General features: G+C 40.7%; 11 protein-coding genes, 1 long non-coding RNA gene and 1 other non-coding gene across 26 annotated transcripts in view; 6 read left to right on the plus strand and 7 right to left on the minus strand.

The window, feature by feature from the left end:
* Positions 1 to 12,636: 12,636 nt before the first annotated feature.
* On the minus strand, positions 12,637 to 17,038 carry LOC115758514 (alkyldihydroxyacetonephosphate synthase). The gene is made up of 5 exons (XM_030699209.1): positions 16,374 to 17,038; positions 16,213 to 16,299; positions 14,408 to 15,596; positions 13,263 to 13,367; positions 12,637 to 13,194 (listed from the first exon to the last, which is right to left on the minus strand). Exons 1-5 carry the CDS (start codon positions 16,490 to 16,492, stop codon positions 12,775 to 12,777), a joined length of 1,920 nt encoding a protein of 639 aa, XP_030555069.1. The 5' UTR covers positions 16,493 to 17,038; the 3' UTR covers positions 12,637 to 12,774.
* Positions 17,039 to 17,129: 91 nt separating this feature from the next.
* On the plus strand, positions 17,130 to 18,037 carry LOC115758524. 3 transcript variants are annotated; one of them, XR_004017433.1, is made up of 4 exons: positions 17,130 to 17,475; positions 17,542 to 17,638; positions 17,700 to 17,802; positions 17,855 to 18,037. It is a non-coding gene; the product is annotated as an uncharacterized LOC115758524 (long non-coding RNA). The 3 variants fall into 3 exon arrangements; XR_004017432.1 differs by having other exon boundaries at positions 17,132 to 17,475; positions 17,526 to 17,802; XR_004017431.1 differs by having other exon boundaries at positions 17,136 to 17,475; positions 17,542 to 17,802.
* A 1,399-nt stretch (positions 18,038 to 19,436) lies between these two features.
* On the plus strand, positions 19,437 to 22,901 carry LOC115769036 (protein lap1). The gene is made up of 6 exons (XM_030713778.1): positions 19,437 to 19,827; positions 19,910 to 20,161; positions 20,225 to 20,360; positions 20,427 to 20,716; positions 20,773 to 22,641; positions 22,702 to 22,901. The coding sequence occupies exons 2-6, from the start codon at positions 20,006 to 20,008 to the stop codon at positions 22,876 to 22,878; spliced, it is 2,628 nt and encodes an 875-aa protein (XP_030569638.1). The 5' UTR covers positions 19,437 to 19,827; positions 19,910 to 20,005; the 3' UTR covers positions 22,879 to 22,901.
* A 186-nt stretch (positions 22,902 to 23,087) lies between these two features.
* Positions 23,088 to 34,869, plus strand: LOC115769123 (fas apoptotic inhibitory molecule 1). Of its 2 annotated transcripts, none has more exons than XM_030713847.1 (5): positions 23,088 to 23,157; positions 32,314 to 32,465; positions 32,573 to 32,638; positions 33,563 to 33,862; positions 33,919 to 34,869. In XM_030713847.1, exons 2-5 carry the CDS (start codon positions 32,328 to 32,330, stop codon positions 34,108 to 34,110), a joined length of 696 nt encoding a protein of 231 aa, XP_030569707.1. In that variant the 5' UTR covers positions 23,088 to 23,157; positions 32,314 to 32,327; the 3' UTR covers positions 34,111 to 34,869. The 2 variants fall into 2 exon arrangements, with proteins under 2 accessions (XP_030569707.1, XP_030569780.1); XM_030713920.1 differs by lacking the exon at positions 23,088 to 23,157 and adding an exon at positions 32,069 to 32,085.
* Positions 25,765 to 26,661, minus strand: LOC115769276. The gene is made up of 2 exons (XM_030714030.1): positions 26,480 to 26,661; positions 25,765 to 26,416 (listed from the first exon to the last, which is right to left on the minus strand). The coding sequence occupies exons 1-2, from the start codon at positions 26,529 to 26,531 to the stop codon at positions 25,896 to 25,898; spliced, it is 573 nt and encodes a 190-aa protein (XP_030569890.1). The 5' UTR covers positions 26,532 to 26,661; the 3' UTR covers positions 25,765 to 25,895.
* Positions 26,811 to 27,612, minus strand: LOC115769348. Its single transcript, XM_030714157.1, has 2 exons — positions 27,511 to 27,612; positions 26,811 to 27,450 (listed from the first exon to the last, which is right to left on the minus strand). The coding sequence occupies exons 1-2, from the start codon at positions 27,545 to 27,547 to the stop codon at positions 26,921 to 26,923; spliced, it is 567 nt and encodes a 188-aa protein (XP_030570017.1). The 5' UTR covers positions 27,548 to 27,612; the 3' UTR covers positions 26,811 to 26,920.
* Positions 34,870 to 36,606: 1,737 nt separating the features above from the next.
* On the minus strand, positions 36,607 to 58,061 carry LOC115759844 (atypical protein kinase C). 7 transcript variants are annotated; one of them, XM_030700969.1, is made up of 11 exons: positions 57,763 to 58,061; positions 56,489 to 56,843; positions 56,305 to 56,425; positions 40,826 to 40,876; positions 40,669 to 40,754; positions 39,205 to 40,161; positions 38,949 to 39,143; positions 37,552 to 37,667; positions 37,321 to 37,447; positions 36,754 to 37,000; positions 36,607 to 36,694 (listed from the first exon to the last, which is right to left on the minus strand). In XM_030700969.1, exons 2-9 carry the CDS (start codon positions 56,696 to 56,698, stop codon positions 37,360 to 37,362), a joined length of 1,824 nt encoding a protein of 607 aa, XP_030556829.1. In that variant the 5' UTR covers positions 56,699 to 56,843; positions 57,763 to 58,061; the 3' UTR covers positions 36,607 to 36,694; positions 36,754 to 37,000; positions 37,321 to 37,359. The 7 variants fall into 7 exon arrangements, with proteins under 7 accessions (XP_030556829.1, XP_030556820.1, XP_030556803.1 ...); XM_030700960.1 differs by lacking the exon at positions 37,552 to 37,667 and adding an exon at positions 38,201 to 38,322; XM_030700943.1 differs by lacking the exons at positions 37,552 to 37,667; positions 56,305 to 56,425; positions 56,489 to 56,843; positions 57,763 to 58,061 and adding exons at positions 38,201 to 38,322; positions 43,988 to 44,954; positions 45,843 to 46,505.
* Positions 58,062 to 58,550: 489 nt separating this feature from the next.
* On the plus strand, positions 58,551 to 78,968 carry LOC115760721 (caskin-2). Of its 3 annotated transcripts, none has more exons than XM_030702197.1 (6): positions 58,551 to 59,148; positions 65,696 to 66,680; positions 75,165 to 75,398; positions 76,070 to 76,315; positions 76,462 to 76,944; positions 77,012 to 78,968. In XM_030702197.1, exons 2-6 carry the CDS (start codon positions 65,748 to 65,750, stop codon positions 77,873 to 77,875), a joined length of 2,760 nt encoding a protein of 919 aa, XP_030558057.1. In that variant the 5' UTR covers positions 58,551 to 59,148; positions 65,696 to 65,747; the 3' UTR covers positions 77,876 to 78,968. The 3 variants fall into 3 exon arrangements, with proteins under 3 accessions (XP_030558057.1, XP_030558072.1, XP_030558064.1); XM_030702204.1 differs by lacking the exon at positions 58,551 to 59,148 and adding an exon at positions 61,562 to 61,577; XM_030702212.1 differs by lacking the exon at positions 76,070 to 76,315.
* A 1,056-nt stretch (positions 78,969 to 80,024) lies between these two features.
* On the plus strand, positions 80,025 to 93,869 carry LOC115767959 (SH3 domain-binding protein 5 homolog). Its single transcript, XM_030712393.1, has 4 exons — positions 80,025 to 80,599; positions 91,708 to 91,770; positions 91,829 to 92,006; positions 92,066 to 93,869. The coding sequence occupies exons 1-4, from the start codon at positions 80,558 to 80,560 to the stop codon at positions 93,268 to 93,270; spliced, it is 1,488 nt and encodes a 495-aa protein (XP_030568253.1). The 5' UTR covers positions 80,025 to 80,557; the 3' UTR covers positions 93,271 to 93,869.
* Positions 83,419 to 83,500, minus strand: Trnal-aag. The gene has a single exon. It is a non-coding gene; the product is annotated as a tRNA-Leu (tRNA).
* Positions 89,263 to 94,478, minus strand: LOC115768044 (SAM50-like protein CG7639). 2 transcript variants are annotated; one of them, XM_030712511.1, is made up of 5 exons: positions 94,326 to 94,478; positions 90,768 to 91,355; positions 90,582 to 90,693; positions 89,733 to 90,291; positions 89,263 to 89,675 (listed from the first exon to the last, which is right to left on the minus strand). In XM_030712511.1, exons 2-5 carry the CDS (start codon positions 91,280 to 91,282, stop codon positions 89,524 to 89,526), a joined length of 1,338 nt encoding a protein of 445 aa, XP_030568371.1. In that variant the 5' UTR covers positions 91,283 to 91,355; positions 94,326 to 94,478; the 3' UTR covers positions 89,263 to 89,523. The 2 variants fall into 2 exon arrangements, with proteins under 2 accessions (XP_030568371.1, XP_030568458.1); XM_030712598.1 differs by lacking the exon at positions 94,326 to 94,478 and adding an exon at positions 91,383 to 91,492 and having other exon boundaries at positions 90,768 to 91,307.
* A 573-nt stretch (positions 94,479 to 95,051) lies between these two features.
* LOC115758849 lies at positions 95,052 to 96,458 on the minus strand. 2 transcript variants are annotated; one of them, XM_030699638.1, is made up of 3 exons: positions 96,338 to 96,458; positions 95,849 to 96,220; positions 95,052 to 95,792 (listed from the first exon to the last, which is right to left on the minus strand). In XM_030699638.1, the coding sequence occupies exons 2-3, from the start codon at positions 96,086 to 96,088 to the stop codon at positions 95,091 to 95,093; spliced, it is 942 nt and encodes a 313-aa protein (XP_030555498.1). In that variant the 5' UTR covers positions 96,089 to 96,220; positions 96,338 to 96,458; the 3' UTR covers positions 95,052 to 95,090. The 2 variants fall into 2 exon arrangements, with proteins under 2 accessions (XP_030555498.1, XP_030555505.1); XM_030699645.1 differs by having other exon boundaries at positions 95,849 to 96,255.
* Positions 96,459 to 117,918: 21,460 nt separating this feature from the next.
* LOC115762399 (nephrin) overlaps positions 117,919 to 141,609 on the plus strand; it is a 23,771-nt gene continuing 80 nt past the window's right edge. The window contains exons 1-12 of the mRNA XM_030704588.1: positions 117,919 to 117,958; positions 136,370 to 136,879; positions 136,939 to 137,109; positions 137,177 to 137,467; positions 137,531 to 137,830; positions 137,895 to 138,185; positions 138,256 to 138,558; positions 138,625 to 138,909; positions 138,986 to 139,267; positions 139,336 to 140,138; positions 140,223 to 140,606; positions 140,838 to 141,609. The exon at positions 140,838 to 141,609 is cut by the window's right edge and continues 80 nt beyond it. Coding sequence (XP_030560448.1) covers positions 117,919 to 117,958; positions 136,370 to 136,879; positions 136,939 to 137,109; positions 137,177 to 137,467; positions 137,531 to 137,830; positions 137,895 to 138,185; positions 138,256 to 138,558; positions 138,625 to 138,909; positions 138,986 to 139,267; positions 139,336 to 140,138; positions 140,223 to 140,606; positions 140,838 to 140,846 — 3,669 coding nt within the window. The 3' untranslated portion in view covers positions 140,847 to 141,609. The remainder of the gene's footprint in view (positions 117,959 to 136,369; positions 136,880 to 136,938; positions 137,110 to 137,176; positions 137,468 to 137,530; positions 137,831 to 137,894; positions 138,186 to 138,255; positions 138,559 to 138,624; positions 138,910 to 138,985; positions 139,268 to 139,335; positions 140,139 to 140,222; positions 140,607 to 140,837) is intronic.

Consider the following 141,609-nt stretch of genomic DNA (forward strand, 5'->3'; position numbering starts at 1 on the left):
TTATGACTGCCAATTGCCATGAGGCGCATAATGGAAAACAGAATGCACGCGTGCGCTGAAGCTTGAAGCCTGACGCCGCCGCCGTTCGAGTCGTAAATTATGATATACTCGAAGTGATGCCAGCCCAGGAGACCAAGTCAGGGGGAGGGCATAGCAGATGCATAAATATAGTTTTCAAGTTGATTGCAATCGGCAGTTAAACAAGGCGCTGGCCGAGTGACTGGCTAGCAAAGGTGAGCAACTCGGGGCTTTATCATCTTTGCCATGATCATCGCCTGACCTGGCCACCCACAGTCGCACAGATTTGCCAGCTGAGCTCGCTATTTGTCAATTATCGCAATGAGCGATCGGCTGCCATTTCGATCGCACGTATCTGGACTGTAAATTAGAGACAAGTCCACTCATTGCATCAGTGTGCAAACATTTTGCACTGGACAGCCGCTAAGTAGACGGTGAATACAGGCTGTTGCCTGTACAACTACAACTCAAAAGTAACAACAACCACAATGAAGCTAAGGTAAATGCTGCTACACTGAGTCGACATTTGGCTGGCATTTTAAGTCACGGGGCGTATACGCAATTTACATATGTCAATGCGAGTGATGCGATGAGGCGCTGCTTTATTAGGCGAACATATCGTATATACCTGCCCTCAGCTGCCGTCCTCTTACTCATTCCATTCTTCTTTTTGTTTATTGTGCCTGGTTTCCATAAAATTGGTAACATATGGCACATATTATTAAGTTGAACGTAACAATTAAAGACGTAAGCTCCGACCAAAATAAATATAAATATGTTAGATAGTCAGAAGAAGATTAAGAGCAATTAACAGGGTATCTGTAAGTCAGGCTTTTCAATATATAATCTCCTCTACCGAATGACTTAAAAGTGTCAAATAGATCTCGATACATTTCCTGGACGATAGTCAAACATACAGAAATATCGATCGTTTTTCAATATTATCTCAAACATACAACGTATTTTACATTGCCAAGCTACTAAATCATATACTTTAATTTAATTATGATTGCACCTTTGGGAGAGTGCAGTATCGATCCTTTTTATGTCTGAATGAGTGGATTTATTACTTTTAATAGAAAGCATTCTGTATATCTATAGATAAAATCCCAAATGCTTACAGATACTTCAGATTTAAAACTGTGATAGCGATTGCGGAAGAGTGCAGTACCGATACTATCGATGGATCATAATAATGCCACCAAGGAGGAAATGAGCACCTTTTTACATAGGATACATAAACTGCCACAGGAACATAACTGTAAGTCAAAATATTTAACTTTGGTTATTTTTTAAGTGCTGGGTAACCCTTAGTCGAGTCTGCCCGTTTGGCAAACTTGCATTTTGCTTTGCCCGTTGCCGCCAATTAATAAACATTTACGCTCTTTGCATTGATTGCCCGCCAGCGATAAGTTGAAGCGACTTTTAAGACCTGGGCGTATTGAGTTTCGTAATTGAATTCCAAATTTCGAATGCACGTCGGTGAAAGTAAGTCGCAGAAATTCATTTGAAAGGCCGCAGTCGATGACGTCTAATGCAAAACTACTTTTTGTTTCCTTTTCATTATTTCTGGCCATTTTTTATGTGCCAGTCGTGAGTGCATAAACAGTAACGAAAATGCAAAAATACAAAACAAATACTCTAACGATTTCCGAGTTCAAATTGATTTTGTTTTTAGTGCTGCTGCGCAATTGCCAGCTTCACCTAAGCCAGGCTTGCAAAGCAGGTGGAATGTTTCTAAAGGCCGAATATGTATGCAAATATTTGGAGGCCAAGCGAATCGGCTCGAGATGGTGACAACTAGTAAACATTTCAAACGCCAGTCGGCTTTGGTCATAGGAAACATAATTTTGTTTTGCTGTTGTGGAATTTCGAAATCGTATTTGTGTCATATGCAAACGAGCCAGTGAGAACAAAACACAAAACTGAAATTCGATAGCCCAAAAATAGCAACTATGTGGAGTGTAAATAATGAGTTGTGAACACGTAGAACGCTGTTGACATTTCGCAGTCAGCCCGAAACTTGTTTGGGGCAGAGGCGTAGGACAAAGGGATTTCTGAATAATATCACTAGCTGTTATTTGCTTACTTTGCCAGGGCTGAAAATACTAAGAAAATTGTAGTTCGGCCTGTCCACACAAGTTAAATGGCTTGCGGAATAATATATTTTTTAAATTTAAAGAAAACCATTTAGTTTTTAATTTAACATTGTTTTCTCTGTGTTTTTGGGCTTGGTTAACGCTTCGGTTCTTTTTGGAAAGAAAAAACAATTCCGGGCTCGAACCGGTTCGGTTATAAGCCTTGGTTCTAAACCGCTTAGGCTTTCAAACTCTTATCGATATATATAAAAAAAAATATAGAAAATGAATTTTCAAAAAGGTAACTTCATAGCTCAGTATTGGTATACACTATAAGCTTTTTGAAAAGTTTGGGCTCTTAACTTAATAATAATTTAATGGCACCGCAATAGATACTTCTTTCAAATCTAGTACCTCTATAGCTTCAAAGTGCATGCAAACACTTCGAACATAATCATCATCAGCCACTCGACCGCAAGACATAAAAGCCACAAATGCCACAAGCGAAATGAAGTAATTTTTGGTTCAACACTTGAAATCACGCCTGCAAATTTCAATTGCCCTCCAGTCATTATAATTATGCCATTATGATTACGAGTGCTCATTACATTGAGCAAAATTTCACGACAATGGGCCACAACCTTCAATGTGGCAACGCTGAAGTGTACAAATTAAATTGGACATTAAGCTGATGCCGGGCGTACGATGCCGACATATCCGACACAATAGACAAACAGTCAACAAGTTGGCTCTCACAATTGGCACTCACTTGCTGTCAAACAACGGAAGTTGTCTCCAAGGCTGCCGACAACGGGCTGCGCTGATTTCATTCATCCAAAACTCGACTTGAATTACTTGCAAATTGCTGGCAGCCAACGTTGGAGGGGGGCGTTCCAAAAACCACAATCTCAAACAGCTGCTGCATACGAAATGAGATTGTCAGCTGCCAATCAATATTTATGCATGAATTTTGGCATGTTCTGACGATTCTGCAGCCGCAGCTGCTGCCACAAAAATGTGCAAGCTCCACGAATAATTGGGAACCCATTTAACAAGTTTCCCACAACATATCAAAATTCAACAAGTGCAGCATCGAGTTAAACCATTATGGATATCATATCTTATAAGCATACAAAACTAAATCAGCCAGAAATGCAAAAAAAAATTAAGCGAAAACGAAATTTAAATGTAGTCGGTTTTGCAACACTCTATGCCAGGGCTGCAAAACGATCAGTGATGTATTTATGTACATACCTTATTCGCTTATTTTGATCAGTAGCGATATAAAAATTGTTCACCAAATTATAATTAAAGAACAGAAGTTTAATAGCTAACTAAATAAATAAGATCATAACGAAAAATTATTTTAACTAACTACAACATGTATGTTAAGGAAAGGTCATTAGACTATGAACCTGTAACAGACATAAATGTTCCCAATAGATTTCATTGTCATTATACATTGCTTTTTCATTATTATTATACATACCACACAAATAGTTGTGCAAACAACTTAACTAGCCCAAAGTACCCGTTTGTTAGGGCCACCGCAACAGTTTCTGTTGCCAACTGCATAAATCACAATGAAAGCTCCGGTTACCAGGGCCAAAACTGCAAAGGCAAGCGTTATTCCTCACGATGGCACTGATGATGGAACCGGCTGGCATAATAACAGAGAACAGAGCACTTCTTGGGCACGACGCAAATAACTTGCAGCGTGACTGGATAAAATGCCAAGCCGAGCCGAGCCACACAGAGTTTGAGCTGGTTGCCCAAGCTCCGAACTCCGTAGCCCATCGGAGCCATGCACTGGCGAGACATCTCCCCAAGTTTCCAATCGTCGCCGGTCGGCAAAATTCAAACAAATCGCTCAAACAATGCAGCAACAACAAAAAAATCGAAAAAAAAATATAATAAAATACAAAGCAATTTTTTGACACGACTCGCGCAACTTTGGCTTTCGTTGTTGCCTTTTTTTTGTGAAACTTGGCTGGGATATTAGAAAACCGCACAATGCGTTTCAGCTTGCCTCAGATTTCAGTTAATTGATTAGAAAAACGTGTGCATTTAGATAAGCTCTGAGACACATGATACTCAATAACCATAAACGCATCGCCGTATACGGCTCTTGCGTTGAACGTGATATTATTGTATTTTAAAGAAATAAAATGGTATCTAATAAACGAAATGTCTTGAATTAACTTTTACCAATTTGGGTTTGGTAGACTGAGCAGAGACCTGATATAAAGTTTTGTTTCTAACAACAAAATTACCATAAACTAATTTAATTTCCCTTTTTTTTATAAGCCACAAAACAGTTTAGTTGATTTATATATTATTTAGTTGCAGCTGACAAATATAATTTCTAGCCCGACACCCGATCCTCTTTAAGTCATCGAGAACAAGTATGAGGTAAGAGTAATCAAATTTTAAGTAGTTTTTTATTTTTATCAACAAAAAGTTGTTTAGATAAAAATACATTGCTAGCCGAACGATTCTCTGTCGTTCTTTTGAGCAAAGTATGTGTTCGAGTATTAAACGCGATTCATTTATAGTTTATCTGTTAGACGGTTTTTATTGTAATGCTTGATATTTTGAAAAACGTACAAAAAAAAGAAACAATGAAGTTGGTATTATAAATTTAAACGAGAAATAATATAGTATGTCACAGTCTCTTAGTAGACAAAATTAAAATCCTCGTTCGTCCCTCACTTCTAAATTTATTTGAGCGACAAACTGGGCTCAGATACCGCGTTAACCCAGTAAAACTATTTTCTACACTATCCAACACACTTGCTGTGCTTGTAATACCCGCATAAATTTGTAGCTGACAAATATGCAAAAGCTGTTTTTACTCCAGACTAGTGAGTACTGTGCTTGAGTCGCCGCCGCTTTGGTGTTCATATTTTGGCTAATGACTGGCACTAACAAAAAATTAAGTGGCCACGAAAAAACAACATAAAAAGTGGCAGCCACTGCTGCAGCATTTGTTGTTGTTGCTGTTGTGAGTTGACTAGCGCACAAATTTGTTCACATTAAACTTAACGTTTTTTTTTGTGTTTTTTATTTAATTTTATTATTATGGCCTTTTTGCACTGTCGAACGTTTATTGGCTGCTTGTTTATGATTTTATGTTTGTTTGCTTTATTTTGTTAGCCAAGTTCATTTGAGGCAAGACTCCTGCTTGAGGGTCACCAGTCGTTGTCGTTGTCGTTGTTCTCGCCGTTGCTTGTTAATTCAGTTGTACGAGGCGTGGCAAATGGCCTGTGAATGGTCTGATGGATAAGCGAACGGCCGCACAGACGAGTCGCTGCATTCATTGCCCAACCACTTTAAGCCTATTAAAAGCTAAGCAACTCAGGCAATGTGCAACGCCAGCCGCACAGCTTATAAAAGATACTTTTTGAAAACTATGCCAAGCAGCTCACACGCCAGAAAAAAAAAAACTCTTTTACTCGTAATGTGCGATCGACAAATTGCCAAATAACTGAGCTCAAAAACCAATACTCCAAGTCGAAACTAAGGCCTGAGATCTTTGCATCAAAGTAGCCGCCGCCGACGCCGCCATTCAATGGGATGAAATGTGATTTACAGTGGGCCGGAAGCATTTTTTTATGATTTTATTTGCATTGTTTTGAATTTTCAAATAATATTGTAATTTTTTTTCAATTTTGCATACATCAAACCCTACGAATTATTTAGGTAACATAAGAATGTTGCAAAGAAAGGGAAATTATTTCGTAAGCCTCATAAACATTTAAGCCCAACTAATATGAAAAGGAATAAAATTTCCAAGTTATCAAGAAATGTTTCAAGTAATTTAAGAAGCCTATCGAAATAGAAACAAGTCGAAAGAGTCTATGATCTAATAAGATAAGAGTTTTATTTATGCGAAGTATTTGACCTATAAGAAAAAGTAAACATATCTATTCATTGTACTATACTTTGAGCTTCCTTTGGCTTCGTGCTTGGAGATAGGATCTTGGCAGAATTTGCTAATAAATTATTTTGCTGCCCCGTGGACCTTTTGCAGCTTCAACATATTTTATGTGGCAGCTTAACCCATTGTGACCCATGGTATGGGCATTGGCACGCGATTCGTGCCCCCCGCCCCAGCAACATAACAAACCGCATTTTGTCTTCACATTGTTTGCGTGCCACCTTTTTGCTTATTATTTTTTGTTGTTTTCAACGTCGGCTACTTAAGCAAACATGCAACATTTTGCCCGGCCGTTAAAGTATCTCTGAGATACGCGGGCTGGCTTATTAAAATGCAATCAGCGCAGGAAGCGGTATCTGCCGATGCTTACTTAAAAGTATGTATATAGGTATGTGTGTGTGTGTTCTTGTGTTTGTGTGTCTGTTCATAAAACTGTTTGCTGGTTTTGACCATAAGGCGCAGTTGCTCCGAACCGCCTTCAAAACTATGCGCGGCATTTGTGTCAAACACGCGACCCAGTCGCCAATGGTCCCCCAAGTGCCCCGGCAAACAATTGTCGGGAGCTGGCAATGGCTGTTACCAGTTGCAAGTTGCCAGTCGCCAGTTGCCAGTTGCAAGTTGCCAAAACTGCCGCCTGCCATTGCACCAAATTGGCAACTGGCTTAGAAAGTCACCAGCATTTGCTGCTGCTGCTGCTGCTGTTGATGGCAGCCTGAAAGAAAGTCAAATGCCATGTTGCCACTTACATGTTGCTGTTGCCAGTTGATGTTGCTGTTGCCAGTTGTTGGTGCTGCTGTTGTCGCTGATTTTGTCTTTGCTATTGCTATCGATGCTGCAATTGTTGCTCTTGTGCGCTTTAATTAGCAGCTCCAGGGCAAGGCCATACCACAGCTGGGCAACTCATCTTTTACTTTTGACTGATTGGTGAACTTTTGTTAGACAGCGCGACGACGTTGCTGTTGCTGTTGCTATTGTTGTTGCTGCTGCCTACCGGCAATTTTAGTTTCTTTTGATATCTTCGATTGCACTCTTTGACGTGCTGTTGTCGTTAACTTGTTGTTGTTGTTGTAGCTTGCCAGTTGCCAGTTGCATGTTAATTAAGCGCACCTTGACTGCATTTGCCTCCAGCTGCTGCTGTTGCTGTTGTTGTTGTTGTTGTTGCTGCTGCTGTCGCCGTAGTTCACTGCAAATGTAAAGTTGTTATAGTGATTGTTGTGGTTATTACTGCTCATGTTTCGTTATGCTGAGCAGGCAGCTTTATGCCTAACATTTGTTTTATGTCAGCTTGATGAGCAGTTCAAGTATCTATTAGATAAATTACTTAGGTTACGGACTGCATATGACTTCAAAGACGTGAGCATGCATATCATCAACTCATGCGGCTGACAGTGGAGTTATATAACTTTCAAGACATGAAGAAGACTTTAATAGTTTTTATAAATCAACATAGACGAGCAGCCTAAAATTAATTTATAATACCTGCAATAAGCAACACATAAAATTATATATTTAGACTCTTAGATAAAATTCTCTTTCAAATTACTGCAAAGCTTTTGTTTAATCTAATATTTTATTTATTTTCAGCGTTAGTATTTCTATTAGACTCAAAATCTCTAAACTACTATTAAGTCTGGTATAGTATTATATCTAAAACAAATTTTTTAATTACCAATTTTATGGTATTGAATAGCTTATTTATCCTAAGACGAAAGCAGTATGTTATTCTCTATCTCTATTTACCTACCCGGAGCTCAACAAATGTAGCCGGCAGATAAAGACTTTAATAAAAATTAATTTAAATACGAAATCGTTTGGCTACATATCTACATCAACATTTTATTGCTCAGATAATTCAACAAACAGTCTGTGGAATATTTATAAATTCTATCGCCCATATTTTAGAGGCTGATAATACAATATGCTACATTTTGCTACTCAATAAATCCATGTTCCGCATTTAGGAAAAGACAAAATACAGTTTTAATTTGCATTTATAAATGTTTTTATTTTTCTGTCCACAATAAAATAAAATGAAGTCCCCTTGACATAATACTAATTTTTTCGTTTTATTTCCCAAATAAAAACTCAAAATTCTTGAAAAATTATATATGCAATATGAAATGATTTTATAGTAACGCACACTTTTTTGTAATCCAAACATCGATATTTCTATATTTTATACATATATATTTATTTTGTTATATTTTATCTACATAATTTTCTGCAACTCAAATAAAAGCCCCACACTCAGTGGAAGTATGCGAAAAATGTTTCAATTACAACAATTAAAATTTGATTAACAAAGATTTAAGCAAGGTTTCTCCGGTAAATAAGTAGTTGGGCCCGTGAGTTAGCCAGGCTAAATCAGCCCACACATTGAAACCATAAGCCGAAACATTAAATCAAGTATTTTGCGTTGGTGGCTCAGCTGTGAATGGCCAATTCGGGCAATTCTTTTGAGCCAAGCAGTGTCTGATAGCAATAAGGTATGCAAAACCAAACCAAGCAAAAGTTTATGGGCTTGTGATTTTGGCTTTACGGGCTGGTCGTAAAAAAAACTAAAAAGCACATGATATAAAACACTTGAAAATGGCGTGGGTTTGTTTTTAGTGCGAATTGCTTTAATGAGTCAGTACGGAACCAGTCGACGCTACGCTCTAGGGGCAGATCACAAAAGTGCGGCGCATCTTCAAGTTAAATGCATGATGTGGCTGGTAAATTTTGACCAGTCATTGCAGGTGTTCTGACTGAATGTTTGACCACTGCGAGAAGATAGATCTGAGAATTTCCGTTTGATCATAGCTTGTAATGCATTTTTAATGATTTGATTGTTGTTTTTTTTTTATATATTTTATTTTGATCTTAACTCTACTCGTTTTACAGCTACATTTGTAATGCGCATTTGATTCTGTTAGTTTTTTGTTTTAATTTTTGTTATTTTTTTATTGGTTTTCATGCGTCGACGCACCTGTTTCACTGTTGGTTGCTCTTAAAGGCAAAACAAAAGCAGCTGCCGCCAATTACAAGCGCCAAAACGTTTCCAGCTAATGGACACACATATTTGTTGCATTTTTTCCCACACACACGCGCAGCACAACACAACACAACAAAACACGGCAATTCGAAACCGAAACGGAAACCGAAAAAACAATTTGATGTTGCAAGCGACGCGCACGAATCGTAACTGCTGCAGCCAGGCGACGAGAAGCTGCAGCTAGCTGCTGTCTGTAGAAGATCTCTCACACACACACAGGCACACACACGCACTCACTCCCGCGCTCTCTCCCGCTTATACGGCGACTCCTTGTGTTCTCGTATCTCTTCAGTTGCGCTCTCTCGCCTTTTCCGCGTTACGACGCTAACGACGGCGCCCAGGCGAACTCCACATAAAGTTCTAACTCGGCGAACGAGAAAAAAAAACAATAACAAAATTCTGAGCACGTCGCGATTGCGTTTGCGTTTGCGTTTTGTTTGCCGTTGTTGTTAGCTCGCCGCGCTGCCCACAACTGAGCGCCAGGTGCGACAACAACTGAGCCGCAGCCGCAGCTTGGGCGCGCGCTGCCATAGTAAGCAGCGGCTCGGCAGAGCGCAGTTGTGGCTGTATTGCGGCAGTGTTGTAGGCTTCAATGGGTTAACTGGCTTGCTGTTGTTGTTGTTGCTTGTTATTGCCTATTGCCCGTTTGCCTGTGCATGCGCCGTGTGAAACGGCGAGTAAGGCAGACTACACGTAAAGAAATATAGTGCAAGTTGTTTGTGCAGTATATTATAAAATGAATACAAACAAAATTTTTATTTAAAACTAATGTATTTTAGCAAAACCTAAAACATATTAAATTAACTTAGTAGAACAGATCAGAAAAAGATAAGAATAGTATCAATTCTTTGCAAACATAAGAACAGGACATTTGTTAGTCGATTCTAGCCAGCTCAGCACCTTTGCATAACAAAGCAGGTAATAGAACACCAGCTGCAGAAACATGAATCATGAATGATCTTTCAGCTGTTGCAAAGTGGTCCTGTTGGGCCTTAATGGGCAGATATACCTGGATATGCAGGCCGGAGGATTTAACTGGGAAAGCAGCGACGATATGTAAACTGAGATTCAAAAGGGGCATTCATATCCATATCTTTTGGATCTCATCTGAAGGTGTATCCGCCTAACGCAGCCAAATATGCGACACAAACTAAAGTGTGTTATGAAGGGCTTGACAATGAATGTGCAGGGTATAGAAGATACACTCAATATTCTATACAGAAAATTAATGAACACATTTTTTAAAAGCCAGGCTGTTTTCTAAGCTTTTCACTTTTGAGTTATAAAATTATAATATATATACTATTAAATATATAAAATAAAATAATTAAATATTAATCATGAGTTCTAACTAAGTACAATTTGTTCACATTTATTATATTTATATGTTCAAAAACAATTTAATTGGCAAACTATTTCACTTTTTTTTATTAAGTCTTATATAAGTGTTTCTTTAATAGACCTTTAGGTAAGTCGGAATTTAATTACCTAATTCGGATAAATAGATTGAAATAGATATTACATTTCCAAATTTAAATCGAATTTTCCATAGAAAATTCTTTTATTGTTCATAGATTTTCATGTTTATATTTTAATATATACATATATGTTTTACAAAAGTTTAGATATTGAAATCAGTTATTCACAATTTTCTTAAGCACCATATCCTATCCTATAACTAGCACCATATTTGATCTATAAGGCTCGCTCTCTCGCGTACCTATGCTAATGAGAGTTACCCTGGCACACAGGTAGACAGCCGGGACTCTACGTGCGTTGCACGTCCGCATATTTCAAGGTTTCGGGGACATGTTCGTCAAAACAAACAGCGCAAGGTACCAGAACGAACTGGAGGCTGAGTAATGTGACAGTGCACAATGTGAATGTCCATTATGAGTATGAATGAATATGTGTCTCCCGGCTGGACCTGGAAAACGTGCCTCTCGGCGCAGGACTGAAACAGAAACCGGGACTGCGACTGTGGACTGTGCCATAAATTTGCCGACTTGATTGTGTTTGACTTTAAGGCACTTTGTGGCATAAATCACAGGACCGCAAGCAATGCCAAAGTGAGAAGAAACAAACTGACTCCGAAGACTAGAGACTGACCCAAGGGTTAATTGCTGACAATTTTCAAAGGCTGGCAGCCAAAAAAAAGAAGAAAATAAAACTTAAACGGCTTAGAGAGACCTGGCCAGGTTTAAGTTTTGCACACTTCTCCGATTTTAATCTTTATTTATAGGCCTTGTATGCGTGCGTGTGTGTATCTGTGTGTGCGTGCTCAAACTCTTTTGGGGAGTAACTACCATTTGGCATTGGCACGGTAACAAGACAAGACAGTCCGACGACGATCATCAATAAGCAGCTGCCGGCTGCGCATGCGCCTCATTCCCATTTGCCCCATTCGCCTATTAACGAGCGCAAGGAGCTGGCCGAAAGAGATTTGCAAGTCGTTGTTGTTGTTTTCGTGGTCGTTGTCGTTGTTGCCATTGGCAAGCTAACGAAGTTGACAACTTGATGACATTTGATCTCTGGACTTGAACGATAGCAACAACAACAACAGCAATGCCGACAGGCACAAGGCCTAAGCAAAGGCAAACCGCAAATGACAGCGCGATGATCAGATGAGACGCTCAGAAAATCAGACGATCCGACGGTCAGTTGGTTTGATTTTGGTCTAGCCACGCACACAGCGCATTCAGATTGGATTCAAGTTGGAGTCGCAATTGGAGCTGGAGCCTGCGACTGGATTGCACACACACAGCAGGGCGCTACATTGTAAATCCTTCTGTGAACGAAGCACAGTAAAACAGGTCGCTGCAAGAAAGCTGCACTCAACTTGGTATTAACTTTGCTTAGGCAATAAAAAACGAATTTTATATGAGGAGATGATTCATTAATCATATTTGCATTTGGGCTCATAACTTTAACCAGCGGGCATAGGTTTTGATCAAAAAATAGGTTTACAAATAAAAGAAAAATTCTAAATTTAATCTTTTTTATAAAAAAAAAAAGTTTTTTTTTTTTCAAAGTGATTTTAGATTCTTAATTAATTAAGTAAAACATCGTTTTACAGTCGATTAATCAATGAGTAAAATGGTTTCTTTAATAAGTATCTAAAGTAAAAAGAAAACGTTTTCTTTATTGATTAATTGATTGTCAAACATTTGGTAAAGCCTTTGCAATCAGCCTCACATACTATTTTATTTTATAAACTATTTTTCAAAATAATTAAATTGTATGAACCTAAACATGTTTACTTCAGTTCACTTCTATCCAATACAAGCCTGCACTCTACACAGCCCACAGATACTCTCATGCCCATTTCCTTAGGACTTATGCGCCGATACTGACACCAGCCTCCAAGTCGAGCTGAAGTCGAGTTGAAGTCTGCTGCATTTTGTGGTCTGGCGGCAGACAAGAGACCCAGTCGGAGACCACCATCAGCAAGGGGAGTGAGGAGCAATGCCAACCAATCTGCAGACTGTCCAGGCTGCCGCCAGACATGTGTGGATAGAGTGTCAATGCGGAGTCATTTGGTTTTACAAATATTCCATTTATTTATCAAAAATGTAACACCCATACAAAAATGAGCCCCACTAAAATTGCCAAGGTTCAAAGCAGCTAGAAATCAGTTAAAGGTATTTTAGATTTAGACTAGTATTTCTATAGTTATATATTATATAGATATATAGTAAGTGGCTCTAGAGTTTGGCTTTTAGAGCAGCTGCTGCTGCTGCTGCTGCTTGCAGCTGCGGTGGTTTCTCCAGCTTCTCTGCCAGCTGCAACTGTTCCTGCGGTGGCAGCAGATTCCCCGCCGCAAATATGTTGCGAGGATCCAGATGCTGCTTGGCAGCGGTGTAGAGCGAGGTGCCCGTCTCGGTGACCGCATTGCGATACCAATGGCTGCGTATTTTGCCCACACCATGGTGATGCGACAGGGAGCCGCCGCAGGCCAAGATCTCCTCGCGTGCACTGTGCTCAATGGCCTCGAATACCTCAACCGGATTGGGTATGTTCAAATAGCGAAAACCAAAGTAAAAGTATATGCACGCCCCCGCATCGTAGGTCTGTGTCACCCGCGCCGAGATGGTGTAGTGCGAAATGTTGTGCCTGGCGCATTCCTGCAGACAAATTAATACAAGCTTTGCTTTAAAATGATTATTTTTGCAAAATTGGGTTTTCTACTAACCGAAACGACGCGTCGCTTCACACAGCGACACAGCAAACTGCAGCGATCCCAGGGTACAGACGTCTCAAACGATTCAGCCACAATGCCTTGATGAAGTGCAAAGTCCTGAAAATAATGCAAAGGGTTTTTTATATTATCAAGAAACTTTCTGAAAAGTCCTGTAAAGAATTCCCTTCTTTGAATATTATAAAGAAATTATCTTAAAAGAGGCTAGCAAAGAAGATTTTTTGATCAAGCAATAGCTTTATATATATGTTTAGATACACACATAATAGACATCATGTTTTAATGCTGAAGATCTCACGAAGATCTCTCAATAAAATGTACAAAAAATAATTATTTCAAAAAGATACTCTACATTGAGAAAACATATTTTATATTCCTCTTCTTTTAAGCTTCGTATACGATACATTTACAAAATTTAAATAATGCCTGTGCCTAATCTCAAACTTCATTGTAACAAAAAAGGAACACGGATCAAAGATTCAATACCCTAGAGGTCATACGGTTTCAAAGTGATTATATATACATCTGCATCTGCATGATATAGTGGGCCGATCCGGCGGACTCGGACCTTTATTCAGCCTGCCATAGAAAGGCAGACCCAGGAAAAGTTTCATCTCGACTGTTGATGCCAATCAAAATTAATGGAATCGGAGATGTCAAGACCCAATGAATCCATTAACAGACAACTTTACAGCTAAAATCCTACAAACAATTTGACACGTGATTTCCAACAGCTATAAATGCTTTAATAAATAAAACTCACATCACACATTTCGCATAGTTTATAAATAAATGACCACCTGGCAAACATTTTAAGTTGCTTCATAATATTTACCGCCGGAAAGGCGGCACTTTGGAAGACTCGCAACTGGCAAAGGCGACTTAGGTTAAATATTTATAAAAGAACAAATAAATTTGCGTTCCGTTTTTTACTTGCGAAGTGTTAAGTTGGCGATCTTTTTCCAGGCTCTACTAATATCATGATATCTCAATCCGCTTATGAATTGACCACAAAGAGTATATCATCCCAATGAGAAACTGGACATACACGAGATATTTAGTATGTACGTATGTAGGTAGTTAAATTTCTAGCCCTCCTATTGAATTGTATTCGGTATTTGTTCTGGGACTACACTCACCCTGATGTATGCGATGACAAAGGTGAATAAATAGCCGCGCTCGCCGTTCTGACCACCTGCCGGAAATCCCTTGTAGCGTGCGGCGATTTCATAGATGACCGCCTCCTGGCGCTGCACATCCTTCTGTTCGCCCTCGAAGAGCAACGTGGCGGCGCATATGTGCGCCAGATCAATGCCCTTCCACACGGTCACATAGCGCTGTTTGACTGCATCCAGGCAGCTGGCCAGCCAGCTCTTCTCGGGCTTGAGCGCCTGACCGAATAGGAACTGCTCATTGTCCATGAGACGGACCGAGGCGGGCTGGCAGCGTCGTCGGGCCACCTCACGCATAAAGAGCACCCCCTGCTCAAAGTCGGGGAACACCAGGGAACCATAACGCTGCACTGGCGGCAGCGGACGCACCTTGAGAACGACCTCAGTGATGACGCCCAGCGTGCCCTCGGAGCCGAGTATGATGTGATTGAAGTCCGGGCCACAGCTTACGCGCGGCGCGCTGCACTCTCGCTCCAGTGTGCCCGCGGGCGTGACCATGCGCACACGCACTACCAGATCCTCGATGTTGCCGTATACGTTCTTCTTCATGCCGGAGGCGCGCGTGGCTACCCAGCCGCCGAGCGTGCTGAACTCATACGAGTCCGGCTCGTGGCCCACGGTGAGACCCTGTTCGCGCAGCACTCGCTCGAGATCCTGACCCACCACGCCCGACTCGAAGCAGACGGTGAGATTCTCGCGATTAAGCCACAGCAGGCGATTCATCTGCGACGTGTCCAGCACACAAATCATGCGCTGCTCCTCCTGCGGGCAGGTGATGGCACCCGAAACGCTCGTCCCGCCCCCAAAGGGCAACAGCATCACATTGTGCTTGTGCGCCAGCCTCACCAGCTGCACCACCTCGTCGTGGCAGCGCGGCCACACTACCAGATCCGGTATGCGCCGGAACTTGTTGTGCCACAGGCTGTAGATGTCGTGCAGCGTCTGCCCGTGACACCGTACCAGCCGGTCGACGCCCTCCTGGGAGTGCTCCACTTTCGTGCAGCCGCGCAGCTCGTTCAGGAAGGGCGCATTCTCGACGGGCGCCGGGTACGTTGGCGGCAGCTGTGGGTACGAATTGGTGTGATCCACGTGCAGATCGAATTTACTTCTCACCCACTTCGTAAAATTGGGTAATTCACAGCCGGCTAGCGGGTATCTGAAATTGCACACCCAAAAATCGATAAATATCGATTGGCCAAGACTATTTTTAATATTCGTTTTTTTAGTTTGCCGGATCGGATCCCTAAGTCAAATATATTGAATCGAACTTTTTTATCAATTTATTTATATTGCTCAAAAATCCTTTTCATATAATGTTTTTTAAATCCTAAATATCATTATCAGAAACTATTTTCTCAAGGTATTTAAAAAAAAACTGATAAATAATTGTTGGTTTTTCAAGATAACTCAACTAAATTCAGGAATTAGGAATTTGGTTCGGCTCTTTAAGTGGCTCGGCTTAAGGTTCGATTCTCAGCTAACAATCCATTGATATGCCGGACTCGAACCAGCTTGCAACCTCGAGCAAATTGTACAGATAGGAATATTGCGCTTGCAATAAACTTGAAGAGCTAGTTTTAAAAATAGAAATTTAAAGATCGAACCTGTTCAAATGTATCAACAGCTTCTAAACAAGCCGAAACTAACAGATAGAGCTCCAATTTGCATGAACTATTATACACATTACTTTTGAATTTTATAGCTACTAATATAATTATTAACATGACTTAGCGTATGAATAAGTCGCCCACAAGGCAGAGTCTAGTACTTACTTGTCGCCTTTAAAGCAGATAATGCCCTGCTGTCCATAGAACTGGGAATCGTTGTAGCCCCAGCCGTACCACTTGAGTGCCTCCTGGCTAAAGTGAAACAGTGAAACATCAGTAGGAATGACAACTGTGACTATATGCCAAATGCACAGATATACACTCACCGTTTCTTGGGTATCACGCTCTCCACGTGCCGCGAGAGCCGCGTATCCAGCGCCAGAGATGTACCCTCCGGGGGTGGCTCCGGGACTTGTGTGGTCACCGCATTTCGCTTGGCTGCCATCTCACTGTACAGTGGAGCTTGGTAATTGTGCGATTTGTTTATGGGGGAAACACAATTTTGGCTGGTATTTAATTATATTGCACAGCCCCTTTGAGCGCAAAAATCAATAATTTGTTTTGTTATTTTGCTGTTGTTTTTTTTTTCGCTTTTGGGATTTGCTGTCGTCAGATGAAATAAATACTTGGCCTGCTGCGGCAACTGGGCTGCAATCACATTCGATTTGCTATTTGTTTGGTTTAATATTGAGATGTTAGCTCATTATACTTGGTTTCTATTTGCTTGTACTTTGCGCTAAAAACTAAATTAAAATAGAAATTTCACTAAAAAAACAACTCGGCGGCAGCTGCTGCACGCGCTTTGGTTTCAATATCTCTACCACGACTGCCAGGCCCGATGAGAGCGCGCCGCGCCGCGAGAGAGAGCAGCCCCCAGGGCACGCACTGTGCTTTGGGGGATGGGGCAGAGCGAATCGGTTGTCGCCCGTTTGCGAAACGGTTTCGGCTGAGGTACGAAACTGAAATATATTCGGTATTCGGTATTCGGAATATAAAAAAAAAAAAATTAAAACTGAGCAATCGATGAATTTCGACTGCACATCTACGTTTTCGTAGAAAATTCATTTCATTTAAGCAGTTTGTGAGCTACACTCAATTTGGCCTGTCCAAATTTTTTTTTCAAAAAGTTTCAAAATTTATGTAAATTTCGTTTCGTGTTCTTTGGTTAAAGTGTAATCATGCCTGGCAAAAAGCGAAGCTCTTCCAAAAAGTCAGCTAGCTCCTCCACACCGGTTGCCAACGAATCGGAAGCGACAAGCCCCGAGGGCACCCCAGCAGATGCTACCAAAACTGCTGAAAAGGAGGTCAAGAAGAGCAGAACCAAGAGCAAGTCCAAATCCAAAAGCAAGAAGGATTAAGCCAAACCGAAGAATTGACTGGACATATGATATACACAAAAAATATTTGAGGACTTTAAAACATTATAAGGTATATATCTAGTATATCATTTATATACATTATTATGCCCATTAATATAGTTTACAAAAATTAAAGAGAATACGCCTTGCATATTGAAGATGCAGAACCGATAGACTTGACGATGTATTTGGAAAAGAAATGTTTGATCTTAGCAAGAACTTGTTGAGCAAGTGTAATTAAACCTTTTCAGAGCTGAACATATTCAAAAGATGGATAATTTATCACAACTTCAGATCATTACGTGACCAGGAAGAGGTCGCAATTGTAACAAGGAGCAGCCCCTTTAAACATTCAAAGCCGGCATGTCAAGCCGTTTTATACCTGCTCTAACTCAAGGTGAATATATAGTTGAATTGAATAATTAAACACGAATATAATTTTATTTTAGGCGTTGGAACTATGAAACGAGCGTCGATTGCAACTTGCTTAATTAGTAGGTCCTTGAAGATCAAAGTTATGCAGAAATTGAACCAAACGGCCCGAATGAATGTAATTTACGTATTTAACAGCACTGGAAACAAAATTCTTTAATTTTACCGAACTCACAATTAAATAAGGCTGGCATATATAACCGTTTCTCTCAATCTGCGCGCACTCTCCAAGCACCCGCTCGCTCTTAGTGTTGTTGGCGCTTTTGTTTACGCGAGGGTTGGTTGTTTCACAACACAGGCTGGCCGAAAAAGGGGGTGGCGGCTGGTAGGTAGGGTGTGTATAACACGCAGCTCTTCACATGTGTGAGTCATGCTTTATGCGTAGCGGTTACGTCAATGAAATTTAAACTCTGCGACAGGTGGTTTTAATTGAATAAAGCAGGGTGTAACCATCCAATGCATAGGCGACCCACTTAAATATTTGAAATTCTCGATACGTAGTACTGCATAAGTAATTTATTGGCATGGGAAATGTAACAGTTGCTCGTTAATTTTAAATTTAAATTGACACCCATATTTATCTATTGTGAACGTCTATTGTTTTAGTGAGGGAAACTGATAAAAATAGTTTCGAAAATTGAGTTGAAAGTTGGCTTTTATAGGGAAACTATATAAATTACACTGGCACATAAATGTAGGACTATTTGAAATAACATTCCCTAGACTCACGATAGTAAATATGAAACTTTAAAACGACGTTTCAATTCACAACTGCAGTGCACGAGATTGAAAACAAAACTGAGCCCCTAAAAGCCAATTGCATTTTACGATTTCGTTGTCTCGTTTAGTTGTTAGTAAATTTTCGTCTCTTGCAAAAGCCAACAACAACTCTAAGGCAATGTTTATTATGCGCATATTTACACATCTCTGTACAATTTTATAATTGTTTAAAGTGTAAATTCGTGAGGCGGGCACAACACGATCCGAAAAGTGGACGCTATTTGTTTAATTTTCGCACTGCTAGCGCTTAGAGCGTCGTCCATTTGGGAGGGAGGGTCAAAGTCTTGAGTTTTTGTCTTTTATTTTGTTGTTTTATTTTCGCTTTTTTTACTGGCGGCTTGCTCGAAAACTTGCATTGGTGTGTTTGCAATGGAGCTTGGAACGCTCAATTTGCACTTCCGTCATTATTGAACACTTTGTTGACACGTGTGATTTACTATATTTGCAAAGCGTTACGCAGCCAGGAAGTGAATAACAAATACTTACTAGCAAATACTATTTGATTAGCTACAGCCACTGAACAATAGCTTATAAATATTGCTTTTTAGCAATTTAAATATTAACGGTTGCACGCTAGCGACATCTGGCGGAAAATAATTGGAGTACACAATAACCGATATTCTTAGCAACACTATCGCTCCACGTTAATAGGCGGCTTAAACATACTAACGTAGCATATCATTTTGCTGTTATATAATGATACAAATAAGTTAAAATATGTAATTAGTGTAAATATATTATTGACTGCCAACATAAGTAATATTTAGATGATATACACGATAGTGCGCACTTATTGCAGGTGTATATCGATTACCATAAACACAGTAATCGATACTTATTTGGCTTTGCATTCCTGTGCACTGTGACTGCTGCCAACTCGCAACTTGTTATCTTCAACGCGAAAAACATTAAAGAAAATCCAAATTGAGTGCGTAAATAAACATAAAATACAGGCACAACGTGAAAATAGCGTAACTTAGCAACCGCATAGGTTTGCAAGGAGCCGGCTGCCTAAAGCAAGCGGCCCCAAGCAGACGTAGCTTTCCTATTGTTTGTGTTTGTGCGTACATTGCGTGAGTGTGTGTGTGTATGTGCGAGTGTTGGAACAATAACAAGCCCAACAAAATGCGAATGAATTGTAACGGAGCAGCGTTCAATGCGGTCGCTGCCTTTGTGCTGCTGCTGCAGCAGAAGCAGCGATGATTCATAGGTAAGTTATGCGCCTGGCTTACCGCTTATTTAGTTCTGTGTGTATATGTATGAGTGTGTATGGCTTATGTGTATTTTTTTAGCCCACAATAATTATACCAACAACAATAACAACGGCCGTGCCTTAATATCGAACGTAGAGCAATAAAACACACACAAACACACGAAACGTTGGCAAAATGCCGCTGCTGTCCAAATGCTTTCCTTGCTTCAAATTTAAACGTGAAGAGGTCATCGACAAGCTGGACTACAGCAATACACCGCTCCAGGATGCCTTTCCCGAGGTGTGGCAGCACGAACGTACCCTCGAGGAGTTGCATCTGAGTAATGCGCGGGTGAGCAACAGCTAGATATAAACCCCATTTAATATATGTCTTATATATATATTTTCTTTTTAGCTACAAACACTGCCGCCGCAGCTGTTCTACTGCCAGGGATTGCGCATCCTTCAGGTGAACAGCAACAATCTGGAGAGCATACCGCAGGCCATTGGTTCGCTGCGTCAATTGCAACATCTCGATCTGAACCGCAATCGTTAGTCGCCGCACCCAAGCACGTTAATTACATAAAAACAAACTTCTAATTTTTTGTTCTTTGCAGTTATTGTCAATGTGCCGGAGGAGATTAAGGCGTGCAAACATCTGACCCACTTGGATCTTAGCTGCAACAGCCTGCAACGTCTGCCTGATGCGATTACGTCGCTTATTTCGCTGCAGGAACTGCTGCTAAATGAAACATACCTGGAGTTTCTGCCTGCAAACTTTGGTCGTTTGGTCAACCTGCGAATTTTGGAGGTGCGCCTCAACAATCTCATAACGCTGCCCAAGTCGATGGTGCGTTTGGTTAGCCTGCAGCGGCTTGATATTGGCGGCAATGAGTTCACCGAGCTGGTAAGCGTATATAGTTAATTTGCATAAATTAAAGCCTTATTCTGCTTTCATTGTAGCCAGAGGTCGTTGGAGAACTTAAGTCACTGCGCGAGCTGTGGATCGATTTTAATCAAATTCGTCGTGTTGCGCCCAACATTGGCAAACTGCGCGAACTGCAACACTTTGAGGCCAATGGCAATTTGCTGGACACACTGCCCAATGAGCTAAGCAATTGGCGTAACGTGGAGGTCTTGTCAATCTGCTCCAATAATCTGGAGGCATTTCCGTTTAGCGTGGGCATGCTCAAGTCGCTAGTCACGTTTAAGTGCGAGTCAAATGGGCTCAGCGAGCTGCCCGACAGCATAAGCTACCTGGAGCAGCTGGAGGAGCTGGTGCTGAGCCACAACAAGCTTATGCGGCTTCCCAGCACTATTGGATCGCTGGTCAAACTGCGTTTCCTCTTCGCCGATGACAATCAGCTGCGCCAGCTGCCCGACGAGCTCTGCAGCTGCAGTCAATTAAGTGTCTTAAGCGTGGCCAACAATCAGCTCTCAGCGTTGCCCCAAAATATAGGCCATTTAGCCAAGCTGAAGGTGCTTAATGTAGTTAATAACTACATCAATGCCCTGCCCGTTTCCATGCTGAGCCTGGTAAATCTCACGTCTCTGTGGCTTAGCGACAATCAGTCGCAACCACTGGTGCCACTACAGTATTTGGATGCCAGCAGCAAGACGCAGCTCACGTGCTTTATGCTGCCACAGGTGACGTTCAAGATGCAGGCCCAGCAGCAACAGCAGGTCCAGGACCAATACGAGTTTGTCTACGCGAATCATCAGCATCAGCCACAGCAGCCGTCGAGCCCATCGCGGCGCATATGCTTTGCCGAGGAGACAACCATTCTGAGTGCGGGCAGCACCAACACTAACCCCAGCAGCGCACCACAGCCCGCTCCAAGTTACTCCGCCAGCTATGTGACAGCTCCGCCCACTCCTGAGCAGCTGCCTGCCGGCAGCTCGGTGCGTTTAATGCGTTCACCCACGCCGTATCCCAAGGAGCTGCGCCAAATGGCCAAGTATATGCGTCAGGCGCAGGCGGCGAATGCGGCGGCATCGGGGTCCAGCGAGGTGCGAGAGGCGCGTGTCGTGGTGCCCAACGGCCAAGTGGCCATGCCACACTGTGATAGCAATCAGGACGCTGTGGATCATGCCACGGCAAGTGCAATATATGGTGTTGCGCCCGAGGCGGCCCACATCTACGGTGTCTACCAGCCGGCGCAGCAGCAGGCCACCCAGGAATATTATGGTTTGCCGCTTGTCAACTACGAGGCGCACTACCAGCAACTCTATGTGGATGCCAACAGCTTGCCGCTGCCTACTACGCATTTGTCAAATGGAGCTGAAGAGAATTATGAGCTGCAACCGCTACAACAGCAGCCAGCAGCGCCTCCACCACGCATGGAACCGCCGCCCTATCACATAGCACGTGTGTACACCAAGAAAACGCCCGAAGATCTCACACTCTACGAGTCCATGCGACAGCGCAAGCAACAACAACAAGAACAACAGCAGCAGCAACAACAGCCAACAACACAGCCGCTCTACGAGCAGAGCATCAGCTACCAGGATGCGCTAAATAGCAACTTCAAGACAACGGCGATCGGTGCACAATCAGAGGAGCTGGACTACCAGAACAATATCAACATAGAGCAACTTGAACTGCAGCAGCAGGAGCAGCAGCAGCTTGAGCTTGAAGATGAGCAGCAGCAGTTGCAAGATGTGGATGATACCCTATCGCAGAACTCATTAAATTCCACGGCCACCAACAATACATCCAGGGCTAAAAAGTCAGCCTGGATATTTGGTGTGCACAAAAATCCCACTGTCAAGCAGGTGACCCTCAAATGGGAAAACAGCATTGGCTTCGACATTGCCGAGCTGCTTAATCAGGTAATTATATTGTCTTATTTAGGGTATTTAACGTTCTGACACCATTCCTCTCCCACTTAGGTGGGCATCTTTGTTAGTGCTATCACACCAAATTCAAATGCCGCGCGGCTGCTGAGCCTCAACGATAAGCTGTTGGAGATCGACGGCTATGACCTGACCAATGCCAATCTGAGCGATGCCAAACGTGTCCTGCTTAACTGCGGCACAGTCATAAATATAATGCTGTCACGCAAGTGATGGCCCCTTCCGTGTCCCACTCCCCCCATGCCTATATATACCGAGACCGAAGACTTGCGCATTTTTCTAAAGTAACTTGAAATACGCTAATATAAATCAGCAAACCATAAATATTAGCAACTGCATTTTCAAGCCATAAACAACCTTTGCACTGGCGCCTTAAACTTGTAATAATAACAGTTGCAGACGAAATAGCATAACCAGCTTCCAGTTGATGCATTTCATTTAGTTAGAATCTATTTCAACTGCCATTTACGATATTTAGCAGAAGCAAAAGTGGTGAGTCCATTAAAATTGTATTCTATTTACTTTGGTTGAAAACACATTCTTCATTTTATGCGAAAAGAAATTATTTTAGGTATTCGAACTTCTGAGCTAACAAACTAAACGACTTTGAAACTATTCTATAGATTGTTACTTGAACACACACGACTGTATTAAAATATGTTTCTTATGTATTTGATTAGCAATAACTAGGTTTTCAGTTTGAAGTTGTTAAAACGTGAACCAGTATTTGATTGGTATTCAAAATGAAGCAATATTATTTTTTCTGTATTAAAAGTTCTACATTTTATTATAACTCTTGAAAGCATTAAACATAATTATTTGTATAAAATTAGTATAGTCTATAACTGGATAGTAGACTTCAATTAACATACACTTATTATATATTTATTTGAAGAAGTATGATGAAAACATATTGAATAAGAAACGATTGCTTTTAGTTTAATATTAATCTCAAAGTGGGCCCTTATTTTTGGCCGCCAGTGTAATTCATAGCAAACATACAGAAAATATAATAAATAGTGCAATTAGCGTTGATTATACGTACATACAATTAAAAGTACCATATAGACAGCATTTACAAAACAACCACATATATACACATTTATATGTGCCTAGATATACATATAAGTATATACAATATTTACAAATAGCGCCTATTTTACGCCCAGCGTTGTTCAAATTTGTTCCAAATTGAAATGATTATGTGCTTAGATTAAGGTTAAACAAAGATATTAGCTGTTTATGTTAGTTGTTATGGTGCAGCAATATAAATTCTATATGAACATGAAGATATGCATTCTATATATTTATTGTCAATATCAATCATTTTTCTATAAAAAAAAATTGTTAAATTTCGATACCATTGGCGTTGTGAACAGTATTATTTTTTAGCTGATTAACATTTGAATATTATGCTAAAGTTTAGCATTTCAATATCTAATAGATCCAAACATTAAAACACAACCACAAATACTGAGAAATACAGCTAGCATAAGATCGCACGTTAAATGAAAATTCATTTTGTTTATACGCGCTACAACAAATCACCCAAACAAATGCAAACAAAAATCAATAATTAAATAAACACAACAATTTTTCACTTAAGCTTGTCTTTTACCTTTTCCCATTGTCATCTTTCAGATAAATAACAGCTGAGCTCCTTTGATTAATGTCCTTTTTGTATTCTTCCTGTTGGCAGGGAATTATCCACGGAAATTAATTGTCGCCAAAGACAAGCAAATAGTTAGGCTTTAAAGAAAGCAATTTCACATATGTGCATAGTATGACATATTTTGTAGATTGGAATTAAAATATGTGAGCACTGAAATGCATTAATGCATTTGATTAGGGGATCAAGTAGTTTATTAAAATTAATCAGCAATATTATTTTTATTACACTTACATCAATTTAGATTATTTTGTACATATTCCTTGTGTAAATTAAACAAGTAGGCAAATATTCGGTCACTTTCAGCATTGCAGGCCCTATAAACCATACAATCAACAAAGTAATTCTCGCTATGATAGTGTCTAGTATTATATACTGTTTTAATAGGAGCTGTTATCTCATACTTTGATATCCAACGTTCCGCCTTCAGCAATTTTCTGATTTCGCGCATTGTTGCGCTTGCACTAAATGTGTTGCAATACATTTTATAATGACTTGGCACTATTGGAGGTCGATGACAGTAAAACTGATATCTTACGGTTCGATTTCCCTCTTTAATGGGTCTCACACCACACCATTCCGTTGCAGAAGAATCGGCTGTGGGTATTCGAGTTCCCATTAAGAGTAGACTCAAATAGTTCGTGCAGTCGGCAAGAAAAGTATTCCTGTCATATTCAAAAGCAGATTTTCTTCCGTTTCGAGTTTCTTTGCGACCTCCAATGGCCAAAACTTTTGTGTTTAATGTCAATGTGGCCACTGCTGCAAATAATTAAAATTTAAATTTTAGTTCAATATTTTGTTTGTTTCATCTTACTTGTATCTGTTTCTGCATTATCTTTATCCATAATTGCTTCGGTTTCTTTCATTATTATTAAAGTATGGATTGACTACTTGTTTGCTTGTCGCGATCTTTGGGAGTGGTATCTGCCTCTTGTTTGCGCTGCATTTGTACACTGAACATAACGAAATACTACTAATTTCACAACAAATTTACTAAAAAGCTCAGCGAAAGCTTAGAGATACTTTATAACTTTTCAAGAACTTCTTTTCGTCCTTTTTTGAAATTATTTTGGACTACCAACCCGATTAGTTGGTTAAAAAACAGCTAAATTTCCCGCTACGATGCTAAAAATAAAACGAAACAGTGAGGTATATACGTTGCCCTTCTATCCGATTCTCAAGAATTCAAGTTAGTCACTTTTTCGTACATTGATTTTTATTTACATATTAGCAAATTGTTTGTTTGTTTATTTGCACATATATATGTTTGTGTGTGTATGTGGCTATTTAGGCACAGATGTATTTGTTACAGCCATCCTTTAGTTTTTTAATGCTTTTGTTGTTACATATTAATATTATTTTACGATTGTAGTACAATATATACAATGATAATATCAAATAAAAGGCCAGAATCTATAAGATATACTTTAATATATATTAAGGCTTTGTTTCTTAAATAAATAACTTATACATATTAATATCACATTTAAAAGCTAATGAACATATTACAACTTTAGCAATTAACCTTATAATTTTTGAAAAAAAAGAACAAGCAATTTTCTCACATTGCTAACTTTTTCTTAAGATGTTCTTTGTGTAAATAATACACAAACTGAAAAATTCTGTACCTTTCAGCGTCAAGGGCCTCAGCAAATATTTGATCAACCTTGGATCTATAGCCCTTATAGCAGGTTTCGTTAACAGGCATTTCTAAAACATACTTTGACGTCCACTTTTCTTGCTGCAGTCGCTTTCTCATATCGTGCAATACTGCCTCGGCATTAACTGTCTGGCCATACATCATGTAACCACTATCCCTACCTCTGGGATGGCAATAGAATTGAAAGTGTTTTACTTGATTATCCTCCTCGATTCTTTTCATTTCAAGAAGTTGGATCATAGACCAATTCATGGCCACTTCTTTGGGCGTACGAGTTCCCATTAGAAGAAGTCCAAAATGCTTCTTGCAGTTGTCAAGAAAAACATTCATGTCAAACTTGACCACCTGTTTTTTTTTAGACCTGTAGTGTGGCCTCCGATTACCAATGGACAATACCTTGACTTCTGAGCTCAATGTCACAGCTGGAAATATGAGGAGTAAAATTATCAAACACGTATTTGCCGGCATGGAAAGCTGTATCTTACTTGTATCGCTTTTTACATTATCGTGTTTTGCAGTTGTTTCCGATTGTATCATTTTATTGCTCTATTAAAATGTTTCAGTTCTACAGAAGACGAACTATTTGCTTGACTTTAACTTTTTGATTGGCAAAGCTTTCAAGATGAGGCTACTTTTTTATGCAGCACTACGCGAAATACTCATAACAATTTCACAACTCTGCCAAAAGCTTTTTAAAAAACAATTGAGGTAACGCCATTCTCTGTTTACATTTCTATCAGCTGTTCTTCCATATGTTCCTCCATATGTTGCTCAAATGAAAAGCTAATTGTGATTTTTTCAATTATCTTATATTATTATCTTATTTATTTATATACATAGGTATTGCCATACTGCAAGCCATAAGAAGGCAGCGCCATCACTGCTCTTTTTAAATATGCATATTACAGGGTATGCTAAATTAGTAATTACTTGCGATTAGACTCTCTGTGTGAATACTGTAAATATTGCACGAATTTAAAAATCCTCATCATTTCCACATCAAGGGCCTCTGAAACAACCTCTTGAATGTATTGATCGGAGCCGTAGTATTTTTTGCCAACAATTTTTGTTTTCAGAGGCGTTTCTATGACATTTTTTGATATCCACTTTTCTTCCTTCAGCCGTTTTCGCAGCAGAGCCATAACTTCCATTGGGTTAAAAGTGGGGCCAGATATAAACGTGCCTCTTGGATAACTGTTACCTTTCTGGCAAGAAAAGTGATAGCGCCTGGGTTGGTTATCTTCCTTAATGCTCGCCGCAGTAAATCTTTCCACCAAATCCCAATCTTCGACAACTTCTATAGTTTTTCGACTACCAGTTAATAGCAGACACAAATGCTTTCTAAAATCTTCTTGAAAATTATTCGCGTTGTATTTGAATGAAGGCGGCTTCTTCGTGGAGCATTCCTCACCTCCGATCGCCAATACTTTTGCCTTACGCGTGATTGTAGCGACTTCTGGAAATACATAAGCATTTTAGAAACATTCAATACTGTTTTTCTTTTATTTTAAATTACCCGTTTCTTTTTCCGTTTCTGTATTAAACTCTTCCATTTTTTATATTTGCTTGTTTACTTATGCGATGCCTACAGACCCAGCACAGCTGACAAACTGACTATTTTGCGATTGGCAAAAAGCTCTGACGAAATCCCATTCATTTCACAAAAAAGCTCGGCAAAAGCTTAAGTTGTAAGCTCTGCTTCTGTTTACGTCTTGCTCAGCAGTTGTCTCAATCATACCGGCACAAGCACATACATATACATACACAAAAGTGCCTGATCTGAAGCTATGTATGTATGTAAGTCGAAGACAGAAATACAATGGAGCAATTCTAGTAGACCTTTAAGCTACTAATAGATGCTCAATATATTGCTTAGTTTACGTAGTCGATATTTGTAGGCCTTACCATACATGTTTTCCAATTACACGAGATCAAAAAAAAGCTCTTAGCTAAAATGAAGAATACAAAATACTTTATTAAAGAAATTGGAATTAAAATAAAAGAAACTATTTACAATACTGCAAAGCAGAGTAAAGGCAGCGCCTGCACTACCTAAAAGTTCAGCTTCGTGCTATTATATTTACAGATTTTTACGTATTTTACGGGGTATGCTCGAAAACTAAAACTAATTATTTGTGAATAGATTCTCTGTGTAAGTATTGCAAGAATTTAAAGAGCTTTACCCCTTCAGCATCAAAGGCATCCGAAACGATTCCTTGAATGTATTGATCGGAGCTGTAGAATGGGTCTTGGGGACGACTAACTTTTGTTTTCAGAGGTGTTTCTATGACATTCGTTGATATCCAATTTTCCGCTTTCAGTCGATTCTTTACTATATTCAGAACTCCCACTGCATTAAAAACGGGCCCAGAAATAATCTCCCCAGTGGAATAACTGTTACCGCGCCCACAAAAAAAAATGATAGCGCCTGGGTTGGTTATCTTCCTTAATGCTCGCCGCTCCAAATCTTTCCACCAAGTCCCAATCTTTGACAACGTGGATTGGTCTTGGATTTCCCGTTAATAAAAGACACAAGCGTTTTATTAGATCTTCCCGATAAAAGTTCATGTTGTCTTTTGCTGGCAGCTGCTTGTTCTTTGGGTATTCTTCATCCCCGTCTCCAATAGCCAACACTTTTGTCTTGGACGTGATTGTGGCGACTTCTAGAAATTCGTAAATAATGCAAAAATCTAAAATATTTGTTTGCTTAATTAAAATGCTGAATGTACCTTCCTCCTTTTTGTCCATGTTTTTCTTTGTTTACTTGTTTTTGCAGTACGAAAGTTACAGATCCAATACAGCTAACTAACTAAAGACGAACGCTGTGATTGGCAAAAAGCTCTTTCGATTGCGCCACCTTATAACGAATATTTTGGACCAAAAGCTCCCTGAAAGCTTTAAGCTGCGTATGTTTTCATTTTTGTTTACGTACTCATTGTATTTCGGCTAAAATGCAAATACAATCGTGAAGCTTTTCGTGAGTTTCAATGAGTCAGTTCGACAGTTTAGACTGTCAGCTGTTTTTTCACTTAAGTGTCGCATCTGAAGTTTATTGAAAGAGAGAACCAACAAACAATGGCAATTGTAACAGAAACCAATCAAAAAGTTGAGTCACTGCCAGCCAAACCAGAGGTCTTGGCTATAGGCGATCCACAAGAGTATTCCTTCATGAAAACAAATCCACCGCAACGTGATCGAACTAAATTTCACGCAGACTGTAAAAGACGTTTGGCGGAACTTGTCTTGGGTAATGCCGCAGATACAAGGAGTGATGAGCGCTCTGTGGATTCCTTCGGAGCCGAGAGTATTCTGATCAACAATGGAACACGACATATTTACTTCCAGTGCAACCAACCCGTCAACGGGTGCATGTTTTGGATGCGCACATATGATTCCGAGTCCCTGTTGCGGACGGTCAAACAGAAACTAAGCAAGGAAAACTGGATTTCGGAGAATACAATGGAAATATCCTTGAAATCGAAGCATAACAATAGCCAGGAATTCAGTAGAATCGAGAGTCGTATTTACAGAATAGTCTCCGATTACCTCTCGGAACAGGATGCGCGTATACTTCAATTTCTGTGCTGCATGCAGAAACAGCACAGGAAATAAGAATAATAATAAATTGTCAGAGTCTAGACTATGCCGGGAACTAGCAAATTACTTAGAAGTATGAAATAAAAGTTATTAATTTAAGTAAAAATATATATTCAGTTTATATTTGTGTTTTAAATTTCACCAAAGACAACAAACTAGTAAAATTAATCTACCGGAGTGTGTGTCATATTGTCGAAAGCTATACGCTGATTTGGTATAGTATTTTTTGCAAATATATAAAAAATTTGATTTCAGCCAGATATTACAACTAAGCTTTTTGAGAGTTTCGATGATTAATCAGTTCACATTGTACCCCATTTGGGTAAGATCGTAGGAGCTTCTCTGTGAACAGGGAGAATGTAAATTTAACCCGCTCAGGATAAAGGAAGAACTAATTTCCTATCTGTTCACTCCAAATGCATGTAAGTCTTCATGCTAAACTTAGAGTAGACTTCGATATACTCTTTCTTAATGGCCTAAATAGGCTGAGCTAGGTTTCGCTAGTGCACTTTATAAAACCCAACCATGACTCTTGCCTCGCATTAAATATTCTTTACCTTTAATTCATATAACGTAATTAGTTGCGTGCTGCAGTAAACAATTTTGTTTAGGAATTTAAATTGTTTTGTTCAAAAGGAATATTAAAGAACATCCATTATTATTTGATTTAATAATTACACTGAAAAGCACATTCAAGGCAGACAGACGCTTTAAGTTGCTGCCATGAGGATTGCCAGTTGCCAGTTGGAGGCCTTGTCCTTGTCATGTTTCGCTTTGTTATCTCCATGGACTCTTTCGTTGTTGTTATTGTTGTTGTTGTTGCTGATATTGCTGGCAACAACTACAGTGTCTACAACAAAACTACATACAGCGACTGTAAGCGGTTTGAAACGGCGCTTTCCCATTGACCTTCGCGTGTGGAAAATTCTGTCTTTTTTTTGTTGTTATTTTCACTTGTTTTTCATATGATGTGCCTGCAGCTCCGCTGTGTGGCGAAAACATTTATCAATACTTGTTTTTTTTTTCGCCAAATCGAAATACACAACTAACACAAACTGTCACACTATCCATTCATCCATCTATCTATTTATCTATCCATCTAAATATCCGTGCATCTATCTAGCTATCACTACCGAACCCCTTCCCGGCTGCCCTTGGCGCGGGTCATTAGCATTTTTGGCGTGTATTTATGGCCGCAAAATATTACGCCATAAACATGACAGCCAAACAAAATGCGACAAATTTGCGACGCCCCCAAAAAGCAAGAGGGGATGAAGTTCAGCAGGCGTATGTTGCTTGCCTCGAGTTGGCAACAAATTTATGCCACACCACCGCGGGCAATATAATTGTCACATTTATATGTAGAAAGAGGGGTGTGGCGGGGAGAGAGGGAGCGCACAGCCAATTGATATGAGCAGCCGAAAAGTGTTGTCTTACGCTCAATTTGAGGCAGGGCTCAAGGCAGCGAGCGTTTCAATTGCAATGCATTAGAAAATGTGCCTGATTATGCACGACTGCGAAATACCCTGCGGGTACATCAATTTTAATTACTCTACGAAGAGTCACGTTTCCTAACTATATGGAAAAAACAAATTGTAAGATGATATTTTAAAATAAATTAATCTAACTTAGTGGGCAAAAGTAAACGAAAAAGGTTGATTCTATCGCAAATGTATCTTCAAGGCGGAATAAATATTGCCTTTTAAGCAGGGTAGCGCAACGTTTCCCTCTTTCCATTGTTCACTGTCGTTCAAATGTGCTCTTGCTTGTTTCCCGTGGACAGCAGAGCCCGAAACTTATCTCGCGCAATAAAAGATGTTTGTAGGGTATCGTAAAACTCGCTTTATTTCACGGATTAATTCATTTTGATGGTGACTACAACTGATTGATGGTTGCGAGTATTTTATTGACTACTTCAGCTGCCCTATTGCCGAAGGAGCTGCTTAAGTCTACAGTTTCTTAAGAAGCCAACACAAATGGGTATTGTTGCAAAGCGCTTGATATAGTTACGCTACCCGCTTGGCTAATGCCATAATTATTGCATACTTGGCGGCGCTTGGGGCTGCTCAAAAAGTAAAGTTTATTTTTATGCTCAACGACGACGGCGTCGGCGACATGTGTGCAAATGTTAACACACAGCAAACACACACTAGCACACACACACGCACACACTCACGCAGAAAAGTGCTGAGCTGTGGGGCTTAAGCTCACACACACACACGCACAGGCGCACACACTCAGGCACACGCACACTCAAAGCGAAACAAATCAACTCGGTTTTTGGCGCCATGCGGCGCGCTCCGGCTACGGCTTTGGCTTTGGCTCCGGCGCTGGCTGTGCACTTTTTCTAGCCACAACAGAAAGAGCCATCGACAACGCAACTCGACCAGAAACAGTCCAGACCCGGGGCCAACAACTACTACACAAATTTTCTTCAGTTCTTTGTGGCATTATTGTGTGTTGTTTAGTGTGCCATTGACGCTGAATGCTGACGGTTCGCGCTGCCGCATAAAATATAATAATAATAATACTAACAAAAACAGAGCATAACTAATTGGGCAAACTAACAGGAAATGTGTTAATAAAGCCCTGCAATTAGTTAGCTTTTAATTGAAAGTGCATTCGTGTTGTTGCCAAACTTTGTTGCATTGTGTAACCAGCTCTAGTTGCTTGCATTTTTAATGCAATAACTAAATGATTATTAACTGAAATCGATTTTCAGTGCCCGGCCCGGCTATGTCGTTTCTGTCGCCAACGCTGCGCATGGAGAATCTGTCAACAGTGCCCATCATGAGTCTGGACCATGTGCCCGAGGCACAGCGCTACAACAAAGAGAACATCGTCGCCCAATGGTGTGCGCCCATCAATGGCAAGGTTCACTTCATTTCCATTCTGAATAGCCTCATTTTGCCCTATCTCTAACGCCACGTTGACTATCATTTAATTAACTTTCGGCTCTGTGTTCTTTCAAATGCGCCCAGATGTACCGCATCGAACTGGAGCACGGCACCACAAGTGGACGCCGCATGATCTGGGTCAATGGTCGGGTAAGTGGTGAATGCACTTTCAAAGCACACCCCAATAACAGCGCAATTAGTCATACAAGCACCACAAACAAGTTTATGTATTAGGCACAGGGGAATATTCTTTATAGTCAATGCTAGAAAGACTGTGTTACATTAACTGTGTATTGCAGGCATAATACAACTTTATTACTTTCCATATATATGAAACTCTTTTTCCGGACTTTCTCACTTTACCTGATTCCACTCACAAGTGTGGAAAATTTATTGATTTGAAAAATTTAATTTTACAGGAGCACTTTTACTTGATTTTTGTACTCTTGTAGAGGGTATAATAATTTTGGGCAGCGCTTAGGCTTACAAGTCGTTGACCCTATAAAGCTTATGTAATCCTGATCACTTTAAACATCCAAGTTGTCATCATGTCCGTCTCTGTTAGCTAGTCTTTCAATTTAAGAGATATTTTCATAAAACTTTGTCTCCCTTTTTATATACTTTATGCAAAATTGACAGTTGTATTATGTTTTTTATATTCTTTAAAATTAATTGGCGCTAGAAACATTACCCATCAAATCTTTGACCACCATTTCCACCAAAGAGGGATAGCTACTCCAATATGTTTGAGACATTTCTCAAATGAATTTGAACAAAGAGCTTTGATAATGAGTTTTCGGGGTGAATTCCGAGGCCCCGTCTTAGCGACTACCTACGGGTCATAAGGTATCTAGACTACAAGGCTTCCTAACTCTTAGAGTTTGGATTGTGCTTTGATCACCAATCAGTCAGTCAGTTAATCAGTTAGTCAGTCAGGACAAACAGTTTTATATACAGACATGTGTGCAAACTATATTACCTTCAGAAAACCAGTTTGGTTCTGGCTTGATGAAATAAATTGAAACTTTTCTGGAATATACTACCCCAATTTATGGCGTTATTTGATTTTTGCAGGAGGTGTTGCGACGAGACTGGATGTTTAAGTTGGTTGGCGAGGATACGTTTGAAATCGATCAGGCGCGGTGCATTATTCGCGTGGATCCCGCGCCCGGCTTCAAATATGAATACTCGCTGTACATTGATGGCAAGCCGCACGCTCAGTATGCCGAGGAGCTGACACGCCTATATCGCCTCTGGCTCTGCACATGCGGCACGGAGCAGGCTGGGGCAACGGATGCGTCCCAGGAGTACCGCATCATGCTCAAGCTGGACACGCTCAGCTTGTATGTAAACGATGAGCTACGCGAGGAGATGGTATGTGCCGACCGGATGCCAAGCCTGGCCATCAATCATGCCTACCTTATTTTTAGGCCGTTTTTGTGCACGGCGGCACGGATACGAGCTTTGTGCTGCAGGACACACAATTTGTATTACAGGCACGCTCAAGCGGCAACAAACACGACGGCATCGTGCACACCCTGCTCGTTAACGGCGTGCCTGTGCCGGAAGCAAAGATACAGCAAATCATGCAGGAACCCGTCTCCATACTACAAACTAACTAAATCTAGCTAAGACAAAGGGCTTCACATTTGCATCTGTTCATTAATTCCTTGTGTTTTCGTCAACTTAGATTCATACTAAATCGGTTTCAGTAGTAAATAATGGGATTACTGATGCCGTTGTCTATAGAAATCTATCCAATGTTTAGGAAAGTGCAATGCATAACCATGTAGAGATATGTTAATTATATGGAACCAAACTTTATTGCAGACTATACATATGTTTGAATTGGTTGGATTGGACCAATATAAGTATCTTATAGCTGAGTTGGGAGCGATCGATCAACAATTAAGTTGTATTATGAACAGCTTTTTATAATTTTCACTATGTTCCTTATATCTGAGCAAAGTCCTATCAAAAATGAACTGCTATAACATATATGTCTAGTGCAAGAATTGGTTAATAAATAAATTGTTATAAGACAGAATATTCTATTCTCTTACGATATCTGCAAAACTGTATCAAATCAAACTACGATATCTACAAGGATATTTTAACCTTAGCATTCCTTTGTTAACTTTTTTAGTTGACATTACAAATATGCCAGACCCACGTCCATAATGAACTAAATATTGGTTAAAGTTTTACTTACACAATAGTTTATTCGTTTGTTTATATGCATAATTGTAACGCAAATTGTTTACGTTCTCAATTTCATTTGACATTTTGCTAGCATTCAAAGTACTTGAAGTGCATTTAGTATAAAAAAGGAAAAACACAAAAAACAAAAATTGATTAGAAACAGCACTTGAAAAAAGAAACATACAAATACATTGGTCAACTAAACAAATATATTTAAGTTAAATACTTGAAGAAAAAATATATGTGGTATAAATATATATTTGCCTAAAAAGTTTTGCCGTCTACAATTGATTTTGTTATGTTTTATAAACTTTAGGAAAATTCCTCTTACATTAAAAACCATTTTCATGAATTTATTGCTGTCACTACGTTTTTTACAATTAAAAGGTGCATACTTAATTTGTTCAGTGTTCATCGTCTGCTTGTTACGTAGGTATGTATGTATGTATGTATGTAAATGATGTACTATGTTAGGCTTTAATTGATTGCTTGCTATTATTTTCGTTTAATCAAAATATGTTGTTAGAATTTGTATTTGCGTTTAATAATTTTAAATTGCTTTGCGTGTTGTCACTTTGAATACATTAACAATTAACTACTTATTTTTTTTTGTTTTGTTTTATTTATCATATACGATTCATTTCAATAATTTGTAGATAATTAAAAAGACAATTTTGTAAATTTTCGTTAAAGTTAAAGCAACACAATGATATTTTTTGTTTTAATACTAATTTAATTCTGTTTTGTTTGTTGAATTACTTTTGTTTTATAATATGTCTACTCGTGGGTTATAAAACATAATTTACACGTTTTTATTTAATATGTATTTATATACTTCTTTTTTAAAAAAAAACTCACGCAGTGCAAGAAATTGGAACAATTTTCTAGGGAACACATAACAAATTCGTGTTTCGAAAATGATTCAATATTCAGATCGTTCACAACGAGCAATAAAATGGGACAGTGATAAAAATAATAAATTTATTGCTTGCTGAAAATCTCATACTTATACGTATTTTACAAAAATTTAACAACAATTTCGTATAGTAAGTACAATGTGGAATGTGTTTCTAATACTTAACAAAACAAAAAAATTGCCAGTAGACGGATGTTTCTTCTTTTTTTTTTACGATATTGTGTAAATTTAATAATACAGAAAATACAATAAATTATCGATTGCTTATAAATATATATATGTATATTTATTTTAGAGCGATTCTCAATGTTTGTTCGTGTCATCAAATGTTGATGCTTTTTTTTTTTGATAATTTTGCCAGTTCAATTAGGTCTATACTTTAAAGGATTTTCTGTTTACACACACTTGTATCAATTTGTTGTTGTTGCTTTTAAAAACCGTTCTGCTCACTAACACTAACACACATACATTTTACATAATAATTACGCGCTTAAATATAATAGATTGATTTTGCATTCCTTTTTTTTTTTTTTTTAAATAGTGTATCTATATTTTTTAACTTTTTTTCTTTTGTTTGTTGTAAAATTAAATGTTTTGCTTTTAAATATTTAAAAATTATATGTTTATATATATTTTGTTTAGATGCTAAAAATGTTGCTGCATTCTTTTTAGGTGAATTTGCTGAAAAGTCTTGCATTGAGTTATGAAATTGTTTGTTGCTGTTGTGTGTTTGTTATTGTTGTTGTTGTTGTTGCATGCATAGATTTTGCCTAGCTGCCTAGGTGCTTAAATAGTAAAGTAATCATTTGTAGTTTAGTTTAATACTCGCAACTTGTGACCGTTTTTTCTTCATTCCTTTGTTTTTGGTATGAAAGTAGTGTTCGTTTTAAGACATGTTTTTTATAGAAGATTATAATTGCTTAATTTTGTATTTGCTTCTTTTTTAGTATTTTGTGTTTTTGTTTTATATATATATATATTTTTGTTGCATTTGCTAGTTGTTGTTGCTGTCTGCTATCTGTTGCTCTTGTTGCTGTTCTTTTTCTAATTCGTAATTTTAATTAGTTCAATGGAAGGCAAAACATGTGCTGCAGTAGACTTTTATTATTATTTGCTTGCATTTGATTATTATGATTGTTATTGTTACCATTATGATGATGTTGCTGCTGCTGATGCTGTTGCAGTTGTTGATGTTGCTGTTGCAGTTGTTGCTGTTGTTGTTGTTGCTGTGGGTATGGATGATATTGCTGTGCCTGTAGCGGTTGCTGTTGGCGATAATGTTGCTGCTGGCTTATATTATTATTGGTATTGGCTGCACCTCCCGCGCTGTTCAAATGCAAGAGGCTCAAATCGTCAGCCACGGAATCGTAATCACTGGAATCCTCGCCATAAAGCTGCAAAAGTTAATAATAAAATTCAATTTCAATTAAAGAGTCTAAAAAGTTTAAATATGGGTTGCTTTTTTTTTGCTTTTGCAATAGATATATTAAAAGCGTAATGAAATGTCTAAAAACTTTAATTAAAGTTCATTTCAAGCTTGACACGTACTTTAACATTCATGGTAAAAGTTTGCAAGAAACTTTACTCGCCAGACAAATGAAAGTAGTTCTCCCATTACAATGGGTAGAAAACACCTTTATCATGAAGATAAATTTACCCTTAGTTTTACAGAGAATACCCCAAAAGTATGATCGGTTGCTCAGGTTTTACTTACACGTATATTATATGGATGTAAATCACACGTCTCGTGGTGTCAGACGCAATCCTCCAATGACATGAGCAAGGGGTTTACATACTCAAAGCCCTCGAATTCCGATTGATCGATGTTATCAATGACATGGCTATGGAAGAGAACAATATATTAGTATAAATAATATTTGAAGATCTATTGGATTGTCAAAAATCGATGTTAGAGGAAGAGAATTATAACAAAAAACCAACTTACTCATCATCTGGCGTCAGCTGCACCGGTTCCCCGGTAAACTCGATCGGGAAATTAGCCAGATCGCGATCTGAGTCTAAGCGTGGCTTGAATGGAGGCGAAACCTGTTTGCGTTCGAGCTGCATGAGGTTGAAATTGGCATGTGTTTGGTTGTGCAGACGTGTGCGTGCGTGTGTGTGTGTGTGTGTGTGTGTGTGTAGAGGATATGCAAAGATAGTAAAAATAAAATGATTATAGCTAAAGTGCCAGCCAATTTCGGCAAACGTAAAAAACAATTCAATAAGGCTCAGGACACATTTCGAATGCATGTCCGTGTGCGTTTTTCTGTGTGTGTATTGATGATAATGATGATAAGTAGATTGATCGAGCAGGGTAGGGGGCGTGATCTTTATTTTTGAGGGGGCGGTGGGGGGCGGGGGTGGTTGATTGATAATAGAGAGTCGAGTAGGAGACAGCGGGCGGGTTCACAATGTGGCTGAGAGCGAACATTACCTGCTGTTAGTCTGACCGCGAATGCTATGAAGTTATTATTCGTATAATTTATTTTTGGGTATTGTCTCATGCGTCGTTGTACAAATAGAACAAAATAACCAAAACTAGAAGGTATTTCTTTTTTTTTTTTTAGTTTTGTTTTTCTTGACACAAAACTTACGGATCGTCTGGCGTCAATTCAGCCGGTTCTCTGGTAAATTGAACGTCAAAGTTTGTTGTCATATAAGGATCGCCAGGATCCAGGGTTGGTATATAAGGCGGTTGTACCTCCTTTTGTGCAATCTTTTCATACACAAAATTATATATAGTACGTTAAATACTTAATCATATGGGTTAAAATTGTCGCAATATTCAAAATACACCAGAAAATAAATAAATTAAAAGCTGACAAACAATTATTATTTTAGGTTGTCTTCATTCATTACAATATATATTTCTTGACATAAATTCCAATGATGATGTATGTTTCATATAAGGATATAAATATACCATCCTATTTAAAGGTTCTTTCACTTTTATACCCTACATATCTATCCTTCACTATCTTATTTTGATGTCGAGGGTGCCAAAAAGACTCCCTCAACATCTTATTTTTCAAGAAGTTTCATTTACTCTGTCATTTTTAGTGTAGCTTTAAGCAAAGGCCGATTTACATACAATTTTACGCTTCAAGGAGCATATATATTATATAAAGTCGGACAGACAGAAATATATATAAATTCTCTCTTTAGGAACAGGGTATACAGGAAAAAGAAAGCTCTGCTCTGCTCCGGGTTAGCTTGACCATTAAATAATTACTTTTGAGCTCTATAATGATTGGAGCACCACAAGTATCATCATTATTACCAACACTGACATCATCAAATACACACAAACAGATAGTGTCCATGCGTTGGCCTTAGACTTACCATTTCCCAATCAATAACCTTGAAGAACGGATGATTAACAATATCCATGAAGGCCGATTCGCGATGGCAGCCCAGGCGATCGGCAGGGTTCTTGTTGAGGAAACCTTTGAGAACGGAGGCAGCTTTGACGCTCAACGAACGCGGTATGCGTATAGTCTTCTCCAGAATTACTTGGAACAGATAATCCTCAGTATTCTGCAATTAATGAATAAAGTGTTAGACATCTGCTGGAGATGGGTGAGTCTATGAAACGTACCTGATCTGGATTTTCAGAAGCGCCGGCAATGTCAAAGGGACTGCGACCAGCGAGCATCTCGTACAGAAGCACACCGAGTGCCCACCAGTCCACCGAGAAGCCATAATCCTCGCCACGCAGTATCTCGGGCGCTATATAGTTGGGTGTGCCGCAGAAGGTGGAGGTGGTGTCACCCGGACGAATGCCCTCCTTGCACATGCCGTAATCCGTTAGCTTTATGTGGCCCTCATGATCCAGCAGCACGTTGTCCAGTTTCAGATCGCGATAGATGATGCCCTTCTCGTGCAAAAAGTTTAGTGCCAAACTAATCTCAGCTGCATAAAAGCGAGCGTGTTCCTCCGGCAAGCGACGTTGCCTCTGCATGTGGTACATCAAGTCGCCGCCGCGCACAAACTCAATGACAAAGAAGAGGCGCGAGGGTGTCTGGAAGCAAGAGTGCAGTCCCACCAGGAAAGGGTGATTCGAGGCTGTCTCAAAGACATGCTTCTCGGTCTGCACCCAGTCAATGTCCTCGTCATCGGTGACCAGCGCCTTTTTGATCACCTTCATCGCATAGATGCGACGCGTGCGTCTCAGCTCCACCATCAGCACCTTGGCATAGCTGCCGCGTCCAATGACGCGTATCAGCTCAAAGTCATTCAACGAGTACTGGCGCTGGGTGGCCGGCTCCATCGAATCTTCGGGCGGTGGCGGCACAACAATATGGGCGTGCTCGTGTGGCTCGTAGGAATCGGTAGCGCCGCCAACCGCCTCGTACGGCAGCGGTGGCAATGGCACCGGCATCGGATCGCTGGCCTCCTCGGCACGCTCCTTGACCAGCGGCTCCGGCTGATCGGTGCAGTGCTTCTGCACCAGCTTATGGCACTTTTTGTGCACCAACAGCTTGCACTGTATACACTTGAAACCCTGACGACCCAGGCCCCAGATGCGATCCTGGCAATAGGCACAGAAGGCACGCTAAAAAAACAGAAAAGAGTTAATTATTATTTGCTTAATTATTTTATAAAATATAGTTTATCTTTTTGATTATAAATATAAACGAATTAAAATTTAGTCGATCCTTCGATTTCGATCTTTGTGTATATAAATTATTAAATCCTCGCAAAGAGTATTTTTAATGTATAATTTTAATTTCATTTATTATTGATTATTTTGGTCTTGAGAAATTTACGTTTTCATCTTGAATATTTGATTCTATATAATTATTTATATAACAAAAACAACATAAACATTGCAAAAAAGTTTTGGAAACTTATAAAATAAGTTTCAACCTTCGATTAATATACCAATTAATCATAGATATATTATTTACTCATTTAAAACTATATTTTGGTTTCAATAGTAATTCTATATGTGTTTTTCATTTTATATAGGTCTCATGACTTCCACTTTTTGTTTCATTAGCCCAATGTGCAGTGGTGTTTCTATTAGATATCAAAAATACACGCATATGTGTCTACTTACGCGATTAAAACGTTTGGCCTGGAAAATGTGTCCATTGACGCGATATAATTTTCGCCAGCGACGTGCGCCTCGTCTGTAGATGCTGCCTATTGGATGGAGATATCAGAATGGAATCAATAAAATTGTTTAAAAAAAAAGTACAGAGAGAAAGACTTACGATCTTCGCCATCACAGGACAAGCCTGGCGCTTGAGGAACATTCGGAAATACTGCAAAATACAAACGATAACAAAACAAATTGTATTAAATGGCCATGTGTGCGTGGATAGGTATACAAAATAATTATCAAAACTGTTCACTTTCAATTCATTTTTATGCTTACGGCCAGTTGTTTTGCCCATGGTGAGCCTGACCTTATCAATATCACTGGCCGAACACTAAAGCCCAGCAAAGTGATTTTCTTGTTGTATATTTTCTGTGTCTTTTTATTATATTTTTGCTATATTTATTTTTACTTTTGTTTTTTTTACTTATAAACGGATTTTTGCCCAGCCACATTTGCCGTCGATTGTGTGTCTGATGTGGCTTGTTAACATGACAGAACCAACTCCATGACTGAGACAGACGAGCGCTAGGCGGTCGGGTCTTATCTCTGGAGCGGCCACGCACCATGTACACAACACAAGCAGCGAGAGCGCAGCGCTCTTTGAGAAGTTTTTCCAAGTAATTGCCGCAGTTAATTAAGTTTTCCGTGCAGCCCAAGAGACAAACGATCCAGTCAGTCAGTGTCCGTCTCAATTGAGTTCAATTGTTCGCACAAGAGTTTTGATATTTTAGCTATAACATTCATATTCAATTAGTTAACCAACTGCTGTTCATTCCTACGGGGCGTTTCAACATTTGACTCGCCACAAGGCCGCAAAATTGAGGCAACCCGATCACAACTAGCCCATGCCTTGCATTGACCTAGAATTCCCTGCTTCTAATGTCATATCAGGTATTGCCTACCTATTTACATACATACGTGTCTGGTAGGCGTTTATCTATGCACAGACACATGAGAGTGTGGGTCTTATCAGAGCGATATGCGATATGTATGACAAAATTTGTTTGGTTTTCGCTCTGTGTATGGGTGTTGTTGTATAGCCGCAGCTACTCATAGCTATAGTAAATGCTTGGCACAGAGATAACTCGGCAAATTTATAGTCCAGATAGAAATATTGGGAAATAAAAATAGCTTCGTTGGGAAAGCAGGTGCGTTAGACAGTAGTTTAGTCATTGAACTGAGTAGGCAAAAAGTGTGAAGGTCGACCGGATGTTTACAAGGATTGTGTACACAAAATAAATCAGCGGAACGCATGTGGAAATGCATGTGGAATGCATGTAGAATGCATGGTGAAGTACATCTGGTATGCATTCGAAACGCATGTGGAATGCAAGTTAAATGTTTGTAGAATCCATATGCAGTACAACTGGAATGCATATAAAACGCATGTGAAATGAATGCATAATGCATATGCAACATATCTAGAATGTATATTGACAACATGTAAAGTACATCTAGAATGCATGTGGAAAGATTATGAAATGCATGTGGAATGGATATGAATTACAGAATGCATGTATACTGCAGGTGGAGTGCATGTAGAATGCATAATGTAGTATGAACGCATATGCAGCGCATCTGGAAAACATGTGGAATGCGTATGAAATGTACATCTGGTTACATCTGGGACTCATGTGGAACACATGTAAAGTACATCTGAAAGCATGTGAAATACATGTGAAGTACATTTGGAATGCATGTGGCATGCATATGAAATGAATGCATGTATGAATGGAATGCATGTGAAGTTCATATGAAACTTATTTGGAGAAACATGCTTGTGGATCTCTTGTGGTATGCGTGTGGAAGGTGACGCAAAGGTAGCCTACGTGAAGGTCTCAAAACTTGATTAGTTCAACTGATAAAACAAATTTTAGCTATAAAAAACCCGACAAGCAGTCCACAGACTACTTTAATGGCAGTTATTGATTCATAAATAATTCAATACTGATCTCACGCTCTTATATGGCATCGAAGCTGACAGCCATTGACACTTGAAGTGGGTCTATCAGATCAATACTAACACGAGAAGCCACCACTCATAAAAGTGGCCGTTTGGGTGCTGTAAATTTGTGCCGCCTCACAGAAGCCGCTCCAGATGATCATCGTCGTCTTTGTGGCGAGTTCAGCGCGGGTCAGACAGCCGCACGGGCGCAAAAGCGGTTTCCAATTAAAACTAGTTAAAGTTATTATGTATAAAAATAATATTTATGATATTTTCTTAAATGTTTGAGGCTTTTTGGCACGCGCGAAAGGCGTCGTCACCGCGCGAGCTTCAGCTGCGAACTGAGGCCACAAAAGCGAGCAAAAGAACCGAATTCAAAAAGCACAACAAAAGAAAAACAGAATAACAAAGAAATAACAGACTCAAGAGGCCTTTGAATTGTCGCTAGAATTGGACGACGCGCTGAACTCTAATTGGGAGCAAGTGAGAGCGCAGCGAATGGCGCAGACGATAAGATCAGGGATGGAAATTAATGTTCAAAGAAATATTTACTTATTCAAGTGAAATAAAACGTGAATAAAGCTAATTGAAATAAACACTTAATGCATATAAAAACAGTGACTTTCTATGTAGAAGAATGACATGGTTTAAGGTCCTTTAAGTAGGATGATAGTTGGTGTTTGTATCCCAAGAAGACCCTGATATTTTTGATATATTTAAATGATAATTTAAAAACAGATATTTTTCAACATTTTCATATAAATTTGAAGATTGGTTTGTATGTAGTATAGAAAGTATAGAAAATTTAAAAGTTTATAAATAATTAAAAGTTCATTTTTGGCATGTCAGCTTAAAAGTCTAGAAGTAAGTTCAAATGTATATCGAATATTATAGGTCTCTTCCTGAACAATTAAAGTAAAATTTATGCATTTTTTCCCCCATTTTTCGTAGCACATATTTGAATACTTTCTATTGAATTCAACTTGAACTTTTCTTTGAGGAGTCTAACATTAAGTTATGCATGGGTCAAATTATAAACGAAATTAATTTTTATTTTATTATTTTATTTAAAGGACTGTTTATCTAATAAATAATATAAAACACATTTAAATAACACAATAATAATCAAATAATTTAACACGATTTTTAATCACATAAGTCACATATTGTCAGACTTATATTAGTAACAAGTAGAACCACGTTTAAAACTATGAGAGTATTAGGCCCTCTGCTCAAGCAGACTTATCCCTTTTAATTTGTTCACCAATCGGTTTCACTCTAGTTTCAAACACAATTCTGGACATTTTCTTGCCCATCTCGCACAATTACCTGTTGCATAGGCTGGCTCAATCTCCTCCTCGGATTGCAGCTGATGCTGCGGGGGCATCTGGTGTTGTTGTTGCTGCCCGTGCTGTTGCGTTACGCCCATGGGAACCGTGGGAATGGGCACGGGAATGGGCAGACGCTCGTAGTGTATGCACTCGTGATGGTATTGCTGATGATGATGCCCGTGGCCATTGTGTATGGTGCCCAGGACGCTGCTGCGTCCACCAATGCTGCCGCCAGCGATGCTACCGCCGGCTCCACAGCCATTGAGGCCGCTGCCAGCGCTGCCGCTGTGATGGCCATGATGATAGTCTATTAGCATGCCGGGGCCGCCGATGGCCACAGTGGCGCCGATAGCACCACCGCCACCGCCACTGCTGCCGCCACCGGAGTCATCGGTGGTGGTGGTGGTGGTGTTGTGGCAACGACTGGAGCAGCGACCCAGCGAGCCGCTGCCGGTGCTGTGATGCCCGAGGCTGCCCATATGCCCGGCATGGCCCATCACCAGCATGCCGCCCATTATGGAGCCACCGCAGCCCTGGCTGGAATCGGAGCCAGAGTCATGCCCGGTGCAGACAGCACCCGCCGATCCTGGCCTGCTTAGCGTCGCATGCGGCGGCGTCACCGACGCCGTCGTCTGCATATAATGATGCGTATACGGATGCGGATGCGGCACATCGTAATCACCCGTATCGATGTGACTGGCGGATATCATGCCAATGCTGCCCGTGCTGCCTGTGCCCACGCCCACGCCGACTCCAACTCCGACGCCGCCCTGAAGACAGCCCAGCGAGCCGTGGGCGCTGCCATGATGACTGTGACTGTGATGGCTGCCATGGGCGCTGCCGCTGCGACTGTGGAGCGAGACGCCTCTGGTCAGCGTATTGTTGGCCGACTGTATGGAACTGACCACTGCGCCGCGGCACATGATGTCCGACAGCTGATTGGCCTGAATATCAAAGTACTTCGACTGGCCACACACAGAAGGGAAGGGAACAAATGTCAGTTGATAAGCTCAAGTCCCTAGAGAGCTGTGCTTGATTTACAACATTCGTTGCCTTGACTACCCATTCAATAAATGTTACATTTTCCAATTACACGAATTACTTGCTTTTGGGGGCTGTTCCGCAATGCGATTCTGATCCAATTTCTCCAAACTATTTGAGTATATTTCATCAAATCTTTTGCTTTTAGAGTTTTTCTTGGTAAATTCCTAGAAAGTGCTCCTAAAAAGCACATTTGAGCTGTTCTCTTAAGAACGTAAATAAATATGGGGAATCTTCAATGTTTAATGTTTAGCTATGGCTATAAAAGACTAATCGAAGTATTCCATAAATAAATAACTATGCTAAGAAACAGCTCCTAAGAATCTTTAGTTAAGCAAATAAAGTACAATAGAGCTAAGGTATATGGTTCAAATTTCTAGAAGAATTAGGTCAAAGAGAAATTAGGAATTCAATTTTGTAATTAATTTCTTCACAATTTCGTATAATTTTCTTATAAAAGGTTTTGCATGAGGCATATGTATTTTGTATATGTATATTAATTCTTCTAGTCTGAGAGAATCTATGTATTACAGTGTTTATCAAAAATGTAGTAAATTCTTTGTAGAAAACAAATCTACTTCTAATCTTGAAGATTTGAATAGTATTATTCACCAGTCAAGTTCCTAACATATATATCTATATAGTTGTTGATCCCTCATCAAACTCTTTATCGCATACCTTGTCCCATTTACAAGGCTTTACGCGGATTTGCGCCCAAAATTGTAATCAACTTGAATTGGTCTCATTTCTTTTTTTTTGGCATTTTACAGTTCGAATCAGGCACAGCTCTGGAGCCCTGTTCTATTAAGTACCGTGTTCAGTACCTGCGGACTGTCCAGCTGATCCAGCGACTGTCTGCGTGCCGCATAGTCCAGGTGCGTGAGCAACTGCTGTGCGGCCGGGCAATTCTTGTTCGAGTGCTGATGCAGATGCTGCTGCGAGGATGTGAGCAACGGCGGCGGAGGCGGCGTTATCGAGCCGCAAGGTGAACCCGGACAGGGACTGGAGCAGCGCGACCGGCATGTGGGACTGTAGCAGAGTGTGCCGCCGCCTCCTTGTTGACTGGCCGAGGGTGTCGAGGGGCAGGTCTGTGACTGCTGCGACTGCTGTTGCTGCTGCTGTTGTTGTTGTTGCTGCTGCTGCTGCTGTTGTGGCATGCACGGCGGCGGCTGCTCCTCCTCCTCCTCCTGCTGCACAAGGTTGACGGGCAGCGGGGTGCACTGCGTCAAGCGGCGTGGCGAGCGTCCACGATCCACTGTCGTGGCGGACCAGTAGCCCCAAGCCATAATTCGCGTGTGTTTGTTGTTGTTGCTGTTGTTGTTATTTTAGTTTTGTACGCGGCGCGTTGAAGATTCAGTTCGGTTTGTTTTGCACTTGAATTTTGCTGTTGCCGCTGCCGCTGCCGCTAGTTGCGATTAATTGCCGCAAATTTGCATAAACTGGCAATGTCAACAAGCGTACCGAAGAGTGGGGCACAAGCAACCCAAAGAGAATGAAAACTTTAGACAAAATTGCACAGTGGAGCAAGTGTGATCACAAATCAAAATTTAGAATTCGATTCTTTTTTACGAATAGAAAAGTTATTGGTGCTAAAACACTTTAGTTAAATCATAAAATAAACGCCCAAACTGTAATAGTTTGATAAGAAATACCCTCGAATATATAGAGTTTATCATTTGAAATTAAAATTATTTAAGCTGTTGCTTCTCACTCATGAACGCTTTAATTGAAGCGAATAAAAACCACTTTTAAAAATCGAATGCAACTATTTTTGAACCGTTTCCTTTATAGAATTAAGTATTGTATACAACACCGTTTTCCACTTTCCCTTAAAAATCGCATACCGAAACTACAATGAATAAAAAGGCAATATCCTTCTTGTAATTAATAACTTTATGAAATATTATGTCATTTATGTACTTCATTCAGAAAACAACCAACTCCCGTCCCACTGTGCCGGCTCAAGTGCAAATTGTGTGGCACATGGCAGCACATAGTAAACGAACACAACAAAAAAATAGAATAGAAACCGGGACAAGGCCCAGCAGCAGCTGCAACGGCACTTTCTGCATTTACCGTTGAGAACGGGCAGCAACGCCGCGGGCTGCCCAAAACTATGCAATGCAAAAGTTTTCAAAGCCAAGCGACAGCTGCGCCCCCTGGCGTGCAAATTCTATAGTTTAAAATGATTGATTAAAAACTGCAGGCAATGGGCGGCTGTGGGGCGTGGCCGGCTTTGGGCGTCATGCAGACGGGGCTGTCGCCGCAGAAACCACACCTAAAAAAATATAAATTGTGTAATAATGGGCAGAACACAGCATGAAAGCAGAAGTGGGAGCGAGACAGCGCAACGTCGAGAGGGAGAGATGCGGCGAAATGCAAGCAAAACAGCTGACAACTCTGTTCAAGCGCACAAACACACATACATACACATACACATACACACACACACACACACACATCGGCGCACACATACAGCGGCGCTGCGACAATCACAAACAATTTAACCCAAGTCAAACGAGCGCACAAGTTGCAGCAAATTGTCAAAGGCGTGAAAGCCCATGAAGTTAAAGCGAGAGGGAACTACATAGCGAAAGAGAGTATCGAAATGCGAGAGAGCGTATGCCAAACTGCGCAGGGAAATTTTACTCGCAGCGCGGCCAGCCGAGAAAGTATGCAATCCTCCCCAGTGCAGTCAAGTGTAAATAGAAAATTTCTTCAAGTGTATTGGTAGGTCACATCAAAATTGCTTGATGTTGGGACATTGTTGTTGTTGTTGTTGTTTTCGTTGTCGCTGTCGCTGGTCTTGTAGCTTGTTGAGACAATTGAAATTAAGTACTCTACTTTCATGCATAATTCGCATGATTAACGAGGCAACCAGAGGGTGGCTCCCACAGCAGCAGCAGCAGCATCCACTTGAGGCAAGTGGTTTCTGTCGTGACAAGTCAGTCGATCCTTGCTTTTGTGCTGACAATGCAGCCTGGCCAGGGCCCCAAGCGAATGCCCATTGAGAGTGTCCCAGCCCAGTGGGAGCCGGCTGCAGGGCGGGCGCGTGTTTTGGGTAACATCGTTTGCTAAATATAAACACACTTTCCAGGCATTGTTTGGTGGCTGCAATTGGAGCATGAATATTGGTTGTGCCCCATCAGAGGCATGCAGTTGGGCGGCAAATGCGGGGTTAGCGGGTCACCGAACGAGCTGACAAGTTGGTTAGTTGCACAGCATTAACATTGCCCCAGCACCCAACCACCCAACCACCCAAACCGAGGACCCACCCACTCAGTAACAGTGTGCGGTAAATCAATCAGTGGCTAACCCCAGAGAGCCTTTGACGTTGCAATAAACTCGAAATGAGAATATAATTTTATGAGCAACTTGTTTTGCCAGCTAAACGAGGTTTATCCTTTAATAGAAACTTTCTGCAAACGCTTTAATTAAATCATGAACAAACTTTCCTCTAAAGGAAGCTGACACAAATGATAAAATGTCGTTAAATAAATTGTTTTACTTGTTTTTAAGAGTACTTAGTTATCATTTCAAACTGTATATTTAACCGGGTTAGTCTCTCTTTCTAGTCCTTGCACAAATTTTAAGTATAGTTTGGTCAAATTGTATGGTCTATATAAAGCTGATTGTACTGACAAGCTCAAAAATTGTTGAAATTATTTGTACAGTGCCTTTAATCAGCAGATCAGGCTTGGCAAAGCAGGGAAATGTCGGCTAGATTAACTATATAGTCGCATTCAATATAACGTTACTTGTTACAGAACCAAACCTTTGGCTAATCCTTGGACCTTTTAGAGCCTTCGGACTATATCTTTTGCATCAAAAATCTTTAAGCATAAGAGAAGTATGTATTATACGATAGTATTTAAAGTAACACACAATATTAAAGTAAGTATTATTAAAGTAACACACATGTAGAATATTATCACGTTACGCAACACTGATATCGATGACTAATAAAATGTTAACATAATAATGTAGCTGTTAACAGAATAATAAAATCTTAACATATGAGATAACATAATAAAGGTTACTCCAAATCGTGTAAGACGATAGTTTAGTTAGTAAATGTTTTTAAAAATCAGAAGTTCTTGAGCTCTATCCATAAACTACTTAATTATGGCACATGTCAAAATTGATTGATAGTCACAATCGAAGCACGACATTTGGACGAAGAGCTATTTTTCTTGTCAGGAAAACAATAATGTTTGATTTATAATAGTTATAAGGTAAAACGTAGTTCTCCTCAAAACATGCAATTAAAAATGCAATTTAGTTCTAGATTTGTGGAATGCATCTACCTTCAGTCTATGATGCAACCTCAAGAATATGCACATAGAAACATGCACATATAAACACATACTACATACATATATCTTCAGACAGAAGGATTAGCATATTGAATGCATTACGCATACGCACTGTAATCGAACTGAAATGAATGGGCAACATGTTGAGCAAGTATCAATTACATGAATTACCAATAATGCCCAACAACTCGGCTCGAAACATAGTTAATGGGGCTAATCAATCAGAAATATACAAAGCAGTGTGAAATAATGCTTGTGACACAATATAATATGATAATTAATGCATTATGCCGTTGTCAACATCTATTATTAAGAGCCAGTCAATGTTCAATGATTAAATGATACCACGCCAGATTTAGCAATTCAACTACAATACGTATATATATCTCTCTATATATATATATATAAAGAGTGTGCTACTTCAACGAATTGGCGAATCAACAATGCTTAAGTATCTGCAAACAATGGGCTTACATCACATCACACGGCGCAGTCAACCGTTGATGTTTATCAGGACACGCCCCAGCGAAATCCACTCAAGTTGCCAGCGATAATAACGATAAATAAAACAACAACAGCAGCAACAACAACAATAAGGCGAGCGGCCATCTTAAAGCCGCGTTCTCTGTCTGCTCCGGCAGCCTCCTGCTGCCGCTCTGACCCCTAGTTAAGCAACAAAAATTTGTCTGCGAGTGACGTCAGAGGCGAAGGCGAAACGAGCAGAACCATAAATTTGTGAGTGCCTGGTGCCTGCTGCCTGGCCATTTGGCGAAGCCACCTGCGTCCGAGCTGAAGCACTTTGCACTGTTAAATTTCACGCCACAAGAAAGGACGCAAACAACTCAAAGGCAAAGCAGCCAAATGCGAGTGCGGCTTTCGCTGAGAGCTGACGCCGTTCTGTAGCTGGCCATGCATGCAAAACGAGTCCAAATGTACGTCATGTGCATGACTAAGCGGGGGTGGGGGCTGACTTGGGGTTGGCTGGGGTTATACGAGCCAACTGAGAGCTAACTATAATTTCATTAAGCCCAATGGCATCATTAAAATATGCCAAACAATCATAATGCGCCCACTCCCTGCAGGGCTGGCGTAGGGCGAGCCCCAAAAAGTATGCAATGCCAAAATGTAAATGTGTTGATCTGCCAGCAACAACAACAACAACAACAACAAGATTTAAATGGCATCGCATTTGAAGGCGACAGCTTGGCCAACAAATTTGTCGATTGTGGGCTTTTGATTTTCACACACACATACACACACACGCACACGTGTCTGGAGAGCCAAAAAGAGAGAAAGAAAGAGAGGGAGGGAGAAAGCGAGCGCAAATTGTGCGCCCTGCAGCGTCTTGGCAACATACTGACACACATACAGCTACAGCTAGCTACACATGTGTGTGTGTCTGTGTATCTGTGTGTGTTTGTGTTTGTTAGCCTGGTCAAGTACCAAGTATTTGGGCATCTTTTTGGCCTAGACAGCTTTTGGGCTTGTAATGCAGGCAGGCGACGGCGTCATCAACGCTTGGATGAAGTGCAAATGCCTGCTGGGGTCAAGTTTAGGGCGGGGGGTCTTACACAAACACAAACACACATGTGTATAGTGTGTGTTTTTTTTTGCGGCATGTCTGTTTGCCTCTGTGTTTGTTTGTTTGTCTGTCTGTGTGCGCCGCAGCAGCCGAAAGACGAATCAGCGAAGCAAATGGAAATCAATGATTCGATTTTGGTGCTGAGCAAACGAGGTGCGACGTTAACATGAACCGGATTCAGTCGCAACCAACAATTTGATTAAGTGACAAATGTAAAACATGACACTTGCCTTGCGGGTATACCGCAAAATTGAAGGTGAACACGCGTCCTGTTTTCCCTGTTCCAGCAGAAAAAAATACAATGCCATACAAAAAGGACAAGCAAAAATATGACGAGCTGCTCGTTTGCATTTAAAATTTAAAATTAGAGTAAAAAATATTTGAATGATTTATGGTTGAAACTTAAGCGTAGAAAGCATTGTAGAATACCCTCTGACATATAAAGTAAAAGGAATTTTAAATCAGTTTTTGCTGAACTCAAGTTTTCACTATTCAAATTATATTTTTATTAAATCAAATATAATTGACTAAGATACTGAATTCACGAAATTATTGTTGCTCACATTTGAAATGAATAAGACAGTAGAAAGTTTTGAATTCCAGATAAACTGAAGCTTATTTAACAAATGAATTGACATAAATGACTTAAGCATAAGCCCAACATTCATTCACTGCAAGTAAAACTTGTCTGCGTTGTGCATAAAGCCTAAAAGCATGCTATACAATTCTTAATCACAGTCAATCGACTGTGCTTTAATCTTCAACAATCCCACTTAAATATCGACTTAAGAGCAGACATTTAAATGTTTCAAACCTGAGCAGCTCGAACGATTATAAAGTCGAAAGCTTAATTCGAGACAAAAATAGTTATAATAGTCATTTGCAGCAGCTTTCAATCATACGCCCCGTTGCACAAGAAAATTAAAACGGAAAAACTAATCAGAATTCCAAACCAAATGCGATGCCAGTCAAAAAATATTGCCCCGCGGCAATTGATTTTTTGTGCTTCAAATTTTTTACTTGTTTTTTCCTTTTTTTGAAGTACTTTTTGGGCGAACAGCGAGAAGTTTACTAAGAATTGTATTTCAATAAATTAACAAACCCTTTCGCTGGGCTTTTCACGTTTTGTGTCAACAATTGGCAACGTTTTAGTTAATTTCACTCAGTTTATACTTTATATTATGTATAATTTATATATACTTGTGAGTGTGTGTGTTTGTGTGTGCGTGCGTGTGTATGGGGTAATTTGGTATATTTGCTGTGCGCGACGACGCGACGTTAGCAACAGCAAGAAAAAAGCGTAGCTTTCTTTCTTGTTTTTTTTTGTTTTGTTTTAATTTGTTCCGTTTTATTCTATCCGCACGGCACTTCCAGACAGGCGAGCAGCCACGGCGCGAGTGTTGCGACAGAACGACGAATGCCGACGCAGTCCAAAAGTTTTGCTAGGGATATTTTCGCACACACACATAATGAGAGCCGTCCCGTACTTGTATCGGTGTGTGTGTGTCTGCCCGCTGTTCAATGTCAGGTGACGCAGGCAGGCAGGCAGGCAACAGCAGAAGCAGAAGCAGCGCCGGACGCCTTTTAAAGTTCGGCTCCTGCACTTGCGCTCAATTTCACTTCCTTTGAAACTTTTGCAGCCGCCTAGCAAAAGCCAAACGCCGGCGCAGCATTGCCAGCAGTTGAGCGAGCTCAGCAGCACAGCAGCTCAGCTGGCAATGCTATCAGCGCTCAGCTGTTTTTTTTTTTTTTTTATTGTCTTTTGGGAGGGAAATTGTTCTCTTGCTAACTATCTATCTCGCTCTGCTGTGAGGGCATCTTGTATATCGACCTTATGTGTTTCGAAGCTTGTACGCCTGGATAAAGTTTGTTGCGCGCGTGTTAGTGTGTGTATTTGTGTGTGTATGTGTGTGTGTGCGAGTAGAGGCCAGCGTTGCCATATTGCAGGCGCATAAATTATAACGACAGGCGGTGAGATAAAGAGAAAGAGAGCGCGCTTGTGGCAGAGAGCGGAACAAAGGGGCAGACGCTTCATTGTTAGCCGGAGATGAAACCGGAAGGTAGAATGCAAAACACAAGGCAACCAAAACAACGGCTTATAAAAACGCCTGCCCCACACACACACACACACACACACAGCATTTACTAATCAACACACAGCAACACCAGCAGCAGCAGCATCAACAACAACAACAACAAAACAACCACAACAACAACTGTAGCAATAACAATAACTACACAAACAAACATGCAAAGGTAGCAAAACATCAACAGTCGCGTCGTGTAATGCTTTTAAGGCGCTTGTATGAGTTTTGCGGTACGCTTGTGTACGTATGTATGTACATGTGTGTGTGTGTGTGTGTGTAGCAGCAGCATAATATGTTGGCACACAGACACAGAAGCGGAGAGAAAAACGCATAGAAAATGCTTTTAATACATTTTAAGCCGCATTTTTTCACACGTGGATACAAACAAAAAAACAAGAACTACAACAAATGCTGCAAATATTCATGGATGGGAACATGCAGAGCATAGTCCGGAAGCCGGAATATATGCAAAATAAAGAAAACATTTCTAAACTTTGTTGAGTGTTTTGCGGTAGCAAAATTATATCAGCTACTGTTTTTGCTGGCTGAACTCACTTTTTTGCTATTTACGACAACAGCCGAAAAAACAACAACAACATAAATAAAATAAACTACACTGGAACGAAGCCCGAGATAACGGTTAACTTTTAAGGCATGAATTAGAGTTAAAGCATTCGCGGATATATTTGCAAAAAGTTCTAGATATCAAAAGGCGATAACATTTAACTTTTTTGGCTAGTCAACTAACAGTTATTCTAGCGCAATTAGAAGTACAGTAAACGCTCGAGAAATAAAACGATTTGCCTTCCTCCGATTCGCAAAAGTATATATTAGCTTAAATGTTTTTCTTGTAATAAACTATTTTTTTAAATAATACGAATATGGAATATGGAATGGAATCTTACCATAACAAATATATACTTTTAATCAAAAGCCTTAAGAGACACTGTACGACAGTTCTATATTTGGATAAAGATATGGATGTAGATATATAGAATATGAAAAATATCGATTACAGCTTGAGAATAATTCTACGTTGTGAACCTTTGATTCCATTTAGTTTTTCTTTCTATATTTCTGTGCTATATTCGTTTTTCAAGCCTTTCCACTTTTTGTAAGAAAATACTCTACCCCTAAATGTTAATTTGGACCACAAAACGTTATAAAATTCTGGTGTTGTCCCATTTTGTTGTTTTACGTGTTTTACAGTTATTTATTGTTGTTGTCGAAACATTTTGTTTTTGTCATTAGGAAAATTTCGAATGGGGCGAAAGCCAAAAACTTTTTGTGGCAAGGATAATTAAGCACAGACAGTTAACTAAATAGATGGCTAAAGAGTCCGAATGTGTGTGTGTGCTGGTGTGTGTGCGAGGTATACTCCCAGGCGTGCCTGCAATGCCAAAGCAGAAGAATAAGCCGCACAAAAATTTAATTTTTGAAAAGCAGGCTAACCAAGCTGGCAGCAAACAATTTAATTATAATGAATTATAAACGAAGTCGGCAGCAGCAAGCGGGTCAAAGGGCAGATATGAGCTGAGCGGAACAAGCAAACAAAAAAAACTGTAAGAACAACAGCGGAAAAACGAGTGAGTTACCAAAAACTGGAGTCTACTTAGGGGCGCGGGGCAAAACGTTTAGCCTGTAGGCGAGTGTATATACGTGTCTGTCTTGGCGAGTGTGTCTGTGTGTGTGTCTGTGTGTGTGTGTGTTGTAATATGCCTGCACAAGTTAATTAATATTTTATGTTATTAACATGGTCGACTGCTGTTTGGATTTGGGCTGCACGGGGGCCAACCGGGAACGCCGGGTGTTTGCCAAAAGGCAACGCCAGGCACCGTTTATTGGGCTAATAAAGCAACGTACGGCATATTGTTTAACCAGGCTCAAAATGTGCACAAAATTGCGGTTAAATTGTGCTACATCTGAAAGCCGCAAACAGCCAAGTCCAGTCCGGCCCCAACCACGACCCCGAGCCCGAACCCGGCAACAGCCACAAATGAGCGAAAAACGTTGATAATGAAATTTGTCAAAATTAAAAACTTTCGCATAGTTGTGCGGGTCAAAACAAATGTGTTCAAATGCGCATGTGTGCGTGTTATGTAAATGGCCCAACTCGAGGAATCCTTTTGCAACATAAAACGTATTCCCTTTTCAGCTAAGCCACAGCCCAAACCAAAAGTCTGGATAAACAAACAATAAATTTACTTCTTAATTAACGATTTGTGTTTACCAGAAACTGCGCCCAATCTCTAGCAAAATTGCTTTGCACAAGCAAGCATAAAATATGAATCTTAATTTAACTTAATAATTCATTGCATATTTTAAATTGGGATCCATTAAAGAACGAAGAGCCTATTGTAGTATCGTCTAACTTATGTGAAATAATATTCTACTTCTTCTAATTTAGAAGGTATTTAAGAATTCTGGAGGAGTTTTGTCAATGACAGAGTGAAGCTCTCAATTTACAGAGAGGAAGTCAAAACATGTGCAATTTTATTGATTTTTTTTTATAGATATTCAAAGACTTGAATAATATATTTGACTAAAAATTTTAATATTCTTTTAGTGGATACCCTTCACCTTCTTTTACCGACATTTATAATAGAAAGATACTTGATCTGTTTATACTAATCTAGAAGATACATGTCAAATTTTGTGATTGTGATTGCTGGGAAAAGAGGTAATTTATCGACTAGCGGAATATATAATATATATATAAGAGCTAGAAACTTGAAACCTTGAATATAGGTCCTTCTAGTGCCCGCGACGAATATTATATTCTATATAATAATAAGTCTCTAGCTTTTATTAGTTCCTAGATTGCCTCGGTCATAGATACGGACGGTCGGACAGACGGACGGACATGACTAGATCGACTCGGCTATTGTTGCTAAGCAAGAATATATGTACTTTATGGGGTCGGAGATACTTCCTACTGCCTGTTGCATACATTTCCACAATAACATTCACATTTTACCCCATTTTTTTTTGTATCTTTTGCAATTCCTCGATATTACAGTCTCAAAAAATAGATACAAATTCCTTTAGTGTACGTTTAGTGCTCCATAATTAATCTTACAGTACACACTCTACGCCCCAATCCTGGTGTTTCCTTATGACATTCAAGAACAACCCACATTAACCCCAGTGACACATTAATTGGCATTTCCTGGGATACAAAAAGTGCTTATCGCCAACTCGATAACATCGTGAACATCAAATAAAGCACTTACAGCATAGAGAACAATATAAATATATATATCGCGATAAGAAAAGACTTTCGACTTACCATGAATAACCAGCTGGGAGTCGTAATTCATCTCATACAATCGTATGGCTTCATCCAGTTCCATGTTGGTGGATATGGTGCACGGGTCGTTCTCCTCATCGACCCACTTGATGGTGAAGGGCTGTAGAAGAAGGTAAACACATTGGGTAAAGATACAAAGATCTTGAGATATGCTTGAAGTCACCTGATCGATGGGAAAGCGGCAAATGTTGCGTATCTCATAGCACAGTTCCTCGTACGTGATATTCTTATTGATGGTCGTGATTATGATCTGACCATTGTAGGCAGTCTTCACTGTAATGCAATTGGGCGAGGCGCCCAGCAACGAGGCGGCATTGTTCAAGCTGCCAGCGCCACTTCCATCGTTTAAAATTTGCGAGGGCATTTTCTGCATTGGGACGGAAACGTACAAAACGACGATTGAGACGGAGGCGTGTTGCAAGCGGAGTTATTGTCGTTGATATTTGTTGAGAATTTATTTTTATTTTTTCTTAAAGTTGTATTTAAACATGCACAAGAATCACAGAAATTATAACGAACTGTAAGAAAAAAAAACGATAAATCAAAAATGAATTAGCACATTTGGTGCTTTAAATAAAAACTAAGCTAATTAAAAATATTTAATATAATTGGATTTATGGAATGTCTTTTTTGCTCATTGCAACTTAACATTCTGCTGCTGTACTTAACAGCGCTGTTAAGTTATGCTTTAACATTGCTTGCCGTAACAGTGTTTTCTCCCTCTCGCATCCCCCGCAAGAGATGCAGCACGCACAAAAGCTTCAGATGAAAAGCACTTTTCTCTCATTCGAGCTTTTTTAATTCAAATCACTTTTTGGGATGCGCCACGCAGCTGTCAAAATTTGACTTTTGCCCCACACCGGTTAAAGTTCGCGAGCATAAACAAGATGCCACAGGTGTCTGTTGTTGTTGCCGTTCAAACGCACAGCCGAATTCTTGCTGGCAACTAACATTGCAATAGCATGAATCATAGCATCAGTTGCGGCAGCAACTGTTAAAAGGCGTTACGCCCACAGCTGAGACTAATGCAAAAGAAGCCACAACGAAAATTAGAACGCAAAGCTCAACAGCAAGAACAACAGCAACAATGTTAAGTGTACTTATTGCGCAAACACGGCCCACGGCCCACAAATAACGAGTATTTATATTGCTTTAATTAGCGCCGTGCATTGACCAACTAAAAAGGCAGCCAAGACGACAACAACAACAACAACAACAACAACAGCGGCAGCAGCGCAGCGAGAGCCAAGCCAAGCCAACAAATGCCAAAGCGTAGCGCAGCGACAACCTGTATTTTTTTTCTTCTTTTCTTTTCTTTGCTCATTTGCATTTAAAATCTGGGCTGTGTTGCCGCTTTTGCTTGAATTTCTATTTGCAGTTGAATTTTTGCAAGACAATAAACTGTCGATTTACTTAATTTCACCTCATTATGCTTACTTCTGTTAGTCGTGGTAATTTGTTTAACCAAAAATGCCGCACAAGGCAATAGTAATAAGCGCACTCTCTCACACACACACAAACACACACACATACACAGCACACACGCAGAGAAAATACTAACGCAAACGAAACACGGCACGCAAAGAAACGGAAACCTTAATTGCAGTTAACTAAAAAGCGACACATAATTAAGTTGACGAAATAAGCGCACGCACTTTAAATGGTATTGTTAGCCATCAATTTTGTTTAAATAATTGTAACATTTTTTACAAATGCAACAAGTGTGGCTGTCTGTGGCTAACAAATTGCGCTGTTTTATACTGAAAACCAAAGATGACACTACCTAAATTTAAATATTTATCGATGCCAGAAATTGTGCTATCGATGGTCATGTTCCACCCAATCGTGATATCGATTGTATCGATGTTGTGTAGACATTAGACATATTCCATCTATTATTTTTTTTATATAATTCTTGAATAACAAAGTGTGGTTTTTATAAAATCATAAAAACATTTCTTTCAGCTGCCCATTGAAAATAAATTTTTAGACCAAGTATTATAACATTTTTCAAACAAAAGCTAGAAAGAAAGATAATTATTAATAAAAACAATTTAATATTATTTTAGTTGTTTCCCTAAAACCACATGATAAGAAATACTGTAATATGGTATTTTTGTTTCGATAAGTATCGGTATTTACTTAGTATTTCGCCTCTTTAAATCTGCAGTCACACTCAGTTATGTTTTTGTTTTCCTGCTAAGCGGTTCGGGTGGTTTGCGTCGCTCTGTCGCGCGAATCAGACGAGTGATAAAAAACGCATAAATTAATCAAATCTAGCATAAAATTAATAAATAATTTATAATAATAAATAATTTATTCGCACAAATATTTTAATAAATTGAGAGCGCCATACAGCGAGCACACGAGCAATTAAAACAACAAGTTCACAACAAAGAAAATGGCGGCGTAGCAAACAATAAAAACCAGCGACAACAACACGGTGCCAACTACGCAAGCAGCGCAGCTTAGTAAACTCTTTTTGGCTGCACAAAAAATTAATCTGGTTTTATGTTTTACTTTTATGAGTCGCGCGCGCGCCATTTGTATCTGTACAATTGTGTATGTGTGTGTGTGTGTGTGTGTGTCTGTGTGCCTGGGTGAGAGAGTGTTTGTAGAAAATACCATAAAACGTGCAGGCAACAACACAGCAACAAATACAATAATTAATGCCCTGTTACAGTTTTACATTTGTTTACTTTTGTGTGTCAACTTTCGTCGCGGTTGTTTTTTAATGTGATTACCTCGCTTTATGTCGTTTACTTTTTGGAAATTGAAACGACGAGTAAACAGTGGAAAAACGCTTTTCCACACATTTTAAAGGTTAGTATTTTAAAGGCGGCCGCAATCGCGCTCGTAATGTTTTTGTTTTGACATTCGTGTCCTGCTGCCGGCGTCGGCGCTGACGTCGCCATCTGTCATTTTGTGTGGCTCTTCTTCTTCGCCGTTTGTGTGTACAGGGCGCTACCAGCTGTTCGGCTCCTTTGTTAAGAGTGGCCAGGGCATCTGCAGGAAATTGGTTTTTGTTTCGAGACAATATGCAGCTGCGACTGCGGCAGCGGCTGCGACTGCGGCAGCGGCTGCGACTGCATCTGCTTATGTAATTAATAAACCAACACGTGTCAGTGTCGGCGGCATCAGCGTTCTGCTTGAGCGCCGTTGCTGACGCGTGCTGCAGACAACAATGGCGCTGCGGCAACTCTAGCTGTGCTGATGCTTACCATAATTTATTCCCATCGCCCGTTTGTTAACAAAACGCGCTCGTCCGCAATTAAATGTTAGGCTGTCATCTACGCATTGTCTTTGGCAGCACTTGTAAATTCAAAACGTGTTTACTTCATCTCTTCTTCTTGTTGAGCTTTGTACTCGTTGCAAAGCACTCAAATTGCGCCATAAAGCTCATACATATAAATCAATAGAAAGCGCAGTACAAACACTCACACACACACACACACACACACACACACACACACACACACTGACACAGGCTCATAACTCACTTGCTATAATGGGGAGCGACTCTCGCGTCCGCTCAGTATGCAGAGATTTGTGTGGGAATCAAATGACTTGACGACGCGTCGTTGCCGTCGCAACGTAACGCAACGCAACGCAACGCAAACGGCTCCAATGAAGTGTTAGAATTGTCGTTGATGTGGGCAGGGTTCAGTGGGCGGGGGGAGTAAAGTGGCAGCTTAGCGAGCGTCGATGTCATTTCGTTCAGCGAGAGCGCGCGTAGATGACAAAGACAGAAACAGAGAGCGAGAAAATAAGAGCGTGCGCAGGCCATTTAATAAAGTTGGAGCCTTTTTGAAGTTTCTGTGTTAAGCCCGTTTGGAGCGCGTGCTCGCTCTCTCTTTCTCTCTCACCCGCTGCTCGCTCTCTTTGGCTCTTATTGGCTTATGCGGCAAGCGAAGTGGTTGACTAGCCTGCGTCTGAATTTCTGTGCCTGTGTGTGTGTGTTGGTTTGAATGTGCTTTGTGGCATACATCGCACAGTGGGACAACTGCAATTAATTATAAGTTAAGCAAGCAGACCAAGAAATTTGTTATAAATAAATATGTTCTTAGTACATTGGTGTTTAATTTGACAAAGAGAATAATTAATTTTTTTTTTGTAAAATTGATACTGATAAAATTACTATAAAAATATTTGGAATATCCATAAAAATCACAGTGAAAGGTACTCCTTTACTTCAGGCCATCTGTTCACAGATTAATCATTAGAAAATTGTTCATAAAAAATAAACGATTAAAAGGATCAAAAAAGTTAAGCAAATGTTTATATTATTGATTTTATTGTTGCTTCTTACTTACCCTTGAATTTGAGTTACTTTAATGATATGGGCCCAGTTTTAAAACTTCCCATGCTAAACACGATTGAATGCAAATGACTAACAATCATTAAAGTTTTTCCCGACTCAATGGACTGACCTCTAACTCTTATCGTACCAATCTGGGGAAAATGAAAAATAACAATGTCAGGTCGTAAATATTCATAAGGTTTAGCTTGGACAGGTTTCCGTTCTGTTTTGAAATGTGATTTTGTCCACTGTGCGTGCATTGTACGACGTGAAATGAATGCATTTCTCTCAGGCTCCTGCTCCTTACTGCTCCACACTGTGGGGAGGTTGTATGCACACGCCTATAATCAAAGCGGCTGCCCCTGTTGCATTTATTAACTAATTTGCCAGCAACAATAAATTGCCATGAAATTGTTATTGTTTCAATTGCAACAAATTGGCTTGCCTGTGTCTATGCCGCTGGCAGCAAAAACAAAATTGAGAAGAGTTTCGAGTGCGGTAAATTGCGCGCACTCCAGCTCGCGCTCTCTCTCTCTCTCTCTCAATTGTCTCTCTTTCTGTAAACCTTTGGTTATGTACAGCAGGAGGACTCTGACTCGGACTCGGACTCGAACTTGAGCCGCGTTTTCAATACGCTTTGACTTGCGGTCGCCGTCGGCTCGTGCACGCTCCACCGTTTTTTCGGCTAGTTCTTCGTTTCTTTCAGCAGCAGCCGCCGCAGCGGCAAGTTTTTGCGCTGCCTTTTCATATGCTTTACTTGTTTTGTGTGTGTCGGTGTTAGTGTTACTTGCGTGTGTGTGTGCGCGCAAAAGAAATTTGCACAGAATTTTCCGACGCGTTTTTGTGCTACAAAATCAATTGCAATTTATGTAAAATATATAATTAATGCTCATTTAAATTGAGCTTTTGTGTTTCCCATTAAGGTTGCTCCGAAAATCAACGTTTTCAAATGGTAATTTACATATTTTAGCCACAGTTGTTGCAGATATTCAGCAGTAAGCTGTGTGTACGCATATATGTGTGCATGTATATATGTATATATATATGTCTGTGCGTGTGTGCGTGTGTGTGCGTAGTAGTAAACGCACTTTGCAAGTGGGTGGCAAGTGGTTAGGTACTAAAAAGTTCAATGTAGCTGTAAATGCTTTCTGTACACTCCACCTCCTGCTCCTGTTGTTGTTGTTGTTGTTGCTTTGTTCGCATTGCTCGCTTTACAACTTGTTCGCGTTTTTTGACCAAAAAGCAGAATTGATGGCCGCTTTTGGAGCTTTGCTGCTCTCAACGTACGTGCTGACAGCCTTATTTGGTCCGTCTGTCCGTCCGTCTGTCGGGCTCTTCTGCTGTCTGCCTGTCTGGTGCCATATGCGCTACGCATTCGTTTTGCATTAACCGTTAACTGCACGTATGTGTGTTGCTGCTCGTCTGCCCCGCACACACTCTTTACCCCCTCTCGCCCACACATTTGACACATCTTCGTTGTGTGTTGCATTTTACTCCTACGAGCTTTTATGGGCTCTTGTTTGCTCCGTTCTTGGCGTTGCCAGATGAAACCTGAAACAAAACGCAAGACAATGCAATAACAACTACAACAACAACGACGACAACAACAACATCGGCAACAACTCCCTTTACAGGCAAAACAAGTTTATGCTGCCTGCGGCCATTGTTGTTGCTTTTTCTGTCCTCTCCTCTGCTTTGCTTCTTGCAAGATCAACATCTCCAGTTATCGACAGGCAGCGACACCATCTTACTTTGTTGTTGTGCTTGTAGCTGCTGTTGCTGCTGCTGCTGCTGACAAAACATGCTGCCAACAATGCACAAAGTACACGAAAACCTAGATTCACACAGTGGGGCGTGGCAAGCCGACCAAAAAATGAAATGTAAGAAAAATGCAGCCAAAAACTTTTTATCAGCTTTGCATTTTAGGGAAAGCATGGAAAAGCGTCTCATGACATATGCAAAGCACCCGCAACAAAAGTGAAACAACGCTTGATAAGCGCACAAGATACCCTGTAAGCAATAGTAACGAAAGACTAGCATGCATTGTAAATGAAATCCTAACTATAAAGCAACTAACTATATCTGGTAACTCGAAGAACTTTAATCTTGGAAAAGATAACGACTTTAGTCAAAGCTCTTCACCCCTGTTTTATATTACATCTCTACAGGGTGAACGAAGAGCCATTGTCAATAAGTCGCGCTATTAATGAAGTGTTGCCTGGGCGGTCCCTTTATCTAGCGTGCTTAATGACACCCACCCACACACAGAGAGAGAGAGAGAGAGAGAGAGAGAGAGAGACACTTACACACACATAGATCCCAGTTAAGCACCGTTAATAAACATGAGAATGAGACTCGCTTCATTTGATTTCAGCCTCCGCCGCCGCCGCCGTCCCCTGCCTATTTGAGGTCCAGGTCCCATTGCCAGTGTGCCATATGAATCTGGGCACTGCAGTGGGTTGGGTTGAGGTCGGGCAGTGGGGGTCGTTTTTATCGGGGGTGGCTGGGCAACATCAACTTAGTTGATGTGGTGCCTGGCCTGATAGATTGGCCGTGTTGCCGTTGCCATTTTATTGCGCTCCATTTGGCTGATTACTCATGCCAGTAAACTTTAACGGCGCACGGCGACGATCACAGTTGATAGACTTTCAGATACACTTACGCAGGCAGCTGGTAATTAATTGGATATTCTGTCAGTTACTCAATATTGATTGGTTTTGGCTATTTTGACAGCTTTAAGTTGATCAATTTATAGACGAAGCATGCCAATTGTATATTAAACATTGTATTTAGTTTTATATTTATTCAAATTAATTAGCCGGAACTTAAAAGTTAATTAAACTGTAAAAAGACTTGAATGAAATGTTGTTCCCTCCGAAATACTCACAAATATGTTCAAAGAACTCCACACAATATTTGCAATAGGAGACTTATTCTCATAAATAATAAGCATGTCGTATAAGTTCTTATCGGAACCCATTCAAAAAATATTCAAACTTTACAACTAACTCTCAATACTCCCACAATGAGAAGCGTATCAACTTTGCGGTCCCTTTGTGCTGTTCTATACGTATTTGTGTCTGCCTGCCTGTCACTGTGTGTGCGTGCGTGTGTGTGTGTGTGTGTTTAAAGCACTGGCAACCATAATTATTTTTAGTTGCTCAGCGTTTTTGCTGCTAACTTCAAAACCGCAACTCCGCTACATGGTACACACACACACATAAGCGATGAGTGTGTGTGTGTGTGACTACAACGACAATCAATAAATCTTTCAGCCTGCGCTGCCCTTTGTAATAGTTTTGTATTGTGTGCGGAGTTTCTAATAGGAAAAGGCCGCCCAAGCGTCCAATTGCATTTCCAATCAGTTTTTCTGCTCATGCACTCACACACACACATACGTATCCGCACTGGCAAGTGGTGTTGTGCTCATTATGATTACTCACCACCCACACCCACAGCCAGCAGCAATAACAACAACAACAACAACAACAGCAACTGCAATAGTTTTTGTATTATCTACGCCAGAGGGCGTCCTGTGTGCCATGTTTGCAATTAAATGTGCAAGCAACAAAAGGCAACACCGAAATGTACTCATAAAAATGGGCAGTAAACAACACGCAAAACGAAACAAAAAAATAAATAAAACGGTAAAAAAAAGCAGACAAACAGAAAATGTTAGCCCAAAATGCAAGCCGGCCGCACGGTTCAACAACATCTGCAAATGTGCAGCTGGGTGAACGGGGTGTGTGGGTGGGTGACAACAACAATAACAGCAACAACAAATCGCAACCCACATTTGTGTATCGTTCGCAGTTTTTGATATACTACCCTACTACAACTCTGCTGCCTCTGCCGCTGCCGCTGCCTCCTGTCGTTATTTTGTGCGCTCTCTCTCTGTCTCTCTTAGTGATTGCGCTCACTCTCTGGACGGCGTTTGCCTCTCCCGCGCCTTCGGCTGCAGTTTTTCGTTAATTTTCGTTTCACGTCGCATACATAAAAATTCATTAAAGGCAGTCGACGACGTCGACGGGCTTGTAAATGAAATTTACTACTGCCACCGTTTTACGTGTTGTTTTTTTTTTTAGCTTTTGCTCCGCTTTTGCTACGTTTCGCCTTTTTATACTCCCACACACACACACAGACTTTATGAAATTTGGCACCTGCTTTACTCTTTCGTTACTCTCGTCCCTCTGCATGCGTTTGTATGAGTGTGTTTACGTGCCTGTGTGCATGTCGACCGGCCGGGCATCGAGTACTTAATCGAACAGGTGGCCGTTGTTGCAGTTAGCATGTTATCGATAAATGCTGCTCTTAATCGTTTTGGAATTTAACTGTTTCACCAGAACTGCATATTAAAGCAGCTACTTTCGTACTTGTTATTGCTTCCGAGTATTTCGCGGCTTTGTTCTCGCTAATGCTAATGACATGGCCAGGCAGTAGCTCTGTTCGTGACTTTTGCCAGATTTGCGCTGCCGCCGCCGCCGCCTGCCTGTGCATTTTTCAAGTGTATTATGATGTCGCGCCTAGACAAGCCACAACTGGAAGCCGCCCTTCCTCCCTCCCTCCCGCTCGCCCCTCAAATCACAGCCCACAGTCAACGAACTTTGACATCGTCTTTTCACTTCTCTCCCCATACCGTCTCCCCACAGTGTTTGTTTATAGTTGTGTTTGGTGAATGAAATTTGTAATACGATGCTGCGGGCGCACAGTGGGTCAGTTTGAACATTTCGCTAAGTAAAAAAAAATATTTTCTATAAATGGGAATAAAAAATGTATATTTTCAAATATTAATTTATTAATTTTTTGCGCTCCAAGCACTGTCCATGTTTAGTAACTTTTCGTTTTTGGCCCACTGTGCAGCGAATGTTTGTGCAACTCTCGTGCACTGTGGCAGTTTATTGACTTGCCGCAGCGTGCGCATAAACAGTGTGACCCTATTTTTAGCTAGACCAACGAAAATATATGCCCAATTATGCAGATTTCCCCGTCCTCCATACATCTGCTGCACATCTGTTAGCCGCGATATTTTCTAATGCAGTTTTTATTTGCTTTTTCCCCCTCGTCTCGCAGGAGTTGCCGCAGCTAATTTGGCCAGCGCGGCCAGCTCTAACAGAAGCGCGCCATGCATCGCTCACTGAAGCCGCACGCATCGACGGCACAAGCTAAAAAGGTACAGCCGCCAACCATACCGGGAGATCAGCAGCCGACGCCTGCCTCGCCCATTGGCCATCATCAGCCCCTAATACCGATCTACAGGCTGAGCGGACCATTGCGACACCATCAACAGCAGCAACAACAACAACAACAGCAGCAGCAGCAGCTACTGGACGATGGGATTTGTAGCATGAGTGGCAGCAGCATTGTATCGTCGCCCTCGCTGGAGGAGGGCGGCTTCAACCTGCCGCGCGAGACGAGCGTGGCGCTGCGCATGAAGGATGAGACGGCACCCGGAGCAGCAACTGTCGGGGTAAGCTCTGGCAGCAAGCCCCCGGCGCAGGCTCCGCTGCCACCCAGCATTGTGGCATGCCCGCCGCCCGTGTTTTGCGCAACGCTGCGCGAGCCGCTCACCCACAAGGCGGCGGTTTACTATCATCAGCAGCTGGCGCTGCAGGAGGATCAGGGCATTGACCTGACACAGTCGCCTGGTCGCGATTCGCCGGGCTCATCATCGGGCTCGGCTGGCTCTGGCTCACGACATAGCACCGCCAGCCTTGACTCGGGTCGTGCCTCCTCCTATTTGACAGGCGTATCCTCGTCGGGCGCTTCTATACGCGCGCCGCTCTCCTCACCCCGCTGCAGCTCGGTCAGCTCCTGCTCGATTGGCAGCGTCGATCGGCAGCGGAACGATGAGCTAATCATTGACTGGCTGCTCGAGATGAAGTACGAGGAGTACGCTCAGCTCTTTATAGCCGCCGGCTACGATTTGCCAACGATTGCGCGCATGACGCCCGAGGATCTCACCGCCATTGGCATCAAGAATCCGCATCATCGCGAGCGCATTAAACAGCGCATCGACAAGCTGCAGGTGCTCGACAATTTGCCACACTTTGTGCCGGTAAGTAAACAAAGAGACCCGCCTCGCCCATCCCACCCGGCAACTTGCCAACTCGACCCAACCGGTTCCGCTTTTCTATCTAATCAGGCAAACAACTCGTGATATTTGCATAAAGTCAACCTAGTCATAAGTCAACACACACACTAATTTGTCAAATTGGCATTAATTGCGGCATACTAAAGGTGAATATACATATTTGGCTAGGGAGGCGCAACATCTGACGATCGCAAAGTACTAAAAATTCTCTTTATACTCATGACTAGTTGTCAAGTAGTTACCGACTCGTTTCTAGATTCTTGCCATAAAAGTTGCCTACGATTTGTTAGGTGAGATTTTATAAGTAAAATTAACTGAAAATACATCCTCAAATACAGTTGAAACTCAATTACACGGAAATCTGTCAACCGGAAACATATATTATCCGCTGATTGTTTGATTTTATGCCACTTTTAACCTTTATTATATGTTAGTCAAAGGGAAACAGGAATAAATCTGGGTAAACAGTGGTATAAATGAAATGAAAACAAATTTTAAAACTATGTATGATAATATTTTTGCTTTGAGACTCTTCTAACTAGGACTTTCGATTATCCTTGAAGAGCTCAGTCCCAAGCATCACGGATAATCGAGGATCAGTTGAATTGCTTTCCATACTCTCGTGATGCATGTATATTAATGGGTTGGGAATTAGCATGTTCTTTTAAAGAAATTAAAATCATAATAATAACATTCTTGAATTCGAAATCTAAATCGAAATCTCAATTATCCGTATTAAACTCGTTTCCGAACATCACGAATAATTGTGGATCAATTGAATTGCATTTCTATTCTGGGTACGACATACTGTGGGGATTGACAGATCCTTGTAAAAAAAATTTATATTGGATTAATATTTTTAAATAGTTATAGAGCACATTCCCATCAACTTGATTTCTATCTTGTTCGTCTTATGAATTAAAGCACGCTTTTTGGCTAACCTGTCTTTCAGGATTTTTTGTCAGTATATTTTAAGATATATTAGGTGTATCGATGATTCTGTATTTATGAAAGACGATTCTGTAAATAGGGTCACTTTAGTTAATTTATTTAAAAATTATGTGATAAGACTAAAGGAAATTATAATGCTGCTGTAACTGATATCTAGAGTCCAATTTAATAGGGTTTTGATCAATGCGCTGTAAAATGTGTTTACATTTTCAAGAAGAAAAGAATTTTAAGAGTTTTCGATTCAAAACATGCACTGACAGAGTTTTTTTTCGAATGTCTGTAACCTCGTGCTGTTCCAATTAAATTTAATTAAGTTAAAAGGCAAGAAAGGGGAAGAGGGGAAGGGGAAGGGGCATTAACCTAATCGCATAGATAAGCAGACTAGATCAGATTTCTAAATACACCACGTAACGTAATATGTAATTTAATAGCTTCCCACGGCTTAAATGTCAATAAATATATATATCTATATCTCTGCATGCACGAAGATCTCTCATCTCTATAAGCTTTGCTGGATTGTTCCAACTAGTTCGCTTGTTTATTATTTTTTGGTTTTTGTGTGCAGCTTATCTTTTATATATGTTATTTCATTAAAAAGGCATTTGCAATCGTGCTGCAAAAACTCGTTTCTCACATACTGAGGCGGCCCCCATAGCATAAAAAAGCGCCGTCAGCCAACTGTTTTTTTTTTTTTTTTTTATTATTTTATTTTTATTGTTAATGAAAGAATTTCGTTTAATATGCGCACATTAATTCCCATCAACAATTCATTAAAAAACACACTCGACTATATAAACAGACGGCGAATGTAAAAACAACGCGAGCTTCGTGAAGTTATCTCGAGTTTGCCAATTTATTCAACGTGTTGGCGCCTTTCCAGGTGACATTCAGCTCAGGTGTGCAAAGGGGCCGGGCGGGGGAGAGCACTGGGGAGCAGTTGAGGTATTGACTCGTAGCTTGGCGGGGCTTATTGAGCTCCGGGTCTCAAGTGTTCGTTGGCATTGATCCGACAGATCAAAAAGTTAATCAAAAGAGCTTGTGCATCGTGTTCGACTTGGTTACAACTAATTGCCGCAACTGGATTTATAAGGAGAGTGTAATTAATAGATTAAAGAGTGAACTTGCCAGATAACAAGTTACAATTAAACCACAACTGATTATTAAGCTAATTTCCGAGGTCCAGTTTCTAAGCAAAACAAAGTCGATTAAAGTCAAATTGAATTTGTATGGAAAACATTTTAATAGCTGAAAGATATAGATATAGGTAAATATATAGATAAAGATATATATATATAGATATAGATATAGATATAGATATAGATATAGATATAGATATAGATATAGATATAGATATAGATATAGATATAGATATAGATATAGATATAGATATAGATATAGATATAGATATAGATATAGATATAGATATAGATATAGATATAGATATAGATATAGATATAGATATAGATATAGATATAGATATAGATATAGATATAGATATAGATATAGATATAGATATAGATATAGATATAGATATAGATATAGATATAGATATAGATATAGATATAGATATAGATATAGATATAGATATAGATATAGATATAGATATAGATATAGATATAGATATAGATATAGATATAGATATAGATATAGATATAGATATATATATAGATATAGATATAGATATAGATAGAATAATAATTGTTTTATCCAAATACTTCTACTATAATATTCCACTACATCTTTTTCTTACTGAATCTCCCCATATTTACACCACTCTATAAATTGGATATACGTATATATATTTAATATATTACGCATCAATTTACAGTTTACTTAGCTTATCGAAATATAAAACTTGCCGATACTGCTAATACATATATCACGCTCTGAAAGAAAAGTTCCGCCACGAAAATGCACAACGTTGTCTTATGCACATAATTTTTGATGTGCGACAATATCCGATATAATACGTGACATAACGAAGTGCAACGCGATTGTCTATTCGATATGCACTTCACGTGCACCCAAAACAAGCCCGCGACACAAGTTTCTCATAACCAAATGTGGTGCTCGAGCCCTCTTAAAACCCCATTTTAAGCAGTCTCGGAGCATTACAATTAAAGTAACTGAACAAAAGTATAATTACAATAATCGTTAAACGTGTCGCTTGTATAGATAAACTTTTTTATAAACCCAAACAAAGCAACTAGGAAGAAAGTACCCAATCTTTTTACCTTTGTACTAGAACTGTAAAACAGAAATATATGAGTATTTATTTGCTGAACATAGCTGCTATCGATATTTTTCGAGTTCTTAGTATCAACACCAAGATAGTATCGATAAAGATTAGACTATCGACTAAAAAGTGATCATAACGTATGACTTGAAACTGATCGTCTTAGCATTTAAAAAAAAACGATCATTATTAAACTAAGCAAGTTTTACTGATCCGCTCAACTGCCAGTATCGATAATTATTAATATATGAACCTGTAGCTGATCGTCGAAGATCTGATAGTATCGATCATTATTGAACTATCGACTCAAATTGATATTTATCGGACTCTTAGAGTCCATAAAGCACCCCATAGCAAGTTTTAGTTATAGTCAAAACTATTCGATAGCATTTAGCCTTATTAAACTATCGACTTTAAACTGATCGTCGAAAGTCTTCTAAACTATCGATATTTATAAAGCTATCGACTTAAAAATTGGGGTAGCTCAAAGAGCAAACAAACAAACTATTGAGTAATAGCAATTAAACAATGCATTTTCAATCGACCAAATTATTTTTCATATAATATAAACTTTACTTGTTTTAGATACAATTTTCGAGTCGCAATCATAAAGAAGGTTCAAGTCATGCTACTCGCTCGAAAAACGAACCGTTCATAATACGTTAGCCATGCATTCAGCATTTGATTTTATAACCCGCCCTCAATGACACCTTTGTGAATACAACAAATACTATTCACATTTACCACAATGCAACCGTCAACAGTATAATCCCCAAGTTTTAACTGCATTTGAAGTTTGTCTGAATCATTGATTTCGTCAGCCAACTCGAGCTCTAGGCTCGAGACTCGCACTCGCACGCGCATTCCCCGCCGCCCACCTGTCTTGGCTGGACCTGGGTCGTGGTCTGTCGGCTGCCCACCTGCCTGCCTGCATGTGGCATGAATGCGCTTACAAAATGCATGTGTTGTTTCCAACTGAAACTGAAATATCATTTATCGCCTATCTATTTCTATCTCTGGCTCGAGCTCAAGCTCTGAAATTCGAACCGCATTCCATAGTTACTCGCTCTTAATTGCTTGTTTCAAATTATAACCTCCGGTTAACATGTTTTGTTTTTTTGGTTTTTCGTTCAGTTTTCATTATCTGCCATTGGAGATCTTTTGTTTTGCCATTTGTTTAATAACCGAGCGTATTTATTCATGTGCCAATATCTCGACCGATTTGTGACGCTTTGAAGCTGTGCAATTTTTCAAGTCCAATATGACCTCAGCTTTTATTTTAGATTATTGTGTTCGCGCTTGGTTTTGTTATACTCTGAACCAATTCAAAATGGCCATAAAGGGTATAATGTTTTTGTGCAAATGTATGTAACAGGCATATATATTCTTGATCAGCATCGATAGCCGATGCCCGTCAGAAACTGTAAGAGTAAGACTCTTTAAACGTGAGGCCTTCTAGTGCCCGCGCAGTATATTATACATTCCGATAGTTGATAACTTGCCCCGTTGCCAAGCAATCGATAAATATCGATATTGAAATACTGTTCTTCGAGCAAATCTCTTTGGTTTTATGAGCTAGAGCCACTAAATTTGCCATGTACCATCTGGAATAGTATTAACAAATCAAGTATCTTTCAGTTTTAAGCTGATAAAAGAACATTGAGGGTATTCCCTAGTCGGTATGCCCGACTAGAGCTCTCTTACTTGTTTTTCAGTTGAAATATATGCGCCATAATATTTCACTGGCTGTGTAGAAGTTTTATCTTTTATTTTGTATTTCTTATTTGCTGTTTATACAACACTCCGTGACTGTTTTCGCAAGTTTGTGCCGTTTGCTGCTGAGAGTTGTTAGCTCTGGTCGAGTTATACTCTTATCGCTCTCGCATAGTACGTACAGGCCGACTTTTGTTATTTCTTGCGCTGATCTTGAGCGCCAACCTCGCCTTGGGTGTGGCTCACAACTTACATCATGCCCATATAGTGGGTATGCATATTGTATATATATAGATATTTAGTGCTGGGAATGTAACTTTCTGCACGCGCATGCAAATTGTGCGGGGCACCCTCATTAGCTGACATTTTCAAAATTATAAACGTAGAAGAAAAAACACATTTTATTTTTTGCACTCAACCGGCGCTTTCTTTAGCTGCGCGAGCATTTTTATCTGGCGAAAAAGGAAACAAAGCAAAATACCTCAGAGCCAGAGGGTCGAGAAAAAAAATGTTATTAAACATCGTCAACGATATGTCGTTGGCAGTCTCTTGGCCCGGCTCATACCTTTTCATAAAGCGGCAACAAAAACCGCAATCAAGCAACGACCTTGAGGTTTATACCAAGGGCTTGTTGCCGTTATTAGACTCTCAAATGGTATTTAGTTTTCGGTCTGGCGTACTCGTATTTAACTATATACACACATATGCATGCGTATATGACCAGAAAGAACGGCCATACTTGACACGCCGAAGAACTAATACCCTTCCGGGCATGTTTCATAGAAATGCTTTGATACAAAAGCTTCAAATGCGAACAGTTTTTCCAGTCGCAACATGATACAGTAGCCCGATTTGAGATCATTTAGCAGATATGTTAGATTTGAATATCTTGAAGGAATGTTGAGAATGTTTAGAATTATAACTTATTTAAAGATCTATGCTTTCGCTAGATCAATCTAGCTAGATAGATCAGTCAGATTTAGGTATGATTTCGGCAAGTTTGAAAGAGATATGGTGTGAAACAGAAATAGAATAACTTTATTTTCGACATCAGGTATTATGATCCGATCAGGCTGGTTAGAAAAAAACCTGCAACAATTCCTGCAAGGCAAATGACATATTGACCTGCTTATATCAACTGATCAGGAGTATGTAAATCTTCAACTTCTGTGCCTTGTCTACTTCGTGACTAAATTACAATACATTCTACAAGGGTATATGAATATATATTCAATGCATATATACATGTATATACTTTTTTTTGGTACCTCCAGCTTGCTAGCAAACCAGTTTTTATTTTCGCTGTTGACCATCTTGTTGTTGCCTGAGACTGGCTGCTGTTGCTGCTGTATGCGGGTCTGTTTGGTGTCATGCCATATGCTACCTGCTAATGAGTTTTCAAATTAGAAAAAAAAAACAAAATATATGCGCTCATATATCTGCGGTATGTGTCTGAATGACGTTAAATAAATATGATTTCTAAAGTTTTATGGAATATATATGCATGTGTGTGTCGTGCCCAAGCGAGATGCTCTCTACAAATATGAAATATGATTAGCATCTTTGGATTGCGCATTCAGGCAATTATGGAGCAGTATGGAGCTTTATAGCTGAACTCGGTTTAGTTAGACTTGGAGCAAATACAGCTGCGAAAAGTAAGCAAACATATTTTTTGCAGATCAGATATTTGTAGAGTATTGTATACACACCTGGAGTTGGGCAACTGTAAAACTATTTATGCGGAACGATTGACTGATTGATTGAGTAACTAATTACAGAGCAAAGCACAGCACAGACCATAAGAGCTAGGTACGCATCTCCGCTAAGACGGGCTTTGGGCAAATTCCACCCGCAACTGTGGAAAATTTGTGGAAACGGTTGTACGTTTTTTCTCCGGATTCTCATTTTCAAAGATCTCTACCTGATTCAGATGTGCAGCTAATGTCTACAATATATTTTTTATGAATAAGTTGTTGGAGACTTTGGACAACGCTTAGAGTTTTTTGTAGAGTTTATATGAAGATTTTTTATAAGGTTGACAACAGTTAGGGAGAAAGAATGAAAGATAGTTAGCGAGAGAGAGATAGAGAGAAAGGACGATAGAGAGAGAGAGAGAGATGATAGTCCCAAAAATGTTCTTAAAACAGTTTTTGTGTAGATTTAATAAAAAATAATTAAGCCAAAACAAGCTGAAAATTACATTGAGCAATAAGCAAGTAGAGAATAGTTTAATCTTAAAACTTAGTTTTAGGAATGTTATCATATTAAAGTTTTTCTGCAAACAGCAAGTCGGGCAAAAAAAAGTTGATTTTATATTCTCCAAGTAAGCACAACATCGAACCAGACGGACACAGATAATTGCCGCCTCTAAGCTGATTGTCCACACTTTTGTAGAGCCCTTGTAAAGTCTACACAACTTGTGCAAAATCAGTTTTCAATCGCAAAGGAATGAAAAGCATCCAACAACATTCCCATTGCCGCTTTTTATTAAATAGAAATCAACGGCAATTTAGATGGCAAGCATAAAAATCAACAGCTTCAAAAGTTATTAACACGTCATACGAAAAACAAGCAGCGGTAGCAGAGTGAGCACGTGTTGCTCGACGGGAAGATACCTCGCTTTTCTATACAAAAACTTTCAGATTTAGAAGTTATGTCGTATAATATATATGTCGCAAGGGACTGAGAGGGGCCAGAGACAGAAAATTGATAACGTTTTCCCTTCAATAGAAGGAGGCAACAGAACTTTGGTAACTCTGGTATTTGATAGCCGATCGTTATGAAACTCTTGATCTTAAAAAGTTTCATATCAAGCTTAATATATATATAAAATCAAGAATGGAGCATTCAAAATTCCCGAAAAATGAAAGTAGAACTGATTGAATCACAAACAAATGTCTCTAGTTCAAAGATCAGAGAGGATAATTATTTAATTATAAGAATAATTATTCAAAAGAAATAATTACATCTGCAGTTGCGCAGATAAATACGTGTGCTTATTTTTCATCATATGCTGTAGCCAACGTATGATTACAGGGTATAACAAAATGCTGATGTTGATGATTTTCGACTGCCTGCCATTGCATGTGTGTACGTGTGTGTGCGTGTGTGTCTGTGTCTATGGAAACTTTGGCTACCGTTTAATGGCTGACAGCAGCAGCAACGGCGACGAGTTTGTCTCTTTACCCGTTTCTTTATGTTTGTGCTGTGACGCGATTTATGTCATATCTTATCAATTACAACTGATTAGAGCCGCGACGAGCTCGCATCAGCAACGAGACAAAACGCGCTGCTCGCAGTACCCGCTAACCAAAAGCGGCTCCACAGCCCGCAGCTCCCCCTCCACCCCAAACCCCCGCACCTAGCGAACTGACGCGGTGTGTGGTATCAGCGCTTTGGCCTGGAATTAGTTCATGGACAAATTGTAGCTTGAATGCCCGTCTGATGGGGTTGCTGCTAATCAAATGTGATTAGCCGTCAACACACGCACACTCCAACAAAAATGTGATCGACATAAACTAATAGCTGCCATTTATCTTTATCCACAGGGCTCAATTGAGGAATGGCTGCAGCTGTTGCGCTTGGAGGAGTACATACAGCCGCTGCTCGAGCAGAACTACAAGACGGTGCGCGATGTCACCCAAGTGACTTGGGAGGATCTCGAGGACATTGGCATTGTCAAGCTGGGACATCAAAAGAAAATACTGCTGGCCATCAAGCGGGTCAAGGACATTATCAGCGGCAAATGGAATCCGGGCGGTACCAATGCCTATCAGCAACAGGTAAGAGCCAGGGCATATCATGAACATAGACATAGAAATAGACGTAAATAATTAGATCCGGGGGTTATATAGTAGGGGCGTGACTGCTAAGAATGACGTCAAGCGGAATAGTTTTTGAGTTCTTTGTTTACGGCGTATGCTGAATTTCATTTTATACTATTTTATATATATTTTCCTTAATTGTTTTCTATATTTAATATATTTAGATTTCTTTGATATTAAAATTAATGTGCTAAAAATATATTTCTTCAAATATTCCTGTTTTAATGTCCGTATTTAAAATCGTATTTAAATGCATATATTATTTTTTTTTAAATTAAGTAATTGTGCACTTAAATTATGCACATTTAATTCATAGCTAAGTATTATTTTATATCTAATTGAATATATCTAAGTTACTTTTGAATATTATATCTAAGTTAATTTTTCGATATTGTAGTTTTTTTAATAGACTCTTTAACATATTTTTTAAAGCATTTCTTATTTTTTTTTTAATATTTTTACAATTTTTATTGGAGTATTTTGATTTATAGTAATTTGTTTTGATATTTTAATGATACACCTAAAATGTTATTATACTTTTTAAAGATTCATTTTTAATTTTATAAATTATTCTAATTTTTTTATTTCTCACTTCTTTTCATATTTATTTTGTTAATGGCAACCATTAGGAATACCAGCGCAAGCCTTGGCAATTCAATGTGCCCATACCCAGTACGCCATCTTATGTGCCTACCACGCGTGTCTCCTGGGACGACACAAAGATCTATGCGACGAGCGCGAATGTGAATACCATGGCCAACGGGCTCAGCGGTGGCCACAGCGGTGGCCTAAGCACCGCCAGTGGGGGGGATGCCTACTACTGCACGGGCAGCAATCACGAATGCTGCAACGGCAACGATGTGGTGCTCATTAAGGTGGGTGTGCGGTCGGTCGGTCGGTCGATTGGTGGGTTGGTGGTTTGGGGGGTGCTCGACAAATGGACGACTGTCGTCCTTGAACTTTAAGTGCCACTGTGAGTCAGTCAGCGAGTAACTAATGCACTCTGTGCTATCCATTGCAGGTGCGTCAGCCGCGCGGCAAGAGCCTGGAATCGCTCGAGGATATACACGACAACAGCACGCGCAGCCATTTGACCTTTAGCCACTATACCACCACGGACTATGGACACTTTGGGCCGCCCACGACAGCGGCAGCAGCAGCAGCAATGGCAGCAGCTGCCACACTTCAACAGCAGCAACATCATCAGCTGCTCCAGCAGCAGCAGCAACAACAGCAGCAGCAGGCGGCGGCAGCGCGTCTATTGGGCAGCAATGCCGCTGCCATGGCCTGGCGACGTTCCTACGACGATGGCGACATTACACCCACCAACGATGCCACGCGCGAGCTGCTCTACGAGGAGGGCGGCGGCACCTTGCCACGCCAGCAACGAGGCATACTCCAACGAGCTGTGCTGAATACCATGCCGCCACTGGAACATCATCACTACATGAATGCCGCGGCGGCGGCGGAGTATGTGACAGCCGGTGGTGCTGATGGCGCAACAGTAAGTATCAGTTGAGACGTGACGCCTTTTTGTCCAGCTCAATGCTAACAACTTTTCCCTCGTGCAGTCCTATCTGAGCGGCAGTCCCTTGACGGGCAAGAAGATTGCGCCCGAGCCACCGCGACGTCACTGCAGCATACGCAACTCGCGTCAGTTGAGCGTGGACGCTTCCCAGCAGGCTGCAGCCGGTGGGGCTAACCAGCAGCAGCCGCAGCAGCAGCCGGCACAATCGCAGCACATGTTCTATGGCCACACGGCGCAGCATTGGCAACAGCAGCAGCAGCAGGCGGGCGGAGTTAATTCACAGCAGCAGCAGCAGCCGATCTATGCCAACTATGCGACCATACAGCAGACAACTGCCGAGATACACTGCGAGAAATATCACGACAATAAGTCAAACTCCAGCATCGATTCTATTGACACGATACCGTTCGCCAATGAGAACACCGGCACCATCAAGCAACGTCTGCTCAATCGGCCAGAGCTGCAGTCGGGCGGAGCTAGTGCGGGACAGCATGCGGCCGGCACGCACTTGCATTCCTCCAGCTCCAGTTCCAGCTCGTCGTCGACGAACACCATTGCCAACATAGCGCACTCGTTCCACTCGCTGAAATCTTCCAGTTCGCTGCACGATGCAACAATGGCGCGCAGCGACAGCATGAACAGCACAGCGAGTGCCGGCAGCAGCGCCTTGCATCTGCGCTCACCCACCTTGGATCTGGCTAGTGGGCCAGGCAGTGGCCCTGAATCAGGAGCATCGCCAGAGCCAGCTGCAACGGCAGCTGCACCCACCGCTGTCGGCACAGTGCCGCCCAAGGTATCGGTCAATGTGCTCAACGATATTGGCAATATGTTGGCCAACTTAACAGATGAACTGGACGCCATGCTCGAGGAGGAAAAGCGCGTGGGCCTCAACATTGACAGTGAGTAAAGGACGCGCCGCAACCACAACAACTACAACTACAACAACAACAATCCGATAGTCCAAAGTTTCCTTAAGGTGAACTCCCGCAACTCGTGCCCCAATTGTGAACGAGAAACATTCACGTAGTGTAGCTGAATTGTGTAATCGTATATATAGTTACGCCCACTCTTTGTTTGTTTGTAGTCCGCGTCAATTATCAGTTCTTGTTTTAAATATTAGGCTCTAATTTCAGTACTAACTATAATTTTATTGATTAAGTTAAAAGTTGTAAAGTTGCATGAAGGGAGGCACCTTTTTAGAAGAAATTGGTATATAGAATGTTATGGCCGAACTTGTGCTTAAACAAAATGTTGCAATTATTTGTTACTATTAAAAGTAACATGTTTTTTCATTTTTTTTCACACATTGCATTCAATTTCCTTATAAATTTGAAAGTAATCATAAGTTTTTAATTGTCAGACATTCCAAAACATTTGAACAAAGATTTACTTTTGTTCGCGCTGTAACATGAATATACCAATTCGTAAATGTTTAAGTTTTACAATTTATTTGGACGAGGCCAGTTTTATAAATTGATTATGATTTGTAAGCACAATATTTAGGTGTGTATTAAATGTAACTCGATGAACTAAAACAGAAAAGCTTTCGAAAAACGTATACTTTTGTACTTTCCCTATGAATGTTAACAAAAACAGAACATACAAAAACGGCAGAAATAATTAACAATTTATTAACAAAATGATAGCAAACAATAAAGAATATCTGAAGATAATGAAAAGTAAGCGCAAATTGCATATACGCAACAATTGCATAGTTAATATATAGCGTAAAATATATATATATAAATAATATATGTATACATTAATAAATATATAAACAAAAAATCATTTATATGGCAAGTATTTAGAGGTTTGATACTGAACAAGAAATGCAACAGCAGGAAAATTGAAAGACATATACAAAAGTAATAAATAAACTGCAAAGCACACAAACAAACAACAACAACAACAACAACAAAACACACACAACAAAAGCAACAAAACTATTTAGTAAACGTCTAAGCAACATTTAGTTAACCAACATTTGTATTTTGTTAAAAGAAACATAGATTTTTGTTACAACTAGAAATCAAATCAAACTACAAATTCAGTTGTTTAAGCATCATTTAAAGTGAACACTTGGGTTTTATATATATTTAAAATATGTATACAAAAGAAAAGAAGGCAAAACAAGCAAAATCAATGTATAATTAAGTGTTATTCCATATAAGCTATAAAATGCATTATATTAAATATACAAATTATATATATATTTAAATATATATTAGCGTTACATTAAGCAAGCAAATACGGGCATTAATGCTAAATAACGTATAGAAATTCCGTGGTATACACTTCTATTGCCTTTCTTTATAATTTACTTAAATAAAAGTTTTTTAGTGAAAAATGAATTGTTTTCGTTTCCATTCGAAATTCTCAGTTGTAATGCAATTTTTTGCGCTAAGTTAATTTGTTTTGGTGCGCATATCATTAGTATTTGAAATTGAAATTGAAATATAAACATATACGTATACATAAATGCATATACATATATATTAATAAATGCAAAAGAAATCACACAACATGTAAAGCACATAATGGACAAAACAAAACGAAAACAATTAAAATAAAATTTCATAGTAAAAATGAACGACATATTTTTATTCAAGAGTTGAACATGAATTGCAAACATACAATAAATCAAATAATAAGATTTTGAACTTTCGCGCCTAGAATTTTGAATTTGGGTCGGTATATTTCATTAACAGTCATACTTAATTTTCCTCCACACTTTACATATGACTCCTCACTTAACATTATTCATCCAAACAGAATTGCTCCTAACGCACTGAACGACTCCACCTTTTACTGAGCCGAGCCTCACTTTTCATTTTAAACAGGCACATGAAAGACTTATGCTAGGTGTATTACACAGCTTAAATTAATATTAAAGCCTCTATGTTAAAGAAAATATCCAATTATGTTTTTACAATTTTGATTGACAATATTACTAATTATATCGATAGGTATCGATAATCGCAACCATTTGTGGTATATCAGTGCCAGCCATTTGCGGTCACACTGAGTCTGCTTTTCACTTACACCGCGTTCGGACGCTCCAGTAATTTTAAGATAGTGTTAGCATTTATATCAACAATAACAAACAAATTAAATTTAAATAATTAAAAAACAAAACAATAGCAGAATTGTCTACCCACAATTATTCATATTAATCTCAATATATATCCCGAAGTAAAGATTCCGTTCGCGTCGGCCCCTTTCGTTCGCTTTCTTGCATCACACAAACAACGCAAAACAACAAATGCTATTATTATTTTTAAATTTTGTGAAACTCATCAAATTCCCAATGTGAAAAGTATTTGCATAATCTTGGCAGCAGACACTCACACATGTAGACGCACTTGTGATTATTGCCCAACTAAATTCTACCACAAAGCAGCGCCCCAGGCAGAGCAAAAGGCAAATAGTTACGCTGGCCAATAAATGCAAGTGAAAATGCAAACTAATTGAAAAAGGCGCAAACAGAGCAGCAGCATCTGGCGACAGAAGTGAAACGAAATTGAAATTAAAAGGTTGTCGCAAATTAGAAACTTGGATTTGGCAAGCAACAAATTGCTGTTGGTGCAAAATGTCAAATACTGAAGACAGCGAGCTGGACCCGCAAATTCAGGTGAGACCAAAGCTAAAATGCACGTGTGTGCCCCCCTTGACCCGCACCCTCAGTCATCATTCGTGCCAGGCACTGCCAAGCGCATACAACAAACAGAGAGAAAGAGAAAAAAAAAACAACAATGCTCAGCTGTTGTTGCCTTGACAAGTTTTATTGTTGTTTTTGTCTCACTAGTCTTTGTTTGTTAGTTGATTTTGTGGCGCTCTCTCTCCCTCTTCTCTCTCTCTCTCTCCTTGCTCACTGGCGCACTATTAATTAGTTTGACAGTTGGCAAAGCCTTTTACAGGAAGGCGGCGTTAGTTATTCACTTAACATTAACATACATATATTTAGTTTATTGCATGCGCAGTTGTTGCTTGACGCTTGACTGCGTTTAGTCGTTTTATTTGATTTGTTTAACAACAAAAATCAATTTTCATAACGTTTTGCCTAGCAATTAAACAAATTGTGCGCTTCCTTTAATGCAACTGTTAAATATTCATATGAACCGATGTTCAGCACTTGATAAAACAGCTGTACAACCTTTCTCGCTTTTGTCTCTACGCATTTCCAGACATAGACTCTGTCCCGTTCTCTCCCTTCCTTACAAATGCTCGTGTCCTTGTCAAGTATTTTTGTCTTGTTGCCTCTTCCAAGTAATTACGTTGTATGCCCTTTGTGCGTACTTTACAACTCACATTCGCATTCATACATATTCTATTATGTATGTGTGCTCAGTGTGGCCGCAGTGTGTGGCCATTGGATTTGTGTGACCAAATACATACAAACACAGTGCAGTTGTTCGCGCTTAGGTGCGGCTCAGGGAGTGGAAGCGGGAGAGCATAACTCGCATGGGAATGTTAGGTATGGCAATGGCATGCATAAAATTAATAAGTTTGGGAAATGCCGAAACGCCGACGCAAGCAGATAAAAAAAAATGCGCAAATTTTTGCCCCAAGCAATACAAAAGTAAATAATGTATTTTCGTTGTCGGTTTTAAGAGTCCCGTGCGCAGTTTGAATAAATTAATTTGTTTAGTTTATTTTTCGTCGTTTCTCATGTCTTTTCTCTGAGCGTGTTGGATTCATGCCGTGCATTTTTTGATATTAAACAATAATCAAATTTGGGAATGTTAATTTCAGTTAAAAGTTCAATGCTTTTTGGTATATTTTTTATGCTTATTTAAAAAGATATTCACAATTTATAACCTGCGTCGATGCACAACTCAATAAATAGAAATCCCATCAAGTCCAATATTTTTTCACCCGGCCGCCATTTGTCTATTTTAATACACAAAAAAGATCCCACGCTGCGAAAAACGTTTACAAAAAATTGATGTAGAGGCATGTGATTTGATTGGAACGTTCGGCATGCCTGTGTATTCTTTATTGTGTGTGTGTGTGTGAGAGTGAGACAGCCGATGAATATAGGGAAAAAGAATTTACGCATTTGCCGCATGTACAGAATTCGAGCTTCTACGCAAAAAAACCTGTTTTATGCATATAAGCGAATATTGCCAAATACCTTTTAATACATTTAAACACTTTTGAATATATGTACATACATACATACAATAAAATGATCATAAATATTTATTTCATTATGTGCTGCGCTTTGGCAGCTTCTCTATGCTTTATGCACCACTTCCTCTTATGTTGGCACCTGTTTGTTGTTATTTTTTCGGTGCGCTGAGTTTGTTTATCAATGAAATTTATAGCGCGTGCAATTTCGTTGCCGTTGTCTTATCAAAGATGTCGCCCACACGTCAATAGCGGGAGCAAGAGAGACAGTGAGAGAGGGAGCGAGAAGTAGGTTTTAGCGAATGAGTAGACATGTGTATAAATAGAGGACAAGACACTTGATGACGTCTGCGGGCGTGCGACAAAGAAAGCAAAAAGAAGACAACAGCAAAATAAATACGAAAAGGCTTTGTTTTCATCTTTATCTTCGATTTGGACAGCTGTTTCTTTGTTTTTGTTTGCGATCAACCGAATTTGTTTTTAAGTCTGGCAAACACCGCTGCCTCTCACACGCGTCAAGTGCGGCACCAAAGTCTGGTCATGTGTGTGGGGGAAGTTTTTTTTTTCGGTTCTTTTATAGCGTATTTAAACTTTCTTCATCGTGAGCTGTGCAATTAGTTAACACTTATCACTGATACGATAATTCTGCTACAATAAACTGAAAAAACTATATATAAGTAATAAAATATGAAATCACCAAAAGGTGATTCCTAAAATATAGAAATACGAATAGCATTTTACGGCATACATATTATTGATTTGAATTTTATCATGCATCGAAAACCACAATCGATCGTCCACGGTTCTCTTTATTTAAACTCGTAACAAAACTGAGTTTGCGTACAATATCGCTGCGTTACCTTGTTCCACTTGATAATTTGATTACGAAAGGAAATTTTATCCATGTCTAGCCAAATTTATGCTAATGACTAATAAAACACGATACCTGGACGCCTTATTTGCCAGCAAGGTGAGACGCGATATAAAGAACACGACAAACACTTATGAATCACATAAAGCTTGCCTGACAAATCATATATATATATATATATATATAAGTTATAGTCATATACAAGCCGGTGTATGTACTTACAAGGTATACTAATGACTCAGAGTGTGTTGTAAGCTAATGATCATAGCAAGTGATTAGTTTGCAAGTTTCTTTTACTTGCACAAAAGAATTTAAATGCAAACGTGCAAGTTCTTAATTACCTAGTTGTTGTACAGAAATATCTATCACATACATCAAAACAATGATTGTGTCGAATCAAAGTTTGCTAACCATTTTATTTCAATTTAAAAAAAAAAATCCTATTCCCTTGGCAGCGGTGGGATTCGAACCCACGCCTCCGAGGAGACTGGTGCCTTAAACCAGCGCCTTAGACCGCTCGGCCACGCTACCCCGTGTCCGTGCATCGCTCAAATATATTCCTCATACTTTTCGTTGTCGCACTTTTCAAAATTGTTGATACTTTTTATAAAAATAAAAACAATCACACACAAACAGATTTTTGTCGCCTTGCACTTGCAACAATGGGAAACGCTCCCACACGTCGTGCGCTGCCTTTTTTCTCGCCCCCGCTTGTTTTTATTTTTATCTCAATCTCACCATCGCGTCAGTGCGGCAATTGAAACTTAAGCGGATGCGTTTGTCTCGCTCAGGCTCAATTTACAAATTTCATAAGCAAGATGATCTAACTGACGTTAAAATAGCTTGGATCTTGGCAGGCCCATTTAAAATACTACTAATGAGATTCACTATCATCTGGCTCGTCATGTTTTCTATATTATAATCAATAATAATTATTACCTTTTTTCTTGCTCTTTTGGCTTTTTTATGATTATTAATTTTTAGTTTCAGTTAAAAACTCGATGTTAGCCTATGCTATGCTGCGTTTATCTCTATTATCAACCATAATAAAATATCGCAGGGTATTTTCAGTGCGGTTTTAAAAACTTGCTTTCATTTTCGTTGGCTGTTTGTTGTCTCAGCGAAAATTGTTTGCCATATTTGTATATTTGACGGCATCTTTGAGGCGCCCTCAGCAGTTGCCTCTTCAATGATGCATAACAGAAATCTGTGGCAACATTTTGCCAGCGGTTACCGCACACAATTTGCATTTGTTTTTGTTTGTTTGCGTTTTGCTTTAATTCATTAATTTCTATTGCCAAGCAATTTTGTTATGAGTTGTCTGTGGTTTATATAAATCAAAATGGTATTCCAGACAGAAATCTTGACGAGTACTGGGAACATTTGTCGGCCTCGTGTTATCAATCATATTCGAGTTTGTTTTCATATCAAGACTAATCTTATCGCTCTCACAAGCTATTAACTTCTTTCAACAGAAACTCGTTTGCAATTACTTGAACTTGAAAAGTTGCGAAAGACTTAAATGCAATTTCCGCAGAGCTTTGCCAATTTTCAAAGGTCACTTGCATTAAGATTAGAAAATGATTCTATCATTAAATAGCGGAGAGCCATTAGACTTTTGGTACTTCAAGATAGAATACGAACTCATTTGTTGACTTTAATCTGATTTGTATTATGATTAACCAAGAAGCGCTTTCTACCTAAGACGTTATTCTTAGGATAACATATTAAATCATGTTTATAAATAAAATAACAAACACTTAGCTTAGCATTCCATGGAACACAGAAACCTCATTTTGTTTTGTTGGCTTTCTCTTTAGAAAATGCAAACTTATTCTTATATCCGAGAAAAAAAGCTTTTAGATTCAATAATAGAATCTTATCTAAACTCTTTTGTTCGACTTTGGACCCTAAGCTCATAATTTATAAGGCCTGAAATCTCCAACTTTAGATACTTTTCTCATTAGCGGATTTTTCTTTTTGTTGACATAACTTTTGGTTTCTGTTTTTATTCGGGTTCAACTTTTGGGCTAATTAAAATTGTTGCGGTCAATTGCGTTTTACGCTTAGTTGCGCCCAGGGCCCGGAGCCTCTCGGTGGCATGCTCTGCTTTATATAACAACACTTTCTCGGTACCTGCAACAACAACAACAACGGCAACACTTGTGCTGGTTTAGTTTTGGCTAAAACATTTAAGCCCTGCCCTGCCAGGCACACTTCAGGCAGAGCTGAGCTGAAACTTTCTGCTGCCCCCAATAGATGCGTATGTATGTATGTTTATGCCTATGCATGTATGTCGCATTACGTTGCCAATGACGCAGAAGCACCTGAGATCGAGTTGAATGTCCTTTTGTGTGCCTTACACGTGCCACTTTGCCTGCTGCTCCTGTCGCTAAAAACAAATCGATGAATATGGCTGACATTACGGCTCGCATTTCCTGCCTTGTTTGCAAATGTTTACGCAGACCTCGCTGTTGGTGCTGGGGGTTGGTACGAGGCCACCGCAACTAGGTCAGGCCAGGTCAGGGCGGGCCCAGGCCGCAGGACTAGGCATCAAGACATCACGCCACCACTCGATAGCAGCCTGGCTCCGGACTCCGGACTGCGAACTGCTGTCTGCCTGCCACAGTTGCCGGGCTGGCGTCATTCCAGTTGTCCAGGGGCGTGTCCTCAACTGTTGCGAGCTTGGGGCAAATTAATAAGCTAATGACAAATACTATGCCCAGCTTTGGCTTAGCGTGGAATAATTCTGCTCTTGTAACTTGGTCACAGAACTCAAAGTAGACATTTTCGACTCGGATCAATTCAACATAAAGTTGTCTCTGTGTGGCGTTGCATCTTTGTGGAAGCTGAGCTGCTTAAGCTTTGTACAAATGTTTCTTGTTCTCGTCTAGGCCAAACAAACACACATTTAATGGTAAAACGCAGTTGTTTCTTTTTGTTTTGTTAAATTCCCAATTGACCCAATTCATTTGTATAACTAGTTTGAAATAATATTATTTTCAGCAAAGCTTTGCAAATAAATAGTTAGAGACTTTTGGAATTACAATTTCCAAAAAATACTTTATACATATTTTAATATTTATCTTACACAAAGTTTCTTTAATATATTGAAAGCGTCAAGAAAGTTTTAAGTTGTCCCTTAATAACATTGGAATATAAAAGAAAACCAATTTTAGAAAAGTTCTGCATTTTTTTTTCCTAGAAATGGTGCTTTAAGTTCTTTACGAATGTATTTAAGACACATTTGAAAACATATCCAAAAATGTCGAATCTTCTATAAAACGACCTGCAAGACGGTCGCACCACTAAATTATATTTTAATTTTTCACAAAGCTTCTAATTTAGAGTACGTTAAGAATGATTTTAGCTTATTCTTTTTTCTAAGCCTTGTATAAAGATAAAGGCATTTGCATTTTTATGGTGATTTTCACTCTTTCCATCCATGTCCATATCCAATCGTAAGCTTCACTTTTGTTTCGCTCTCGTCAAAATAGATTGCCAGGTTTCTTCAAGCGCCAAGTACTTGCAGCTATCATTACGCTCAGGTTACACAACTTGGTTAACTCCTCCCTCCCAGCTGTCTTTCATCTGTTTAGATGTCGAAAAGAAAACAAACGTAATCATCAACTTTGGCGGCAGTTTGTGTAGGGCGCCCGCGTGTCTGTTAAATTCGCAGCTCGAGAGGGGAACACGTCATCTCGAAATGTGCTTTACCGTAGATACTTTTGGACTTGGACGTGGCTCGCTTCGCTTGTAACCTTTTGCATTTGATTTATATAGTCTGTGACTCAGTTTGAGCTCTGGTGCCCTTTGTGGCTTGCACCTGCCAGCTTTGATGAATGCAAAAAACGTCGGCACATCGCGTGATTGGCCAACGTTTACCGTCTGCTCTAGGCCCTGTTTCACGTAAGTTTGACCCTGTCAGCGGGAGAAGCTTTAACATTTAAACAATTGACGTATGCATCAATTAATCAATAATTTGTTTGCTTGGCTTGTTTAGAATTGGAATTGCTCGAAATTCTTTTGAATTTATAAATTTAGATACACAGAAGTGTAAACATAAACATAAACAGTTAAAGTATATTCTTTGACGTCAAGCTTTTTTATGTCTAGTTTTACTTTGCTTCTCTTTTGAAATTTTATGTCGTTATTGCAACATTTATTTTCTCTGCAATAAATAAGTATAATAAAATGAAGAATAAAGAGAAAACAACTGAAGAATATGTACATAAGAGGTTTCTTTATGCTTGGAATATAACCAAATGCTGTCTGAAACCAGAATCTAACCCACGACATATTCCTCCTCAACGTCTCTCAGTGCTTCTCTTTAGCTATTGAGAAGTATTTCGCAAAAAACAGGGCCACGTAAAAGTTGCGCAAATATTTACGAGCAATATTCTGAGTCGCGTCATTCCTGCATTCAGTTTACCCACAGTAAATATATATTTTGTTGCTTCTTCATTGTTGACAATCAAATATTTTTGCGTGCTCATATCCATAAGTAAGTACAGCTGGTTGGTAAATAAATAATTTAGCATCTGGCTGGGGCTTTACAATGCAAATTGCGGTGTCAGATAGTTTTTATGATGCCAGGCTCAGGCGTATTGACTACATAATGGTGTTTGCTTGAAAGGTCTTTGCCTCTTTTAGGGCCGCTGCACACGACGGAATTAATTAGTGCGTTGTGTGTGCCGCTAGGGGGCGCTCGGGTGCCAACTCACTAACTAGCAAATAACTTTTGCTAAGTAGCATTGTATTCCGTTGTGTTTTGTTGCATGTTGCGCATGAACATTGTTAGGAAATTGTTAAGCGGCAGAGCCCGGGTAAAAGGCCTGAAAACCAAATGCGATGAAAAAGTTTTAATTAACAAGCACTTTGCAGCAAGGCAAATGCCAGCCAAAGCCAGACCAAAAAGCGTGCACCTCCTTTGTGCCATCGCCATGGCCAGATGCCAGCGAATTCCTGGAAAGTTCAACTGTTGAAATTTCTGCAGCGCATGTGAAACTAGTTTTTAGGGGCCAGCCGAAAGGTAAACATAAACCGGTCTAAGCTGCTTGCGCGCTCGTCTTGGCCTTTAAATCAATCAGCTTCCCGACTTGCCCTGCGCTGGTCCGCTCCGTTACAGATACACACTCTCTCACACAAATACAAACATATGTATGTATAAACCACCTTTACATGCCCCTTTTGTACATCCGGTATGTGAAGAAATGCCCAACGACGACGATAAAAATCAAACTGGGACAAGCTTAATAAAAGCTGATACAAAAACATACACATACCATCTCGTATGGATACACACGCAGACAAAATTCAGTCGAAAAATATGATAATTAAAACCAGTTTCTTTTGTTGTTTTTATTTGTCTACGACCACAACAAACCAAAACAAAAACTGTAACCGCATGCAGTTCAGCGATCCATAACAATGGACGAAGCTGGTGCACGCCCGCCGGCTAAACAATTTGGGAATTTTAAATACATTTTCAACGAGCAGTTCCTCGTATCACGTAAATAGCAGCAGGGAATATTTCAACGATGCAATAAACCTATGCCAAATTGAGCAAATTTCCCATGTCACTTATGGGAATTAATATTTTGCCAGCTCCCTGCACTCACATTCGTCTTACTAAGCGGCTCAATGCTGTGTCAGTCTAATGTTCAGCAATAATTAATTTGTAAGCTATTCGTTTTATTAAGACTTAAATCGCGTAAATGACATGGGAAAACTGCAATCATGAATGTTCGTTCAGCCATAAGTTTTGTATTGTTCACATTCATATCGCTCATCTCTGTTAGGACAATGCCGTAGCTGTAGCAGGCGGAAATGTTAGTTTACATGCTGTTTGCTGCTATGTTAAATAGCCGCTGTGCTGATTGCTCTGTAGATGTTAGAGTGGTGATGTACGTTGAGTTGCGGGTCGTGCGCGATGGTTGTTTATAGCGCGCTGCTGCGGTGGGTTCGAGTCCGTTGGACGACGAGCAGTTTTTATAAAAAATGTATCTTGTGCCCCTAAGTTTGCTTTGGAATTCGCTGCTCAAAAAGCAATTTCATGTTCACATGGGGCAATAGCAACACGTTTTGTTATCACTCCACGGAGGGTACGCGTTTACTTCATTGTTTAGCGGAGCTCTTCACTAGACTTATAAACGACAATACTTTTTTTCTTTAAATAAATGTTCTGCTTATTGTGGCACTCGCTACAAGGGTCTTCGAACCGGGAACAGCGTTGTTCTTAACAGTGTTTCATCGATTCATCTGCACTTAAATACAAATATGCGATTTTATCGTTTAACAATCTTTTAAATATATTTTTTATTGGTTCAACCTTTTGTTTTTATATACACTCCTTATAAACTATACTTAATAAATGTTCTAGTTTACAAATAAATTTTAGGATGAAAAATGCATTGACAAAGAAAATACAACAAGATATCATTGAGTAAAATTGAACAGTGACTATTGTTGGGCAGCTACATATTGCATATTTGCTTTCGTGGGGGACTCTCAGGCTTCTATAGCTAAGTACACTTGCAATTTAACTCTTAGATTTAGACGAACTCGTAGCCAATGCCAAACTGGAAACCATTCAAGACCTTGTCAGTGCTCTGCCTACGCACCGGGACACAGTAGTTCAGCTCGATCCGAGCACGCTCGGCCAGCTTTACAGCTAGGCCCAAGCCAAAGGCGCTGCGCATGTTGTCTGCGAATAAAGAAATAATTAAAGCTGCTCTGAGATTAAGATTCGTTGTCTACATACCCGTTGTAAAGGAATTGCTATTGCCCATATTGTAAAAGAAATGCAACCGAAAATGACTAGCCAGGCCCTTGAAGACGCCTGCAAACGGCAACGGTGTCCACAAATGTGCGCCCGTGCACCAAAACGTTTGTGCACCAATGGGCGTGCCATCGATGACTGGCCCGGCGCCGCCGTACTTGAATCCGCGCAGCGTCAGCGGTCCGCCGCAATAGAATAGATTGTTAATGGGCAGCACTGTGGTCTTTTTCGTCTCCTTGAGGACGCCGACCCGTGCACAGAACTGTGCCACCAGGCCGGCAAAGAGCGGCACGTTCATCTCCCCGTGCGCCGTGCTGCTGGTGTACGCAATGTTGCCACCCAAGCCGCAATACTCGTTAACGGACTTCAGCAGAAAGCCGCGCGTGGGAAACACGCTGGCATCCCGATTGTCAAAGATTAGCGAATAACGCAGCAGCGATGCCAACTTGGGTCCACTGTGATCGCGTATTGCGAAGGGCACCGACTTGTTCAACAGGCCCACGTCCCTGATGGAGTTCTCATACTGCAGGGAGTGTGTGAGCTGTATAGAAGCAGAAAGTAGAAATAGATAGATTACAATTCGACATTCGACTTTTTGAGCTATTGTCAATAAGACTCTGTTATGGGTTGGTTTATCATTAACAGCTGTTATTATAGCCATTTTTAACAGCTGTTCTTAGAATAACAGACAAATGTTAACAGCTGTTTTATTTAATAATAGACAAATGTTAATGGTTTTGGTTTTAGTACCTCTGTGATATGAAACGCATTAAAAATGCAGCTGATAAACTCTGTCAAATCTATGCAAGCTATTATCCTAGTTCAACTTACATCCACGCCCAGCATTGTGTGTGCGCTAAAGTCCAGCAAGTAGCCCAGATTAGTTGTCTGAAACGAGCTGATGTCATATCGATCTGTCTGCCGAAATATGCTGAACGATATCCTATTTGGGCACAGATTAAAATTATTTATATTAGCTCAGAGTTTAAATTGTAAGCTATAGAATTGGTGGCTTACTCGGGTCGATTCTCTCGGAAGCGCGTATGAAAGAAGGGCTTCCAGAATTTGAGCTGCAGATCGTTTGCTCTGGTGCTGCTGTAGCTGCCCTGCAGCGATATGCTCTCGCCGCGGCCCAGTATATTCGGTATGGTAAGCTCCGTGCGCAGGGAGCCCTCGTTCTGGCCAATTTCCGTGCCCGCCGAGCCCATGATGCGTGTGTACTCCTTGCCCTTCAGCGTCACCTCATACCCTTGGGGCGTGGCATCCGCACCGCGACTTATGTCAATGTGCACGCTCACATCCTTGAATATGCCCAGCTCATGCAGATACGATTTGGCCGCCATCGCCTCCAGCATCAGCTGCTGAAAGTTGTTCGCCTTGAACAGCCCCTCAGCGGCGCGCATCACATAGTCGTTGTGCGTGCGGAGCAGGCCACTCACGTTCACCCGATCCACGCGTGCATTTATTTTGCTCAGATCGTATTTACTGTTCGGATCTTTGGGCGAGGACCCGCCATTTGGCGACTTGGACATTTCTGTGGGTTCTTCAGTAGAGGAACTGGTGGGGCAGGTGTTGATGATGTTGGTGTTAGTTGGCTGGCAGCAACTGCAAATAAAATAAACATATATTTACATATTTGTAAGGGAGCCACGCGTGTAACAATATGAAAACAAAACAAAGTATATTTGAACTAATTTTCATTTCGAAAGTGAAGCAAACATATTTTAGCAAAGTGGTTTTCGTATGTGCAAAAATTCAGGTTTCTTTCTTCTCTTGTTTTTTAGAGCCATAATTTAATGCGACACATGACATACTTGACGTAACATACTTTTCCGTAATAGTTTATTAAATTCGAATATTAGCTGTCAAAAATTGGAGTCTTTCTTCGAATAAAACAGAACAATCAGTTTAAGAAATGGTGGCCTTTGTTCCTTACTAAAGATGATTTCGTTTTCAGATTGAACTGGAGAATCTCAATAGCGCTACGGATGAGATTAATAAGCTGGAAATTGAATTGGAGGTAATCAAAGCTAAATGCCCCCAAAGCCAGCACTCAATAATTTGTTAACCATTCATAGGAGGCGAACTCGACGTTTCGCATACTGCTAAATGAGTCGACACGTCGCTTGAAGCTCTCCTCCAAGAAGCTGGGCAGCTGCATTGAGAAGGCGCGTCCCTACTACGAGGCGCTGGACAAGGCACGCGAGGCCCAAATCGAATGCCAACAGGCGGCAGTCAAATTTCAGCGTGCCAATGGTGAGCAAATCCGCCAATCCCAATTGGAGCGTATGCTAATAGATAGTGCTTTTTTACAGAAATCCATGCGGCGGCTAAGGAAACGGTGGCGCTGGCCGAGCAGCGTTTCATGTCCAACTCTCACGAATGGCAGTTCGACAATGCCTGGCAGGAGATGCTCAATCATGCCACACAGAAGGTAATGGACGCGGAGAAACAGAAGGCCGATTGCCATGCGGAACACCAGCGACGCACGCGGCTCTTTCATCTCGCCGAGCAGAAGTTGCAGCAGCTGGAGGATCGCTTCAGGCGCAGCATTAACAAGTCGCGCCCGTATTTTGAGGAGAAGCAGGTCTGCCAGGATCAGCTGCAGACCCAAAAGAATCGCATACAGGAGCTCCAGCAGCAGGTGGGCTGTGCCAAGACGACCTATTCCACGGCCCTGCGCAATCTGGAGCGTATCAGCGAGGACATACACAGGCAGCGCGGCGATTATCCAGCGTTAAGCGGCTCGCCGCCTCCGCCCGGACCACGTGAGCCAGGCGTGGGCGCCGAACTCAATACTCCCACCTCCAGTGCGTTGCCATCGCTGCCAGATTTCCAGCTAGAGCTGGAAAAATGCGACTATCCATCGATAGCGGGCAGCCAAATGTCTCTGGGCGCTGGCACCGCAACTACGCAGTCCGCCGTCGAAACAGAGGACGAAGCGGAGGAGGACAATGTTTGCGACTACGATGAAACAGGCCTGGGCAACGAGCTACGCGGCGTTGTCGATGAACGCCAGTTGGAGGCATTACGCCAAAAGGTCAAAATACTCGCAGTACGGCCCATCGAAGGTGGCGACGGTCAGCAGCAGAATGATGTGTGGGAGCACGAGCTGAAGGCTACGGTGGACAAGCTCGATCATCTGATGATGCTTAAGGAGGCCGCCAAGCATCAGCAAACCGAGCGCGCCAAATCCACAGAGCTACGACCAGATTCACTGGGCGCCGAGGCGCTCAAGCGTCACAGCGACGTGGACGATGTCGACGCCAGAGATGTTGTCATCAAAATAAACACCGCCGTCTCAGTTGCCCACAGCCTGCCCGTCACGCCGCAGCATCAGCCCGGCAACCCAGCCAGTTCCATTAAGAAGCTGCAGCAGCATCTGGCGCCGTTGCCATCGGTGAATGTTTCCATGCGAGAGCTGCCCCTACTAGCGCGGCTCTCCAACGAGCTGCTCGACCGCAGCAGCGCTGCCATGGGCAGCGTGCGCAGGCAGCTGCGACGTCGCTCCCTCGAATAGCAGCAGCAGCAGCAGCGGCAGCTCCTCTCTAGAAACTCTACGGCCGTTTCGCGTATATCAAATTTAAAGTTAGTTTATCTTAAATGAATTGTAAACGTGAAAGCAAGTGAATGAAACGCATTTAGTTCACACTGAATATTGAATATTGCCTACAAACATATATATATATATATATATATATATATATAGCATATATATCTACATCTATTTTCGTATCTATTAAGTATCATAAATGTTGAGTAAAGTTGAGTGTCCTGCATTTGTGTGCAAACTTCAAAACAGGCACTAAACAGTAAGCAGCTTTAAGTTAATGTTTAAAACAAAACAAAAACAAAAACAAAAAACAAATGCAACTCACTTATTAAAGAGCAAAAGAAAATGGGCACATGCACTAAATAGTTTAGCCTAAAATAACACATTTAAAAAGAAAGCGAAAAGAAAAGGGCATCCGTTCGAAAATGAGAAATGCAACTGAAACGAATTCAATTAGCCATTTAGGCGAAATTCTCAAACCTTGTGAAGAATGTAAGTGGAAAAGTGCAAAGCAGATGGCAAAAACAAGTATTTCTGTGTAGTTACAAATACAATTTTCAATTTAAAAAATAAAAATTTACATTGTAGTTGAAATGCCAAATTGTTTTTCCCTATGAAACACTGAAAAGCTTTTTGATCCAGAATCCTAACTGACAGGCACATATGTTTTATATTCCTGCATAGATATTGGATCTGTCCTGTCATAACTGACCTAAAACTAAAGTTTCTGCTTGGAGGAATCCATTCTTAGTTTGTTTTCTAAACGCCCGCATGTTATCACTGCGAACTTTTAAGTTTGACATAAAAGACGATATCCTAACTATTAAAAAATGCTCCACTATAGATCCATATAGTATTCAGTATGCAACTCATTAGCTATTGCAGTTTCGGGCGCCTAAGCACTATAATTAAGTATGATGTCATTGGCTGCCTGCAGTTCGACACAAATCTATAGAAGCACAACAAATTTGGCCCGCAAAAGCCCGAAAATTATGTAAGCCAATGGCTCTGAGCAGACTTACCTGATTTCGTGCCACTGCGTTTGCTAGCCACACGCGACAGTCGAATTTGGCGGATTCAGTTAGAAATTTTTATAAAATATAAACAAACTGAAAGACGCTATTGCCAGACAATTTTTAACAAATTTCTTTCGACTTGAAACGCACGCGTGCGGCACCAACTAATAATCAACTAGAGATGCGTGACATGTGCGATATATAAAACCGTTACAGGCACGTGCACATACATCACGAGTATCCCATGTCTTGAATGTGACATAATATTTCAAATGACATTTTGTCAGTTAAACATAAAAATGTTGGACTAGTGCTAAAATATTTTGTATTGCTTTATTTGTAATAGGCAATGGAGAACCTAATATGAGTCATTGATATTAACATGTCGCGGGTAGAGTGACTCGAAATATCGCTCATCTCTAAGTTCAGCAGCTAGAGACGGCACCAGTCGAGTCCGTGAGTCGGGCTACTATCGGGTTTGGCATTTCAATTGTTTATAACAGCTGTTTAAATTTGTTTTTCCCCTAAGCGCTTGAAAAACGAAACAATTACTATAAATAGTAGCATTGCCATTCTGCAAATAACATGCACTTGCATAAGTGAAAGCTTTTTAGTTCAATAATTACAGAAAACTTTTCTGAAAGCCCATAATCGGGACGAGTAATGTTTAGCTTGTTCATTGTTTTTGTTCATTCATTAATTAAGTATAACTGGGAATGGGCGGGCGTTTTCAAATTTATTTTGAAGCTGCTGCATACAATTTTTCTAGGTTTATTGCTTAGCATTGTTTACTTTGGTGCACTTGATGCCATTCGATTGCAATTTCCGCATTATATCCAGGGCGAGCTGCTTTTTCGCATCTGCTTCGCTGGAACTGTCCATAGCTTCGCGTGTATTGCGGCGCTTGACTTCCACGCCGCAGGCTCGCAGCTTGTTGAGTATTTGTTGGGTGTCGCCGTTGGCCGTATTGGCCACTGGCATGGGTATGGAAACCATGGGTGGACTTGCTGCAGTTGGACTGGTTGTTGTTGTTGCTGTTGCCGCTGCGTTGGCTGGACGGGCATTTCTCATTGCATCCAGACGTCTTAAGTCGTCTACGATATTTTGCACAACATACATTTCATTTTTGATTTTAGCTGTCACTGCGGGCATTTCCAAACTGGCGCGCAATTTGTGTTGTTGTTGATTCGTGAGAATGGTGCGCTTTGGCGTGGAATGTCGCATACGCTTGGCTGGGGATTCGGGCGACTGCGGATGCGGCTGCTTCTCTTTTTCGAGATCCTTTGTTGTTAGACTGCGCGTGCGGCTCTTGGCCACATTTTCTTTGGCATTGGTGGGCGATTGTTTTGCTTTGTTTGGCAGTGTCCGAGTGTCGTCTGTGTACCAGCGCGGATCCTCAAGCTCCGCTTCCCAGTCTATGTCGCAGTTCACGCTGTTTATGCTCCGCACTGCGTCCGGCTCATAGATGAGCAGCTGTAGGGCAACATAACAGTTGTTAGTTTGCTTATAATACTTGTCGACACACCCACCTCTTGCTTTCCATTGACAAGCCTTGTCTCCCGCTTCTCCTCGTCATACTGCAGCTCATCAATGGACGTGACTATGTGCTTGACAGCAATGCATTTGCTTAGATGCGTCTGGAATGCTTCCATTGATAGGTAATGTCGTTGACAGGAGCGGCACAGCATTATCAGACGCTTTTGCTGATCATATAGCACATCGCCGAAGCGCACTAGCCGCAGCGATTTAAATTTGCGATTGCCGTTCATTTGTTTTTGTTGTTAAATAGTCGCCGCCAAAAATAGATAATCTTCCCAATATCTTGTTTATGCCTTGTCCTAAGTGTCCGTTTTGTTTTTGATTGCCTTTCACGTTTTACGATAATAGCTTAATGTGAGAGCCTTTAAGATTGTTTAAATATTAATTGTTTTTGTATCTTTTTCCGAATTGGAACGTAAGTAATTGAACGATTAGTTATTAATGCATGGTCTTGCAATGAAATCAAGCTGCATTCTTACCATTACTTAAAGTTGCCATCACAAATCTGAGTGCATGTTAATTACGACTAAATTAGCTGCTCCTATGTTTATTTATATTTATTTTTTTAAGTTTGTGAATTAATGCGTTCTGGTAGTAATAATTGGTGGCGGCAGGCTGATACACTCTGCAACTCGAACGATATGCTTTCGATAGGCAGTGGCGGCAAGAAGATTATAAAAGTGCTTGAAAATGCGCCGAGGCCAGTGTTGGTAATCATATTGTATTGACATTGGCGCGCATTTAAATTTCTACTCTGACATTATTTGCCATTGTTATCTATTTGATGATTTTTCAACTTTTGTCAATTTAATTGTCTGGTTTGCTTTCAGCCTTTTTCTATGCATCGGCTTTATTGTTGATTTTCAATGGCAGTTGGCTTTTGTTGTCATTGATTAACGCCCATGCAATTGAAATTAAATCGCTTGCAAATGATTCGTATGGTTGATAGTGAAACAAAAAACGGCAGCAAATGCGCACCATTTGTTTGCCATTTTTTTTTACGAAGCTCTTGTCATACTACAAACATACATATGTACACGGTCTGATTTTGATTCCCTGACTCTGACTCTGTAGGACGCACAATCCGAAAAAAAAAAACAAAAAATCCCTTTTTAATGTTTTGCGTGTCGCGGCACTTGTGCAATGTACTACTTTTTTTTGAACGTTACGTTGCTGCAAGCCGTAAAAAGTGCTGCACATGTTTCAGATCACGTGAACACACGCATGCACATGTGTCCCTCTGGAACACGTCAGACCTATAATCACCTGGCCATCAAGTTTTTAAAGTTGTACCTCGCCTTTTGTTGATATTAACGCTTAAAAATTATTGAAAAACAAAACTCAATATGCATGTTTAAGGATTGACACTAAGAAAACTCGCCAACAGACGTAACAGGCCCGAAAGTAGGAAACAGTTCTTGGTAGCAGCAATTGGATTTCGGTAGCATGAAGTTGCCAATGCAGTACCATGCAATTAAGCAAGGGACGCTCGACCTGGACCTGTGCCTCTGTCTCTGCCTCTGCCTTACTATGCCCCATCCCCCCATTCTATATGTATTCCCTGGCCCATCTGCTGCCGTTGCCGTTGTATGCTGACCATGCAAATTACGTTGCCCACAGACACATACCGACACAGATAAAGGCACGCACATTCACACATATGTATATGGACACGCAGCCCTGTCACCATTTGGCCGTGCGTTTGAGTGATGCAGAGAGACAGGGAAACCGAGAGAGAGAGTGGGAAAGAGAGAGAGAAGCTAGTCCGGACCAAAAATCCAACCGATGCCAGTGCATGTAGGGCCAAAGTTAAGTTAAATGGACTTGCGGTGCACTCAAGCAGCCAACACACATGCACACACACAAACAGACGCACGCACCCGCTTTAAGCAGTCTGAATGTGTGTTTGTGAGGTGCCTGGGCTTGTCCATGTCAAGGTAGCAACTCGACTAGTAGATTAAATTAAACGCAGCAACAGTGCAAATGCAGCCGACGCAGGAGCAACTGCACCCGTGCAACACTGGGGCAACAACATTAAACGTGTTTACACCATGTCCGACCAGTTGATATGCCAACTGTTTCGAAATACACACACACACACACACACACACTCACACTTGCACGGAGTGGTGCGTGCAGCGGCTAACTCTGGACAATGAACACTTGGAATGCCACAGCGTCGTTGTCAACTATTGCCACCTTTCTATTGTTGCCTGTTTTTGTTTACAGTTTTTAAGAGCGAGGCGCATGTGGAAAAAATCACTGCATACTTTCAGGTGCAGCGGCTGTCATAATACAATACAATGGATAGCGGGGGGTAGGAAGACGGTTGGGCAGGGGGCGCGACGTTGTACGCTTCTGTTTGTGCGCATTGTGCGCGCTCTGACTTTGAATTAGCCTTTGGCTCGCTCTGCTCCACGTTGGCCACACAAGCACACACACACACACAGGTAGACTTCATCTATGTCAAAGTGCTGCATGCTTGCAGGCAGCTGCAGCTTTGTCACAAATTCTCTGTGTGCTTACCTGAGCGCGCGCCTGTGTGTGTGCGTGTGTGTGTGTGTGTGTGTCTGTGTGTGGAGGGGTCCAGCAAGTTTGGTTAGTTGACTTTTTAAAAACCATAGCACACACTTGTGCTGTCATTTGGTGAAGCATCTTGCAACTGAGCTGCAAAATATTGTTGCCTACTTCAAGGTAAGCACTGCGCAATAACGTCTATTTAAGTTTTAAATTTGTTTTGAAGCTGCGTCTACTTCGGTTTGATTTTCCAGGCATATGTTATGGACTTATTTTCATTGACATTATCTAATAGAATAATAATAGACTTGTCAAATATATGCTCCATTTTCCATCAACACATACCATTTCGGTACAACATTTTATTGAGGGTACATTTAAGTTCTTATTAAGGCACTTATATCGATACTTCTTAAAACTTTTTACTACGAATACTTTTACGTAAGGGATTTGCTTATATTCCTGATTAATATATATATTTAAAATGATTAAAAATCAGCTATATAATTTTGAGAGAGTGGATATTCACACCAGGTTAAAGCTGTTGCTGAAAAGGTTATTCAGATCCTGGTTAAAGAGTTTACGAGTGCTTGTTTTGTTAAACTTTATCTGTTGGTCAAGTTTCTGTTGAGTTTTTGTTTACCAGATTTTAGAAAACGTTTTGCTAGTTGGTGGCTGCACTTGAAGAAATGCAGGAAAAACGCCTTAGGCTGTCCGGTCTTCTATTGACCATACGAATCAAAGTTAACGGAAAACATTGCATTGCATTTTTCTGCTTCAACTGAGCTAGCAATGTCGTTTTAGCCATTCGAATCAATGTCTTAATATTACGCTCATTTATTGACCAAGCGCAAACAAAGCTGCAAAAGTCAGGTAAAATTGCTATAAACGCTGCCCCTCCCACCCCTCTCATCCATGCGTGAGTGTGTGTGTGTGAGTGGGTGTGCAAAGAAGACGGTAGAAAAATAGACAAATGCAGCTGCGCTCACTTCCTGGATGACTGCTGGCTATTGCCATGGCTATGGCTATGGGATGGCTATGGCTATGGCAATGGCTTTTTGGCTTGAGAGTCAGCTTCAGCTTCGGCTGTGGCTGCAGCTCAGGCTTTGGCAAGGCACAACAATTGCAGGAGATCGTCAATTTCCTGGCTGCTGCCTGCAGGTAGCCAAGTTGATTACAAAGCAGTAAAATCAATAGGAAATGCAGTTAAATATTTTGCCAGCCGAAATAATTGCACAGAACGTAAAGCCAAATCAAATATGAAATGTTCAGTTGAGAAAGACTGAAAAACATTTTATTGCCGCCTTCTGCTGCCATTGTTAGCAGAAATTATTTAATTAAAAGCTGAGAAACTGAAGCTGCAAAATGAAACTGAAACTAAAGCCAAAGCCGAAGCGTCTGCTGGAATTTGCAGTTGGCTAAAAAGCAACGACAGAGCGACAAAACTTATGGCTCGGTGTGAAAACTTTGCAGGCCGGCCCAGCTCGGCTTGAGCAGGTGAAAAAGTTGTTTCTAATTTTTTTTCCCATTTTTTTTCTTTTCTGCCAGTTCAATGTTGGCAGCATTCAACTTGTTAAACAATTTTCGTATATACGAGTATTTTCGACAAGTTTGCGCTGTGTGCTGTTAAAAATCTTTAAGATACGCCAGCGAGAAGCCAAAAACGAAAGCTTTAGCAGCAGCAGCAGCAGCAGCAGCAGCAGCAGCAGCAGAGGCAGCCGCAGCTAGCTTCAAGCTGCAACAACATACAAGATACAGATACAGTCAGAGCTGCAGCAGCTCGAGCTACTTTATGCGTCTGGTATAAAAAGTTGTTGGCATTGAGCAAAAGGGTGTGTGTGGGGCTTATACGTAGCTGTCTGTCTGCGCGTCTGGCTGGCAACTTTGCCAGACAATTTTTCTGCTACTTTGCATGTCAGTGCAGCCAGTGCAAATAGTCGAAAAGTTATAGCGGGTAAGTTTTGCCAGTTTGAGCAGAACGAACGTCTTCGACATTTTGCAATTGAATTCCGCCCAGCACACACATGTGCTAACCAATACTTCAGCTCCTGTATCCTCTGTATTTGTGCACCCTTTGTAACTCTGTATCTGTGCATCTGTATCTTTTGCAGTGTCCCCTGTCGATGCTGTTGATGCCAAGGCCAAAAAGGTAAGACAGCTGCCCACACACTCACACACACACGCACAGACACACACACACCCACACACATTCACGTGGCTGGCTGCCCATTTAGATAACATTTGAGGCCATTCTGTGGCATAAAGTGTGCGCTTAAAGTGTTGCCTATTGCCTTTGCCTATTGCCAGCGCCATATCAATAATAAATGGGCCACAGTCCGGCACAGCATGCAACAGCATTTGGTGCTTAAAACATGGCGAAATATTAAATAGACAGCTTAAAAGTGGTCTATAATAAATTGACAGCTTAAAAGTATGCAGCAAATAACGAAAGCAAATGGCAGCCGTTGAATAGCTGTGAATGTGAATTATAAATGGGTCAGCATTTCGGCCAGGCCATAATCGATGTACATATATATAACATATATATATATATATGCATGTGTCCACATTCAGCAGCAAAGTGTTGAATTGTAAAGAACAAATGAACTGGAATGTTGTTTGCTAACAAACTTTTCAACATGTGCAAAAAGTAATAAAGGCAACTGCCTAATGGACAAAAATGCTGGCAACAAAAGGTGTGCGAAATGCACTTCGGCATTATCAGGCTCACTTATCGGGCAACACATGGAGACAATGCCAAACAAAGGTCATGCCAATGGGCTAACAATCTCAACAGCTATTTGGATCGATTCGCTTGCGCCAGCTCATGGTTAGATTTCTGGCGCATAATTTACCAATAAGCAGACAGCAAGCAATAAGCAGGCCGCAGAGGCAACACAGACAATGGCAAATACATGCAGTTGAGATACAATTTGTAATCATGCAGTAATCGCTGGGCTTCAGCAAATATTTAACCCGCAAGTGGACCGCCAGTAGCGACAGCTATTCCCATTCAATCCGCGATAAACATAAACATAGTTGCACAGTTGGCAAACACTCGCAATGCCACTGCGGCTCGGGTGCAGCTTAAAGTGGAAACCGCGTCGATGGTTTACAATTTCACCTCGAAATTAAATTTCTCGATGGCCTGGCAAACACACAGCTTGCTATGTTGGCATCCAAATCGCCGCTAAACAAAAATTAAATTGCAACGGTCGCAAATGAAAATCGTAAAATTATCAGCTGCAAAGCGACCGGCAAATGATTTTAAACCTATTTCGAGTCCGAGTCCGTGTCCCAGTCTCGTGTCCGATTGCCCGTGCTTATTGAAAATCAGAGCCGCATAGAAAAACAGCTGGCGGTGGGCAGAGGAAATAACATGGAAATATGTGCGTCCGGTAAATTTGTCGATGTTCGGTTTTCCTTGCTTCCGTGTTCTCTTATTTTTTCATATATGTATGTACGTAACGTTGTGTAAATAATCGTCATCCAAAAAGTCGACAGATTGTTAAAACTATCGCTTAAAATAATTTTCGATTCCCAGAAATAAAAAAAAAATGTAGTTAAAATTTCCCATAACGAAAAACTTTTGACGTTATTTAATATTGCGTGCAACTATCAACTGCTGTATAGCTAAATACCCTGTTCTCATAAGGGAGGGTATACCAAAGGTATGCAAATACTCTGCAAGTGTTGAGTTTATTTTTGAAGGGCGATAATTTGCATAACGTCGAAACAACAATTTGCCCAGAAAATTGTCGGAAGATCGCCCACACTAGAGATAAAAGAAGCCACGTGATGCATTCACCAGTTTCTGAAAGGGTATCTTTAAAGGTCTTAAGTGCCATTTTAAGTTTGCAAATCAGTTATTCAAAGCATCAAAGCAAGCAAAATGTAAACAAAAACAGCTAATTGTGCAGAGTTGCAATGCAAATGTCTATTATTATAGCTAAGATATTCTATTAAGAAATTCAAAATATTTTTGCATTGTGCTTAGCATATACTCTTTTATAAATCTTGCCAAAGCTGTAAACAAAAATGTTGCAAGTCTTTCCTGTGTTTTTTTTTTGTTAATGCAAATTCCATAAAATTCTTTGGCTTGCATATGATTTACATATTGTATACCCTATGCACCACTAAGGAGTAGGTACACAAAGGTGCAAATGAATGGAGAGTGGGAATGCGGAAAGGTGTGCAACCACGTAGCACAAATATTTGTGAACACGTGTCCAATGAGCAAAAGTGACGAGCCAAAAGTGAGAGGCGAGGCTGGGGTAACTGCAGCAGTCGCGCTTTTTTCTAATAAATGAAAAGTAAATATGAAAGCGGGCCAGTTCAGCTGCAATTTCATGTGCCCCCCGCCCGTCTGCCCTCGTCCCTCGTCCTGTCAGCTAAAATATGAAATAAATTTTTAAGCACAAGCTCCAAAAAGGCGCGCAATATTGGTGCAGGTCAAGCAGAGTCAACTTTTCCAGCTCTTGCGCCGAAAAGCCGAAAAAATCAAAACTAAACTTTCGGCACGTACTCATGATTCATCGACGGGCCAGTTAGGGCCATGGCTAGACACTGGTGAGGGGTGAGGGGGAACGGTAACGGGAACGGGAAGGGGCAGGGACTGTCAGTTGCAAGTTCAATAACTGCGATCATTAGCAACAACGGAAACAGGGTCAGTTAGGGTCGTTTAAGCAGCAGTTCTTCCATGTGGCTAACCAAGAAGTAGACCAGCTAACAAATGCCAGAGAGCATTAGGAAGACGTAACAAATTCAGAGGATGTCTGCTAAATTTGCCAACTTGAGTAGCTCTCTAAAGTCAGCTGAGGGTTAAACATCAAAATACACGAAAATTCAAACGTTTTGGCGGGGTTGAATCAAGGTCCAGAGTCGCTCGGTCTGAACACAAACAGAAGTTGCACCAGACGCTGACTTGTTGACAGCTGAGTATATTCTTAATAATGCATATGCCCAAAACAACAAGGCACAACATGGACGGCAACGTCTGGAGCAGGAGGACCAACAGCTGGAGGAGGGGCAGCAGCAGGAGACACAAACATTTACAATTTCGCACGCCATAGCGCCTACAAAATGTCACAGCAGACGAGACAGTGCCAGAGCGGAGCGGAGCGGAGGAATAGGAGGAGGAGCAGCAGCTGTAGCAGTTGGAGCAGCCGCTGCCGCCGCCGCCGACGACAATCACAAAACAGACAAATCCTGCCACGACTGCGACGACGACGACGAGCTTGTCTCTGTGTCTGTTACGTGCCACATGTGCGTCAGATGTGGCAATGATTTGCATCGAGGTGTGGCATAAAAAACAAAACAACAGCGGCAAAGTAGAGGGCTGCGAGGGATCTGGATGGGATGTGGGGCAGAGTTATGCGCTGCCTGTTTTTATGACACATATGCGTTGCCCCGGGACGGGGCAGTGGCAGGGACGGGGGCTGGGGCGGGGGCGGGGGCGGGGGCGGGGGCGGGAAGGCAATGAGACCTTTACCTATATGCGAATTTCATAACAAACAAGCCAACAACCGTTCCGGGCAGCAGGTTGGACCCAGTGCTAGGGCGGTCGTGGTGGTGGTGCTCGTTGAGGGCGTATTGTCGACCGGTTCGCCTTGTTTACTGTTGTTCCTGATGGGTCACAAAATATAATTGAAATTTGCCAGCCAGCGAGATTTTAATTAAGGTGGGCTAGGCTCATATATGTTATATAGGTTAAATATGTGCGCAATACAAAAATTCCCAGCTAAAGAGATTTCGCCACGGATTTGATAAACAGCAGCTGCTCAAAGCGCAGCCCAAAACCCACTTTATTATCTGCAGCATTATTTCAGCTATTTTAAAGAGCAGTGTGTAAACTTTAGTGCCAGGAAAGGAATTTAAAGTTTAACGATTTAATGCAAAACTTAAATAATAATGTCTTAATAATTGAATTTGCTGTGAAAATATTATGAAATTAAATGGGACTGCTCACGGCCTCTTGGTATATTTGCCTATTTTCTATCAATCAGTCGAGGCAACTGCTGCACAGTAATAAAATGTGTTTGCCCTTTGCCTGGTGATATCGCACTAGAAAATCTAAAAATATTGATTTACTATAGTTTTAAAGCTAGTGTCACAAAGCGTTATTCATTATTCCACTCTTGGCCCAATAATCTAGAGGTTCTTCTTCACCTGCTTTCAGCTGTTAATAGTCTGGGATCAGACTAGTGAAGAGTCAACGGATTCCAATTGTAAAGCTCTTTATAGTTTTCAAAACAAAACACTTTAGTCGATGTTAAATGTTATCTATTTTGATGCATAGAACCATTAGTGTGGATTTAAGTCTTAAAAAAAAAGGATAGGCTCGTTTTGCGCATAATATAACATATATGCCGAATTTCAAGGCCCGACGAGCAAATAAAATATCCACATTGTGACAGTGATGTTATTAGAATTTATTTATTTCTGTTCAGGCCTTTAGGTTTTAATTCTTGCATTATAACGTATTAAATCCAGTTAAGCCGTAATCATTTCCTTACTTTATATTGCCTCCATATTAAGTTAAGACATTAAATTTAAAATCTTGGTAAATTTTAAAGCAAATGATTTACATTGTGATGGTTAGTTATCATAATATATGCACATACATGTTATTAAATTGCATGCGTGTTAAAATGGAAATAACAGTTGGTATACTTGGGAGCATTCTGTGTAAAGATTGAGTTCGTCCTGTTTCTGACATCCCCAAGTGTCACTGTACGGGCATCACATGTCGGAAATGTTAATAACACTTGGATACGCTTCGTCGTTGGCAGCAATTTCTAATCATTGCGTTTAGGCCAGGCAAAGCTCATGAAAGCAGCAGCTGCTGCAGCAACTGTTGGTCTAAACTGGCTATTAAAATGCACGGCAGCGAAGCGGATAAGGACGACACACTTCCGGCTAATTCGCACTGGCAACAATGTCTCAATTTCTATCGGCTCTCCAATTTTATTAGAGAAGAAAACAAAAAAAAAAAATACAAAATAAACATAAGCATAAAATTTAATGCGAATAATAAAAGCAAATTAGCCACAACAAGCAGCGGACCGGTGACACAGCGGTGCGGTGGTGCGGTGGTGCGGAGGGGCGATGCTGCGAGGCGGACAGCGGCTTAGCTTGGTGGGAAAAAATCCATGCCTATAAAGAGAGCAGCAATATATACATATAAATACGTTTAGTATGGGTATCAATATTATTGACAGCCATCGACAAAAGCGAAACCAATAATAAGCTCATTCAAGTTCATGTAAAATGCTTTACTCGGCTGTGCCGAGTAGGTGTCGCGGGAGGGGGAGGGTGGGGCAGGGGTGTCTAATTGGCGTGCGAAGCAGTCGAGAAATGTGAAGTGATAAATTACGCGTGTATCTTTAAGGTTGGCATCCAATGAAAACTGTCAATACGCGTTTACATTTGGGTTTGGGCTTAGGCTTTGGGGCGGGAGTGGGGGGCAAAGTCTCGGGAGCTGCGCTAATGACATCAGACAACATTAACTGTGACGCCGGCAGCCAAGACAACGGCGATGATGATGATGATGGGCGATGGGCGATGGGCGATGGAAACGTTGAAGACACCAACTGACGGAGCGGGCCAACAGGTGAGCAGTTGAGTGAATTAGATGGGCAATTGTTGCATGGAGACGCTGAGTTATGAGAGCGATTCTGGGGCTGCTTTCCGCTGTGTGTGTGTGCGTCTCTGTGTGTGTGTCTGTGTAAATGTGTGTATGTGTGGCCAAGGGCCGTAAACGTTTCATGTGACGGAACTTAAATAAATGTAATTTGTGTGGTTATTGGCGGTGGTGAGCCAAGAGGCCATAACGTAACAGGCTGCCTGTTAAAGACTATTGAATTCCACACCGAGTCTCTGTGAGTTCGCCTGTGTGTGTGTGTGTGTCAGTGTGTATGTGCTGGGAAAAGTCTACGTCTGTGTGTGCGCACACGCGAAACCGGAAGGTAGCTCCAGTTACAAGTTTAGAGTATAGGCATTCAATAAACAATCAATAAACAATCAAATTAACTTTATAGAAAAACTTGATAATTAGATCACATGGAATTTGTTTTATAATAGCATTACTTAGAATCCATAAGGCTAACTGATTTTGTTGCTGATACCTGTTAAGTAACTTGTCTTCTTAATTTTTACGGCTCGCACTAAAGATTGGTCTTTATTATAATGCATTGTCCACATAAGCGAATTACAACAATAACCGTTTCAAGTTTTCTGTAAGATTTCTTAAATTTACAAATTCTTGGAACTTAGGCATAAAAATATGACATTTCCACGAAACTGTGAAATGCTTTCTACAATTCTAGGTAATGGCTAATATTTTATGAATTTTGCTAAGCAACCTTTAATCGAATTTCAATACATAAGTATTTATCAATAATTTCACAGCAAACCAATAACAAAAAAAAAAACATTATACTTGAAAATTCTGTGAATTTGGGAATGTTCCATTAAATCATATTATATACATTGGCTGGCGCAAGTACTCTGAAGTTGTTAGCCTTGCTTCTTATGGCCATCTATTTTTTTAGCTCTTAATTTCACTAAGCTCTTTAAACAGTTTTTACTTAGATCAGAAGTAGAACAATCGCTAATCTCACAAAAACATTTTGTGATGAATTCATGGCACGTTGTGGCATGTTACAAGTTGCCAGTTGCCAGTTTCCTGTTGCAAATCCGCTAACCAAGCAATCCAAAGTGCCAAATGCGACAAAAACTTTTCAATTAGTTATGCTCACAACTTCATAATGCAAAGCCAAGCGGACAAATAGGAATACCAAATTTGCAAAACGGCCAATAGCTTATCCAACAGACAAACATTAAAATAAAAAAAATACTGGTAATGTAATAGTCAAAAATGCTTGACTATTAAATGCCCTGCAAATGATTCTATGACCAGACAGATTTTTGAAACAAATCTAAAGATCATAGATTTGTTTCAAATTAGTAATATAAATTATTTGAAATTTAAAGTGCTATTCGAGACTATTTATTTGTTCTAACTTCATTTAATTTGTGGCTTTTTTCTCCTTGGGTTATTCAATATTGTTCTTAACTCGCTTAATTATAATTAAATCAAACAAAATATATTAGCACTGATTATACATAATTGCTAACTTTAATTAAAATACATCTAATGTTAAAGCAAATAAAGCATCTTATTTGAATGTCTGGCTTATCTGCTTGGCAAAATTTGCAACATATTTTCAGGTACTTGACAGTTGTCTGGCCACTTTTTGACCATAATTGCACAAAAATCAGCAATACGACGATGAACGACTATGGTTAGTTGCCTTTTAATAACAATTTAAAGAGCACAGCCCAATTTATCCACATGGTACTTTGTCGCTCATGGCAGCAGCTGCCATGAAGTTTACAATGAACACGGGAAACAGTCTGATAAAAGTTTAGAATTTAGATTCCCTTGCCTTGCTTGTGTCAGTTATAATTTCATTCATAATCAGAGAAGGTACAAAACGTGTATTACGGTTTTTCATTATTAAATAATTTTGCATTAAAAGTTTTGAGTGATTCATAGCTTTATATATCTTGTCATATTTTATTAAAACATATATTAACAGATCTAATTACAATTGATGCTTTCAATGGCTGCCACACACCTTCTTGCCAGCTTTTATAGGGTAAAAAAGGCGAAATGACAGCCATTTAATTTGCTGCTGTCATGGTGGCAATGAACAAAAAGCCCAAATCTAGCCCGCGGGGCATTGTCAGTGCTCAATAATACACACATGTGTGTGTGCGAGTGTGTGTGTGCGGAGCTATCTCTATTTAGTTGTTGCTCGGCCCGCTTCCGTTTCCCTTTAGGCTCAACTATAATGCCGCTATATCTGTTGGACAGTTTCGACTGTTTTATTTATTTGGTTAATTATAACCGATGCGCGTTGCGTTGCGCTGCGCTGTAGAAAATAATGAAATCAAGCAAATAATACAATTACAGGATACACGCAAAGCGAAATACAATTACGCACACACACACACAGCCAAACAGATACAAATACAATTATAGTTTTATGTGCGTATGTGTGTGTGTGTGTATGTGTGTAGCTGCTGGACACAGCGAGTCGGCAGCAGAGCCGGTTTGCAAAAATAATAAGCGCGTAATTATGCGAATTAGGCGACAGCAGCTACATAAAATAAAGTGTAGCATACGCTCAGGGGCAACTAGCTAAACGTGCACACACACACACACGCACGTAGAAACACTTGCATAGACACATGGCGCTCATTTGGCGTGTTAGATATTGTTGTTAATATTGTGTATACTGCATTTATAAATATATGCAAACACAAGAGTCTCCCCTCTCCCACTCTCACTCTCTCACTCTCTTTCTCTATTATTTTCTGAAATTTTTGAAATAAGCATGTGTGATTATGCATCCAAATGCAGCCTATTCGTTTCATTACGATTAAGAGCAGCTAGCTAAAGAAAAAGCACAGATATGGCCTGATGCTCAAATATGCCAGGTATTCATACATGATGATCTACTTGGATCGAAGATAAAAGATTTTTTTAAACAAATACTTTTGTATGCTATAAAGTACACGCTAACATAATAAATATTTTCGACACTGACAATATATTTCTCTACACAACTTTTGGAAAAGCGTATTCGCTCTTCGACTTATCTCATTCTCTGTAAGCCACTTTTCTGCTTTGTGCGTGCAACCTGTTTGTATTTATTTTATTTTTGGTAATTAGTGCTTATACTTATTTCTACATGAGCAGCTTGATATGAACGTGTTTGCACAGTGCAGCTAACTGGCAATTTTTACCTTACTAACACACACACACACACACATACACACACATACAAATACTCTCAGACACACACACACACACAGACACATGTACAAGTACTGACGAGTGCGGCAACAACAACTGCGACAACAACTGCAACTGCATCGCATTTTCAACAACATTTCAACATTTCAAGCAGCTGTAACGTGCCGGGGCTGCATAGAAGGCAACTAAGGCACATAAGCGTCGTCATCTAATAAAAATTTAAAGCCATTATTGCCAGTTGCCCTTCTAGCCACGGCCCCTGTCTTAGTCCTAGTCCTAGTGGCTCCTTGTAGCTAGTGTGGAGCTTAAGGCAGACGACCGTCAACTCCGCCAAACTCTTTGCCTCGCCTGAGCATTAAAACAAATTCCCAAGTATATTGTTTGAACAAGTCTCGTAGAAAACGTCAAATGTTAAATTGCCAATTTTTTTCTTGTTTCTTGGCCCTGCCTTGTTGGCTTTTCCCCCCTCACTCGACACCCCAGCTCCCCGCCCGCAGCAGCCCTGGCTTCCTTCCGTGCCAGCTCTTTCTTTTCGGTGTGTGTATGTGTGTGTGTGTGCGGAATTTCGGAGCAGAGCCCGTTGCCATTTCACTTTATTTGCAACAAATTCTAAGCTGCATTCACAATAGGCAAGTACCCCTTCTGCGCCGTCTTCTCGCCCCTCTATGTGGCTGTAGGGAGTGCAACAAAATGTTGCCAGTATGGAGGCGCTAAAGGGGGCGTGTTCATGCATAAATTGTGCACAGCTTTTGGGCCTTTTGGCCAGGGCTTTGGGTTTTACTACTTTTTGGCTTATATTTTATTTTATTTCGATGCATATTTGTTGCTCTCGTTGTCGCTTTCTGTGTGTGCGAGTGACTATGTGTGTGTGCCTTGTGTTTTGTGTTTGTGCCATGCAACATTTATGACATCAACAGTTCACAGTCGCAGCCAGCTGAGCATTCCCCACAGCTCAACTCTACCCGCCCAACCCTGCCGTGCCATGCCCTGCCCTGCCCCGCCTAGGCACAAAAGTCGTTTTATGACGTAAATTAATTTTGTATAAATTACATTTTCCATGCAAAAAGAATCCAGAGTAACTAAGAAAGCAGCACGTCAAGCCAACCATAGAAAGCTGCATAAAAATTGAGCTGCAACCAAAGAGCAGCTGAAAAATGGCTCAAAAGTCTGACCAATTGAAGACGGACATGTTGAAAGCAGGCCAAGGCTGTAACTGAAAGCACAGGGCTAGCCAAAAATCGAGAATATCCAGAGTGAAAAGTGTTCAAACCAAATGTGAGCTGGCCCCATCAGCAGACAAAACAAATGCCTTATATATGCTGCACATGTATGTGCAGTAGAGCAAGTGCTACAAATAACATTCGAATCCAATGATATTAATTAGAATAAATCAGTGTAAAAATGAATTGAAAATACCAAAGTAGAAAATTTAAAGCAATTTTCAAGTTAAACAATCGCTTTGTCTGTTATGCCAATCAAATCTGTTTGGACTCAAAACTCAAAATAAAAATAACCTTTTCCAGCTTTACAGCTTTTTTTATTGCTATTAACAAATTCATGTCCAGATATGTATGGTTTATAAATAATTAGGTATTCCGGTATTCTTAGGTGACAAGAATTTAAAGAATTTCAATTTACAGCCTTAGGCAGACTCAAAAGCCGATCCACTATGTCCGTCTGTCTGTCCGTCCGACCATATGTACAAACGCGCCGACCTCAGAACTTATAAGAGCTTGAATTTTGAAATTTCGAACGTAGCTCCTCCTACTGCCTGCGCACTACGAGTGCCTTTCCGATTGAAAAGGTGCCCAATTCCAATCGATCATAAAAACCCTTTGATTGAGCAAATCTGTTAGGTTTTAAGAGCTAGCGTTAATTGGACATGTAGCTTCTATAATACTATGAACAAATAACATTTGCAATCGATACATCAATTTCTTACTCTTGGTTTGTCGTGGCACATTTAGATGATACACCCTAAGCAAATTATCTATGTTTAGGCAATGTTTTACTCAATAAATACTTTCACCAGCGCTTCATACAAACGCATCTTTTATTTATAGAAAAATGTTTACGTCTGCGAGTCTAGCGAATTAAGTTAATTAGCGCAATTGGCCCATACACGCAAAAATTAAATAAGTAACTTAATGAGCTATTGAGCTAACTGGGAATGTACATAATAAAGCATAATTATAATAAACAAAGTATTTTCAGTGGGAGCTGCGAGCACGTTAATTCTCCGAAAATTGATTTTATTTGTTCAAAAGTTTGTCGTAGTTAGGTCAAGGTCTCAATAAAGTCCTGATACAAACAAGTAAGCATGAAGGAGCATAAATTAAGTATAGCTTAGGCTATCAGGGAGGGGTGTATACAATTGGGTACATCTTGCAAGAAAATATACACGTATTTGCCAACGGTCACTCGGCATTAACCTTTACCTAATTATGTGTTTTTATGAGCCATATAAAAAGCAAGCGCGATACTCACAACAGGACAACAGTCTCGATAGTTGTGAAACGTCGTAAAAAACTTGCTAATGAATTTATGGCATTGCAGACAAACCTGATGAAGCGTCTGAAATTGTGTTGAACTTATGGATAACTCAAGGGTTGGGCTGAAGTGGGGGGTGGAGGGTCGCTTGCAAACACTTCTCACGCGCGTGGCTTGTCAGCATTTATGAGCACAAACATTTTTAAACATTTGCATATGATAAGTAGTAGGCGGCAACCCTTAAGACTAGACTTTTATGCCACTAAGACAACCCTACAATACTCTGCAACCCCACCCCCCGCATGGAGACTCGCTGCACCGTGTGTAGGCCGCAGCTGTCTAATAACAAGGGCAGCTGAGTTAAGGCCCGCGAGCGCACTAATATTTTTGCAGTTTAGCAAACACATGCACACACACACACGCACAGTTACTTATGCACCCTATTATTTATTTATGCTGGCACCCTCAATGGACCCGCCAAGGACGTCAACGGCAGCGTCGGCCCTGGCTGCCTTATCAGTGCCTGCAGTTTGTTGTTGTTGTCGCGTTGCTGTTGTTGTTGTTGTTGCTGTTGTTGCTGTTGTTGTGCAGGTTAGATTAGGTTAGGTTAGTCCGCGCTCTTGTTGTTGAGGTTATGTAGCGCGTCGCGCGTTGCAGGCGCGCGCCTAAAAACGGATTAAAAGGGATTAAGCATACGCAGCGTGTGCGCCTTCAACACATGTTTAAATTATGTTAAAATTTGTTTAAAGCAAGGGGGCGCAAGATAAACGCGGTGCGTGTGTGCGTGTGTATGCGTGTGTGTGTGTGCGTGCTCGTGTGTTGGCTTTGTTACTGATAAGGTGCTGTGCGGCCAAGGGGCGCAGGAGGGAAGGGGATGCTTTGTCGCCGCTTCTTGACTTTAATCGATGCTAATTTTCGGTTTAATTCAACGGTTTTGTTTACATGTGTTTAAAATGCCACCATGCTGTGCGTGCATGTGTGTGTGCTTGTGTGCGTATATTTGTGTGAGTGCCCTCTGGTTTCTGTGTGAATAATGTTGTTATTATCCAGCCAGATCTGTTGCCAGAATAAAAAACAACACAGAAAGGCGTTGTCAAAACAAAAGTGAAACATGAGCAACATGAGCAGGTGCGAAAATACAACGATATAGGATCTTTCCATTAGGCATGTGTGAATTTTTGAAAATTATGCGAGTGCTGAATTTGACGTAGCGTTAATAATGCGCCTTATCAGTCAAAATATAACAATGGAAGCGTTCGCTTGAATGGGCCGAGCTCGAAGTGCTATGTAATTGTAAACCCAATTTCGGCTAGGCTTATCGGCTTATAAACAGCTAAACAAATCGAATTCCATTAATTTATAACCAAATTGGCTAGATTATTAATTCTTTAAAACAAAATATTAATTTGTAAAACTATATGCAGCTTGCTGTTCAAAAGAAAAAAAAAACACAATAAATTAAGAGCAGAACATATCTAATTCGTTTAATCGCTGCAATTTAAAACGCACTTTTGCGATAAAGCAAATTAAAGACAATAAATCTATGTACTCCATTAAGTTTGCTCTCAATTTTCCCTTGGCTGACCCCTGGACACTGTGTGCTCGCATGTGTGTGTGCGTGTGTGTGTATCAGTTTCTCAGTTCACGGCTCAACATGATTTACCGAGGCTCTCAACTGTAAGCAGCAGAGTATACCCCAACTATCGAACCGAGCTGCTGCCACATATGAAAAATTACACGCATATATCACTTGAATGGCGCACAATTTGTGCAGATAGACACACCCGAAAATTCATTGAGGCGTAATAACAAAGCCAATGAACACCTTGATGACAGTTAACAAAGTCAACACAAAGGCGACAGGGCCAGAGCTGGGAGTAGCCAGGAGCAGGAGGAGCAGGAGGAGCAACAAAAACAAAGCCAATAGGCAAAACCAACGGCAACTACAAGAACAACATTGCAACAAAAACAACAAGAACAGCAGCAGCATGACAACACAAAAACAAAAAGCGAAAAGATAGCGCAAATTACAGACAAGCTTATTACGCAAAATTTCGCTTAATTAGCAGGCAGACATCAGAGACGCACAAAAGTAGGCAACAGTTGCCGACTCGGGCAGACAGGCAAAGTAAATAAGAGCTGCCTGCTGCCTGCTGCCTGGCAAAAACTACACTAACTCACACTATCTCTCTGACTCTCTCGCTCGTTCTCTCTCTCTCTCTCTCTCTCGCTCTCTCTGTCTTTTATACACACTCACGCACACACTCATGGACTTATGGCACCTTTGCCAGGCAAAGCATAATATATGAACTGACCTTAACTACTCGCCTGCACGGCAGCAGCTCCTCTAAGTAACAACAATAAATACAACAGCAGCGAATAACTAAAGCAAGCAGGAACAGTTAGCCCGAACTAGCTAATACCCTTACAAACAGTTGTGCGCTTTAATCAGCCGATACTTAGCAGAAGTTGAAGAACAGGTGAATCGCATTAAGAATTTAAAGCTAATAGCGAAATGATTTATCAATTATTTTCTTACTTAAAAGGAGAAGTTTACAGCTATTGCATTATGAGAAATTCATATGAACTGTCCGAAACCCAATTAGACTACACCGCATACATAGGTTGCAGATAGTAAAGTAATCGAATTAACTTGGCCTCAAATGTAATATGCCCGTTTTGGCCTACAGCAGAGACCTGTGGATATTCTGAAGGCAGCAACATGTGAGAGCAGCGAAAATTTACTTGGCCAAAGGAATATTAAATGCCGCGTGGGAATTCTCGCTGTTTATGACTGCAGCTGAATTTCCAACCGCACAGCGACCGAGTTGGCAGGGCAAAAGGGAAAAGAGGGGCACAGACACAGCGAGTGAAGGCCGGGCGAGGGGTGGGGGTCGCTATGCTTCAGTAATTTCACTTAAGTCATTATGAGCCATTAATAAAGCCTGCTGTGTGGACTACTGGCCACTGGCACTCCCTGCTAGCCTGCATAGGTATAATTGTACACACGACTATTGTGTCTGGGGCAAGGCGCACCACCCCATACCCCACCCCCATCCCCAATCCCGTCCCCATCCGGACAGCCTCTTCCCAGCCATTCGTTACCCATCGAAAGTCAACCACGTGGATGATGCGCCGAAATGTCTGTTACAGATGGCGATTCGAGTCAGTTTGTGAGTGTTTGCTGCCTTTAACGCACAAGTTTTTCTTTTACTATTCACACACACACAAATGCAGACACGCACACACACAAGCGTATGTATCTGTTGAGTATTCAGTTTGAATTTGCTTATTTCATGGCTTCAATTTTCAGTCCATTTTTTGTTTTGGCTATAGAAAAACATTTTTATTGCAGTCTATCATTGGCAAAAGCAAAGTCGTTACCGCATTTCGCATTTTTTTATATTCGTTTTGTTGTTGTTGTTTTTTTCTTTATTTCTTTTCAAAAAATGCGATTCAATTAATTTAAAAAACATTTTATGAGCGTACGTTCAATTATTTTGAAGTAATTATGAACGTGAATACGCGTTTCGTGAATAAGCCTTAATATTCATTTCGAATTGAATTCGTTTTTTTGTATTAATTATTTTATCTTAGATAACACTAAGCTCATTACATAGTGATATCTTTATAAAGAACATAAAAAACTCTAGAAGCTAAAACAATTTGTTTAAATGCGTTAAATTAATGTTTTATCTGATATTAATTTTTGTTGAAGAACTACTTATACATTTTGGTTATTATTTAAATATTTATTTGGTTAAAACTGAAGCGCGTCTTCTTCATTTAGACACAATGTACGTGTTGAGGAGGTCAAAAGTGCCGCGTATCTATCTCATAAATTCACACGAATGTGGATACGTTCTTGTTAGTTCTTATGAGGGTGTGTGTCGGAATTCATTAGCAAGCCAAGCAGACCCGATTAATATTCAGTTTACACTGAACTCACCCCCCATTCACATCATGATAATACATTTAATTCTTTAGTGAGTGTTGAGCTGTCGCTGACGTTGAGGGTTTTCATTTCGATTGTCATACTTGGAATAATTAAAACTGAGAAGACTTTCCCTATGACTCATATGAGCAATATGATCATATCAAAGAGATTGCCTTGCTGCAATCTATGGTCAATTGAGCGTGCAGAAATCTTTTTTATGACCAGAACTTACGGGAGCTGTATTGAGAAAATTTAAATTGAATACATGTTGTTTGGACGGTGGAGTATTGTTCTATAGGGATACAAAGTGTGTCAAACTATTTCTGAATAATTTGTTGCATTGCATTTGGAGACTTCTCGGGAATGAAAGTAATATCCTTACCTTACCCTTAAAGTATTTCCTAATGTGTTATTCACTTCCTAGTTGGCTTGTGGTCGAAAAATGTTTCAATGGTTCTGTGGATTTTCACTGGATACTAAACAGACTCATGCACAGGGTTCAGCGATCTAGATGAAGAGTTATTTACTGGCCTGGAAAAGCTGCAGCAGCTGACAAGTTTACAGCTCAAGGAGTTCCGTGAAGCTTACAAGTGGAAGGTTGCAGTCGGGTGTTTATTGACAAAAATTGCAACTTGCATTTCTCACAATTGACTCTTAAAAAAAAATAAAAATGATTCATCTACCATTAAACCTGTATATTTCCCTTGGATTTGCAGCTTGCCAAAGCAGTCCTTTAAAACTGATTTTAATTCGCGTTTCATGAGAAATATTTGTATCTTTCAAATGATACAGACTTTCTATGAAAGGTGTTTCTCTCGGGCTTGAATTAGGAGAGGTACAATCCATAATTTGTCTTTCAATAAATGTTGGTGTGTATTATTATTGTTTGCTTAAGGCACCCGAATTGACTTCACTTTCGATAGTATGGAAAACTTTTAGAATCTTTTGTGCTAAACTTGTTCTTGTTGTTGTTGTTTTCGGTGAAGTTTTTGCCATGTTTTCGGATAACGTTGCCAGCTAGACGAACGGACGGGACACTTTTACACTTTGCCACTTTTACTTTCATAACCGAAAAGTCAGTCTTCAGACATGTTGCTGCCTCTCTGCTACAGCAGCTCTGCTGAGCTCTTCGAATAGCCTGTGCGCCACTCTTATACGGTTCAGTTTGGTCGCTCGCTGCTAAAATAGTTCGAATTTATATTCAGCTATTGGAGCTGCCTGCGTAGGAGAGTTTTGTATGAGAGCGTGGCTGCACAGTTCGAAAATATTAGCAGAGTTGTGCACCTCTTCGGCGGCGGCAAGGCGCAAGCGTCGTGGCTGCTGTGCGAGAGTCGTGCCTTGGCTATACGAAGCTGTCCACGAAGCGGCTGTACTAAAAGATGAAACGAGCCTGAAATCGTTTTTAGATATAGAGATACACAGAAAAATGACAAAAATTGCCAAAAATGTTGAAAGAAATAATAAATTTGAAAGTCAATTAATAAATATATAACTTTTTAGTCAAACATTTTAAAAATTTAATTAAAACTTTTTTTGAAGTTAAAATCATATAGATGTTTGTTACAACAAGAGCTGGTTAGCCGCAACCTCTTTCTCGTCGCATGACTGGCTTAGCAATGACTCAAACCGGCAATAACTCGCCTCGCTTTCATCGTATAAGTTCGCGTTTGAGTTCGAGTTGGCTGCAGCTTCGTTCTGTGAGCCACCTGATTCCAGGTTCGAGTTCGCTTCAATCGTCTGTGAGCGGCGCTTCGAGTTGGACCTGTCGGGCTGACGTATCTACGGAGGCGGCATTTGTATCTGCGTTTAGTCTTCAACGGTCTGCGCGTTGTTTATGTACGTCGCGTGTCTCTAGCGTGTCGAGTGCAACAACGATTAAAACAAAACAAAGTCGAGTGGAAACGAGTTGGAAATTAACGACAAAGCACAAACAACTGAAAGCCGCTAAAAAGCATTTGCATGGCTTAAACACCTAAAAGGTTATTAAATTCAGTTTAACAGTTTGAATTAAATAACAAGCTTACGCTCAGTGTGTGTGTGTGAGTGTGCGTGTGTGTGTGTCTTTGTGTACTTCGTGTCTATTGCGCAAAATGTTTACCCAAATGCATGGCTCTAATGCATGGCCAAGCCTAAAACAGGCAGCCGCTTGCAACTAAACACAAAAGATACAAAGTATCTGCAACTGTAAACAGCTACAAAAAAATATAGAAAAAATTCCACGTGTTGAGCAACGCGGCCAATCAAATAGTTAAAAATCACAACAACAAATATACACATCAAACGGCGGCAAGATGCAGTTTTGGATAACTTTGACATTTGCATTGCTTTCGGGTAAGTTATTAAGCGAAGCGTCGCCTTATGTGCGCCAAAAAGTATCTCATAGATGCAGCGCTGCTGTCTATCTTTGTTTTTTTTGTATTATTTTGTATTTTGACCGCTGTGGACTGCGCACCAAAAAGTTCATGACATTTGACTGGGCTACGAAAAAAAAAACTAAAATACATACATATAAAATAGAAGATGAGTCTCAGACGCAGACGCAGACGCGGCAGCGCTTATCTTTCCATATGAATTGTGTGGCTCCGCAGACTCCGCGGATACACTCGCACATAACTCCTTTTGTCTGGCCTGTCTGGGACCGTTGCTGCTGCTGGTTTTTCTTCTGTTTGCTGTTGACATTTAAACACTTGTTTTTGCCTCCCGTCGCCGCTGCTGCCACTGCTGCTGCTGCTGCCACTGCTGACTGTGGTTTCTACTTCACAATACGAATACGTATAAAAATTGCTGTTTTTGTTTTTTGCTTTTCGTTGTTGTTGTTGTTGTTGGTATTTTTTTTTGGCCATAGCCAAGTGTTGCGCTAACACACGGCGCACTTGCCACCAACTCAGCAGCCACCCCCTCCTCTGCCATCGCGCTGCTGTTGCCCACGGGCTCGCTTTAAATGCAAAAGTTTTTCGTATAAATTTTTTCTCAGTTATTTTCCTCAACATTTTTGCAGCTTCAACTTCTGCTGCCGCTGCTTCTTCTTCCACTTCTTCATATTTTTTTTTGTTTTATTTTTATATTTTTACTTTTTTGCCACTGCTGCTGTTTATTTGATTTATGCGACATAATTCGAGGCGAACTTTGTGGCACACATAATTTAATTTTTGCCATCGCACTTTGTTGTTGCTATTGCCCGCTGCTGCAGGCTGCAGTCGGCAGGCTGCTCCTGTTTTTTTTTTTAATTATTTGCAATTTTGCATTTTTATTGTAAAGTCAGCCGCGCTTTTGTTGCCCAGCACTTTGTTTGACTGCTAATTGAAAACTATTTGCATAAAAAATGTAAAACATTTAACAAGTTTCACACAATTTGTGCATCGAATTTGTGCTTGGCCGTTACAAAGTTCTGTTTTTGATCCAATGCTAATGAATTGAGGCCAAACTCAGTCGCTGCATTGATGAAAACCCCGATGAAAATGTTTGGAAATCAAATTAAGAGTCTTAGATGTGATCGGTCCAACTGCTGTCATCGAGTCTTCGTTAACACAGTCCTAATGATTTTACACCACATGACGAATTTATTAGTGAGCATTGAGAATCTTTAATTAACGTGCTGTTAATAGAAGCTTTAAATAAATAAACGTGTATTTGCATTAACGATTCAAAGTGGCGCAAAGACAAAAAAAAGTATAGAAATAGATTTTGAGGGGGATTACCAGTCAATAATTTTATTAAAGATTTGCTTTGTTGCTGATAAAAAAAAGTTGTCAAATGTGCGAAACCAAAAAAAATGCAACAGAGACATTTAAAAGAGCCTCAATTTGATTGCCCAATATTCCCCCACTTTTCCCTTATAATTGCTATATCCCAGTTTGATTGCGCTTTATTACAAAATAACTGAGTTAATAAAGACGAAAAATCCATTAAGAGCAATTTGAAAAGATTTTTGACATAACGATTTTCGTACATATTCATTATGTGTACTTTCAAAATTGCTTAAATATTTTGTGGCACATCATTTTAATTTGGAACCTTCGTCAGGACAACAGTTTAAGGGGGGGCCCAGCAGTTGCAGTTGGCATCGTTATGACCGCAGCTCCAGTTGCTCGGGCTGTCGCTGGTTTTGGCGCACGCCCAGGGACATGGACATGAGCAGCAGGAGCAGCTGTCCCGGCATGTGGTCGTAGGCACCAGCTCCATTTGCACGCGTTCAAAATTAATACCAGTCAAGCTGCAAAAGGCAAACAAGCCAAACTGGCAAGCGGGCAAACTGGCAGGGCAGGCAAAAAACACAAAAACTCAAAAACACAAAATAAAAGTAGAGAAAAACCGGCAGGCAGGCTGTTAAAAAGAAATACACCTGCCCCAGAGCCCGCAATGGGGCAAGCAAAACACAGTTTGAGGCAGTCAAATTTTCAACATGTGTAGCAAGCGGCCAACCTACAAAAGACGGCACAAAAATTATGATTACGTTCATTTTTTTTCACTCGCTTTTTAGCACAACTAGAAAAATTGAGGATGTGGTTAAGCTCTGAAAGACGAGGCGGGAGCCGAGAGTCAGCGGGTGAGAGGGTGAGATAGAGTGAGAAGTTGAATAAAAAAAAAGTGTAGAATTTACAAATCTCTTTTGCCTACACACTCGTAAGCGCTGATAGGCAGCACCAGGGGATGACGGGGGGCAGATGGCGTACAGAGCTTTAAGCCAAATATGTAGGTTTATGCGATGTGTATGGATATGTGTGTATAAGTGTGTGCGAGTACGAGTATGCAGATGAACGTCCGACTTTACTATATAATCCCAGCGATTTACCTAGGCAAATTGAATTAAAGCTAAAACCTCGGCAAACGGACGGCCCTCGGCTCATAGCTGGACTTAGCACCGATTTGGCTTAAAGCCGTAACTTAAATCTGCGTTGGCATAAAACTTTTGACGCACTTGTCTAAAACTTGCGCCACCATCGTGTCTGTGTGTGGGTTATAATACGTAACCACTTTGCAGTGCATTGAACTGGTACCGGCTAAGCACTACGGCTAATCGGTGGGCAGCAGCAGCAGCTGCTAAGAGTCCCAGCCCGAGTACCAGCCCGAGAACTACGAGTACTTGTCCAGTGAGCCACTTGCTCTGATTAAAAAAACTGCTGCGAATTATGTTGAACAGGTTGTGGGTTGGGGCTGAGCGGAGCGGGAGCGGGCACGGGAGGAGGTTAGCAGACAGCCCACATATAAGAGTGCAGCATAGAACATTAAAAGCAGCATGAGCAGGGGCCGAAGGCGGGGGGCAGGTGGACCGGTACAAGACCTGAACTGACCGCAATTGCCTTAGCAAAATCTGGCTGTGCTCCACTTGGAACTGGCCCAAAACTTTTGTGTAATATTCTTACAGAGCTCTTAACCGATGCTCTGCATATGTCTGAGAGCTTCGAGTTTGCAGTGTTTCAATTATTTAAAGGGTTCCATTACTTTGTTTAGTTTAACTAATTAAAGTACTAAAATATTTTCCACTTTTAAGTCGATCAAATGAAGAGCTTTGTTAAAAGCATATTTTTAAACATTATTATTGAGGTTTATGTCTGATAACAACTGATTATTTTATTAATTTTTATCATCATTTTTATTTGTAATATTTATATTTTTTTTATTAAAACAACGTTTAAGTAAAATAACATAACATATCCAGCTTCGTATCCTCGGCAATTCTGTCAACATTTTATTTGCACTACATTTTTAGTTATTACCTGTCAAGTCAATTCATTTTAAATAAGTTTCATTTATGCTTGCATTTTAGGCTACTTTTGTCTATCTGTATCTGCAGCTGGATTCCTTTGGCTTATGTACCTTGTGCTAGTTATAAGTAAAAGCTATCTACAGATTATTCTGTCGCCATCCTTTCACAATTCTCTCATACGAGCATAGTTAAGTATTTGCCAGCTCATGCTGGGGCTGACGATTGCAACTTTCCCAGCAAATTCCAAAATGCTCTGAGCCGGGCCCATGCCCAGGTCCAGGCCCATGCTGAGGCTGAGGCATTTACCTAATAGACCTACCAACGTGTGCAACTTTGTTGAGGGTTTCGTCTGCTCCTGCTGCTGCTGCTGCTGCCCCCATCTCTCGTGTTGGATAATTACAACCCCTGTCTTACCTTCTTTTTTTTTTAAATGTCCATTTGTACAACTCACTCCCGGCTTTGACTTTGACTATTCGATGTTATCCAGCAACTTGGAGACCCGCACAAAATGCTGGTCATTTGTTTTTATGTAAATAAAATGCGCTTCCAAGTTGTTATTGCTGATGTTGTTTTTGTGCCTCTTGTTGCTGCTGGTGTTGTTGTTGTTCTTGTTGTTGGCTCATGCATATTTGCCTGTACTCAACGAGTCGCTCAGTCTGACACTCTTTTTATACAATATAAATTTATATATGTGTGTAGTTGTTGCTCCTGTTGTTGTTTTTCTGTGTTTCGCAAACATTTTCTGTTTGTGCCGCCTTTGGCTGGGGTTGGTCAAAAGCGCACAACATTTTCCTTTTTCGTCGTGTTTTCTGTGTGTGTGTGTGTGTAGTTGTTGTTGTTGTTGTCTTTTTTGCCAATTCACTTCCGCCACAGACTTTTGCCAGCAAAACGGCAACATCGAAAAAAATTAACACGACAAAAAAATATAATAATAACGAAAAGCAGCAGAAAATTGCTCGCAGCTTTGGTGCGTCTTTTGCTGTTGTTTTTGTTGTTTTTTTTTTTTTGTATTATTCTTTTGCTTACATTTTCTTTGTGCAATAAAAATAAATAACAGTTTATGAAAATTTGCCAAAATATCAACAGCAACATCAACATCAAGAGCAGCAGCAACAGCAACAACAACAGCAACAACAACAACAACAGCAAAAGCAACAAAGTGAAGTGACTTTTCCTGTTTTTTGGCGGCGGCTTTGGGAACGCGTTCTGCTTGGATTTTCATTCTATTGTAAAAAGCTTTTTCGTAGCTGCCCATTTAAAGGGCGTTGACAACAGTGAGGAGTGCAAACCCCCACTCTCCTTCTACTCTCTCGCCCCACCCCCCGCACCTTAGTACCAACTCCCACCCGCCCATTAAACACCCCTCATAGCAAATTTGTGCTAACGAGTTGTCGTCGTTCGTTTGGACTGCAAAAAAAGAAAGAAAATAAGGAAAACCTAGCTGAACTGAGCTCCGAATAGGCCCATATGCCCATCATGAACCGATGCTGCCAATGCTGTCTGATGTGCTTCTCCCCCTCCTTAGTGTTGTCTTTGTGCTAAATTGAACCAATTTTTTGTGTTTTTTATATAACTTTTTTTTTGCTTATTTTTTGTGTTTTTTAACTGCTATACGCTTTCATTTTGTTTGTTTTTGCATGCATGTGTGTGTGTGTGCGTATGTGTATTTGTATATTTATGCTTTATGTGCGCCCAGCGCTGCGCTTATTTTGCAGCACTTTGCGCGTCAAGTGAGTAAAAACCCGAGCAGAGCTCTACGAATGCGCTTTCAAAGCGTCGAGCTGTCTATGCATCTATTCATGCGTGCCGTGGCCCTCCAATCTCCCAACTGGGCCTATTTTCAAAGCACACACAAAACACATACACATGTGCATACACATGTACATGCATATGTTTTTTTCCTGCATATGTGTGAATTAGAGATGGGCACGTTCATATTATCGATATTGTTATTATGCGACCCTATTTTGCTGACTTTTATGGCTTTCACACGCTCGAAAAAAGAGAGCAAGAAAAACAATATGACGTTCACATTATTTTGAAAATTGCGCAAATGTCGATTTCTTTTTGTAAATTGGATATTTTACTTCATTTCGGTTTCCTTCAAATGATTTCATTCAATACAGCAAGCTCTAATATCTAATGAAATAAATTAATAGTAATAAAAAGGCAGCTCAGCTTGATCTTAGGCATAATATGTACCAAGCTTACCATGAGTCATGATTATTTTATACTCTATAGTAAAATGTGGCTCCCAAATACCAATTTTATATGTTTCTGTAGTCTAATACTTATTAGGCTGGACCTGCTCGAGTAAATATTTTTTTGTTGCTTATAACAACCAACAAACTATAACATATAAATTATCAGTGATTTTTTCAATCATTTGTTTGATGAAGAAACTGTAAATTGCAATTAAAGCAAATTTGGGATATTTGAAGTGTATTTATTTAGTACATTTTTTCGATTTGCCATCGCTTACAGCTATAGATTTATTTCTTACGCAATTAAATTAAACCGATTGTATTAAAAGTCTGTAAATAAGCATATTTTTGCAATGATACATATTTACTAACATTATTTTATGTGTTTATAAATGTTGCTTAATCACGATAATACCGAATCACATTTCTATTTGCACATCTCGAGCACAATGTCTATGCCTATCGAGCCGTGTTTATTTGTGTGTGCATGTTTGCAATTGCAGATTTGCAGCCAATGCACCAAGATTTCGAGTGGGAGTGGGAATGGGCGTGCGTGAGGTGTCTGTGGCACGGCACCTACAACGGTGATGGGAAGCTGTCGGCGACTCCAGCATACGTACATATATGCGCTCAGCGTCTCCAGCTGCATCTCCGTCTCCATCATCGTCGCTTGTCTGTCGTCAGCTGAAGCTGAAGTTGAAGCTGCGGCAACTGCGGTGGCAACTGGCGCGGCTCGTGGCTGCCACTGCCACTTGGTAACTGGTAGTCGGGGTGGCAGTTCGCGGCTGTTGCCATTGCATTTTCGGTCATTATTCAACGTCATTGCAATTTGGCGCTGCTGCCGCTGCCGCTGCCACTGAAGCTGCCGTTGCCGTTGCCGCTGTGGCAGTTTCAATGATGCATAATTTGTAGCGTTATATAAATGCAAGCTCTGTTGATATTTTTTATGCTAATTGCATGCAAGTAAAACTTAATACACCGCACACACACAAAGGCACTTACACACACAGACACACGGTTGGCTGTAATTATGTGCGCCGGCGAAAAAAGAAAGTTGACAGTTAGGTGGCGTCAACTGCAGCAAACAGCAAGAGCAACGGCAACGGCAACAGCAGCCGCAGCCAGAGCAAACAAGTTGCAACAGTTGCAGTTGTTGTTGCCGCTGCCTTCTGGTTGTTGCTGCAGTCGCTGGATATGACGGGCCACTCGTAACGAGCATATATGTATATATATGTATATATATATATATGTACACCTATAGCAACATGTGTACAGTTAGGTGTTTGCATCTGATATATGCAATTATGCATGACGCTCAGATCAATGCGATAAGGCAGTCGCAGCAACAGCAATATTCAGGAGAGAGCGACAACAACCAACACCTCAAAAAACAAAAACTACAACAGCAAAAAAAAAACGAAAAAAAGGAAACAGACGAAATAATAAACTTTCTGCAAAATATTGGGTTAAAGATCTGTAACGTGTGAAGTTGGCTGCGGATGTTGTTTATAGCGGTTTATAGCGGCAGCAACTGTAATTTATGGCAGAACGCGGAGGCAGGCCAAGCAGGTTGATGAAAAGCTGCGTGTGTGTCGCACTTTAAGCAGAATATGTGGGCGGAACATTATATACTCTTAATGCAATCATTTGCATATATAACTCCTATCTTTAAGATAAAGTTTTTGCCATCTGTTTTTGCACAATTTAATTGAATGCCATAAAATAACTTACGTTGTGGCCCCAGGCTAGTTTATTCTATGATCCAATAATAAATTCAGCACCAAAATCAACTTATTGCGGCCAATTTAAAATAACTGAAGGATGAGTGACTCCTTATCCGTCTGTACGCTTGCTGCCTGCAGCTAAATGCACCTCGCTGTGCAAGGCACTTCCCTCTAGGCACATCTAAGTATCCTGCTGGACTGCATGTATATAATAGGGGACAGCTATTTACAAATAAGTCAGAAATTCTGCTCCCATCCTAGAAATATACCTTCACAAAGTGCCATTAAAAGTGAATTAATATTTAAACTGCAGTTGTTTCTCTCACCTTTTAGTTGCCGACCTTAAACTAGTGTTAGTTGAGCAAGTTGACGAAGGAACTTGAAATAATTGGTAAAAACAACGCCGTTGGCCAATTAATTAAGTTTAGTACGCAGCATGACACAGCTTGTTGGCATATGCTGCTATAAAAGCTGCCATAAAAAACGCTTTAGGTACCAAATTACAAGTCAAGCGCTGACGGAAGCAGCCGTTAAAAGGCACTTAGTAGCGCTTTGGCAGCACCCAAAGTACCCCTCACCAATATGCTGCTGCTGCTACTACCGCTGCTGCTGCTGCTTTAAGGCAAACATAAAAATTCATTAGAAGCGCTTTCAATAAATTATCAAGCTGCATTAATATACGCTCGATGCGCACTTGAATATGCGCTATCAATGGTCATTAATCTGCTGGAGGAGGACGACGACGACAACGACAAACGTTCATGTTGACGAGCTCTGGTTCTTGATAGCCAGATACCCTACTCCAATGTATGTTACATCCTTTTGCCCTTAAACAAGCCAAATTGGCTATGCAAAATAGAAAAGAAAAATATGTGGTAGTATTTCAATTGCAGAGCTGCAAGTTCTATGCTCGATTGTTGTTTAAGTGTACGAGTATGTTTGCGTGCGCGCTCGTGTATGTTGTTCAAGTGCTGCCAATTAACAGGGCAGCCCTAGCAGCAGTGCGAATCGATATTTACTCAATTAATTTATTACTTCCGCCAGCAGCGACAGCAACGACAGCGCAAGCAGCAGCAGCGATTTTTCATTCATAAAAAAAGTCAGCTCGCAAAAGTTGGCCAACAAAAGCTGATGAAGCGTAGTCAGCGTCGCTGTCAGCGCCTAAGCGCGTCGTGCGAGTTTTCGAGTTTTCGAGTTTTCGAGTCACTCTCTGCCACAGGAAGCAATCATCGTGCTACAAGTCATATTAACTTACGTTGGGCGCACAAAAACAAAATAAAATAACCCGAACGATACCCCAGACCCCAGACTATAGCACGCAGAATCACAGCAAAAACAGAAGCTGAAGCGAGCCAGCTGGGCCGGTTCTAGCTACCACAGATCGCCGCTTCAAATGGAGTAGAGCTGGAGCGCTGGAACTGTGCCTGGATGGTCAGCATATGTTGTCCGACAACTTTGCGCATGCGAAAGTTGAGCTCCGAGTGCATGAAACTATCAATGAAGGAGGCCTCTTCGACTTTAACTTGTGCTTCCCAGGCCAGCTAAATGCGAGCAGGTGCAGCTCGCCCCGATACTTCAACACAAACGTGTACACACAAACGTGCTTAAACACACACACACACACACAAATTTCATAATGATGGATGGCTATGAGTTGTCTGTTTTGCTTGAGTGTGTGTGCGACGCGCCTAAGCCGGTTTTGGACAACAGCAGTTGTCGGTGTCTCTTTCCCCTCCACTGCCTCAATTAAACTGCCAGAAAGACCTGGCCGAAAACCCACAAAAGTGTACGTTAACTGTGTCCCAAACAAAAATAAAAATAAGAAAATCAACAAAACTGAAATAATATAATAAACAACATAAATAAAAAATTGAATTAATAACAAGACGCGACAATGTGAAAATTGTTAAACGTCTTGTTTTTTTTTTCAATTTGCTTTTGCAATTACCAAGAATAACTGCAAGAGTTAACAACAAGCATAATAAGTAATGTCCAATATTGGGTCAAATTGAATAGTAATTGAAAATTAACCAAATATGGACATAAATAGCTGTGGGAAAATGACAAAGTTCTTAAAGTTTGTTTGATGAATTGAAACTTTTTTAGAAAATGCAGGAGTAAAAAATATGCTCTTAAATAGTTATTTTTATTTTATGGAGAGGGTTTCAGATAATATAGAAATAAATAAAAATACAGTATGTAAAAATAATTGGAGTAAAACCCTTGAAAAAAAAAGTAATTATTAATAAAAAAGGAATTAAACATTCAAGCTAAAAATATTTAAAAAATATTAAAAAATGTATACAGACATTCTAAGCTATAAATATAAATAGAAGTTTCACTACTTACAAAGCTGTATTTGGGTTAAGGTGTATCAGTAGGAGTTTTTATATTAAAGTGCCTAAATAATTAATAACTGACTGCTCCTACGCATCGTGACTGAAACAATCTTTTTTAAGTTAGTAACTGTTTAACATTAGCAACAAGCAGATAAACAACAGCAGCAACAACAACAATAACGACAGAAGCAGCAACAGAGGCAAGTTGGCTCTTGGCTTTTGGCTGCGTGTTAATTTTGACAAATGAACATTTTGGTTGGCGGGCATGTGGAGCATTATTCCCACCCGGCTTGTCTATAATTTACAAATTCAGACTAAACAGCGGACTGCGGCGGCTTTGCTTAATTATGGCTTCCATCGCTGACTGGCCTTTGTCTTGTCTCTTGTCTTGGCCTCAAACTAATCAGCTTGGAGCCATTAATCTGACCAGTGTGCCCGTGTTTCATGTTGCAGTGCGAGCGTATCTTTTGGCCATGGTGTCGCTTGATTATCTAACATTTGACTGCGGTCCGAAGACAGTTGTTATGCTCGAGCAGTTTTCAAAACGCCGTCAGATAACTTGAATTTCTGGACCGACGCGCTTGACTGGCTGTGTTCAGTTCTTAGACCAAGCGACGTTTGGGCTTAGATTAAAAATGAAATGGTTATTTTTATATATACCATATATTGCGCCTTTAAATAAAAGATATAAAATCTATGGACATCACCCGCATTTGTTCACGCGCACCAACATGCATAAAGCTTAAAACTTAATGAATACATCCTTGAAAATATAAATAGGTAATACGAGCATTTTGGTCTGCAATCAGACAGCCATTAAACTTTTTAAAAACAAACGAGCTGGCTTCTATAAAGCTGAAAACAAACAATCCCACAGTTAAAAAGTTTAAATCTGTATACATAAATAATATGAAACAAAAAGGCAAGCACAATACTCGAAAATAAACTAAAAAACTTTTCAACAGACCCGCAAACTCATTCATGGATTCTACGTGAGCGTGCGGGTACAAGGCAATAAAAATACAAAAATAATACAACATAAAAATCAAATGGAATTGCATACATAATATTTGCATATACTTATTTATAGTTGATTTAGTGAGTAAAAAAGAAGAGTCACAGGCTTAAATATGCAATGGAGTGAGATAGTTCCGAATCCCATAAATTTAAATAGTGTGCTTAAAATTTTATTAATTCAGCATTTTTTTGCAGTCCTATTAAATTGAAACACACGCGACTTTTAAAATTAAGCTAAATGCAATATTGTATAATTACCAGAATTTGTTGATTTTCAAAATTGATACGAAAAAAGAACAAGCTTTGAATTTACGATTCTGATATTTTCTTAATTTTGTTTATTAATTTACAAATTTTATGCACATTTTTTATGCTTTTTGTATGTTAAGCAGTTTCCTACAAAAATTTGCTTTGTGTTATGCGATTATTTATGAAGGCTAACATTTTGTTTATTAACCAAAATTTATTTGACACATTTTATAATCTATGACTTGTTTTAAATATATATTGTTATCAAGAGTTGAGTTAAATGCCTTTTTATTATAATTTGAGCGTTAACTTTGTTTATACAGTGAAGTTTTAAATACTTCTAACCCAGTTACAGGCTAAGCTCATTTCTAAGTCTCACACTTAGACGTCTACAAAGTTCAGCACGTCAATAAAAACAGCAAAAATATGTAGTTTGACCTTTTGGCGAGACAGACAGGCAGACACACAGCTCGGCAAGTCAAGACATTCAGAAAAGCGAGAGAAAAATATATAATACAAAGCCAGCGGGCCAATTGGGCCCAGACATTATAATTATGCAGCTGCCACATACACCAGCCAGCAGCAACAACAGTAATGGCAACGGCAACTGCAACAGCCAAGTGTGGCATGCAATGGCTTCGTGTCTTGGCATTTGGCAAACGACAAGTGCAGCCGTCGATCGCTGCCAGAGCTGTCGATCCGGCGTCCGTCGATCCGCCAATTCGCAGAGCGCATTAAACTAAGCCGGGCAAAAAAGTCAAAGCCAGGTGCGTGCTCTGGGTGCCTGAGACAGAGCGACCAGTTCACTGTAGATACATAGCCTAAGCTAGAGCTGTAGCGTTAGCTGGAGCTACGCTTCAAACAGCCGCTCGCATTGGCCAGTTAAATTAAAATTCAGTTTGATATGCGCTACAGCTCAGAGCCCCGACGCGCCGGTCTTTCGGTAGGGGATTGTGTGTCCGTCACTGCCGGCCCACGTCTTTGTCGTCTTTGTGAGCCATTCATATGGCGGTTGCCATTCATAAACCCGTATTTGAGGCACGTAGGCTGTGGCGACGGTTCAGTTAGTTAGTGGCACTCGAACTGGTTTTCTAAGCCGTGGCTAGCGCTAAATGTTAATTTTGATTTCTTTATGAGTATATGTTATGTATGAATATGTGTATTGCTGTACCATTTTGAAATGGCCGAGCTCGCTAGATTTCTTATTCAAACACCCTACAGCGCTGTGGGTTGTGTCAATGGAACAGCTGCCGCTCGGCGGCTCTGCGTCTCTGAGGGTGTGTGGGAGTGTGGGCTTAGCTTAAAGACCGGTAGTCTTGCTGTTAAGAACCAAAGTTAACACGTTAAAAGCAACGCCAACCCTCGCCGAAGCTTTGCTGTACTTACCACAACAACAACAAAAAAACCGACAAAAAATTGTATTTAATTTGCCTGCCACAGAGTACAACAACAGCAACAACAACAGGATTAAGGACAAGAAGTGCCACAAACTTTGCCCATTTGCATACAAACACCCAGCCAAGTTTTACGAGCGCACTAAATAATATTTTGTTGCATATTTTTAGGCATCGGCGCTTCTTGCTCATTGCTATATTGTTCCAACTTTCTTTTCTATATGTATATATTTTCACTGACTAATTTATTTTCATAGACTGCCGACGCAGCTTTCTTATATTATTATCTTCTTTTTTTTTTTTTTTGGTTCTGGCCTAGGTGTTGTCTATGATTTTTATGCTTGCCCAAAATTTATGACTAATAAAATTTGTCAATTTTTTTTCAAAAATACATTTTTTCCCTCCGACGGCTCTGCGGGATGTGTGGGTGTTAAAGATCTTTAGCCCACGCATCTGCGACAACAACAACAAGATTGCTTGGACGGGCTTTGACAACCGGACGAACGTATAAACCAACGAATGTTTTGTTGAGTGGCTTACAGTCATAAAATCATCAATCTATTACAGCTCTTTGTTATTTTATTATGAAAAAAAGAGAAATAAACAACAACAACAACAAAATACGGCAAAATTGGTTTGTATTTCGTTTTGTTATTTTTTCGGATCTTCCGAATGCTGTTAAATTTGGTTTCAAAAGTGTTGTTTAGCTTTAGTGTTTTTTTTTTTTTTTTTGTCTCACTAATGCAAATATTCATATGTATTTTTATATTTTTGATAAAGTTTACGAGCTCCATTTGCTGCTTATATGGTATGGGTTTTAAAATTTCGAATTCATGTTTAACAATTTAGGTGCTTAGCCAAAAATTTTTGCATTTAAAATGTGAGTTGAACAGAATTCTGTTCCAAATGCCAGACTTAATTTACTAATTGCCTCGCCCGCATGGGCCTGCCGCAAAATACTTTCAATTTTCAAAACAATTTTTCGTGCTGCGGTCGAACAGAGACAACACCAAAAATAGAATGGATGAAATAAAACAGAAAGTATTTTGTTGCATATTTAAAAAATAGTTGACAGCCGCAGAGTTCAAAAGGGGCAATAATTTTTATTAATTAATTAAGGATGAAAGCGCCGGTTAACATTGAGCATAGAGCAGCGGGAACAGTAGCAGCAGCAGCAGCCGGGTGCACATCTTCTTCGTTCCAGTCTCCAATTCATGTTCATCTAAAATGCTCATGAAGCAGAAAATAATTAATGTTAATGCTATGGCTGGCTGGGTTACTTGGCCCTGTTCCTCTGTTCCTCTTCCTGCCCCTTAACGGGCACTGGCCTGCCCCGAGAATGGCGCTCTAATTTGTGCAGACCGCAAAGTTCATAGCAAATTAGTTGATTAGTTTAACGTCGCTGCCAAAGAGCCTGTCCGTTTTTGGCTGGCAGACGGAGAGAGGGGTACGGGTAGTGGAAGGGTGTCGCTGGTGTGTGTGTGTGTGTAACCATTTGATATGGCTGGTCACATTTGTTCAGCTGCAAATTTTATAATTCAATCAGTGCACACAAACACACACAGACAAACAAACAGACAGACAGACAGACAGTCAGACAGACTTGGTAATGCGGCAATTTGTGTGAAATTTACCAAAAGCTTCGCAGGCTCAGAGAGGCGGCAGGAGAAAGTGACTGAGAGATAGAGCGGGAGAGAGGGAAGGAGACCAATTCCGGGAACCCCATTGCCATTGCCATTGAGAATGTTATTGTGGGCTGTGCGAATCGCGTGAGTCAAATGCGTTTTATTTTGAATTTATTAAGCGTGCCCAAGGCGAACATTAAATGCTCGCTCCGTGACACTGGGGAAGGACTGAGGCTGGGCAGAGCCATAAAGATAGCCGAGAGCACAGACAATAAAAGAGAATATTGAAATCGACGGGCAAGTGAATATGAAAGATGAAGTCTGGATAAAGGGTGCTGGCAATTTTGTTATTGAAAAGATGAAAAACAAGTTCAAAGCGAATCAATATAGGAAAATGAGTATATTTGTTTATGCATAGAAGAATAAATACGCAAGCCAACGTATCTTTCATAAATGTTTCAATTGATTTAATACTTTTGTTATGTATTGACATCAAGTCAACAAATAATCTCACGCTTTTTCAATAATAAATATTTGCCATTTGAAACGCGTATCCGAAAAATACAACACATGATTATTAATATTGTTACAATGTGATGACGTTGATATTCTAGTCAAAGAAACCAGTTTGCCTGCGCTACGAAGATTGATAGACGACTGCCATGCGGGCTGGGATTTATGATTAAAAAACTATTTTAAATATCACAACATGCTGTGAAATTTGAGCATCTATTTGTGGCCACACAATTCGATTAAATTAGCAATAAGCTCTAGAAATAACTAAGCATCTTGTGCTGCAAATAAAATAATACGATTCTTGAGATTTAGCTACAATGCGCTACCTTCCATGTCCTTATGGTTAAACAAAACCAGCTTGGAGGAAAATGATCCAACAATCTGTTGGCCAAAGCGGCTCAGCATCGAGTGCACACCATTTACTTAGCTGCTTTTCAAATTATAAGCCTTTCCACATATCCGCGCGCGGTGAGGAGAGCTCCTGCTGGTGCTGCTGCTGTGTGGTGTGGTGAGCTCTAAGCCACATGTTGAAAATAATTGTCATGGCTACCCAGAAATCCTTTGCGCAGCTCCATTTAAAACAATTCCAAACACTTTGTGGGCGCTTAACATAGCTGACAACAAATTTGACACCAAAGCCGCTTTAATCAATATAATAAAAGACATTTGTTAAATTAACAAAACGCGCCACGAAAAACAACAGCAACAACAACAACAAAAACATTGAAAAAAAGGAAGAAATTTTAATTAAATTTATAACGCAAAGCCGCAAAGAGCGCCTAGAAGCTCTATGGCAAAGATTTATGTGACCGTTAATTTTGTCAAAGTCATTCGTGCTGTTGTTGTTCCTGTGGTTGTTGCTGCTGTGCTTGTTCATGTTGTTGCTGACTGTGTGCACGCTAAGTGTCCTGACGCAAAAAGGAGTGCGAGAAAAAACCTCACCGGATTTCCTGTGATATGCCACAATATTTTCCATTAACGCACTGAAGTTGCAGGCAAACACAGCAAACCGAAAACAGAAACAGCGGCAAAACTGGAAACTGGTCTTGATAAGACAGCAGCAACAGCATCAGCAGCAGCAACATCAGCAGCAGCAGCAGAAAGAAACAAGACAAAAATAAAAACAACAACGGACAACAGACGGCGAGGGAAAAAAAAAAACAAAAGCATTGAGCAAAATGTGCGTTGGTCCAGAGTACGAGAATAGAAGAGTAGCAGTTCCCCGAGCCGGGTTCAGGTTTAGGTCCAGGCCACTTCAGTATGGATTGTCTGTGGACAGCAACATCGCTCGGTCTCTGTTGCACACGTTGTTGGCCTGCTGCCTGCCTGCTGTGCGACAGTCGCTGGCTTTATATGAGTTAATGACTTGTAGATAGTTTAACTTACAAAGCAGAGAGGCGTGGAGTACAGTGCACATAAGGTTGGCGCCCGAGCAGGGACTGTGCGAGCAAGGGGTTGCGCTGCTGACCATTAGTGCGACATCCGGCGTTGCGCTTCGCTTGCCATTGCCACACGTAGACGTAGTCCATGCTCAAAACTATTAGCAAGCTTTGCGCCTAGGCCAGCTCACACACTCACTTAACTTGTGGCCGAGTTCGAGACGGAGTCACAGGATCGCCATTGGCAGAGGCATCGGCAGCGTTATAGGCATCGGCATCGGCATCATCAACATCGGCTGGCATGGAACGGTTTTGCGGTTAAGCTGTTAGTTTAGTTTGCGTACAATTTGTGGGCCCAGTTGACAATTACAGCCACTTGGAAGAGCATTTGAGAACCGACTGCTGACTGCTGACTCCTTGCGCCCCGACCTCCGACAACCAGACACTGGCCACTGGCCACTGGCCACCGGCCAGAACGCATGAATGAAATGGTAAACCGGTTTACTTTAGCCACCTTCTGTTCGTCTTTCATTTACTTCACTTTGCAGCCTGTGTTTTCTTTTTTATTTTCTGAACTGTGCTCTGCCAGTGCTTCCTACTGTCACACTTCAAGGATTTCTTTGTTGGCCATCCTGCCTTGCATATGTGTGACAATTACCCATTGCTTATTCTCTTGCATGTGCCAAGGTATACATATACAAATGTATAAGTACATATGTATATGCAAGAGGGGTTGGGGGGCACCTCGTAATGACACTAAATGAGTTGTAGCCAACCGGAGACGGGGCCTGGGCTTGGCCTCTGTTTTTCTCGTCGTTGTTGTTGTCGTTGTCGTTGTCATTGTCATCGCAAAACCTGTCAAGTTGTGCAGTTTTGTAGTTGCTGTTGCTGTTACTGTTGTTGCTGTTGTTGGTTAATTGCCGCAGGAAATGTTGCAGTTGGTCAACTGTCTCTCTTGGTCTTTGGTCTTAATTGCTTGAACTTTGGGCCAAGTTAATGCGGCCCAATGCAAATTGAAGCGCGCCCCCAACACCAAGAATAACGAATGACTAACTTGCAACTGCGGGTGGTCGCTGCATTGCGTTTCCGTTGTTACCAAATCATATCCAATGGATAGCTCTATTTTATGCAGATGTGTATACATATATATATAAATATATATATATATATATATACATATATTGATTTGTAGTTCATTTCGTGCCCAAGTCCAACGGAAATCGAGCTCGTTTCAAGACCGTGCAGCCTCGGCCCGGCTGTTGTGTACGACAAATAATCAATTAATCCATTGATGAAGTCCACGACAGCGACGTTTATTTGTTGAACCATTTGTAGGCACGTCTCACGCAGCGCTTGGATGTTTGCCTTTGCTGGTTCCTGTCCCGCACAGTGGCACAAAAACTATGCAATCAATTATACATATTTTTATAAAAACACATTGTCTTTTTTTTTAACCAGTTTAATTTAGCTTTGGCTTGTCTGGGAATTGAATTATATGGAATGGAACTAATTGAACTTGTTTTGATTGGCAGTCAAGTTTCAAATAAGCTGAGAATTATGTGTTGCTTTCTGAATGTTAATTAATAGCAGTAGCTAAATGCCAATTTGAAATATGGAGCGACTTAAATTGATTTAAAAATGAGATGCTAGTTGGGAAATAAAAATGTCATTAGAGATATGTGGAACTGAATATTAATTTAACCTTCATCGTTGGCTTTCATTAGCACTTTTTATACATTAATAAATGAGTAATGCTTATGAGCTGCCTTATATTATATCCTAAGATTGGAGTTTGAATGTTTGAGTCCCTTAGGCAACTCATCTAACCGGAGCTCCTACTTTATTTGATAAATTTAATATAGTTTTCTAGATCTTAGCTTTTGCAAAGTTTGACAAGAATTTTCTTCAGCCCTCCGTACAAGTTTGTAGATTGCTCTAATGCTGATTAGGTCGACGACAACACACACTCACACACGGACACACTCGAACACAGACACAGCTAAGTAGTCGGTTCAATTTGGTATCGAACGTGGCCTGCTCTTTTCTTTAAGACATTTTAATGCTAATGAGCCGCAAGCTGGAGACCTACATCGTTTCGGTGTGGGTTGATATAGCGACACACAGACTGGCAACGGGCAGACCATGATGAAGACTGAGACACAGACGGACGGGCGGACAGACATGTCCATGTCTCAATGACAGTCTGAAAGTGCCCTGACACATACACCTACACACATGGGAGCCATGTGTGTGCGAAACAAATAAAAAAAAAAAAAAAAAACAAGAAAAAAAAAAACAAGAAAAAATAAAATAAAAGTTGTTCCAAATTAGTGAGATGTGACTGGGCTGCGTCGTTGGGTCTTACGCTTAAGTAATGGTTATTTTATGTGTGGGCTGCGAAAAGTAGGTAACTGTAACGGTGACTGTGACTGTGGCTGTGACTGGGCCGTGTGACAGGTCGATTCGTCGATTGCGTTGCCAATTGAACTATGTGCTCGCTGCCGCCTGCTGCAGTTGCCAACTACGTGCGCAATTGTCGAACGTGCCGATTAACAATATGCGAATTTCCTCTTTTTCTTTTCTCCCAGTTGGCTTCACCTGCAGTGCCCAGGTAGTCACCCCATCGGCCGCCTCACCCGCTGTGCAAAAGTTCCGCGTTACCCCTCACGATCTACAAATACTGGAGGGCACAGATACGCTGATGCGCTGTGAGGTGTCCTCGCGCGCAGGGAAGGTTCAATGGACAAAGGATGGCTTCGCGTTAGGATTCTCAGCAGTAATTCCCGGTTTTCCGCGCTACTCGGTGTTGGTGGATGCCGCCCATGGCATATATAATTTGCAAATTAAGAACGCCACGCTCGAGGACGATGCTGAGTACCAGTGCCAGGTGGGCCCGGCCGCTGGCAACCAGGCCATTCGCGCCAATGCCAAACTCAGCATTGTGGCAGCACCCAGCAGCATTTCCATTGATGGCTATGCACGCAACGCCAAGGTGGAGGTCATCGAGAGTCAAAACCTAACGCTACAGTGCATCACGGAGAATGCTAATCCGGCGGCAGAGATTGTCTGGTATCAGGGCGAGACGCCGATGACTTTGGGTAAGGTTATAGCTCTAGCATGTCTATTTCGCGATGTCTAACTTGGCTGCCTCCTGCAGCGCCCATTGTCTCAATAAATCAAACATCGGCCAAGCGTTTCCGCACCAGCTCCACGTTGCATTTGCAGCCGCGTTCTGACGATGACTACAAGGAATTCTCCTGCGAGGCGCGACACAAGGCGCTGCCTCCGGATGTGCCGATGCGCGCTCAAGTACAGCTCTCTGTGCTATGTAAGTCCTGAAACCCCTAAATTGTATTCGCCAGCAACTAAGTCTTCCTTCCACCACATCCAATCAGACCCACCTGGCCCGCCATTCTTTGAGGGCTACAGCCAAGGTGAGACTTTGCGTCGTGGCCAGGAGGTTCAAATCGCTTGTCGCAGTCGTGGTGGCAATCCTCCAGCACAGTTGGTTTGGTATCGCAATGGCGAGGTTATCAATTCACCGCAACGCACGTCGGGTCGCCTCTCGGAAAATGTGTACAAATTCACGGCCAATGCATCGGATAATGGCGCCAATTTGGTCTGCGAGGCTAAAAACCTGCTGTCCAATACTCCGTTGCGTGCCGAACTTAATCTCACAGTCCTATGTAAGTTGCGCAGATTAGCCATAAGTCCCCAGTTGCCTGTAACGCCAAGCTCCTTCTATACAGACGCACCGAAGGATGTTTTCCTGAGCGGCGCTACCCATGCAAAAGTCGGCGACGCTGTGCAGTTGAACTGCGTGACAGCTCCCTCCAATCCTCCAGCGCGCATCAGCTGGTCCATGAATGGGCGTCCATTGAGTAACAGCACTTACAAGACGACAATCAGCGCTGATGGTGGCTGGGTGAGCAGCTCCAACATAACCTTGAATATCGATTCTCAGAGTCGGACCTTCATCACCGTTTGTCATGCGCTCAACGCGGAGCTCTCTCAGAATGTTGTGGGTTCGCACACGGTGAATGTTTTGTGTAAGTGGATCAGGAACCTAGGGTCAGTTACTCGCAGTTTGCTTTAGCCGCTTCTGTTCCACAGATCCTCCCTCGCCGCCTCTACTGACCGGCTACAACGATGGTGACATTCTCATCTCCGGTTCGATTCTAAAACTGCAATGCAGCTCCGCTGGTGGCAATCCACCTCCCGCTTTGCAATGGTACAAGAACGATAAGCGCCTGAATGCCGCTTCGAAGGTGACCGATAACAAAATCAGCTCGGAGCTGTCGTTGCTGGTGAATGCCTCCGATAACAATGCCATCTACAAATGTGAGGTTCAAAATGCGGCTATCGAGATACCATTATTCGCCACAAAGACTCTCGGCGTACACTGTAAGTAATTCGACTGACTCAAGCCTTCTGGGCTGGTTCCTCATCTACTGTGATTGCTTTGCCCATTTAGTTCCACCGGAGACAGTCAAAATAAGTGTTGCCCCCAAGAACCTAGTGCCCGGCATTCGAGCCAAACTCATTTGTGATTCCAGCTCGAGCAATCCACCCGCGAAAATCAGCTGGTGGAAGGATGGCATACCAGTGGAAGGACTCAATCTGGCCAATAGGCCTGGTCTCTGGGGCGGTTCGGTGTCCACACTGGAGATGCACGTGAACATTACCCAAGATCTCGATGGCTCCATCTATACCTGTCAAAGTCACAACGAAGTGCTGCAGCGCAGCGTTCACGAGACCATCAGCCTGGACATACTCTGTAAGTGCCTCCCAGCAATCCAATGACGATATATCTCATCTGAATAGCCACCTCTATCGCGAATAGTTCCTCCCAAGTTCGACGTTGCTCAGATTACCAGCTTTGTGGGCGTGGAAGGCGCACCACTACAAGTGGAACTACATGCCAGTGGTAATCCCATGTCCATTAGCTATACCTGGACAAAGGACGGTCTGCCCATTAGCAGCAACCCCTTGAGCGGCCAGCGTTTGATATCTGATGGACCTCGTCTCAATATAAGTCGCCTGAGCCGCAACGACGCAGGAGTCTATGTGTGCGAGGCACTCAACACACAAGGCACAGCCATGCTGGAGATTCAAGTGATTGTAGAATGTAAGTAGTCATATGGTAGCCGTAGCCAAGGCGACCTCGATAAGTTGGCCAGTTGCTGATTTTGCTCTTCAATTAGATGCACCCATTATTACCTCTGTCACGGAGGGTCAAAGCTTTGCATCTGGCGCACAGGCTGTCCTAGCCTGTCAAGTGCAAGCCCGTCCACTGGAAGCAGCCCATGTGCGTTGGTCACGACCCGGCTACGATTTATCCACACGCACCACTTCCACCTTTGAGAACAACACCGCACTATTGCACATTGATAATGTTCAGCGTGGGGATATTGGCAATTTCACTTGCACTGTGGACAATCAACGTGGACCGGCAGCCTCAAAGAGTGTTGTCCTTGTCGTACAGAGTAAGTAGCAGAGCATCTCTTGTGCAATCCTCGATAGCAGTTAACATCGAATACCTTATTGGTTGCAGCATCCCCCGAGATTGATCACTCGCCCGGCTACACCCGCTTTGCAGCTCGTTTGGGCGTTCGGGCACAGCTCATTTGCCGTGCTTTGGCCTCGCCACAGCCCAGTTTCATTTGGCGTCGCCATGGCAAGGATCTCAAGATGCAGCGACGCAACAAATTCACGAGCGTGGAGCGCCAGGTGGATCCGCTGCACTTTGAATCCGCTTTGCTTGTGGAGAGTACCTCGGCGGATGACTATGGACAGTACGAGTGTGTGGTGCGTAATTCAATGGGTCAGGCCAGTACAACTCTGGAGTTTAGTAAGCCCACGCGACCGGATACGCCTCTGCAGCTTCGGGTGGGCAATATCAGCGATACGAGCGTAGAGCTGATGTGGACACCTGGCTTTGACGGCGGCATGCAGGTGTATTATCGAGTGCGCTTCAAGCAGCAGGGTGAGGATAAATACAAGTACATGGATGCCAAGGTAGGCCAACAAAACATCACGCTGGAGGGTCTAAAGCCCGGCGGCACTTACTTCTACTCTGTGATGGCGCACAATGAGGCAGGCGGCAGCAAATTTCTGCCGGACATCAAGCTCACGCTAAGCAAGGGCTCTCAGCCGCATTCTGCGGAGTATACCGAAAAGGATGAGTTGCCCAATGTCATGATCATTGGCATTACTTCCGCGGCCATGGTGCTGTTGGTGTTGAATGCTGCACTTGTAGCCTGGTTTGTTATACGGCGGCAGAATAAGACACAAGGCGAAACGGAGCCCAGCAATGATGATGCCTACTCTAAGGATGACAATCAGTCTGTCTATAAGGTAAATGGGCTACAGCTAATAGCAAATATTGAACTGCAGACTGATTGGACTAATCCTAACCAGCTGCCCATCACTGCATTGCAGGCGGACGTGCAAAAGAAGGCGGCCGCTTCCACATATCTCGTCGAGAACGTGGACATCATACAGTCCACGGCATATCCACCCAAATACCAGGAGAGCTCTATGTGCACGCCACCCTATCCGCTGTGCAATCCAGATTTCACGCGCACCCTGCCCAATCCCAAGCGGCATAGTCAACGCAACAGCGCAACGGGCCTGATTGAGGGCATGCCCATGCGCGCCAAGGATGATCACATGTTGATCTCCAATGGCCTGTATATACCATCTCCATCGCCTGCCTCCTCGTTGGTCATCAAGGGCAGCTACATATCATCGCCATCACCGGCGCCGCCAGCCGACGGCTCCTACTTCAATATGAGCGACAAATACATGTCCTATCCACCAGTGGTAAGTTTAAGATTTCATTTAAAATAGCTAATAGTTAGTTACAGAAAAGGGACTGTTTCTTTTCTATTATTTTCATTTAATAGAGCTAGATATAATGGCTCTTGTCTCGTTAAAAATAATTAAAATTGTTTACACTCATTGGTGGATTTTAGGTTTTTTATATTGGATTATTATACTTAATAACCATTTTCTTTCGCTTTTCTCCCTAATTCTGATTAATTGATTCGACAGACCTACTAAACCATGCAGCACGTCAAAGACGAAAGACAACAAACACCAGCCAAACCCAGCTGGACTGATTGACATAACACATCACAAAACAAAGCCAACACCAAAATTAGAAACAACACCAACAACGGATACATAATGAAATTGAGACAGAGTCAATTTCAGTCAATATGAGTTTTTGTTGATGCTTTTTGCTAGGGTTTGGTTGTTGCTGTTGCAAGTTTTTTGTTTTCTGTTTATAATTATTACTAAATGACGTTGATTATTATGGAGCGCAAATGGAGGAAACATGTTGAATGTATTTTGAGAAAAGACATTTGCATGCGGCGCTCGAAGGCTGTGATAAGTACCTGTATCCAAGGCTCTCCACTCCACTCCAACCGACTCGAAACGACACGACTCGGCCAACCGCATCATGATACCCAGCACGCACATCAAAACTTGGATCCACATCAATCAATCGAAGCGATGCCGATGCCGATGGCGATGCCGATGCCAATGGCAATGGATTAGCCTTTGGGGCAGGTGCGCAACCCACTCTACAAATGCTTGCCCCCTCTCATCATCAACCAACAACCGACGAACAACAACAAATACAACAACAACAACGACAAGAGACGAAATAGAAGAAGAAGAATAAGCAGCAGCATTAGTGGATACAAAACAACACTCAAATATTAATTTGTAGGCATTTTTCTTGATATTAAGTAGTAGCAATTACGATTTTTAGCATTTAGCGTAAATATTAACGAGTCTGTTGAGTCGTGACTCATTC

The sequence above is a fragment of the Drosophila novamexicana genome, unplaced genomic scaffold (genome assembly GCF_003285875.2).
Source record: "Drosophila novamexicana strain 15010-1031.04,08,12 unplaced genomic scaffold, DnovRS2.1 tig00000008-arrow-pilon, whole genome shotgun sequence".
NCBI classification, from domain to species: domain Eukaryota; kingdom Metazoa; phylum Arthropoda; class Insecta; order Diptera; family Drosophilidae; genus Drosophila; species Drosophila novamexicana.

Coding starts and splice junctions, on each gene's coding strand:
- LOC115758849 (XM_030699638.1), bottom strand. CDS start 96,088: ATGAACGGCAATCGCAAATTTAAATCGCTGCGGCTAGTGCGCTTCGGC. Junction 95,793..95,848: donor TTGTCAATGGAAAGCAAGAG/GTGGGTGTGTCG, acceptor GTTGCCCTACAG/CTGCTCATCTATGAGCCGGA.
- LOC115758514 (XM_030699209.1), bottom strand. CDS start 16,492: ATGGCAGCCAAGCGAAATGCGGTGACCACACAAGTCCCGGAGCCACCC. Junction 16,300..16,373: donor AGCGTGATACCCAAGAAACG/GTGAGTGTATAT, acceptor GTTTCACTTTAG/CCAGGAGGCACTCAAGTGGT. Junction 15,597..16,212: donor ATCTGCTTTAAAGGCGACAA/GTAAGTACTAGA, acceptor GTGCAATTTCAG/ATACCCGCTAGCCGGCTGTG.
- LOC115769348 (XM_030714157.1), bottom strand. CDS start 27,547: ATGGAAGAGTTTAATACAGAAACGGAAAAAGAAACGG. Junction 27,451..27,510: donor AGAAACGGAAAAAGAAACGG/GTAATTTAAAAT, acceptor ATGTATTTCCAG/AAGTCGCTACAATCACGCGT.
- LOC115769036 (XM_030713778.1), top strand. CDS start 20,006: ATGCCGCTGCTGTCCAAATGCTTTCCTTGCTTCAAATTTAAACGTGAA. Junction 20,162..20,224: donor TGCATCTGAGTAATGCGCGG/GTGAGCAACAGC, acceptor TTTTCTTTTTAG/CTACAAACACTGCCGCCGCA. Junction 22,642..22,701: donor TTGCCGAGCTGCTTAATCAG/GTAATTATATTG, acceptor TCTCCCACTTAG/GTGGGCATCTTTGTTAGTGC.
- LOC115759844 (XM_030700943.1), bottom strand. CDS start 46,316: ATGGCTTGGGGCTACTGGTCCGCCACGACAGTGGATCGTGGACGCTCG. Junction 44,955..45,842: donor GTCCGCAGGTACTGAACACG/GTACTTAATAGA, acceptor GTGTGTGGCCAG/TCGAAGTACTTTGATATTCA. Junction 38,323..38,948: donor AGGTTATTGATTGGGAAATG/GTAAGTCTAAGG, acceptor GTGTATGAAAAG/ATTGCACAAAAGGAGGTACA.
- LOC115760721 (XM_030702197.1), top strand. CDS start 65,748: ATGCATCGCTCACTGAAGCCGCACGCATCGACGGCACAAGCTAAAAAG. Junction 66,681..75,164: donor ATTTGCCACACTTTGTGCCG/GTAAGTAAACAA, acceptor CTTTATCCACAG/GGCTCAATTGAGGAATGGCT. Junction 75,399..76,069: donor CCAATGCCTATCAGCAACAG/GTAAGAGCCAGG, acceptor GGCAACCATTAG/GAATACCAGCGCAAGCCTTG.
- LOC115769276 (XM_030714030.1), bottom strand. CDS start 26,531: ATGATACAATCGGAAACAACTGCAAAACACGATAATGTAAAAAGCGAT. Junction 26,417..26,479: donor TAATGTAAAAAGCGATACAA/GTAAGATACAGC, acceptor TCATATTTCCAG/CTGTGACATTGAGCTCAGAA.
- LOC115769123 (XM_030713847.1), top strand. CDS start 32,328: ATGTCGTTTCTGTCGCCAACGCTGCGCATGGAGAATCTGTCAACAGTG. Junction 32,466..32,572: donor GTGCGCCCATCAATGGCAAG/GTTCACTTCATT, acceptor AAATGCGCCCAG/ATGTACCGCATCGAACTGGA. Junction 32,639..33,562: donor TGATCTGGGTCAATGGTCGG/GTAAGTGGTGAA, acceptor TGATTTTTGCAG/GAGGTGTTGCGACGAGACTG.
- LOC115767959 (XM_030712393.1), top strand. CDS start 80,558: ATGTCAAATACTGAAGACAGCGAGCTGGACCCGCAAATTCAG. Junction 80,600..91,707: donor AGCTGGACCCGCAAATTCAG/GTGAGACCAAAG, acceptor TTTCGTTTTCAG/ATTGAACTGGAGAATCTCAA. Junction 91,771..91,828: donor AGCTGGAAATTGAATTGGAG/GTAATCAAAGCT, acceptor AACCATTCATAG/GAGGCGAACTCGACGTTTCG.
- LOC115768044 (XM_030712511.1), bottom strand. CDS start 91,282: ATGTCCAAGTCGCCAAATGGCGGGTCCTCGCCCAAAGATCCGAACAGT. Junction 90,694..90,767: donor TTCCGAGAGAATCGACCCGA/GTAAGCCACCAA, acceptor GTGCCCAAATAG/GATATCGTTCAGCATATTTC. Junction 89,676..89,732: donor TAGCAATTCCTTTACAACGG/GTATGTAGACAA, acceptor CTTTATTCGCAG/ACAACATGCGCAGCGCCTTT.